The sequence below is a fragment of the Mirounga angustirostris genome, unplaced genomic scaffold (genome assembly GCF_029215605.1).
Source record: "Mirounga angustirostris isolate CCGP_5_RB_7025 unplaced genomic scaffold, mMirAng1.0.hap1 SCAF_1, whole genome shotgun sequence".
NCBI lineage: Eukaryota > Metazoa > Chordata > Mammalia > Carnivora > Phocidae > Mirounga > Mirounga angustirostris.
This window is the reverse complement of record NW_026991709.1, coordinates 132,517,438-132,661,616: the sequence shown is the minus strand read 5'-3', so window position 1 is coordinate 132,661,616 and position 144,179 is coordinate 132,517,438. Positions and strand designations below refer to the sequence as shown.

At 38.9% G+C, this 144,179-nt stretch overlaps 1 pseudogene; it reads left to right on the top strand.

Moving 5' to 3' along the window:
• The first annotated feature begins 93,207 nt into the window (after positions 1-93,207).
• Positions 93,208-93,551, top strand: LOC123834675 (transmembrane protein 14C-like; annotated as a pseudogene).
• The last annotated feature ends 50,628 nt before the right edge of the window (positions 93,552-144,179 follow it).

Here is a 144,179-nt window from a genome sequence, read left to right as displayed (position 1 = left end):
GTGCAGATTTTTGTATAGACCTAAGTATTCAGCTCATTAGGGTAAATGCCAAGGAGGGCAATTGCTGGGTCCTAAGAGTATGGTTTTTTTTGTAAGAAACTGCCAAATTCTCTTCCAAAGTGACTGTACCATTTTACATTCCCATCAGCAATGAATAAAAGTTCCTGTTGCTCCAATTCCTTGCCAGCATTTGGTGTTATGAGTGTTTTGGATTTTGGCCTTCTAATAGATGTATAGTGGTATCTCATTGTTTTAATTGCAATATTCTAATGACATTTGATGCTGAGCATCTTTTCATATTTTTATATGTGATGTGTATATCTTATTTGGTCAGGTGTCTGTTCAGGTATTTGCTAATTTTTTAATTGGTTGTTGTTTTTCTTACTGTTGAGTTTTAATAGTTCTTTACATATTTTGGATAAAATTACTTATCAGATATGTTTTTTGCAAATATTTTCTCCGAGTCAGTGGCTTGTCTTCTCATTCTCTTGATAGTGCCTTTTGCAAAGCAGAAGTTTTAAATTTTAATGAAGCCTAGCTTATCAATTATTTCTTTTATGGATTGTGCCTTTGGTGTTGTATCTAAAAAGTCTGTACCATATCCAAGATCACCTAGATTTTCTCTTATGTCATCTTCTAGGAGTTTTATAATTTTGTGTCTTACTTTTGGGTCTGTCTGTGACCCATATTGACTTAAACTTTGTGAAGGGTGGAAGGTTTGTGTGTATAGATGCATTTTTCTTTCTTCTTTCTTTTTTTTTTGTATGTGGATGTCCAGTTGTTCCAGCACCATTTGTTGAAAGGACTATTTTTCCCAATTGTACTGACATTGTTCCTTTGTCAAAGATCACTTGATGATATTTATGTGGGTCTGTTTCTGGATTGATCTATTTGTCCTTTTGTCACTACTACACTGTCTTCATTACTGTGACTTTATAGTAAATCTTGTAGTTGGATAGTGTCAGTCTTCTGGCTCTATTCTTCTCTTAATATTGTATTGGCATTAATCATTTTGTTGATGTCCACAAAATAACTTGCCACAATCTTGATTGGGATTGCATTAAATCTATAGACTTTATTGGGAAGAATGGGCATCTTGAAAATATTGAGCCTTCCCACGCATGAACATGGAATATCTCATTATTTAATTCTTCTTTAATTTGCTTCATCGGAGTTTCGTAGTTTTCCTCATAGAGATCTTGTACATATTTTGTTAGATTTACATGTAAGTATTTCCTTTTAGGGAAACTAATGGAAATGCTATTGAATTTTTAATTTCAAATTCCACTTGTTCATTCCTGGTATAAAAGAAACTAATTGACTTTTGTCCATTTACTTTGTATAATGCAACCTTGCTGTAATTGTGTATTAGCTCCAGGAGTTCTTTTCTTGATTCTTTTGGATTTTCTACATTGATAATCATGTCACCTGCAAGCAAAGACAGTTTTATTTCTTCTTTCCCAATCTGTGTACCTTTTATTTCCTTTTGCCATCCTATTGCATTTGCTAGGACTCCCAGTACTATGTTGTAAAGCAGTGATGGGAGGGATCATTCTTGCCTTGTTCCTAGTCTTAACAGGAAAGCTTTGAGTTTCTCATTTTTTTTTTAAAGATTTTATTTATTTATTTGAGAGAGAGAGAATGAGAGAGAGCACATGAGAGGGGGGAGGGTCAGAGGGAGAAGCAGACTCCCTGCCGAGCAGGGAGCCCGATGCGGGACTCAATCCAGGGACTCCAGGATCATGACCTGAGCCGAAGGCAGTCGCTTAACCAACTGAGCCACCCAGGCGCCCGAGTTTCTCATCTTTAACTGTGATTTTACCTCTAGGTTTTTAAAAAGATTTTATTTATTTATTTGACAGAGAGAGACACAGTGAGAGAATGAACACAAGCAGGGGAGAGTGGGAGAGGGAGAAGCAGGCTTCCTGCGGAGCAGGGAGCCTGATGTGGGGCTCAATCCCAGGACTCTGGGATCATGACCTGAGCCGAAGGCAGACGCTTAATGACTGAGCCACCCAGGCGCCCCTACCTCTAGGTTTTTTGTAGGTATTCTTTATCAAGTTGAGGATGTTTTTCTCTATTCCTCCTTTGCTGAGAGTTTTTTTTATCATGAATGGGGATCAGATTTTGTCACATGCTTTTTTGCATCTATTAATATGATCATGTGATTGTTCTTTAGCATGTTGATGTGATAGATTACATTAACTAATTTTTGAATGTTAAACCAGCCTTGCATGCCTGAGATAAATCCCACTTGGTCATGGTATATAATTCTTTTTGTATATTGCTGGATTTGATTTGCTACTATTTTGTTGAGGATTTTTACATCTATGTTTATGAGAAATATTGGTCTGTAGTTTTCTTTTCTTGTAATGTCTTTATCTAGTTTTGATATTAGGGTAATGCTGGCCTCATAGAATGAATCAGGGAACATTTCCTCTGCTTTTGTCTTCTAGAAAAAATTGTAGAGAATTGGTATAATTTCTTCCTTAAGAATTCACAAGTGAACCCATCTTGGCCTGGTGCTTTTTATTTTGGAAGAATATTAATTCAATTTGGAAGATTATTATTGATTTAATTCATAACAGATATAGTCCTATCCAGGTTGTCTATTTTTTCTTGATTTTTATGATAATATTTAATAATTCCTTAATTGCAGAGTTCCAACAAATGCAAAGCAAGAACGTCTTTTCATGAAAGCATTTATATTTCCCTGATCATATAACCAAATCCTCTGTCAAATTTGTTTATGTCTCTTGCTTTACCAGCTTATTTTTGTTCTACACTACTGCCTTACATGTCTTTGTTTGAATGTTTTCTTCAGGCTTTTCTTATCTTTCAGCCCTGGTCATGGGTGGTTTGCCTTGAGAACTGTCCTTTACTGGTGTCCAATAAGACAATGTAGAGTGTTCACTTTGACTATATTTTGATATTTTAAGTCAGCCTTTGAACAAGACTTAATCCAAACCCCAAGACAGAATTCTTTTCCTTCAAAATACAACAGTGTATGGAACAAGTAATGGGTTACTTTGAGAGATAGAGAATACATCCAGTTTATGATGCAAATTCCCTATATTTGAATTAGATTTTACCACCACATAATTATGTGTTTCATCTTGGACTTTATGCATAAATACAAAATTTTATTCGCTCACCACAACCATTTAGAAAAAAACATCCAATTTAACATAAAATTTCTCAAATATACATTCCTATTGTATATAAACTAATGATTGCCTATAATCATATTTTCAATGTCTGAACAGACATATGACATTATTCTTGAGTGCTCAATACATCATGATTATGGAAGGAGAGTCAAGATTTATAATTAAATTATACTAATTGTTTAATATGGAATTATATAATATTGTAAATATAAACATTATATATATATATATATAATTATAAGGAATCACATCCATCCTCAAAAAGGGGCTTTCCTCCTTATTGCTTGTTTGCATGGGGTACAACCAAATAAATAATGTCTAAAGAATACAATAAATCGGGCGCCTGGGTGGCTCAGTCGGTTAAGCGTCTACCTTCGGCTCAGGTCATGATCCTGGAGTCCCGGGATCGAGTCACGCATCGGGCTCCCTGCTCGGCAGGGAGTCTGCTTCTCCCTCTGACCCTCCTCCCTCTCATGCTCTCTGTCTCTCATTCTCTCTCTCTCTCAAATAAATAAATAAAATCTTAAAAAAAAAGAATACAATAAATCAAATTATATTAATATTAATTCAGTGTTTATTTTAAGAAGTATATAAAAAGTATATAAATGATGATATTAAAAGTAAGATAGGGAGTTTTATTGACCTAGCATAGCAGATTTCATTTTCCAAAGATGACCACGTTCTCTCCCATCTTACCCCTTCCGTGGAGAGGTGAGATTTGTGTTCTCTCCCCTTGAATTTGGGCAAACTTGTGACTATAGTATAAGTGATGCTATGTGAAATCTGAGGCTAATTTATGAAAGTTGACACGGCTTCCACTGGATTCTCTTTTGGGACATTTGCTCTTGGAATCCAGCCACCATGCTCTGCAGGAGCCCAGACTGCATGGAGATGCTATTGTAGAGGTGTTCTGATTGACAGGCCCAGCTAGGGTCTCAGCCAATGGCCAAATTAAACTGCTAGACCTGTGGATAAGTGAGCAGATGATTCTAGCCCCCAGACATCAAGTCATCCTTCAGAGTCTTCCCGACTGATGATCCAGATATCATGGAGCAGAGACGTGCTGTGCCCCCATGACCTTTTTGAATTTCCAACTACATCTCCTGTGGGATGCCAGGAATGTGTTTGTATTTCAGATTCTGAGATATTGTATTACTCAAGTAAAGTTTGGGATGGTTTGTTAGGCAACAGTAGTAATTGGGACCACTCTTTAATGCTGGTAGGGCAGATATCTTCTATTTGCCTCTTTATCCCCAAATCTGCTTTCTACCTGTCTACGCTATGCTCTCTTCCCTGTGGATGCTGACCAGCATGGACTATATCAACAGGCTCCTCTGCCCTCCAGTGCCCTGTTATGTCAGCCAAGGGAGACTCCAGAAGGAGTTCAGAGGGAGAGAGAATAGAGAGGTCAGAAGAATTATCCCTCTGGCTTTCTCTCGGAGAAGATGGCTCAGCTCCTTCAGCTCCAGACACTGCTATTCTCAAGATGGCCCACTTTACATGTCTCTCTCCTGCGTTCCAAATCCATATGCATTTAACATTCAATGCTGCTTTCTCCTCTCATTCCCTGCAGTATAGTAGTGGGGTCATAACCTTCTGTTAGTTATTCTTTGTGCTGCTCTGACATCCATTTTGTAGGCCTTTAACCAGTTCAGTTAAATAAAACCAAACTTCCCACTTCACTGCCCTACTTAGATAAGGCCCACATCCTGACTTCATTTGACCACTCCCAAGTTCTGTTCTTACCATACTCTTACCAAGAGTATGAGACAGCTGGTAACAAAACACTTAAATTTCCACCAGGCATATAGTCCCCCAGGGACCACCTTCTACCCTTCAACTAACCAATTTCCCATGAGCCTGGGAATCCCACTTAGCTAACATCCTGGATCCCAATAAAGACTGGCCTACAGTTCCCTCCCTTTCAATCCCTATTTGCTGTGTGAGCCCTTGCATCACCCAAATTCCTGTTGGCCCTACGAGGCCTGCGAGGGTTTCATCTGTGGAACCTGTGAGTAATAAATTCTACTTTCCTTTGGCCTTCTCGTCTCTTGAGTGCCCATTCACTGTGCTGGCACCAGAAACCATCATCTTAGTACACCCTGTCCTGGGTAACATACAACAGTGACAATTGTTTCTGCCACCAGGTTCCTGCATGCATATCCCTGCACATCGGCTTTTTGTATTCTAAAATTATTCTAAACATGAGTGAGCTGTGTATTTCCTGTTGGGAATGAAGGATACAGCTAATGGTTGGTTTACCTGAATCTTGAATTTTAACCCCTGTATAAAGGCAGATGCTTCTCACCTGAATTTTTTTAATGATACTTATAACTCTGTAATTGTTATTTAAGTTCCTTCTCGTCTTATTGGTTTATCTTTATATCACCCCCTTTTAAATGTCTTGCTCACACATTCATATTAAAATTGCCACAGACCTGGAATCCATTCTTGGTAAGCTAGGTTATTAGGGATTTGGGTTTATATCCTGGAGTGTAGGCTTTTCTTCCAAAAGTCCCCACATAATAGGGCTGAGGCAGCTGACACTGTCTTGTCTCTGCCCTGGGAATTATAACTGACCTTGGTCACAGTTTTGTCCATTGGTACATCCAGCTTTGGGGATCAAGGATTTCGAAGATAAATGGGAGTAGGTAGAACCTAATAGGGCTAACTTTGGTTAACATTTTTGTTCTGATGAGTTTTTTTGTATAATCAAGAGCAGATATAAATAATTCTATGGACCTGTTTATTCTTTTATAGGTAATCACATAGGTAAAAAAGTAATTATTTTGGTTATGATTTCTTCTTTTCAAACGTTATGGAAACTTTGTATAAATTAAACACACAGCGAATGAGGTCATAGTTCTAGGCAGCCATTTACCCTGAACACTCAGTACACTCAGTAAATGTCTGATATATAGATACTTGCCAATCACAAGGCACCCACAAAAATAAAGGCAAAGGTAATTAAATACATTTTTCTGGGGACAGTCTCTCAGTATGTATTGAAACAGGCATGGTCTTAAGTTGAAGATGTGTTAAAAATGGGATGACATAGAAAGTATGTCCCACAAACTGAGGAAAACTAACCTACAGGAATAGCCCCTAATGAGAGTGACCAGGTTGTTCCTACCATGTGTGCAAAGGGCACAACGTGCATCAAAGTGAGTCAGTTGGCCACTCTTACTAGACATACAGCAGGAAATATATATATGTTAACCATGGATTCCAGGCCATAGTCTCATTCCCAAGCCAGGTTGGTGATAGATAGAGGGTCAGATATCCTGGTGGACCCAGAACTATCTTGGTTTTACTCCTGTTTCCCACATACTTATTAATAGTGTTCCTTTTCAGTCCTAAATGTGTATTGATTTAGATGATAAACATAGGGTCACTTTAGCTATACAATTTCAGCTGTGGGCTGGAGAGTGTGGAGAGTGTATACAGCCTTTGGGAAAAGAAGACAGACTGACTGCAGTCCTAGAAGGGGAGACTGTGAAGCCAGAAAGACCCGAGTAGAGGCCCCAAAGAGAATTTCAGTTCTTTTGGTTGGGCCATCTTTTGGTTGGGTAGAGGTTTGGGCAGCAAGGAGTGTTGGGACATTTTATTTCTACCTTAGGATCAAAGACTGTTGACAAAGGAGGCTGGGAGAGGCACTAACATGGTGCTAAGTGTCGGGCATTTTTATGAAGTCTCCCTGCACTGATTGACAGAAGTCCATCTAAGCTTCCTCTGGGGTGGTGGCCCCCAGCAGGCATAGCTGTCACTTAAACACTGTGACGGTAGAAAGCATCTATTTGGTGAAATTTATCAGAATGACCTACACTTGGGCCGCTGCTCGGGACTGTGGTGCCCGGAGACCCCCATCTGTCGTCCTCTCTAGAACATAAATTCTTATTCTATCACATTCTTCCTCTTTCATGACTCTAGGCAAAGCTTGACTTTCAAACACATTCATATTAAAATTGCCACAGACCTGGAATCCATTCTTGGTAAGCTAGGTTATTAGGGGTTTGGGTTTATATCCTGGAGTATAGGCTTTTCTTCCAAAAGTCCCCACATAAAAGGGCTGAGGCAGCTGACACTGTCTTGTCTCTGCCCTGGGAATTATAACTGACCTTGGTCACAGTTTCGTCCATTGGTACATCCAGCTTTGGGGATCAAGGATTTCGAAGATAAATGGGAGTAGGTAGAACCTAATAGGGCTAACTTTGGTTAACATTTTTGTTCTGATGAGTTTTTTTGTATAATCAAGAGCAGATATAAATAATTCTATGGACCTGTTTATTCTTTTATAGGTAATCACATAGGTAAAAAAGTAATTATTTTGGTTATGATTTCTTCTTTTCAAACGTTATGGAAACTTTGTATAAATTAAACACACAGCGAATGAGGTCATAGTTCTAGGCAGCCATTTACCCTGAACAGAACAGGTTTTGTCACAATTTGCCAAGACTTTTGGTTTAGGCGGGAGTAGTTAGGTGAGGCTTAGTTTTAAAACTGAGAAAATGTTAATGCATTCATTTGTGATGGCCGTTAGTAAAAGTACACTGGACGTCAGTGCAAGAGAGCTGAATTCAAGTCCTGACTCTAGAATTCTCCACATGCTTTTGAACAAGGCCTTCAACTTCTCTGTATCTGTTTCCTCAATTCAGAGGTTGTCCTGAGAGTTGAATGCTGTCATGTAAATGATAGCAAACAGCAAAGAGCTGGCAAACGTGTTGTAGATCTTTAAACGTTACTTCAACCTAGACATAGTGCTTATTTGTGGTTCCAAGTTATATACTAGATAATAGAGGAGGAGTTCCTTGCTTTATAACAGGTTGCATGTATTCTCACACAGAGGTGTGCAGTGACTGACTTATCGTATGTTTTGGTAAACGGAAGAAAGGAGGGAAGGAAGGAAGGAGGGAGGGAGGGAGGGAGGGAGGAAGGAAGGGAGGGAGGGAGAGAGGAAGGAAGATATAACCATGATATGATTAAAGAGTCTAAAATTATTGAGATGAGTGGCAACCACGTTGTATCTGGATTAAGGGTTTGTTATACCCCTCTAGAGTTTGATGACGATTTTTCGGAATCATTTGTCTTTAGTCCACATTGTACAAAACCCTCACCTAGATTGTGCCCCCAAGTGCGGGACTTTACAGAAAGTTTTTTGTTTTTATCTCCAAGAAGATAATCATAAAACAGTATTGTCCCACTGAACCTCTGTCATGCCATAATTTTTGCTTTGTTAATAAATAGTTGTAGCAAGATAAATTGGAGCATCTGCAGCCATCTGACTTGGGAGATCTGATTAAAACTGTAGGAGGTCAACAGAAAATGAAGGAGATAAATATTATTTTTAGGCCCTAATCTGGGAGCTGCTTGTCACCTGCTCATTTGAACAATTCACACTGCTCGGTGAATCTGTTTCTCACAAACACATATGTGGATGTGGTAGTTGGCTCCTAAGCCAACCCATAAAAGCCTTTTTAATGGCTGATACACCTGAAGCAGTCTTTGTGTCTGCAGGGCAATGTAGTCAAGGTTTCCCTGTGCAGTGGCAGGAATATGTCTGTCTTTCCAGCTCCGTGAGATAGGGAGTTCCTTTCTCCCTTCCAATCCCTTCAGCTGTCATCCAACAGGGAGGAGGACATGCTACCTGGAGGATTTGAGCCTGGACTGTTTGCCTTGGACTGAGTTCAACAGGAGTGAAGATCAGAGGAGGCATTTCTGGGACGAAAAAAAGGGAAATGTTAAGTTAAATGACTCTAAAGGACCATGTATAATAATATCAAGACTATTAACTTTTTATTCACCCATCAAATCTTTTTTTTTTAAAAAAGATTTTATTTTTAAGTAATCTCTACACCCAACGTGGGGCTCGAACTTATAACCCTGAGAATCAAGAGTCGCGTGCCCTACCGACTGAGCCAGCCAGGTGCCCCCATCCATCAAATCTTTCATGTTTTTGGAAAAAAAGTATGTTTTGAAGAAAAAAAAGTTGCACACAATGTCTAGCATAAATTTTATCTATAATCATGTAATTAGGCAGTGATAAATTAATCATATGATTTAAGAGCTATAAGAATTCAGCCATTTCAGTGCATGATTATGAATGCACAGTTGCGTTTTTATGAAGGGTCTCCAAAGAAGCTTTCTGTAATGATTCCTATCGCACAAGGAGCAATGAGTGACCTTTCCTGGGTTCACAGGGAAGAAGTCTCTCCAGGACAACTTCCGTTACTCCTGTCCAACTGAGCAGAGGACAGTTCTCTCACCTCCATGTTAGTCCTTTCTTCCACAGGGTTTGGCTTCGAAACCTGGAATCAGAGAAGTAGATTCATTATTAGCCCTGCATTCATGTCTTCTTAAACATCCTACTTAGAAATGAGAACAATTTTCACTTCAGTTCTCAGAGACTGTGCTTTCAGCCTGGGGGCTCACGTGGCAAGGCTGCCATCTAGTGTGCAATAGGCTTCATTACATCCTGAAACCAGAAAAGAGAATTGCAGGACCGCACATGCCAGTATGCTATCAGCGTTAGCTATATTGGGGGATTTGCTGGTGATTTTAAGACAAAAACAGGTCAGAGATCACTAACAAAATTACTATTCTTTTTTTTTTAAAGATTTTATTTATTTATTTGACAGAGAGAGACACAGAGAGAGAGGGAACACAAGCAGGGGGAGTGGGAGAGGGAGAAGCAGGCTCCCTGTGGAACAGGGAGCCCGATGCGGGGATCGATCCCAGGACCCTGAGATCATGACCTGAGCCGAAGGCAGACGCTTAACGACTGAGCCACCCAGGCGCCCCAAAATTACTCTTCTTAATCACATTTCTATGACTACAAATATCTCCAAGCTGCAGCCCTTACGTTTGGGGGTACTTTGCAGTACCTTACATGGACACATCCTTGGGCTCTGATTTGTGGGAGAAATCACAACTGCTAAAATTAGATCGTATGTACAGAGATTAGATTCAGCAGAAAATTTCTTGCTTTGCTGCTGATTTTCAAACAAATTTAAATAGTTTATATAAATAATGTTGGTGTCCTTAAGTCCCTTATAGCTTGACAAGGTATCACTGAATTCATGCCAAAGACTTTCATAGAGAGAATTTTAGCTAAGAGGCAGCATAAGATGGTGATTAACATCAAGAGCAGAAGTCACTATGAAGACCTGCTCAAACAATTATGATGTAAATGGCCTCTCTTGTTAAAACATATAACCCAAAGAAAGGAAATCCTGGCTGAGGAAGAAAAGAGCTCAGCATGGACTCATGCCATTGATATGATGAAATCAGTAAACACTCTGGAGACTTTTGTGACTTATTCCTTGCAGGAGACCCCATTTCCCAACAGATAGATGGCCTTGTCTATTTAAAGTCCACAAGGTAACCAGATCTTGCCTACAGTAACCAGTTTTTGTGTTATAATTTGTAACACCTCACCTTACTGAAAAAGTATGAATGGTCCAGTTTCCTGAAGTTAGGAGAAGCTAACTTGTGTTGAATAGCTATTTTGTGCCATTATATTAATCAATTGAATCCTTTCCATAATTCTGTGAGAAACACACAATTATCTACATTCTGTGGCTGTAGTCAAGGCTCATAAAATTTAAGTGACTTTCTCAGAACCATACATATAAGCTCAGAATAGACTAAGGGGCAGGATACATGGACAAGTTCATATGGAATCAATCTGTATCCAGTACTAAAACATTATCTAAGTACTTGGAAAATTTCTTGACCATTAATCCAAGGATTCACATTAGATTCCTTACCATCACTTGGGAAATGTAATTAGTCATCTAGGACTGAAGGAGGAAAAAGCAAAAACAAGAGTATAAAACACTCCTCATTGGAATTGATCTCATCCCTGAGGAGCAAATGCTGATTAAACATTAGAAGAACATTTTTTTAATGTATGGCTGCATTATTAAGTTTTCCAAGGACCTTATCTGTCTCAATCAAGGGCTGCATTATTAGTTTTCCAAAAACCTTACCTGTCTCAACCAAGCCCTGTCATGTAGTTCACAAAGCAGGTGTCCCGGGATGCACACTCTGAGATGGAGTTATCATGCAGACAACTTATTAGAGCATATTTTCAGGACCAACACCTATAAAAGAAAAGAAGGATGGAGGATTGTGCTAAGGGAGGAGGTGAGCTGTGACAAAGATTCAGCTATGACCTTGGCCAATCCCAAGGGGAGCCCTGCAGTTGAGCCCTTCATAGTTGTTCTGACTTGGGCTGAGATGGCCAGGCCTTTACATATTTCTGTCGGTCAGCCATTGGATGACATGGGTCAGCTGCCCCAGGAAGGAGTGCGACCTTAGGCAAAGAATTACCAAAGGATTTTCAGGGGTAATTTCTGGAGATGGCTCACAGCTGAAAACTCTCAGCTGGCAGACTCCCAGTCACTGAAATGTCCCTCATTTCTGAAGAGAGTTCTGGTGGATCATCACAGTACCAACTACATATAACTCGTTGATGGTTAAGCCAATCTTCATATTCAGACCTGGCTCTAAGCACATGTTTTGTCCCTTACATTAGTTTGCCTGTCTGAATGCACAAGGAACACTGTTCATGATCGCCAAAGTTCTAACCTCTCTACCCAGGCTTCAGAGTACCTTAAAGAGCAAATCATATGTTCCTAGTTGCTCAAATCCATGTTCAATTTAATTACAATAATTCTGAACTAGACGTGGGAAGGGGCATCCTATCACATGGTATTTTCCCCCCACTCTCCAAATATAGTGAAGTAGTTCAGAGAAACCACTCTAGGATGCAGGCACATGGAGATGTACTGCAAGACTCTGTTAAAGGCAGGCAGCCCTGGACCCTTCCTTGATCCCTGAAAAGTGCTCTGCAGGGATGACAGCTGGTGTCCCTAGTAAACTTCCCCTAGCCTGAAAGAGGTGTTTGCAGCTTTGCAAAGGAATATGGTCAATGCTGCCAGACAGAAGCTTTTGTTTTCGCCTAAAAAGTGCTAGGTGTCTGAAGATCCACTGCAGGGAAACCAAGGTAAATTAACAGTGATGCTTGAATGCTTCTCCTGGGTAGTGAGGAGTGAGCTGAAAGGAAGGAGTCAGACATTATCAGAATCATAAATGGAGTCTTAGTTTGGGTTCCTTTATAAGCAGAACCTGAGACAAAGACTCAAGTACAGACAGAGTTTTGGGGGAATGAGGAGGGTGGAGAAAGTGAGAAAGTAAGGAGAATGAGACAAGGAAAGAGTTTTAAATGATTTTTATTTTATTTTATTTTATTTTATTTTATTTTATTTTATTTTATTTTATTTTATTTATTTCAGAGAGAGAGCATGAGTGGGGGGAGGAGCAGAAGGAGAGGGACAAGAAGTCTCTGAGCTGAGTGGAGAGCCCAACTCAGGGCTCAATCCCAGGACTCTGGGATCATGACCAGAGCTTCTTTAACCAATCTTGAGGACTAAGCTATGCTGACCCAGGGATGACCCATAGGAAGCCAGGCTTAACAATAAAACAACAATATTTTTTTAAAAACTTAGCAGAGACAGCCATCATCACACTGTAGGGAAGATAGACCCTATATAAATAGTTCCCCATATAAACAAAGGAGAGTGAAGGAATAAGAAGAGTGATGGTAGGAGATAAGAGGACACAGAAATAGAAAAAGTAGTTTTCTTGAATTATTAATTCCATGGAGATACTGCTTGCTATTTTTATTAATCCTAGCATTATCTAATCTCCAGGCTCCATAACAACTGCTTATTTCCCTGAATCTTTCTAATCTAAAAAAAAATTGCTTAGCATAATTCACACAAATCCAACTATGTGTGCAGTGAAGAATTGCAAACCAGAAGAAGAGTCAGGACTTCCATGTTCCAGTAGCTTAGCAAACATAGATCTCTGGGTGCCAGAGGTCCAGACATCCAATAAAAATTTCCAGGGCCATTTTAATGGGGTATGGAACACAGGAGAAAATTTATCATTTATATTTTTGATATAATAAAAATGTGCTCTGAATTTTTAAAACGTTCTTGTAAATTCAGGAATCTATTCAAATAATTGTTAATACTGAGAAGGAAAAATGAGGTTATCACTCAACCTGTAGAGAATGACAGAATAGAGCAAAGTCAAAGGTGAAGGTTAGATGGATATCCAGTTGGATGCCTGATTCTTCTCAAATGGCAGCTGAATTGCATTTCTTCATCTTTTTCCCTCATTTCCTCCCTGTTTCTTTTCCAAATCTGAAATCTTAGTTTTCTTTTTATTCATCATCAAACTGTCACACTATTAGGTCTTTTAAAAAAATTAATTAAAACTGAGTTGAAATGGATTCATTCTCATTAATAGTACCAGTGCCAGACAATAATTCAAAATACAAAGAACTTTCATTTAATGCCACTCCAGCTTGGCATCTTTTGTGTTCCTCCTTTCCTTTCTGAGAGTCATCACCCTCATGACTTACTCAAATGTGGTTTCCCATTGTAGTGACTAAGATGGGATGGCATGGAGAGTTCGGGCTTACCAAACCTGACCTGCCTTGTTTTCTGTTCCTCACAGACCTGACTTTTAGTGAATTCTCAGGCTGGAAAACTAAATAATCTACAATAAAGTATCACTATTCCAGTTATGTTAATGGATATTCCTTCTTCCCTTTCAACTTTATTTAAATTTTCTTTAACCTATACTTCCTGCCATTTGCCTGTGTCTTTGTTCTGATCCTTTGCCAGATTTGGTAATTCTATCTCTTTATCCCGCTCAAATAGTTTCCAGTTGACTGCCACTGCCCTACTGTTGTCCCTGAGTGACCATTTCCCAGCTATTGGAATAACTTCCTAAAGCATCTCTGTTTCCAGTCCCCATCCCATGCCTTGATTCCAGTAAGCTACAGAAACTTTATCCAACACAGATTTATTCCTCTCCCATTCCTTTATGATGCTATTGTCATATATCTACATCTTTATATAAGCCCAACAATAGTTTTATAATAATTGTTTTCTGCAATCCCCTTTTAAATCAGTAGTGAAAAGAGAAAATATATGTATTTATACTTATATGTTTACTTATACATAAGTATATTTTTATTTTTGTATTTTTGTATTTTCTTATATCATTGTATTTACTGGTGCTCTTTCTTTGTGTGGATTCAGGTTACCATATGCTATCATGTCTTTTCAGTCTGAAGGACTTCCTTTAGTATTTCTTGTCATGAAAATCTGTTAGCAATGAATTCTTTCAGTCTTTGTATCTGGAGATACCTTAATTTTTGAATTCTAGTTATGCTTGTTATAGTTATTGGTTGACAGCTTTATTTTTTCAAGCACTTGGGATGTGTCATCCCACTGCCTTCTGGCCTCATTCCCCCACCGCCCCCCAGCATCTGGTAATTTTAATGTCATTTCCTTGTTCGTGATGAGTTGAGGGGTGTGTGTGTGTGTGTATGTATATGTCTTAGCCACTTTTAAGATTTCCCCTTTGACTTTGTCTATGACGTGTTTAGGTGTGGATCTCATTGTATTTGTCCCACTTGATGTTCATTAAGCTTTCTGGATGTGTAGATTAATGTTTTTTTCTTTTTGGTAACAATGTTTTGAAAATGTTTAGCCATTATTTCTTCATTTATTTTTCTGCCCCTTTCCCTCTCTCTCTGAGACTGTTTACATGTATATTAATATATTTTATGTTGTCCCATGTGTCTGAGGCTCCATTCGTTATGTTCTCCATTCTTTTTTTTTTTTCTGTTCCTCAGATTGGATCATTTTTATTCACCCACTTCAGGTTTGCTGATTCTTTCTTCTGCCAGCTCAAATCTTCTGTTGAGCTATTTTAGTGATTTTTCATTTCACTTATTATATTTTTAGTATCTGACATTCCATTAGTTTTTATAATTCCCCTCTTTTTAATTGATGTTCTATACTTGGTGACCCACTGTTACCATACTGTCCTCTGATTATCAGAACATGGTTTCCTTTTGCTTTTGAACATATATAATACCTACTTTTCTTTGTCTGCTAAGTCCAACATCCGGGCCCCTTCAGAGAGTTTCTATTGAAACAGAGATAGTATCTCTCTGTATATTGGCTACATATTTTTATTTCTTTGCATGCCTTGTATTTTTTTGTTGTTGAAAACTGAGTATTTTAGGTATTTACTTGTATGCTCTAGATTCTGATTTCCACCTCTCAGAGGGGTTGTGAACGTTGTTAGGTTGTTGTTGTTTTTTTGTTTTTTTTTTTTTTGGTTGTTGTTCACTTGTTTGTTTAGTGATTTTTTCCTGAACTATTTATATAGGGTCTATCTTCCCTACAGTGTGATGATGGCTGTCTCTGCTAAGTTTTTTAAAAAAAATATTGTTGTTTTTATTGTTAAGCCTGGCTTCCTATGGGTCATCCCTGGGTCAGCATAGCTTAGTCCTCAAAGATTGGTTAAAGAAGTGGTGGGAAATTTTAATCTTAACATGGCTTATCTAATCCATTTTCTGATTTTAGAGAGAAACACAAATTTCTAAATGCTTAGAGATATTCATGTATTGCATACATATTTGTAAGGGCTGTACTCTGTGTCCAATACTCTCTAAACTGTGGGAATGTAATGGTGAATAGGAAAGTCAACATTTCAACTTCCATGGAGCCTACAATCTCATAGGCATGGCAAAAGAAGGAGAAAAAAAATTCATAACAGTTCATATTCAGAGTGGGGAAAATATGAAGAAATAATAAGGTAAGTTTACTTTTTCTATTTTTAAAAAAACTTTATTTTTTCTATTTTTGGCTGTGTTGGCCATTTCAAATTTATTTTTCCCTAAATACAGCTGAAGACATCTAGTGAGACACCTAAGGCAATGATCAGAATTGCAAAAGGGAATCATGGCACTTCCTCATTTCTTGTTCTGTGATAGTAGAAAAAGAAAGCAAAGAAGGGAAAAGAATCATCTGTTTCATTTATGTCCACAACAAGCCTTGCCATCTTCAATAAATAACCCATTTCAGTTCTTACGTACCCATGCAAGGATTCTGATCAAATGACTGATTTCATTTCCTTGTAATGAGACAAGGTTATTTTCTTGTAATAATTAGAAACAAAATAGTTCTTCTTTGATTATTGGTATTCAGTTTGCCCTAGAAAATAATTAGAAACTTACAAATCTCTAATCCATGAGAATGGGAAACTACTGGTAAATGCAAAGTAGTAGTTCTGACCTATGCATGGTGGAATTTTCAAAATTATAATGAATGGGCTTGATTGAGGCATCAAATGTGGTTTTTTATAATGCAATTTATTTCTGTATGGTTGCTTTCAGGGACACACATCACAAATCACTATACAAATCATTGCAGTCTATCCAGCAAATACAATTCACAGCTATAAATATGGCATTGCATATATCAAGAAACTACAGTGTCAAGGAGCCAAAAAATGACTTTGAACAAGAATGTCACAGAGTATGGCATATTTGAGACACACTGAGTTGATTTGATTGTTTTATTATAGAGGCTATGAGATATTACAGATCAGAGAGAAAGATTTAGATTTTGAAGTGATGAATTATATAGTTATTCACAAAAAATACAGATAGTTATATTGTTTCCCATTTTACAAGCAAAGCAAGAAAAAGATACTCAGAGAAATGGACTGAAAGGGAGGTTGCCCTTGCTTTCAAAGATTTATTTCTCCATTTACTTGTGATTTGTCCATTTCCCCCCTGAAATATCCAAGAAGAGTTTAGCTTCGGGAGAGGCAGTCTTGCTCAAGGAATAATTCTCTGGCTTCATTGTGGAGGAGCCCTTCAGCTGGTAGAAAATCACATTTTTGCTCCTAAGTAAAACGATTTGGCGACAAAACATAATGAATGGTAATTTTCAAAAGGAGTATGATTTTCAAAACAAACTTCACAATACTACATTCAAGAGGTTTCTTTGTGCCGTGATTAATGGAAGCAACTTCACCAGCTGAGCCTATGAGTCCCCAAGGACAACATTGTTTTATCTCAGGACTCAGAGAAAAGTTTTGATAGGTGGTCTGCTGGTATCAGTCCAGTGCAGGAACGGGAGGAGCCTTAGCTTGAAATTAGATCCAGCTCCTCCCAAAGCAGAAGGGATACTGGCAGTTTAAAAATGGAGGAATATTTTGTGTGTGTGTGTGTTGCTGGGGAAGAAGGTGCTAAGAGAATGTCTGGCTGACCCTGCAATTGAATGTGCTATCTTCAGTACTGTAGTTTCCAGTCATGCTTGTAGTAAAAACCTGGGAGTGTATATTACTTTCCTATTGCTGTGTCACAAAATATCACAAATTTAGCAGCTTAAAACAACATGTATTCATTATCTCACAGTTTCTGTGGGTCAGGAGTCCAAGCACAGCTAAAATGGTTTTTGCTCAGAGTCTCATGAGGCTGCAATCAAGATGTGGAAGGGGGTACATGCCTTTCTAGAGCTTTGATCTCTCTTCAAAGGTCATGTGATTGTTAGCAGAGTTTAATTCCTTATGTTTGAAGGTCTAAGGTCCCTATTTCCTAGAGGCCGCTCAGCATTCTCTGCCACATATCCTCTCTCCAAAGTGATAGTTTGCTTCTTCAAGGCCAACAGGGAGCATGTCTGCTGCTGCTTTTCTCTTAATTCTAGACCTACTCTTTTTAAGGGTCTAGATTAGGTCAGGCTCACTGGGGATAATCTCATTTTTGATGTTCTCAAAATCAATGGATTCGATATCTGATTTATACCTAAAAATCTCAGACTTTTTGGCATATAGTACAAACTAATCATGCAATGACATCCATCATATTCACTGGCCCCACCTGTGCTCAAGGGGAAGGGATTACATAGGGCATATACACTAAGGACCAGAAGTCTTGGGGCTATCTTATAATTCTGCCTCCCATAGGACCCAAGATGAGGAAGCAGGTTAAGTCATCAAAACTGAGGAGGCATGAAGGAGGTAAACACTAAAGTATAGCAAGGAGAGACTCTCTCTTGGATACCAGGGCTTGATTTGCTGAGCAGCCTGAAAGAGTAACTCAGAAAAGTCAAGACTATGAACAGAGAAGCTTCACCTTGGAAATTTAGAATAGAACAAAGGCATTAAGGTTATTTGGAAAAGCTGTAATTCATAGAGGAAGGGTCTGTTGTTCTATCCAGTCTTGAAATGGTGGTGATATGAGATCAACACCAGAATATCATGGACATATAAGATTAAATCAAGATAGGGAAAGGATCCAGTTTTAAGCCTTGTTAGGTTTTTTGGTTTTTTGTTTTGTTTTGTTTTGTTTAAAGATTTTATTTATTTATCTGAGAAAGAAAGAGTGAGAGAGAACACAGGAGTGGGGTGAGGGGCAGAGGGAGAAGCAGACTCCCCACTGAGCAGGGAGCCTGATGAGGGCTCTGTCCTGGGACTCCTGGGATCATGACCTGAGCTGAAGGCAGATGCTTAACGACTGAGCCACGCAGGTGCCCAAGTCTTGTTAAGGTTTAAGGGTAAATATTCAATACCAAATTGTAGGCTATCTCATAAAAGCTAAACCAGAGAATGGGGCTAGATCTTGGGGTCTAAGTGGAAACTTCTAACCTCTGATTATCTATTCCTTACTCTCAACTTCAAATCTAAAAATTTGGGACAGATGTGATTAGACAAATCTGGAGAGAGAGAGAGAGTGGGTGGGTATGTACTAAACCCAAGAAGGACTCTGAGTTTTCTCAGCCTGCCACATGGAATATAAAAGGAAGTTTAAGAGACACCTGACTTGTCCCATGGATCAGTTTTACTCTAAGGGTGAAGTTGAAGGTCAAGATAAAGGGTGGAAGCTGGGCTTATACAATTAAAGTGATAGCAGGCTTGTCCATTACTATATATGACTTGATCCAGGGAATATCCTGGGTTATGATCAGTCATAGCCTCTCCTGATGTTAGCAGAAGTTAGGAAATTTGTAGAAGAATTTTGCTCCTTTTGGGTTAGTGGGGAGGGTCTGAAGATGCTACAATTAGCCTATTTTTTCTGGAATTTGGCATAAGGAGAACCATAGATATGCCTTTGGGTGGCAAAGAATGGATCAGACCACTTTGAAGAGCAGTGGCATTGGGGAATATGCTGTTTATGCTGAGATTATCTATCTATCTATCTATCTATCTATCTATCTATCTATCTATCTATCTATCTATTTTTTTGCTTTTGACCTGGTGGGCACAAGGTAAAGGAACAATAGACTCTATGCAAGCTCCGCTAATTACAGAAGGTTGCTTTCATTGTACTGTCTGCTCTGGTAATAGTTACTGCTCATCCTACAGTGGAACTCAGGGGTCTGAGCTCAATTCTCTAATATTCAGTTTTGATTCCCTAATATTAGACACTGTGTGGTGTGTTAAGCATTAAAATCATAACATTGTGATGCATACAAATTATGTTGTCATATTCAGAGTGCTGTACTTAGTTTAATTACAATGTTGCTTTTGCTTTTATTGGTGCTTTAAAATGTCTCTTGCAGTTATTTTAAAAATATATAAAATGTTTATTTTTCAGAGTGTAAAATGTACATGCATACTCTAGGATCTTTGAGAAATGTTATGGTGTGAAGAGATAAATAACCACAGTATGCAGTCTTAACACCTTTTAACCCTTTTCCACTTTTCATTAAAAATGCAAGTTATTAGTCAATGATTAAATAATAACCTTGACTTGAACTTGCCAAATTAGCATACTTGCTGGGGTCAGGCGTATGTGTCTTTGGTTGATGGGACAGAGCTTTGGATCAAGATAGTAATTGGAGTGGGCCACTAATACATATAAAAAGTTGTGCACATCTCTGCTTATTTCCTTTAGGACAGATTTCAGGAACTGGAATCCTGGGTCAAGTGGTAGGAAGCTATTTACACCTCTTGATAATGTTGCTGTGATGGTCAGTTTCATGTGTCAACTTAGCTGGGCTGTAGTGTCCACTTATTCAATCAGACACTAATATAGGTGTTGCTGTGAAAGTACTTTGTAGATATGATTAACATCTACAATTAGTTGATATTAAGTAAAGGAGATTATCCTCAGTCATCTGGGTGGGCCTGATTCAATTAGTTGAAAGGCCTACGGAAGAATTGAGACTTCCCTGAAGAAGAAATTCCTGCTGTGGACTGCAGCTTTGGCTCTTGCCCAGAGTTTCTAGACTGACCTTCCCCTGTGGATTTCAGATTTGTCTACCCAGTCCCCACAATTATGCATGTCAATTCTTTGTGTATTTATAGGTATTTGCATTATGCATATGTATGTCATATGTGCATGCATGTCTTATATACATGTATATATATCTTTACATGCACCCATACATCTATTCGTGTATGTTATGTACACTTACATATATGTCAGATAGATAGAGATAATACTGATTCTGTTTCTCTGGTAGAACCCTGATTACTCAGTTGCCAAATTCCTTTTCAGAATGATCATACACATAGTTGATAAGAATAGCCTACTCAGCACATGTTAACCAATGTAGATTATTATAATTCTGTAGAGACGAGGACCCATTGACTAGTTGTGACTGGGGGTCTGATCAGAATGGTGTTTCAATCCATGACATCAATATAGTGACGGGGGCAGGATGTACTAAAAGGGAAGATGAAGAAATCAGGGGACCTGTCACAGCTCGTAACAGTGAAATCCCAAATACTCAAGGCATATCCAGTTGATAACATATATCCATTAGGATTCTCATGTATTCATCATTTTTTGCTCTGCAATTGTCTATTTAAGTTAAAACTGAGTCCCCAAGTTTACTCGATTGCTGATCCAAGTATTAGGGTTATTAAAAGACTTTAAACTCCTGTCAAATACATCAAATAATACATATTCTTTGGGCTATTCATCTGTTGTGGAATGTAACATGATGTTTCTGGATTCAAACAGCCATTTATCAGACTTTCGTTGGCTTACAACTATCCATGCTTTATAAAATAATCTTGATCTCTTCTATCAAAGGAAGAAACTGAGGACAAATGTGGAGCAGTGGGTCAGACATGGATTTGTGTAGCAGGAAACTTACTCAGAGACCTTAGGAAGGTATGATAAATACTGTGTGTATGCCATTACTGAAGAACATCGTTCATGGCAGCATGACCAAACAATAACAATAGCTTTAATAGCTAAAATTAAATTTAGCTTTCCATTCTCCTTTTAAATCCCCACTGGGAGGCAAATTCTTTCCCTATCTTTGGATCAAATCTCGGGCAGAACCGTGACTTTTCTGGTCCTTCTCCAGTAAAGCTAACAATTCTCTAGTCAGTTAAAATCACAAACATAATCTCAGTTTAGTAACTTAAAAGTTGAATCTCCCATGTAGTTAAAAATATCTCCTCCTCCAGTTGCTCAGGCCTTCTGTGGACAGAGAGGCGGGAGTCAAGGATAAGGGTATAGATGGCATCTTTTCTATGTTCTATATATTCTCTATCATCTGACAAACCATGCTCTGACCCTTCCAGAGTTGGAGGGAGAGAGGGAGATGCCCTACGGGGAAAAGTTCCCACCTAACAGGTAGGTTTCTACTTACCTCATTTCAATGCTTGCGAGATTTGGCAGGCATTTGAAATGAACTTTTTGGACGCACTTAACTGGGTTGTTGGAGGTATCTCACCCCCTTCATCCCTGGGAAATTTTCTGCCTGTCATCACCTTGACGAAGGAAAATGCATCTGTATTATGGCTGACCTCTTACTTCCTCCCAACCTCTATAAATCCAGCCGTACCTGCAGCCTTTTCTCCTTACCCTGGCAGGTTGCCCTCTTGGTCAGAAATTACAAAGACCCATGTAAGGTCCCTTGCACATAACGCATATGTGAGGGACTCTCATCTGACTTTTTCCCTGGCAGACTCCAGCAGAGCAGACTAATTCCATCACAATAGCCACTTCCCATCTGCCCTGCCATCACATCAGCTAGCTGGCCAGTTAGGCTCTATTACTCTGGCTATTTAGATTTATCAGGAGAGGGAGAGAGAGAAAGAGAGATGAGTGTGAGTTATCCTCTGTTTGCAAACTGTTAAGAAGGTGTTTTTGTAAGTGGTTGGATTGAAGCTTTTTCCCTCAGTCATGATGGGCATTGCCTACGCTCTTCAGCCTGTTTCTACCACCTATGAGGGGATGGGACTTACAGTACACATTTTAGAGTCCTCTATAAAACCCTCTACTTCCCTCATCTCAAATCCCTAGATCCTTGTTGTGGGGAGGAGCTTTTAGTCGCCTCCTCTAAATAATTTGCATCATAGTTGTCTTGCACTTTGTTTTAGGTTGCACTGTCCATTGAACAAGGGCAGTGGCTCTCAGAGTGGTCCCAGACCAGCATTATCCCTGGGGCTGGGGAGCTGATTAAAAGTGCCAATTCTCAGAGCTCACAGATCTACTGGATCTACTGGATCAGAAATTCTAGGGGTGGAGCCCAGTAGTCTGTGTTTTAGCAAACCTTCCAGGTGATTCTGATGTATGCTAATACTTGGGAGCCACTGTTTTAAGGCACCTCTTAAATATCCTCTCACGCGTATACTTGGCTGAACTTGTCAACCCACTTAATCTGTTTCTTATAATAACTCATATGTTTACAGATTTAAGAAATAACTATGAAAATGACAAATCATAATTACATTTTACTAACACCAAAGCCTGCTGATTATCTGACACTCATCAGTCCTAAATTACCGTGAGTTGAAGGTTGGCCGGTAAGGGCAGCTGAAGTAATGTGTTATTATACTCCCTCTCCCATTTCCCTAGCTCCAGCTTGCTCACTAAACTGTAAGATAAATTATTGTTTTGTAAACTATTGCATTAATTTTTTTAGCTTTGGTCAGACTTCCTGGTCTTTTTGTAGTAAGAGACATCATGCCTTTATTTTACTAGCTACGTTTTAGAGTAACCCCGTAGGTCCTTTTGTTGCTATAAATCAGGATTCCTCAACTTCAGTACTATTGATATTTTTGGCCAGATGATTCTTTGTTGTTTGGAGCTGTCCTAGATACCTACTAGCATGCTCTAAATTGTGACAACTCCAAATTTCTCCAGACATTGACACATGTTTCCTGGGTGTGAAAATCAACTCTAGCAGAGAAAAACTGGTTTAAATGGATACCCATTAAGTCCCCAAATACATTTATCATTTCTAATCGATTCCACATATTTTCGAGACCAAGCGGAACACTGCGTTTTGGTCAGGACTTCTAATTACCGTAGAGATAATTTTGAAATGTTTTAAATAGTATTATTTTGCAACTTGTGATAAAAATGCATCTTTAGATTGCTGAGCAAATATTCTTCTGATTCACATCATCAATTAAGCCCTTAGAATCATTCTGAGAATTTACTGTCTGAGCGTCCTCATTTATAAACACAACAAGCTCCAAGAAACACAATTACTATACATTTTCTCAAGGAAGGGAGTGGTGGTAGTATCTTAGACTGTTGATTTAAATTGTCTTCTTTTTTTTCTTCTTTCATTAAGTGGTAATTCAACTCTTCATCTTTCGTGATTTTCTTTACTCACTTCAGGCAATTATTGCTGGCGATTATGATGTTAATGAGTTATGCAGAGCAGACTGAAAAAATGAAATATATTTTTAGGAAGTTAAGTTAATGGAAGCAACAACTTGAATGCATGCAAAAAGCAGGCATCTTTCTTATTGTGCCCTGATTGATTTCATAAGTCAGGTGTTCATATGAATAGATAACCTTTACTTAGCGCAGGGAGTATTTTGACAAGAAATTTACTCTGATGAGCCATAAAGGAAGTCTTTTGTGAGGTTGCCTGTTCTGCATTGTGTCTGATATATATATATATATATATATATATATTGCTTGAGTTAATTTTAAGGCCTCCAAATCTAAGCAGATGATGCTGATCGACATGAAAACCAGAACTCTTTTCTTGCCTCCTTTGTAGTTGAATTCTAATGGTCTTGACATATTGCGGTATTGTTCACCAGGGTGACATAAAATACAATCAAACGCACACACAGATGACTATGGAAAAGCAAACAAACCCAGATGACAACACATATCAATAGAATATTTTCTTTCACCTTTTTCTTTTTATTCTTGATTGACACAGCAACTGAAATAACCCTCCCTTTTGAATGCCTTTGATTCAATCAATTGCACGTTTCCCCTCAGATGAAGTTGAAGTATTAGCACTTCACTGTCAAAACCACCTTTGTTTCTAAATTAATACCCAATATTTACATACCAGTAAGATGGATCTTAATATGCCAAGACTCTCATCTTTCTCAACCTTTTGTCGTACAAACTACTTTTATTCTGGATAAACTTTCAAACCAAACTGCTATTGAAAATATACATCAATGATCCTGGGTTTTTTGGTGAGAAGATTGGAGATGGAAGCAGTGGGCTAATATGGGTTAGATTTTTCAAGGTAAAAACATTAAAAAAAAATAACACCTATTATTAGTACAAATCATTTAAACCAGAGAGGACAAAATTTCTAAATAAGGAATTTTCCTTAGGTCGCTAATGTATTTGACAAATGTAAAAATAAATTTATGATATATAGATTACAGATATCAATGTTCTTCAGTAGAATTTTCTGAAATGATGGGTATGTGTTAGATATATACAGTTAAATATGGAGTTGCTAGCCCCTTGTGGATATGGAAGACTTGAAATGTTATAACTGTAATTAAAAGACTGAAATGTTAATTGTATTAATTGTAATGAACTAAAATGTAAATGTAGATAAGCACATGTGGCTAGTAGCTCCTGTATGAGTGGAGGAAATACATGTGATTTATATATTTGTATATTTGTTCCTACAGTTCTCATTTTACAGAAAACCTGACATTTAGCTATTACTCTATTTTAAACTGCTTTATTGGTACCATGCCATACAATTCACTCATTTAAAGTATACAATTTAGTGACACTTAGCATAATCACAGCTGTGCATTCATCACCATAGTCAACTTTAAAATATGGTCATCCCCTCCAAAATTCTACACAGCTCTTAGCCATCATCCATCACCCCCAGTCCTCCCTCACCCCAGCTTCCATTAGGCAACCACCAATCTCCTTTCTGTCTCTCTAGATTTGCCTATTCTGGACACTTCATATAAATGGAATCACACAACATGTGGTCCTTTGTGACTGGCTTCTTTCACTTGGCACAATGTTCGCCAGGTTCATTCATACTGTGGGATATAGCAGTATTTCTTTCTTTTTATGCCAAATAATATTCCACTGTATGAGTATACCATATTTTGTTGATCCATCCATCACATGACGGACTTTGGGGTTGTTTCTGTCTTTTGACTATTGTGAATAGTGCTGCTATAAATATTCACGTACAAGGTTTGTTTTTGTTTGTTTTTCATGGATCTTGTTTTTCTTTCTCTTTGGTATATATCTAGAAGTGGAATTGCTGGATCATATGGTAATTCTATATTTAACCATTTGAGGTACTGCTAGACTGATTTCCAAAATTCTGCACCGTTTTACATTCATTACACTATAGCGTATGAGCGTTCCAATTTCTCCACATCTTTCCCAACACTTGTTATTATCTGTCTTTTTTATTATAACCATTGTAGTGGGTGTGAAGTGGTATCTCCTTGTTATTTTCAGATATAAGATTTGTAAAAGTTTTCTCCCATTTTGTTCTCTTTTTACTTTCTTGATGGTGTACTTTGAAGCACAGACGTTTTTCATTTTGATGTTGTACAATTAATAAAATGTACAACGCTTGCGCTTTTTGTGTTCTAGTCTAAGAAACCATTGCCTAATTCAAGGTCATGATGATTTATGCCTATATTTTTCTTCTAAGATTTTTATAGTTTTAGCTCTTGAGTGTAGGTCTTTGATCCATTTTGAGTTAGGGTTTGGGTGGGGTAAAGTGGGGTCTAAGTACAGTTTTTGCATGTGTATATCCAGTTATATCAGCATTATTTGTTAAAAGAATACTTTTGCTCCATTGAATTTCCTGGCCACCTTGGTTGAAGATAAATGTTAGGGTTTCTATTTTATTGATTTGTATGTATGTTTTTATAACACTACCACACAGATTACTGTAGCTGTGTGATAAATTTTTAGAATTGAGAAGTGTGAGTTCTCCAAATTTGTTCTTTTGCAAGATTGTTTTGTCTATTGCAGGTCCTTTGAATGTCCATATGAATTTGGGAACACCTTGTCAATTTCTGCAAAGAAGTCAGCTGGCATTTTGATGTAATTATGTCGAATCTATAGGTCAATTTGGGGAGCACTGTCATCATAACAACATTAAATCTTCTGATCCTTGATTGTGGGGTGTCTTGCCATTTATTTAGATCATCTTTAATTACCTTCAGTAATGTCTTATAGTTTTCAGAGTACAAGTCTTAAACTTGTCCTGCTAAATTTATTCCTAATTACTTTTTTCTTTTTGGTGCTCTTATACACTGTTTTCATTTATTTAAATTTTGCTTTCTCATTGCTACTATATAGAAATACAATTAATTTTTGTATGTTTATCTTGTATGCTGCAATCTGTGGGACTCATGTAAAATATTTTTTAGTGAATTGTTCAGGATTTTCTATAAACAAGATCATGTCATCAGCAAATCAAAATAGTATTATTTCTTCCTTTCTAATCATGGGATGTATTTTATCTCATTTTCTTCCCTAACTACCCTGGTTAGAACTCCTAGTACCATGTTGAATACAAGTGGCTAGATAAGACAACCATGTCTGGTTCCCAATCTTAGGGGGAAAGTATTCAGTATTTCAGCATTCATCATTCATTATGAAGTATGATGTTAAATGTGGATGTTTCATAAATACTCTTTATCAAGTTGAGAAAGTTCCCTTCTATTCCTAGTTTGTTGGAGGGTTTTTATGGTAAAGGAGTGATGAATTTTATCAAATGCTTTTCCTGCATCTATTGAGATGATTGTATGGTTTTGTTCTTTATTCAGTTGATGATGTATATTACATTAATTTATTTTTGATATTAAAACAACCTTGCATTCCTGGGACAAATCCTATTTTGTCACACTATATAATCTGTTTTATATATTTCTGGATTTGATGTTAGTATTTTGTTGAGAATTTTTGTGCCTATATTTACAAGAGACACTGCTCTTTAGTTTTCTTTTCTTGGACTATCTTTGTCTGGTTTCAGTATCAGGGCAATACTGGTCTCGTAGGATGAGTTTTTTCCTTTTACTTTTTGGAAGAGTGTGAAGAATTGGTATTAATTCTTCTTTAAGTATTTGGTAGAATTCACCAGTGAAGCCAATTGGTTTTGGGTTTTTTTTGTGTGTGTGTGTGCTAAGTTTTTTTTACTACTAATCTTTTTTACTTGTTATAGTTCAAATCAGATTTTCTAGTTCTTAATTTAGTTTTTGTTGTTTGTGTCTTTCTAAGAAATTTTCCATTTCAGTTAAGCTATCTAATTTGTTGGCATATACTTTTCAAAGTATTTCTTCATAATCCTTTTTATTTCTGTAAAAGGATGGCTCCTTAGGGTTGAAAACAAGGGCAATAAATGAGGCAGAGATGTCAGAATACTTTGGCTCAGGCTTGAGTAATAATTTAAAAGTCTATAAAGTTGTGTTAAATGGATGTGTTAAGTAAGCTATTTAAGACTAGAGAACTAACCAGCCAACTATGCTCCCAGGGAAGGCCTAGAGTACACTGCCATCATGAAGATGATAAGGAATACACTGGGGAGAGAGGCACTGGTACCACTGAGAAGTTCAGTAGTGGTTGTTCTCTGTCACTATGGAAGTGGGCTTGCTGGTATCAATGGGAATAATAAGGAGACAGGACAGATGGAACTAAACACCAGCGACAAGATGGATGTGATTTCATGGTGGGTAGCAAGGCCAATATGGCCCAGAGGGCCTTGAGCTGCTACAATTTGTGGCAGTGGTATATAGAGCATGGTGTGCCTGGGGGTGAGAAGATGGGTAGCAAAGAAGAGTATTGTTTGTCTAATACAACCACAAAAGATCAGAAGTGGGTGAATAGGAAGACTGATGAGAACCATTAAAATGGAAAATCACATCTTTTCACCTACCTTCCAGACATGAGCCAATTCTCAAAGGCATGAGACATTACTTCCCTTTAATGGAAGGACGTTCCAAGTCCCTTTGAGGAAGAACCCTGCAATGACACAGCAAGGAAATATAGTAGTAATTTCTCCAGTCCTTCCCCAAAGGACCTTATGGTATTTGCCAGAGTAACTGGAAAGGAGAACAGTCAATGATTGTTACATACACAGTCTCGAATGACAGTGAAACCATATGGCTCGAAAATGGCATCATACTCCTTTTGATACAGTAGGAGCATGCAGATAGAGTCCTGGTATATTAATTAAGATCTTGGATGAACTGCAGCAACAAGGACAGTAACTTCTTCCACTAAACCTACTGTGTAAGGCTTTCTCGTTCTTTTTAAAATTGCAACTGGATATCACCTTGAGGAGGCACTAACTTAACAAAGTGAAAGTCAATTGGAGCACAAAAAGTGTATCTGAATGGTGCAAGGAATTGAATGTAGAGGATACTGATGATGTCTTAGCCATATCCCCTCAGCCCTTACCATTCATAAGCATATCAACCCAATAGCTTCCAGTTACAAGCCCTTGCAACTCTTCACCGGGAGCTGCCTGTGCTTGGTCCACAGGCTAGAGGTGTCGGGGAATACTCACTTCTCCCCAAAAGCCCTCAAACAATGAGTTATAGGAGCTGGTAGATAAATACTCCAGTTACCTTGCTGGGGTTAGTATCTGGGCATGTTGGAATAACTGAGGCATGTTACACCATGTCTCTAAGCCTCAGTGGCTCCCTGTCGGTTGTCTGTACAATGACACACCCTTTGTTTGCTGTCTTCTTTTCCCTGTCTCACTTCCCTGCTTCTCTGCAAGTGTTTTCTAGAATCACCTCCCAAATAAACTACTCATACCACATCCTTATCTCAAGGTCTGCTTTGGAGAAACTCCAGCTAAGATACTTCTATCTCTAATTCAGTCTCTGACTTTTCTCCTTGCTCTTTTGAAGCAAAATAACATTGAAAGAGGGCTGAAAAAATTCAAGAAGGAAAAACTGAAAGACTGGAAGAACAAGCAGGGGAAATAAAGAGTTTTCTCCAGTGGTATTGTGGGTTCACCTGTTCAGAAGGGAGGAATCAGGAAGAACTGGCTCTTGACTATAATGCTCCATCATGCATTTGCCCAACCTCTAAAGCAATCCACAAAGAAGATATGGTTACCTGAAATTGTTAGCAGAGTGTAAGGTATGTGTGATGGCTCATTTTCTGTGTCAACTTGACTGGGTCACAGGATACCCAGATATTTGGTTAGCCATCATTCTCGGTTTGTCTGCGAGGGTGTTTCTGGATGAGATTAGGGTTTGAATCAGTAGAATAAGTAAAGCAGATGGCACTCCCAAATGTAAGTATCATCTAATCCACTGAAGAACTGATGAGAACAAAAAGGCAGAGAAGGGGAGAATTTGCCCTCTCTGTCTGACTGTTGGAGCTAGACCGTTGATCTTTTCCTGCCTTTGGACTAGGATTTACACCATCAGCTCTCCTGGGTCTCCAGCTTGTAGATGGCAGACTGTGGGACTTCTCAGCCTCCATAATCAAGTGAACCAATTTCTTACAATAAATCTTTACTGGTTCTGTTTCTCTGGAGAACCCTGTCTAATACAGTATGTCATTTGAGATAGGGGGTCAGCTGCAAATAACAGAAAACATGACCACAGTCACTTAAGCGTATAAGGTTTACTTTGATCAAATGATAAAAAATACAGAGGTAGTGAGTCCAAGTCTCTCCCAGCTGCTTAGCAACAATGTCAAGAACCCAGACATTTTCTGTTTTTGTGTTCCAACATCCTTTTGTGCTCGTGTTTGCCACCTCCTGGTTGCAATATAGCTGCCCCACCTTCATCTTACTTTTGTTGCAGGAAGAAAGAAAGTCAAACATGAAGGAATGGCACTTCTACTGAGAAATCTCAGCTTTTCCGGAAAGCCTCAACATTTCTATTGGGCAGAATTATGTCCCATGGCTGTCTCTAGCTGGCAATAGACTATTTTTAGCTGGGTACATTGCCACCCTGAACAAGGAAGAAGAGATTGAGGAATTAATATTAGGTCACAATTATCACCAGCTTCCACATAGGTGAGCGCAAGTAAAACTCAAATTCTCTCACAGCAGGGTTGGTACATCCTCTAAGGTCATTCTGTAAAATCAATTTCTGAAGAATGGACCCTAGAGATAGGGATGTGACTATTCTAGTGGATTCATGCAATTAAAGGCCCACCTACATTGTGTGCATATAGAGGGGGTAGAGGGGAAGTGCCATCTAAATCTAAAAATACGATGGATTAGAAAGCTAGGATAACATGGTAAAGAAGAAGGGGCGCCAGAAACAGAGAGACCAGCAACATTTATAGAGCTCACTCAACAGTCCACAGAATGGAACAGTAACTGCTTCTCATCCAGTCGCACAGCTGGCTAGAGTATACTTGATCTTGGCCAAAAGGTCGAGAAGAGGTAGCTGGCTACACTTAACCACAGCGAAGAGCTTTCAGGTGGGCCTCCTGAACATTAGTTCCCATCTGTAGTCTAAGCCTGAGGCTGAATGACTTCATACACTGAAAAATGAAGTTCTTGGTGTAAGAACTTCTATCTCAGCGGCAGGAAGACTCTAGTAGTCACTGCATTCGATTTGTCCGTGTTTTGTGTCTGTGTCTGTGCTGCAAGGGTGAACATGCACCCTGGAAAATGCCACTGATGAGAATGTATGTAGGGAAACGTGAATACATGGCATTTTCCAGGCCAGTTACTCCAGAGTCAACCTCACGCTAATGTTTGCTTTCTCAGGGATTTCTTGGAGGAGCACTGAGAGACCACTCCCTTGCACTCACCTGCACAATTCACTTGTTCTAAGTAATGAAATACCCAGGAAGATATAACATCATCATGCTTCTGTTCTTTTCTTTCTGAAATATGTGCAGTGACACTTTTGATCTCTACCGAGACACCAGAAAATGCTTATGGACAGAAAGATGATTCTTCCAAGATTCATAATTTGTATTTTCTCTTGATGTGTCTGTATCTCTTACTACATGTACAGCGCACACATGACAGCATGGAAAATATAAACACGCCTTGTTTTTCATTTAGAATTAAGAGTCTTCTGGAAATTCACTGGTATGGCAATAAGAAATGCATGCTCATGCATTATTAATCCATGCTATAAAAATTGGAATTTACGGTAACATGATGTTCATTGCTTTTGCTCCTGAGATGCAGAGACATGTGCCTTTTTTTGCCAGGCACTTTAAAGCAGAGCTGTTCCCCTTCATGCTGATGGCACTGCCATCATCAAACAAGCACCAGTGACATTGCTCAGGGTCTTCCAAACAAATTTCTGGATTTCACTATCAAAAACATGGTCTGCCCATTTGTACTGCCTGTCTTAGTCCAACCTGACAGCATGAGTTGGAGTGACTCCAAATCTGTTTTTGTAGGGATATCTCACAAAGTACAATGGGAGTCATAGAAATGTATTACAGAGTTCCATTACATTACCTCACTGTCGTTCCAAAAAAAAAAAAAAAAAATCCTAGGAAGAGGCTTTGTTATTCTTGTTTCATTTTGTTTGTTTTGCAAGAGTCTAGCAGATTTGCGTTTAAAGCTTCCCACTGGAAAGGATGAACCTGGTTGCACCAAGTTTTTTGGAACACTGGGCATGGGGACAAAAACCCTGGGTTTCCAGGTGTATCACCTGTGCTAATGGTGATCTCATGACTGACTCACATTTCCACAGTTATGAATACAGTTTGCAGAGCCACGTCCCTATCATGTATTCAAGGTTGCTGTAAGTTTGGTGTAGGTTAGTGGGTTTGGGCTAGCTGTTTCAGCCTAGACTTGTTACGGACTTACTTTCTAATCAAGCATACTTTTTCCTAGGAGCGCCATAAAGCAGGGCTTTATATCAGTTGGACCATATGAAATTGTCATTTTTCTGTGTCAAAAATGGCTGGATATGAACAATTTCATTTGGCTCAACCTAGTACTTGGCCCCAACTAGAAAAATAACTCTGACTGAAATACGGCTACTTCCCTTTCTTCAGTTTACTCCAGAATCCTGTCCTTTGAATGGTCCCAGAGAGAGCACTATAGCTCATTTCCTGACTAGTAGCAGGAGACGCAGTACTGCTCAGAGAGTTGGGCACTCATGCCTCAAACTGTGGTAGCTTTAAGGTACTTATTAATTGTGGCTCCCTTGCTATTCATAGTGGTTGTCATAGATTTCCATGATATTTTAAAATATATTTTCAAATACTCCAGGGAAAGATGAGCCTATGCTCATCTTACAGATAGGGACACTGGAGCCAAATGTGACTTTGCTATGGCTCTCATGTAGGCGTGATGATGTCACAGTCTCCTGTCCACCTCAAGGGGACCTCCTGCCTCCTCACAGCAGTAGGGCTCTTGATCCTGTAACAGCTCAACAATGCTTCAGTCTCCAACCTCACTTCTCATCTTTATTTTATTTATTTATTTTTAAAATTATTTATTTATTTATTTATTTGAGAGAGAGAATGAGATAGAGAGAGCATGAGAGGGGGGAGGGGCAGAGGGAGAAGCAGACTCCCCGCTGAGCAGGGAGCCCGATGTGGGACTCGATCCCGGGACTCCAGGATCATGACCTGAGCCGAAGGCAGTCGCTCAACCGACCAAGCCACCCAGGCGCCCCACTTCTCATCTTTAAAATGGGAATAATAATAGTATCTACTTCACAGGATTGTTTTGAGGATCAAACTAGTTAATATATGTGATGTATTTCGAATAGTGCTTGTATCGGAAAAGTGCTATGTTTGTTAACTCTTACCATTAGACATTTTATTCAAAAGCCTTCTGCTCTAGGAAGCTGAAACTTGATGGAAAACCTACACTTGGATCTTATTACAGTGAGCTTTCATATTCATGAAGTCAACAATGTGAAAGCACAACCAAAGATTGATGATGAGTAGATGTATTGCATTCTGCTCTAATAGAGGTCCTATGTTTCACTATTCGGGGAGCTCGTCCATATTCCTCGAGGTTTATAGTTTTATGTCAGGCTGAGGAATAATTTCAGAGAGTCATAAAAAAGCCAAGGTGTTTGTCATAGCACCTGGAAGCAAGCATACTGTGGGCAGGTGCTGGGAAACCATTCTCCATCCCTCATGCCAAAACACCTCAGCCCTTTCCCAGCCACGGCCCTGGTCTTGGACATTACTGAGGCAGCCCCTGCCAACCCAGCAGGCTGTTTGATGGCTTGGTGTTCTAGGAACTGAGATTGTGAGATGAATGCTTTGGTGTGTCTCACAACTGGCACTTTCCACGAGGCCGTGGGATCAGAGCTGTTGATCTCAAGGCTCCCTGCATGATGGCCAGGTATGAAATAAAAAGCTCAGAATGCTTGATGGGAGCAAATTGGCTGCTTCTGGATTATTACCAATAGACTACCCCTTCCAAAAACCAAAACCAATACACGAGTAAGACTGTATTTTCAGCTCACTAATAGATTAAGTCACTGTTTTATATAGCAAGTAATCCACATAGCCATCACCACTGCTGCTCTGTATATGTATTACCAAAACCTCATTACCAACAGTTTGCTTCTGAGTGATTAAAAATATCTGGATCTAACTTTTGGAGTTGGGATAGATCAGCTCCTCACTTGTTGGGGCCTTAGAAAACAGAGTAGTTAAACAGATGCTGAATGGATTGTGGAATGTGGAACCCAGACAGGGAAATGGCCCGGTTCATCCATGTTCTGTACAGCTGTTTATAGATATGCTGTTTATAGACAGGTCCTCATAGCAATGGGGAGCCTCGCTGGGGAAGAGAGAAAGTTTGAGGACAAAACAAATGAAAGAGTGTATTATATTTATGCTGGGATGGCCTACGTGGAGAAAGAAAGGGCAGAAGCTGATGGGATTTGAGAGGATGATGATAAGGAGAGAGGCTCAAAGAGTGTAAGGACAGACAATCCAGGGTGTGTATCCACTATAGCTAGGAAAGTAGCTTGCTCTGTTCATAAGGCAATGGATCAGTGCATTTTCTTGATTGCAAATACAATAGTTCAGGATCAGGTCAGACAACAAAATTTTGAACTTAAGAGTTGCATAAGAAAAATCTTTCAGAAAGAATAGTAATTGGTGCATTTTTAATAAATGACATTTCATCCAAGTTTTTTTCATTAATTAAAAGTGGAGATTAAAAAATTAGTGAAAAAAAGAAAGAATATACAATGGGGAAAAGGACAGTCTCTTCAATAAATGGTGTTGGGGGCACCTGGGTGGCTCAGTCTGTTAAGCATCTGTCTTCGGCTCAGGTCATGATCCCGGGGGCCCTGGGATAGAGCCCAGCATCAGGTTCCCTGCTCAGCGGGTTGTCTGCTTCTCTCTCTCCCTCTGCCCCTCTCCATGCTCGTGCTCTCTCTCTTGCTTGCTCTCTCTTGCTTGCTCTCTCTCTAAAATAAAAAATTTTGAAAAACAAAAACAAATGGTGTTGGGAAAACTACATGCAAAAGAATGAAACTGGAGTGCTTCCTTATATCATGCACAAAAACAAATTCAAAATGGATTAGAGACCTAAATGTGAGAGTTGAAACCATTAAAATACTAGAAGAGAGCATAGGCAGTAATTTCTGACATTGACCGTAGCAACATTTTTCTAGATATGTCTCCTGAGGCAAGGGAAATGAAAGCAAAAATAAACTATTGGGACTACATCAAAATAAAAAGCTTCTGCACAGTGAAGGAAATAATCAATAAAACTAAGAGGCAGTCTACTGAATGGGAGAAGATATTTGCAAATGACACATCTGATAAAGGGTTAGTATCCAAAATATATGAAGAATTTATATAACTCAATGCCCCCCCAAAAAATAATCCAATGAAAAAATGGGCAGAAGACGTGAATAGACATTTCTCCAAAGAATACGTATAGATGACCAACAGACATGTGAAAAGATGCTCAACATTACTTATCATCAGGAAAATGCACATCAAAAGTACAGTGAGATACCACCTCACACTTGTCAGAATGGCTAAAATCAAAAACACAAGGAGTCACAAGTGTTGACGAGGATGTGGAGAAAAGGAAACTTTGGCACTGTTTTTTTTTTTTTAAGATTTTTTTATTTGAGAGCGAGAGTGAGTGAGAGCGAGAGAGAGAGAGAGCACACAAGCAGGGGCAGAGGGAGAGGGAGAAGCAGACTACCCTGCTGAGCAGGGAGCCTGATGTGGGGCTCAGTCCCAGGACCCTGGGATCATGACCTGAGCTGAAAGCAGACACTTAACTGATTGAGCCACCCAGGCACTCCCCCTCTTGCACTGTTGGTAAGAATGAAAAACTGGTACAGCCACTGTGGAAAATAGTATGGCACTTCCTCAAAAAATTAAAAATAGAACTCTCCTATAACCCAGTAATTGCACAACTGGGTATTTACCCCCCAAAATACAAAAACACTAATTCAAAAGGATACATGCACCCCTATGTTTATAGCAACATTGTTTACAATAACCAAATTGTGGAAGCAGCCTAGGTATCCATCAATAGAGGAATAAAGAAGATGTGGTATATATACAATGGAATATTATTCAACCATAAAAAAGAGTAATAGCTTGCCATTTGCAATGACATGGATAGAGCTAGAGAGTATAATGCTAAGTGAAGTAAGTCAGAGAAAAGACAAATACCATATGATTTCCCTCATATGTGGAGTTTAAGGAACAAAACAAAGAAGCAAAGGAAAAAAAAGAGAGAGAGAGACAAACCAAGAAACAGACACTTAACTGTAAAGAATAAACTGATAGTTAGCAGAGGGGAGGTGGGTGGGGAGATGGGTGAAACAGGTGATGGGGATAAGGCGTGCACTTATCATGATGAGCACTGGGTGTTGTATGGAATTGCTGAATCACTATATTGTACACCTGGAACTAACATAATACTGTATGTTAAAAAAATTAGTGACAAAGAAACCTAATAATGTTGAAGTCAACATAAGTGGGAAATATATCCTCTGCTGAACAAATATCAATAAATTTGCTTTTTTTAAATATAAGAAGCAAGATTTGCCCAAGACTGGAATTCCTCTTTTTTTTTTTTTTAAAGATTTTATTTATTTGACAGAAAGAGACATAGTGAGAGAGGGAACACAAGCAGGGGGAGTAGGAGAGGGAGAAGCAGGCCTCCCGCGGTGCAGGGAGCCCGATGCGGGGCTCGATCCCAGGACCCCGGGATCACGACCTGAGCCAAAGGCAGACGCTTAATGACTGAGCCACCCAGGCGCCCCTGGAATTCCTCTTGATGCCTAATAAAAGGTTACTAGATTCTTTAGCTTAGAAAACTCAGTGTTGAACAAACAGATTTCTTTTGTGGAATTTCTCAGAGTCTAAACAAAGATTTCTAGTAGTGCCTATAGAATCCATTCCCCAAACTTATTTGATAATAGAATAGACCCATCTGTAGGGATTAATGTTCTCCCAACATGTTTTGAGTAATGTTGCCCAAGAGGTCTCTGCAATTCTCTTTTCATGAGCCTCAGAATATCTTAATAGACTCTTATTAAAATGGTAGGTATTATTATTTGTGAAGCACTTTCCACATATTGTTTTGAATTCTTAAACTGTCATGTATGTAAGACATTATTATTCATACTACAATTAAAGAAGGAGACTCAGAGAGGTTAATGGATCTTCCCAAAGCTACAAAGCTAGTAAATAATGGAGCTGGGTTTTAAACCCGGATCTGCTCAATCTATAGCCTTTTTGTTTTCTGTGTAAATATGGTTGAATGTCAGAGTTCCCCACTCTGCATTTGCTAAAGAAGGTGGTATTCTTCTATCCCCTAGAATTAATTATAATAAGGAATACCATTTTAATAAACTTGATGTTTGATTTAAATGGCTGTTGTAGAAGGTGGACTGATTAGGAAAACAAAAGAATGAAATCATCCCATATGAAGCAGGACATAACCAAATTTGTTGCTGAGTAAGACTTGAAAATTACTTTCAAGGCTGCATTAATGCATCATCTACTGGCTTTCCCCTGGCTCATGCTGTTACCTTGCCAGATTCAGATTTGATTTAATAAGCAACAGCTTAAGAAAAATCATTTATGGGGGCGCCTGGGTGGCTCAGTTGGTTAAGCGACTGCCTTCGGCTCAGGTCATGATCCTGGAGTCCCGGGATCGAGTCCCGCATCGGGCTCCCTGCTCGGCAGGGAGCCTGCTTCTCCCTCTGACCCTCCCCCCTCTCATGTGCTCTCTGTCTCTCTCATTCTCTCTGTCTCAAATAAATAAATAAAATCTTAAAAAAAAAAAAGAAAAAAAGAAAAATCATTTATGGAATATCCTTGCAATGCTTAAAAACATGTTCAACTTGAAAGCATCTTGGAGACTTTATTGAACCAGAAGGACGGTATCCTGCACAGCTCTTATCTTGCCTTGAAACAAAAGCCTCTACTTGTCTTGTCCTTGTACTTATATTTATAAAACCCAGCTTAGAAATTTAAATGTTTTCCTATAGGAACAATCCTTGCTACTTTACCTTTGCTTCCTGTACATTAAATGCTTGACAGAGTACAACTGACAAATTCAATGGCCTTGGTCTCCCAGCCACACCTTTCTTTGTAACAAGGGTCTTCATATTCCAAATGGATGATTTCTAAAGAGAACCGTTCAAGGAATAAGCCTACTTTCCTAACTTTAGCACTATCAAGTTAAAAAAAAAATCCAACTTCTCCTTTCATTTCATTTGCACTGTGAAATTGTTTTCAGTTTATTTCATGAATTCAGGATGCCTGATTATTATAAATGGTTCAAATTTTCTTTCTTAAATGACACAAACTATCTTCTGACCTAAACTTTAATTCCTTTCCTTGACTATTTTTATTATAAATATGGAATTCTGAAGCTGTCAGATTGTGTCTCTGGAAGCCAGTTTCTGGTTTCTCCAGCAGCTTAGGGCCTGGGAGCACCATTTGAGAAATTCATCAGAGATACTGAGGTATTCAACCAAAGTGCCTTTCTTTGAAGATTCTTTCACATACACTGCAGTGGCTTTTTAAATGGAGCAATCTTCTGATGGAGGAGGCAGAATAGGTTGGGGAAAAAAAGGCACTAATGCCCTGGGGATATGAGTAGGGTTGTCAGATAAAATGCAGAACACTGTTAACTTTGAAATTCAGATCAATGAAATAGTATAAATATGTCACAAATATTGCACGGGACATACGCTAAAGAATTCTGCATTCTATTTTTTTTTTCTTAAAGATTTTATTTATTTATTTGACACAGAGAGAGAGAGAGAGAGAGCACAAGCAGAAGGAGAAACAGGCAGAGGGAAAGGGAGAAGCAGACTCCCTGCATAGCAGGGAGCCCAACGTGGGGCTCGATTCCAGGACCCCAGGATCATGACCTGAGCCAAAGGCAGATGCTTAACCAACTGAGCCACCTAGGTGCCCCAGAATTCTGCATTCTTATCAGACATTTGAAGTTAATGTGGCTGTCTGTAGTTTTATTTGCCAAGTAGACAGCCCTAGAAATGGGAGAAGTGTAAATACAAAGGGCAAGAGGTGGTCATGAGTGAGAGATGACACATGGAGCTGAGTCCACCTTGACAACATTGGAACAGAGGGACTCAGGAGGGAGGATGACGGTGTGCAGGCATAGAAAGGGAAAAAATTAAATATGCTTCTTAATTTCAGGAGTTACGCTTCCTGGGAATATTTAAGAAATAAAATGAAAAGAACCTAATCATTTTTGTAAACAAATACAATTAGATAAAACTTCAAATGTTAATGTTTTATCACATTGTCATGTAGAACATCAAATTTGAGCCTTTGCAAATTCTGAATTCAACCTTGTTAATTTAATTTTTATAAGCTATTTCTTTTTTTTTTCATGGAATGACAGCAGAACTGTGTTTTCTACAGTTTAATTTTTCAAAAATAAAATTGCATTTCCTTGGAAAATCAGTTGTGTTCCAGGATATGTTATCAGGATGGTAACATTTGCCCTTTGTTTTCCTCTCATCTGTTTTCTGAGCACATAACTAATTCTTCTGCAAATGGACCTCTGATCTGTTTTGGCCCAGCGGAAACCTTCAGTTCCCCAAAACTAGTCTCCCTGACTAAGAAAAGCCTTAAAAAAATAATGCCAAGATTGTTTTTGAGGGCAACTGGAGAGAGAGTGAGTAAATATGGCTCTTAAAGCAATAGGTGTAAAGGCGGGAAATAGCTCCTAGAAAGGGAAAAGAAAAAAAGAGGTGGAGGCAGAGAATGGGAACGTGGGGATGGGCATATTTCCCGGTGGGGGTGGGGGGGCTCTACCTGTGGACTGACTAGGGGATGCATTCTTGGAGGTATGGCTGGGGTATGGGGGGCCAGGTGGTGCATCTCTGGAGTGGACACAGAGATCCCCGGCCTTCTAAACTCCCTAAGATTGCTGGAGCCTGGACAGAGCACAGTCAGCCCTGAAGGAACCCCAGGAGCTAGGCCCATAATGCCTCAGTGGTAACCATGATGAACTGATGACCGAGAGACTTCCCTATTTCTAGAAGTTACCAAAGACCCAGAACCTTTGTATCACCCTGGGCAGGGGTGGAGGCAGAGGTGTGTCACATAACCGTGATTAAATTTCCCAGCAGCACAGCAGGATGAGGGAGAATTAAATTGATTCAAGGAAAATAAAGTGGAATTTGCTGTATACCCATGGCCTAGAGTTATCCCTAGTCCACACATTTGCTTCACCTGAATTCCACACTTATCAATAACTAGGAGGGATCCTTTCAGTTTTTTCTCATAATTATGCCTAAGGTATCATGATGGGGAATACCATCATGATTTCATAAATTTGTTCCTAAGGTATTGTGGGTTCCAGAGAAATTCCCAAATTGCTTGATTTTGATTCAACTAAGATAGACTCTAATTGTGTCGCCTCTAAGATTTGGAAATAATTGAATCTCTGTTTCTGTCTTTTGATCCAAGTCCTAGTGAGTAGTTCTCAATATAATAATATTTTCCTAGTATTACTTCAGCAGTCAAACAAGAATATAATCCAAAAAGCCCCCTGTATTCACAGAGACAATGCTCTTATGATGAAACCACAGAAAGAAGTTGTAATTAATGCAAGAAATAATGCGAACAATCTATTAACATAATCTGAATGAAATCCTTGCACTGTTAAATGCAGACACTAAGTGCTCATATAATACTTTATTAATTAACAAAGTATTTATCCACAGGGAAATGAGGATAAGAGACCAGACACTTTGTCAGACTACAGGAAAATGTATTAGTGCTTCATAAGAAATGCATACAATTCAAACAATGGCATGATTATCTTTTTAAAGCAATTACATTTAATCTCAGAAGAAAGAATAAATACATTAATTCTTCTATGTTCCCTGATAAGCCACCAAGATACATAAGTGATCGTTTTCTTTTCCTACAGCTCTGGAGGCTGGTGGCAATCCAGTGTGTACTGCTCAGACAGCTTATGCAGTGAAATATCACTTAGCACATGAGAACACATTATGAGATTAACTGACTTTTGGCTGAATAGAATTCTCTTCCCTGGGAAGCCACGGTTTGTACTTGACTTTGCACATTCCTTTCAGCTTTGGAGACTTGGATGATGAGAAGGTCTATCTCCCATACATAATAAGAGTGTTTGGTATTGAATTCCAAGTCTTTTTTCTTATCCTGGTATCCAGGCTGAACCAACTATGATCACTGGGAACATCTTTTACCTTTAAAACTCCACATGCAATGAAATCAAAGGATTGCCATGATTTTTTCCCCTTGGCGCCATCCAGGCAGGATCTTCTTGGCCCTCCAGACCTGGAAGTTGGTAAGCAGAAATCATAACCCTCATCTGCATTAGCTGATTGTGACAACCATGCATGATTCACCCACAGGCCCTGCAGCCACCAACTCATGTGAGAGACTGTTGGCCAACACAACTCTTGTTCATCATCTCCAAAGCAACACCCAGCCTTTCTAACATACCATTCCTTGTCTAGCAGTCTGAAAAGCTGGCTCCATCTTCTCTTATGGTTGCTTTATAGATGCTGTCTCTCTTGGCTGCTGGTTCTTCAGAAATGGCCCTTCCTGGTTTATCCCTGGACCCAGGACCCAGGGTACTATGTGTCCTAGACGCTGTCACCCCTCACTGAAGTTGCAGCAAGGGGATGGGAGCTGGTGCAAAGCTACAGAGAGATTGCATGGCTAACCAGTCCGTGTATTTCTTGAATAAGAGGGTGTTTGAGAGAATAAGACTTAGAATCAGGGGGCCTAAATGCCAAATGCCCTACATGCCTCATGGTGTGACAATGAGAAAATAATCGAGCCCTCCAGGGCTTCTGTTTCATAATCTGTAAAATGGTGATACTAATTACTTTCCTGTTGTTTCCCAGAGACTGCGGTGATGGACAATTATTACAAAATATTTTGTAAAAGTACAGAATGTCAAATGCATTGCATTATTGTTTGTATTCATGGGAATAAAACTCTGTTTAAGTCAGCCCTTTCACTGTTTTTTTCTAAAACATACCTGTCACAATGCCCCATGGGGGAGAATGCTGTAAGTGTTATGTGGTCAAATATGTTTGGCAAAAATTGCCTAGAGTATCTCCTTCCAGGAGATGAACAATGCTTGTTTGGTATATTAAGGGCTCTGAAAAGTCCCATCAAAAAGATCCCCGTTTAAGTTTTGGTTAACTAATGTTTACTTTCTTTGACCATTGAATTTTTTTTTAAAGGATTAACAAAAGTTTTTTTTTTTTTTTTTAAAGGTATTGTTATTAAACCTCTATGGAGGGAGAAAGATGTAAAGATACATCCAAAACAACAACAAATATTCCATGGAATAAGTTTTCTATAGAACATAATTTAAGAAGCCAGGTCTAGATTATTTTACATGTGACCCTGAAACAAAACATAAAATCATCAGAGCTTTCAAAAGAGAAGTTGTGTATTTTTGTATATGTATTTTTAGGATAACATTGAGGTTATTTTAATATGAAACAGAAATGTACCTGGTGTCTTTCACTTAGTTTTTGTAGGGTTTCCATCAACTCTTTTAATGTGGTGACCTTAATATTTGTACTGAGGTTTCTAGAGGAAACACACTGAGATGGTTTCTCTCACATTCCTTGTTGGTGTTGTGGCCTTCCTCCTAGGCCACTTCTGACAAAAAGAACTAACACCAGAAAGAAGAGCTGAGGAGAATAGTAAATAAATCCTTTGAACCAATCTTGTGTCTTTAGAGGCTAAATAATTTTTCTTTGTCCATTTGGGCTGTTACAACAGAATGCCATAGACTTGGTGGCTTATAGACAACAGACTTTTGTTGCCCACACTTCTGGAGTCTGGAAGTCCAAGATCAAGGTGCTGGTCGGTCCTCGTCTGGTAAGAACGCCCTTCCTCGTTCACAGAGGGCCATTTTCTCGCTGTGTTCCCCATAGAGGGAGCTTTCTGGGGGCAGAGGGAAAAGCAGACTCCCTGCTGAGCAGGGAGCCCGATGTGGGACTCGATCCCAGGACCCTGAGGTCATGACCTGAGCCGAGGGCAGGCGCTCAACCTACTGAGCCCCCCGGTGCCCCTTTGATAAGGACACTAACCCCAGTTCATGAGGGCTCCACCCTGCCCACCTCCCAGAGGCCCCACCTTGTAACACCATCACATCAGGGGGTAAGGGTTACAACATGAATTTTAGGGACACACAAATATTCAGTCTATAGCGTAACTGTATTTGATGTTATTCTCAGCTACTTCATCCTCTTATTGAGGTACATAAGGCAAGATCACTAACATTCTCAAGATGAAGAAGCAACCAACTGGAGTAATGGGCAGGATTTGAATTTGCCTCCATGTACCTTTCCACTTCCACTCTCTTCCCTTTTTCTCCATTTTCTTTAGCCATTTTTCTCATTGTGTTGCCTCTCTTGCTTTCCTTTAATGACTGTTTCTTTGATTTTTAGATATCATTAACTGTAAGATGTACATAGATTTAATGTAGGCTAGGGGGAAGGGAAGAAGATACAGTGATTTGATACATCAATTCTAGGATGCATACTGATTTTACACATTTATTTGTAATCATAATATGTTCATAACATGCTAATCATGCACCAAACACAAGTCTAAGCACTTTTCGTTTATTAACTCATTTAATCCTCTTCGTAACTCTGTCATGTAGATACTGTCACTGTTCTTATTTTACAGATGAGGAAATAAGCACAGAGAAATAAGGAACTTGCTTAAAACCACACAGCAAGTGACAGATAGGGGCTACATTCAAACACAGCAGTTCTTACTGCCCCCCTCTTCTGCCTCAAGAAATTCTGAGCCTCAAGAAATAGATTTTAGTTGAGAAATTTTCATCTTTGTTTTTCATGTCATAAATCACAATGAAGATCAGAAACACATAATAATTAAACCACTCCCGGGCGCCTGGGTGGCTCAGTCGTTAGGCGTCTGCCTTCGGCTCAGGTCATGATCCCGGGGTCCTGGGATCGAGTCCCACATCGGGCTCCCTGCTCAGCGGGAAGCCTGCTTCTCCTTCTCCCACTCCCCCTGCTCTCGCTGTCTCTCTCTGTCAAATAAATAAATAAAATCTTTAAAAAATAATAATTAAACTACTCCCAATTATTTAGTCTTTTATCTTACAGATATTTGTCGAACTCCTACTATGTGCATTCTGTTGTAGAAGGCTCTTAGAGGGAAGAGAGGTTCTACCTCAAGGTTGTCACGGTTGTGCTGAGAAAAAAAGATGTATACATGTAAACCACAGCACAAGGGAGAAGACTGCCCTTTGGATTGTGGCCACAGATGCTGTAGAGATGCTACTCTTAGGGTTCCAGCCTCTTGTCTAAGATCATACAGTGGGAGGCAGTGAGGGTCCAAACTCTGACCATTTGACCTCACAGTGCATGCTTCCAAACACTACCATGTCTTCTCTGCTGCTATTTAGGAACCTCCGAGAAGTGTGCAAAAGGATTGCTGGGTTCCTGTGGCATGAGTTCTGTGTAGCTGCTTTGGTGGTGGTAGAGGAAACTTTATTTTTAGGTATTTTGTTTGGAAACAGTGTTCAGAATGTCACTGCTTGATGGGAAGTAACACTGAACTGAAAGTCCAAGAAGCCAAGGATGGCTTCTAAGAATCATCCAAATCTCAGAACCAGGAAATTGAGAACAGGTAAAGTTTTTGGGCAATTGGCCATGGGTCCACTCCTGTTGTTTCATTGCCATTGTATAAGCCATTCGATGCCTGAAACATACCCAGCTCTTCATTCTGTTTATTCAATTTCTTCCTCATTTCAGACTTGACAGTTTATTATTTTTTAAAACAATATAATGATTATAATCTAAGTTAGGTTTATTCAGTTCAGAATGCATACGAATTTTTTTTTTGCCAAAGAACAAGTGTCTGCCTTATAGAAACTTCATTGCAACCTGCCTTTTTTTAACTGCCAGATTCTTAAACTGAATTTCAAAAACGCATTTGGGGCACTCTATTCAGGTGGAGAACTTCTATTAGTGGTCTTTTGACCTGGTAAGCAGCAATGATATTATTTCTAAGCAGAAATAGCAAGTACATGATCACAGTCCATTAGCAGGAATATGAAGCCAGTAACGCTGAACTTTATTGACAAGCTGGAGGAAGTTCTATTCTCTATCTTTGAGAAGGCTGCATGGTATGTTTTCCTGCATGGACAACCAGCTCTCCGGGTAATGGAATTCAGTGGGGCTTTGAGGAATGTGCCACATGTGGTTATAGATACATTTCTCCTTGTTTATTTTGTAAACTGGCTTTACTCAGGAGAGACCTTGAGATTTGTGTAGTCAGAATTGTATGTGCCAACACCTTACCCGGATGTCTGAATTTATCCAGTATTATCACCACTCCTTTATCTTGGATGCCTTTAACTGGGAGAATCAGCTCTCTAATAGATAACATGCAGAACTGATTTATGGGAAAATTTTACCCTTAGGACACAAATGAAGCAGAGAGATTTAAGTCGGGCATATTTTGAGGATACAGCAGTTGCGTCAGAGGAGAAGCCTGTACAAGATTGCTTGAAGTAGCTGCACTTTCCACAACTGTAGAAGTGGCTTAAATTGACAACGCCAGCATATCTGTTTCTCGGTGTTCTGGAGTTACTCTTTTTTTTTTTTTTTTTACCATTCAAATAGTCCATTTGACTTCCCTGCCCCAGGGGAGATATCTAATGACCTGTCCAGCATTTCTCAGGATCTCAGGAAAGTACTTTCATTCTGTCAGTAGCTGTCACTTCCTGGTTGGAAAACTGCTCTCAGCTCAATTTCAATCAGCTTTCACCGTCGAGTTCTCACTGTCACCCACAGAGCCAGCCCTCTTGCCCCCATTCTCTAAGTAGGGTGATCAGCTCTCATGGTTTGCCTGGGATGTGGGAATTCTGGGCTAAAACTAAGGAAGTCCTGAGCCAATCTGAAGGAGTTGTTCACCTAGGACACCAGTATACAGCTCTGCTATGTATAACAAACTTTCTGAGGGACTGGGGATAACGACAATGAAATAAAAGCACGAAAAAGAAAACACAAACTTAGAGACAGGACATCAGTGTAGCTAAGGGCCTGGTCCTCTGTCCCCTTATCCTTGGCTAGCAACAGCACAACAAACTGTAGTAGTTCTAAAACTACCATCTATCTTCCAGGGACTGAAAGCAGGATGGATGGAATGTTTGCATCCTCCAAAACCCATCTGTTGAAATCCTAATCTCCACTGTGATGGTAATAGGTGGGGCCTTGGGGAAGTAATTAGATCCTGAGGACGGAGCCCTCATGAATGGGATGGGTAACCTTATAAGGGATCGCAGAGCACCCTCCTCCTCTTTCCACCACGCGAGGATACAATGAGAAATCAGCTGTCCGCAACCCAGAAGATAGTCTTCAAAGCTGGACCGTGGTGGCACCCGATCTCAGACTTCCATTCGTCAGATCTGTGAAAATACATTTCTGTTTTTCATAAGCCACCCGGCTATGGTATTCTGTTAAAGCAGCCTGAACTGACTGACAGAAAGTTTGAAGGTAAAATATTTGGATAGGTTTCAACATAAGAGAGCATATGTTTGGCTTTATGCAGCATTCTGTAAAATAATGGAGCAGATCTTGAAGTGCATGGAAATGGTCTTTCTGTGGCAGATACTACACCTTGTGCCAATTAGTCACTCAATAAATGCCTGTTGAATCAAACCATAAGTACCCTAAAAAGATTTTACTGTGAAAACTCTTTATTATCTCAAGTATTAAGAGACCCAGTGTAGTGCATTCCAGGGTTAATCCAGTGGCTCCTCACTATTATCAAGAACCATGGCACTTCCATCTTTAGGCTCTACCATCTTCAGTACCTTTGCTGTGTCTTCCCTTATTGACACAAGATGCTGCTACTAATTCCAGAGTTCAGATCGCATCAGTAGGGACAAAAGGGGAAGTTTATTCCTGTTTTCTTTCAATTAGGGAGGAAAGTTTTCCATCAGATTTCTTATTAAGACTCACAAGGTGGGGCACCTGGGTGGCTCAGTTGTTAAGCGTCTGCCTTCAGCTCAGGTCATGATCCCAGGGTCCTGGGATAGAGCCCGTGTCGGGCTCCCTGCTCAGCGGGAAGCCTGCTTCTCCCTCTCCCTCTCCCTCTCCCCCTGCTTGTATTCCCTCTCTCTCTGTGTCTCTCTCTGTCAAATAAATAAATAAAGTCTTAAAAAAAAAAAGACTCACAAGGTTAATGAAGGGAGGTTAGGAAAACTAACCTCTAGCAGAGGGATACAGTCTTCCCCAACCAGAGTGGGTCTGTTGGTTTGGACAACAAAGCAAAACTTCCACTCATAGCAAAAGTAGGCTGTTGTCAGTAATTTGGGGGTGGTGAGATTTCCTACAAAATGAATTTATTTATTTTTTAAAAGATTTTATTTATTTGTCAGAGAGAGAGAGCAAGAGAGCACAAGCAGGGGGAGTGGCAGGCAGAGGGCGAGAAGCAGGCCCCCACTGAGCAGGGAGCCCGATGCGGGACTCGATCCCACAACTCTGGGATCATGACCTGAGCCGAAGGCAGACGCTTAACCGACTGAGCCACCCAGGTATCCCTAATCTGAATTTATGTGTAGAATCTCTGATAACTTTTTAGCCACATTGTGGTAGACACTGACTAGAAGCTCACCTGAATAATTTCTTTTTCCAAGATTCATACAAACTACCTCTCCCAACTTTTGCAATTAGAATGGAGCCATGTGCCTGAGTTCTGGCCAATGGCAAGTGGATACAAGTGCCTTAGAGGACCCCTACCCAGGAGAGCCATATCTCCCCCATTAGACTGATATTCCTGAGATTCAAACAGAAAACTAACTTTATTGATTTCTATCACTGCAATCTCTAGATTTATTTGCTTTTGGAGCTATTAAATATTATCTCTTGCCTTGCTTCATAGACTCTTCTAAGTAGAAAAATCTTACTCAGACTTCTAGTAGCTCTTCTTTTACTAATGGCAATGCAAGGTTAAAACTGGAAACTTCATTCATTCTTTATGATATATCCCTGTGGCTCCAGAAGTCAACTTACATTTAAAAGTTGACTAGCATTCATATCTTGAGAATCCCTACCCTTAGCAGAATTTATTTGTGCAAAGAAAAATGAAATGAACCCATTGAGTTATTTTCATTATCTCTATAGAAGTGACTGCAAATTTAAGATGAGGTTGAATCCAACCTCATTCTGTAAGACACTACAAAAGGAAGCATTAAGGAGTCAGTTATGTATGTTCTTACTTTTTGTGTCCATCTTTATACTGCTGGCTTTTATCATTATGTCATTCCAACTTCCAACAAAACTTCTGTGTGGACATATTTTGTTAATCCCTGGAACTATAAAGATGAACACTGTCTTGCCCTCACAGAGCTAACAGTTTGTATATTGACAATGAAAATTTAATGTCTTATGAATAGTGGAAATGTATGCATGCTGCAGAGCACCGAAGAGAATGTTACTAAATCTGCTTGGGGATGATTCTACAATATTTATCACATTATCTTTGTCTACCTGGAGTGCTATAACAAATTGTCATAGATTGGGGGACTTATTAACAACAGAAATTTATTTCTCATACTTACAGAGACTGCAAAATCCAAGATCAAGATGCTAGGAGATCTAGAGTCCTAATGAGGGCCCACTTTCTGGTTCATAGACAACCATCTTTTTTTATTCAGTTGGTGGAAAGACCAAGGGAGCTAGCTCTCTGGGGTCTCTTTCATAAGAGCACTGATCCCATTCATGATGGCTCTACCCTCATGACCCAATAACCTCCCAAAGGCCCCACCTCCTAATACCATCACATTCGGGCATTAGATTTTAACACATGAATTTGGGGGTCGGGGCACAAATTATCCAGTCTAAAGCACATATATAAAGCACAACTCAGTGACCAGGATGCTGTTAGTGTTTGGTAATGTTATCTTGTATTCTTTCTTTAAAGCTATGTTCTAGCCAGTCTGAATCTTAGCTGTCATCAGTGGTGTGCTGGTAAACTGGGTCTCCAAAAAACCAAAAGTCTTGATTTATAGCATTTGCCAACTTCCATGGTGTAAATACTTCCATCATAGCCAATTTTGAGCTATAATACTTTAATATAGGTTGACAAAATGGCTGAATATTTAATAATTGGCTCTTAAGAGTCTGTATTAGCCAGCACACCATACCACTGTCATAGTCTGATAAGGTCCCTCTCATCAGTATGTCTCAATATAAGAATACTTTAAAAAGACTTTTTAAATTTGGAATTTAGTGAAGATTCATTCATTCATTCAACAAATATTATTTTTGCATTTTCTATGTGGTCGCCCCTGTTATAAATGCTGGGGATATACCAAGAACAAAACAGACATGGCTCCTTCCATTATGGAGTTTCTGTTCTAGTAGAGAGTGAAGACTATGATGGAGAAAAATAAGATTGGGGCAAGGGGGTTACTGAGATATTATGGGAAGTACTACTTTACATATGAAGGTCAGGTAACTCTTTTCTTGATTAGCTCACATTGGAGTACGGTCTGAAGTGTTAGAGAAAACCATGCAGATATCTGCAAAAGGACACTGGGGGTGCAGAGACTCTGGAGCAAGAATGTGCTTGGCATGTTTAAGGGAGAGCAACAAGACCACTGTTCCCTGATTGGAATGAATAGAGGATAAAGTGGTAGGAAATCCAATGAAAGAGGAATGGGGGCAGGGTGGGGGGTTACTATGGATAACTATAACTTATTGAATGCCTGCTCTGTGGTAGTGACAATGTTGCATGAATTATATAGATATTGTTTTGCTTAATCTTTGCAAGGCAATGACGGAGTTAACATTTCTTCCCTTTTACTAACGACAGGCTTATAGGAATAATTTCATCTGGTTTACTCCAGAAGCAAATCCTGAAACAAGGATCTGAGTGCAAATAGTTTATTTGGGAGGTGATTCCAGAAGATGCCAGTAGGAAATTTGGGGAATGAGCCAGGCAAGGGAAGAAAACAGAAAAATGATGTGTTAAGATGTGAAGTCACTTACAACTATGGGCTACTGGAGCTTCATCCTACAGGGGGACTCTGGAAGGCCATGTTGAACGTATGCCCCTCAGAGTTATCCCACCTGGAGGGTGCTGGGGCTGGAGTGTTTTACCTCAGAGTCCCATCAGTCATAGTTTGGAGCTGTTCCCAAAAGGGCATTCATTCTCTGTGCTTTCAGCCCATCATACTTCTGGACATGTATCTGGCTATTAAAGAAAACCTTTAGACAAAGATTTTCAGGGGCTAGCAGTTGAAAGTTTACCCTAGGTATACAAATCACATATGGGTGCAGGTATGGGTGGGACATGATGGCATCTATTACAAGGAGTTAAGTGGTATTTTGCAGAATCGGAGTTTGCACATAGACCCTTACTGTGGTGCCAAAGGAAGAACTTAAGATATCTGTGGGATCTCAACTAACCTTATGTTTTGTAGAAGGTAAATGTGTCATGTAGAAGGTAAATATGCTTTATTTAAAAATGGTCAATATAGTCCCCTGTTTTGGACACTAGGAAAGGTTCATAATGAGTATTCCAATTTGTTTTCCTCAACAACCCTAAAATAGGACCTAGGACCCATTTCACAAATTTTATTTCAACATGATTGCAGATTTAAAGACCATTTAAGACGGGTCAGCAAGGGTATTTTCATGAAGTCTAAAGCCACACTAGTCTAAATGGGTTAGAAATTTGCCACCAAGGATGGTGCCAAAGAAGACACAAGGAATTACTTGACGTCAGCGAAGATTAAATTTGGTTCTTCCTTCTCTGGACCAGTGAAGGCACAGTTCGGGGAGCCAAGAAACTGAGGGATGGTACAGTGTGAGGTAGTACTCACTATGGTAAGAAAAAGGGATGCTTGGGATATTGTGTTAAAAGCAAAGGCTCTGGCAATCTCAGTGAAGCCCCACTATACCTGTCTGGGGGATCCCACCATGTCCACATATAAATAGATACAAAGCAGCTCTGGTTTTCAGGGAGCAGCCTGTGTGTATCTGTGGTCTCTGCTCATCCGTATACAACACTTAGAAAAAAGAGATGAGAAGTGGAAGTGATTGGAAAGAGCCCTTTGGGTTATGCTGATCCTTACCCTGTGCTTCAGGAAACTCCTCTATCTTGAAAGGTAGTGGTCAGGCTTCCAAAGGAAACTCTATAGGGAGTGTGGTACAGAAGGCTTTGCATAAATTAAATGAAACACAACCATTCCTAGACCTGAGAGATCACATTGTTTTCCTCTCCAATCTCCAGTTAGATTATTTATTTGAAATGGTATTAAACATGCCTGTCCCTAGGCTAGGAGTAAAATAGCAATTTTGAGGCTGAACATAAGGAGAAGAGAACAAAAAAATTAAAGCAATCAAAATAAAATGGGGCATGTTGTGGAAAAAAGGCCAAAACATGGCAAAGATAATCCCATTCTTTGCTGATACATAAAGCACCAAAAATTAAATAAATAAATGTTAAGGCCGTGTTCAAGAGAAGCGCTTGTCTTGGGTGCAGAAAAACGGGTATGATAGCAGAGGAAGACCTGATCAAAACCAATGCTTCCCAACATTGGTTTTTTTTTAAGCAGCAGAATGCTTTTATTCAAATGTAATCGTACATGGAGTTCAATTGATAAAGCAGATAAAATCACAGCTGCTCCAGTAGAGTAAGGGGAGGCCAAGGGCACCGCACCTCCCTCTCTGTTTTCTCTGGCACCTGCTGCCGGACCCCTGCCAGGGAATCCCTGCACTCTGTGGAGCGGAATTTGAAAAGGAAACATGGGAATGTCGTGGCTTCTACCCGTTCCACGGTTTTACAGATGTTAAATGTTATCAGCTCCTTTTATTTTTTTAAGAGTTTTTTTTTAAAAATATTTTATTTATTTGACAGAGAGTAAGAGAGGGACCACAAGCAGGAGTGGGAGAGAGAGAAACAGGCTTCCCGCTGAGCAGGGAGCCCGATGAGGGGCTCGATGAGGGGCTCGATCCCAGGACCCTGGGATTATGACCTGAGCTGAAGACAGACGCTTAATGACTGAGCCACCCAGGCGCCCCTATCAGCTCCTTTTAAATCAGTAGGCATATGCTAATAAAGTTGCAAGTCTCTTTTCTGGTGTCCATGATTTTTTCAACCTGTAAATAGGGGTGAAAGCTGTAGCAGCCCACAAAAGTCCAGGATTTGAACCAGCCCGTTCACAATTCCTGGTGTCCTGGCTGGTATCGGCAAGAGACTGCCGTATGTAGATAATGTGCAATATTCACATTAGTAATAAAATTCTTGCCTGACCTCCTGATCTGATTTATTTGAACTTCTTATCACTTCTCAGATCTTTGACCCAGGGACTGTTGGTAATTTGCATTACTTCTACTGAGTAAGTCTGATATGTTTAATATTTATCTTGAGGAGGTCGGAAACCTTAGGTGAACTCTGTATCTGGTTAGCTGGAATGATTAATTCATATATCCAAAAGCTAAAGGGTGCTTTCTGTGAATTGTCTGCCTCATTCGTGGAAATGCAGCAGGATGGTTTAATGGCTTAAATGCATTGGTGATGAAGGGAAGAGGAGGGCTCAGTGCTTCTTGGTCCCATGAGGAACTATAGGCATGGAATCCAAAAGGGCTATTTAGCCCCTGCTTAAGCCATAACCAGGGTGGAGAGGTCCATGGCCCTGTAATTTAAATCATCATCAGTCTCCAGTGAAGAGGAGAAGGTGGATCTATATCACTTCTGAGTGGATGATATGAGGGAGGAGAAAGCAGCCTATGATATACTTGGTGCTTGAAGGGAGACAGCGGTGGGAACAGAGGGTGGGAGAAGTACAGAAATGCAAACCCCTAAGCTTTCTCTGGCTGCAGCCTACTTTTTTGTCTGTGAAATGGGAACAAGAATAACTGCAAGGGTAGGTTAGATGATTATTCAAAAACATTCACACTTCTCCACCACCTTTATGGGAAGAATAAGCTTTACTGCCCCGCTGATACTGGGTTTAGCTATGCAACTCCACTGGCCTCATGCAGGGCAGAAGGAATGTCACTGTCATTTGGCTTTGAGCCTGACCATGTAACTTGCATGCACTGATGGGTTATCAGTTGGTGTGATGCAATAACAGTTTAAAGTATGCTTGTCATCAGAAAACAGTGCTCTAGCTATCCGTCTCTGAAGGGGAGGAGAGGCTCGTGGAGCAGACCTGGACCCCACCTGCAGCTTAAAGCCAACCCTGACCTGTATCACCAACCCCCAGCTGACCTACAGTTCCGTGAGCAAGAATAAATGTATTTTGAAGTCACTGAGTTGTAGGGTGCTTTGTTACACGGCTGTGGCTAGCTAAGCCACTTAGGTTAAATCAGGTAACATCCAAACAACTAATATAAGGCCCATAAGCTAACAAGCACTCAAGAAAGAATTTCTGCTATGATAAACAATGTTCACATTAGTATTTGGGTTGATACTTTTTTTTCCTTCAGATGTTGCTGATGAATGAATGAGTATCACATTGTCTTCTGGCGGGAGTCTCATACTGGTGGGGAAATTCATTGACCAAGTACCAGTTCTCTTCACATTTCAAGGCAAGTTCCCCTCTGTCCTGCCCTAGTTTCTGGTTGTTTCACAGCCAGTGGGGAACACTGAAAAGGTGACAAAATTAGACATCTCTTTGGGTCTTCGTTTCTTTTGAAAAGAGTGCTTTTTGTTGCAACCAACACAAATGGCCAACTTTCCACAAGCCTTTCTGGGTGTGCGGTGCTAAACACATGAAAGCTTGTGGTCTGAAGCTGGCTCTGCCACTGGTTTCCGCATTGCCTGAGGAACTTAACCTTTCTGTATGGCACTTCTCTCATTTACATAATGGGGCTGATTATAATTGCCAACCTCACAGGATTGTTGTGCGAATTAACTAATGTTTGTAAAGTACTTAGAGGTCCATAGATGAAAGGTGCTATATAAGCCTATTATTATGTCATCAAAAATGAAATTCCAATAAGATTACACTTTCATTTAAATTTCCATTAATTTTGTCATCATTCTAGATTAATTCTCAGTGGCTTTCTGGAGCAAAAATAAATAAATAAATAAATAGGAGAAAAGGGTTATATATTAAAATATGAAGCATTCATATGGAAAGGAAATTAGTTAGAGAAAGCTAACATCTTAAAAGTGATTTTTAAATTATTATCCTTTAATGAGCCCAGATCATGTAATCAATATTATGTAAAAGCTAGATATGGTCTCTGAGTTTACAAACTAAATCATGAACCTGACTAATTAAATAGTGAACATTTCCCATTTCAAGTGCAGAGAAATGAAAGCTATATAAAGACCTATATAACTCAACTTATTTTAAAATTGGACTTCTTGTTATCGGAAATAGCCTTAAAAGATTACAAAAGATGATAAATGTATAAAGAATATACATGTATGAGGTTATCATGTGGTCTGCCTAATTCTACATTGGGTCTGTGTGAACTGGCCTTGACTTTCAGACTTGCTGAAGGGACCCTTAGGTAATTAGTGCCATAAAGTTTGAGTGTAATCTCTCTCATCAAACCAGGCCATGTTAGATCTTGAACATCTGGCTTAATGTCCTCATTTTACAGATAAGAAAACAGAGACTCGAGTGTTTAAAGAATTTACACAAAGTCTCATAGCTAGAGATTAGCAAATCGGGGCCCCGCAAGGCCCCATCCAATGCCCTTTCCAATACAGCCATTGACATCTATGCATAAGGGGATTGGTTACTTATTCATGTTATAATATGGGTTATTTCTGTTATGCTTTTGACATTAAGGGTGCATTAGATGGACACTTCCAAGCCTCATTGTTCACTGAAGTAAGTTTCTTGTGTTAATACCAATAAAATGTCAGCACTCAACGGACCATAATGCTGATTTAGGAAAACAAGACGTTATTCTGGGTGTCCTGAACACACAGAAATGATTCCCTTTTCCAGGACTGTTGACAAGAAATGGCAGATGGGGCATTGGAATCTGTTTTCTTCTTTGGAAATCGAGGGGGTAGATTAAATATTCTCCAGTTCTCTGACTCTAAATGTCTATGCATCTGAGATGCCAGATTCATTAGAAGTAGAGAATGATACCAGGTCCTCTGCTTGTAACAAGGAGAGTTCATTGGATTCCATTGAATTTTAATGACTGTAGAAAGAGATGGATGCCATTGCTTCATTTTGCATTAGATAGATGCTATATCCAGATCACCAAGGAAATGACTATTTAGAAGCTTAATGCACACTTATTTCTTAGGTTGTCTCATGCTGCTGATGTCTGAAGATGTAAATTTTCTTTGTAAAATTGGGAGTGAGAGTAGTGGTACCAAGTCCAACTAAACTTCACTGGGTTATGGATGGGGGAAATTATGTTTCATTTGATGACTGCAGTGATGCCAAAAGAAACCTGAAAGACAAATGCCTGCCTTAAATATTGAGACAGAGATAGATGGACTAAAAGAAGCACTATTGGAAAACCACAGCAACCCTTTAGTGGCTGGGAATTTTATTCTTTCTCTAGATTTGATTCATCTTTCCACTCCAGTGCCAATTTTGCCCACAGATTCATTTTCTGTTTCTAAGGAATTGAAAGTGTTGGTTGCTTAACATGAAGGTGCATAATCATGGGAACTCATTCACGCATTCATTCATTCAGGACTTTTGGGGGCAACTTCTGCTTTGTGGGAGGGGTTATCATGACAAACATTATGGTTGATTTTTATATCATACCCTATATGTCACACACTTCATTTAATTTTTGCTATAACTCTATGTTGTATTATTATCCCCATTTTACAGATGAGGAAGGGAGACAGAGTGAGCAGCTTGTCAAAGTCTCATTGTATTATTCATGCCCCCCCCCCCCCCCCATCTTACCATGTTTTGACATCTTAAAAATCTTGCTGGCTAGATGGGCTCCACACTGGGCATGGAGCCTACTTAAAAAAAAAAAGAAAGAAAAAAAGTCTTGCTGGCTAGGGAGACACTGGCCCTTCAGGGAAAGCCAGCTCTTCTTATAGATAGCCAAAGCTCAGCCAGGAGCATGCCTTTCATGTGCGAACCAACCAGTCCCAAGTCTATCCTCCCAACCACCTCCCTGTCTAAATCTCACACACCAAACCAGTATTTCTACTGCCCTAAATCATCCCAGGGCAGGGACCAGGCAACCAGAGAACCCCTTAAAGCCCCAAACCTACTGGAATTATTTAAATTAGCCAATCCTAAACTAGTTATTCTGCTCTGCCTTGCCTTTCCCACAGAAACCCAAATCAAAGCTCTGATCTAGGCTTTTCCCCTCCTTCCTGCTTCTGCCTCCTGACTGGATATGGTGCTTCCTCAGTGGTCCTCTGAGGTGTGCCATGACTCTTGTTTCTTTCAATGGCATCGACCTCTCCATGTGGTCACTCAGTTACTCTTGTAAATTAAGACCCAGGTACAATTTATCATAAAGCTGGTAAGGAGGATGTGGGGTGGGGCACTTGGGACTCAATAAGCTGAGTGGCTCCAGAGTCTGTGCTTTTAACATATGAGTTATGCTGACAGAGATAAGATACTCCCTTTAAAGGGCTCTCAGTCCTGTGGGGAAACCGAGTCAGAAGCAAATAATTATAAAGTAATATGTAAATGCAATCATGAAGATATCATTGTTATGGCTAGCTCACTCAATAGCATCATCAATGAGAAAAAAAAATATGTATCTTGGATTGTGTTTGTGTGGACTTGCCGTTGGTTCCATTCAACACATATTTAAGCATCTCCTGTGTGCAGGCACTTTCTCAGTTACCGAAGATACATAAAGGGGCTGCCATAGAACACACTTTGCGTAGCAGCGTGGAGGATGTGGACACCTAAACAAAGAATCATGCTACTGTTTGTGTCTTAGATGCAACAGATAGAAGAATGGCAATGGGAGCCCATGGGTGGGGTAATCTGTGCTCCCAAGAGGAAGCTGGGGCAGGTGAGCAGTAAAATTACTGTGAAAAATTAGAAATTTGGAAAGTTTGTGCAAGAGGTCACAAGGCAGGGGGTGGGGACAAAGAGTCTGGAGTCTCATTTACTTAGAGGGAACAGAATTAATCAGGATTTTGAGGCATGTCATCATGCCAGTCTGATGGATTTGGTTTGTGTCTTTGAAACTCTGGTTGTATTGAACATCAGAAATGAGACTGCATTGTATTTAGAATTTCAAGCCAGGATCACAGACCTTACTGTATAGTGGTGAGGAGCAGGTCAGAGTAGTAAAAAGAGTGCCAATTTTTGGAATTTAATAGGTCTGAGTTCAAATTTGGAACTTCTAACTCACTAGCTATGTGATTTGTGGTAAGTTACTTAACCTCTCTGAAGTTCAATGGGAGTAATTTTACCTACCTAAGCTGTGCAAAATGCCTAGTACAGTTAAGAAATGAAAATTTTCTTCTGTGTTCTGGACCCCTCTTGTCCAAAGGGGTCTACTTATTTAGTCAAAAGAAATGAAGGTGTGTATAACCCCAAGAAGGTTACACGAATAGCACAAAGGCTATGGTAACCAGACTCCACATAGGCTTTTGTTATCAGCCACTGCAATATGAGAGTGATAAAATAAGGGGAACCAATTTTCTGTTTTCCTTATTCCCTGGAATAACACCTGAGCATTATTCCTTTCTTGGTTGAGTCTTAAGCATGAGGAGGTGTGTGAATTCTTGAACTATGAGAGGCTGGGGCATACTGGTGTAGTATTACTCATGTAAATCAAGGATGATACATGAAAACCAGAATGAGGATTACTGTCAGTAACTTACCTCCATTTCCCAGTTAGCGTTTTTCATTTGCTCTTTGTCAGCAAATGAGGAGCCCCCTCCCCCCCACCTTGTCTTCTGTGTCTTCCTTCTCAGTTGCTGGATCAGATCTACCATTTTATGAGTGTTTACTATGGGATATGCTGTTTGGGGGCACTCGGTATATCACACATATCTCAACGGCTTTGGTTCTAAGCTTGCTAATGCTAACTCATGTTTGATCTCAGCTCCTCTGGGCTTCCATCCTGTCAGTATTATGAACTGGATTGATCACTGGTTAATCTTTCCCTCCAATGCGACCCATTCCTACAGCATCCATTCATCATTTGAACTCATGTTATAGACCCACAGAAGTTGATTCACTGTGAATAAGTAGAGTGAATTCAACGACATGTCTCTTGATACCACCTTAAGCGTTCAACAAGGAAAAATCTGGAGTCAGACTGTCTAAATTCTATTCTGACTCCTTCACATGCTAGTCTGGTCACTTTGAGATAAGTAATTTAATTTCTACAGACTTGAGTCTCCTCAACCGTGATAGTACCAACTTTAGAGACTTGTGGTAATTAAATGAGGTAAGATTTAGCCTAGTTCCTGGTATGTAATAAGTACTCTAAAGATCTTAGCTATTATTTTTATTGACAAAGACAACCCAACGAAATTAAGTTATCCTGTGCTATCCAATTTAGCAGTCACTAACCACATGTAGTTATTTAAATTTAAGTTTATTGAATTTTTAAAAATCAGTTCCTTAGTTGCACCGGCCACCTTTGAAGTGTTCAGTGGTCAAAGATGGCTACCAGTACCGGATTGTGCAGATGCAGAACATTTCTCCATTTCACAGAAAGTTCTGCTGGACTGTGCCGATAATGACATTGCTATTGAACTTGAGACATACCATAAAAGAAACATGTGAAATGCACCACGGACTTAAAACCAAACCTCATCTGTGCATTCTATGGGGGCTCTAAACGCAGAGAAATATCCCCAATGCCCACCTACAGCGTGTGTAAACCTTTTGAAACAATTAGAGCATACTCTGTTCCTTTTCACATTGTTTTGTGGTTGTTTCTCCCTGCCCCCTCCTCCATTTTCAAAATCTTTCTGATGGAGTTACGTTCCATATGTAATATTGTTACAGGTGCAAAATTGTTCCTTTCAGTCCTGAATGCAGTTGCACATGTGCAACAATAGCTCTGAAGGCCAGCTCTCTATTACTGGGGATCCAGGCCTCTCTCACAGTCTGTGGGTCAACAGCGTTCTTCTTTGCTTGCTAATGCTTTATTGTCTCTTAGTATACATTGGAATAATAATGGTAATTTATGCAGATATTTTGTATGCATAGCAAATAATGAGAAACACCTGCAGAAATTTCCCTCCTTCTCTGAGTTCAGCAACTAATTATATTTTTAAATAATGGCTACCATTGAACACAATTATCCAAATCACTTTAAGTAATGGAATCTTTTTAAGGTGTTTTTGAAAATTTTAGCACAGTTTTTAAACACTCATTTTTATCTAGAAGATGGGAGAAAAAAAAGGCTAGTGGGCGGCTTACCCAAAAAACGTTTTCTGCCAAGAATGGATCAGCCCAGGATTTTCCTCTGGGCCCTGGTCTGGCTTCCAAGGCTATGACCAGCTGATGAAAACCAGGTTTTCAGTTCACCTTGCTGATTTTGGCGGCTTGCTCTTCCTTCCCTTCTCCCTTTCTTAATGCAATGTAAAAAATAATCAGATTACCTCTAAAAATTCTCTTTTAAAAAGCACAAATTGCCACATGATTTTCCCTTTTGTCAATCTAATAGTTTGAGTGGGAAAAAACACTGGTTGGGAAGTCAGAAGACCAGTTTGTTTTGCCCTTCTGAGTCTCAATTTCCTCTTCCATACGTTGGGAAGGTTGAGACAGATGATTTCCTAAAGGCTTTCCACAAGCCCATGAAAGCCAACGGCCTCTGAACCCTAGCTGTCAGGGATGGAGCTCACAAAAGAGAATCTGAAAAATAGAAGTGTTTGACCAAGAGCAAGACCAGTAAGAAGTATAGATTTCCACCCTATATCTGTATTTCAGTTAGAGCAGGGTTCCAGAAACTTTGTGATATATATACCTATGTGATTTGGGGTTGAACATAGAACAATTTGGGAAATTTACATCTTCTTGGACACTTGTCCTCATTGCTATCATGTGTGGATGTGATCAGTAACACCTAACATTTCTTTTGGTTTTGGTTTTGTGTCCCCCCCCCCGCCAACATTTCTAACCCGTTTTCTACATGCCTATAAGGAGTTACTGGTCTTTAGGAGGGAAAATCAACTCCTGCCAAAATCATACCTTTTCTTTTAGATTTTGGGTTCATTTGGCCAACTGAAATTTATAGAGTGCTTCTTAGAAAATGCCTCAGTTACAGGAATTTCTGACCTCAAGGTGTTTACAATCAGAAGATGGAAACAAGTTAAGTACCAAACAGATTTAAAGTAAAATGGTGAAAATAAAACAGTGCATCATGAGAGCATAGATGGTAGAGTTATTCCTTATGATATGGCAAATTAAGGGGAAATCTCTCGGCAGAGGTGGTATTGACCAGGAACGAAGTCGGGAAGCTAGTGAGTCCCAGATGCTGGTCTGGGCACTAGCATTACTCTATACTGAAGTTTAACCGATCTAATTGATGAAAGCATAAAGGAGAAAAATAAGGAAAGTGGAGTAATTGTTTTTTAAAGCTAAACATAGCCAATGAAAAGGATGTCCTTTTTATATTTTGAGATTATGTTCTACCTATTCCTTTGTTGTTAAGGTAGCTTTTCTTTTATAAATGAAAGCATCTATGGTTATTTTTAGATTTTTTTAAAAAAAACTTCTTTGGCAAAATAAAAAAATCTACGTCATCCCCAAATCTTGAATACTGTGTTTACTGGATCTTTAAATCTAAAATCTGGAAGCCTCTGTGTTACACTTCCCTCCATGTCCTTTTTTGTTTTGCGAACTTCCAAGGGCTTCTGTGTTCTTCTAAGAGAAGGAAGATGAAAAGCCAAATGGAGTTTTATTCTGTATTTTTCCTTTGCTGATGAATTACACTGCTAATCTCAGAGACAGAGATAGACAGCAAGCAAGAACAGGGAGAGATTGAGAGTTTGAAGGTACATATCCTATAAAAACCAGTTGATAATGATTTAAAAATATATGTCCACAAGAGCTAATAATTGCACATTTGTAGGGCAAGCTTTTCATGGTCATTATTTCACTTAATTTTATATTATTATAGTGAACAAAAAGGCAACGAGGAAAGTCTAGGGAAGGAAATCCTAGGCAGTAACTCCCCCTCCCCCGCCCCCCCACCCTCACACCGGCCCCAAGAGAGCATAACAAAGGAGGTGTGAATGGGGCACTTCCATCCCCAGTGAGGACAGAAAGGGGTAGCAAGAGTCACTGTGGGAAACACAATTTACCAAAAAAAAAAAAAAAAAAAAAAGTCACTATGTGAAGAAAGTCATTCTTTTCAATGTTGGAATTCCAGCTAAAAATTCAATTGATGCTAATCCTATTTCCTGAATATATAATCTTCCTGTGTTATGGGAGCTGCTTATATGACTCACATTGCAGGTGGATAGTTAAAAATGAGCGGCCTGTGTGCTTCTGCACAGAATGGAGGATGGTCAGTGAAAAACGTGGAGGTGGCCTGTGGTGTCCTTGCTGCCTCAGCAACCGAGGGAAGACACTTGTTACTTGGTGGCAGAGCCTGGGGCGGCGGGCAGGGGAGGGGAAGGAAGGAGGCATTCACTTGGAATCAGAAGAATAAGTGACATGGTATTACTCATTATATGATCTCTGGGCTCTCCCTTCTTGGCAACTAGCTCTCTTTTGACCAGCCTCCCCAGGACACCCAGAACTAGTGAACATTTCCATCCTGAACCTCAGTTCCCATGTTAAACTTCTACATAAATAAACTCTGTGGTGAGCGAGAGGGATCGCGGCTTGAAAATGGCTTGACAAATACGAATGCTTTCATTCTTTAAAAAGGATCCTTAGAGTCGAATTGAAAGATGGCATTTTTATTACTCAAGATTTTGAAGTGTACTAGAAAAACATCGCATCCATCTTGACTGGATGGCTGCAATCCTTCGTAGATGCTTATGGTCATATGACCGCAAGAGTAGCTTCTTGTCTCTGTTACTAACAACATTTTACTTTTACATTAAACATGATCTTAAGGGAAAAAATCTACTTAAGGGACATCTCTTGGCTGTTGCTGTTCTGAACATAGTTTAACACCAAAAGAAAGCATTTGTGGGCTGTTTATAGTTGCTGTGTCAGAAGAATGCTCTTTATCACAGTAATTTGGAGAGTGTAAGATGGTGGCCCCTGGGAAAATTTGACTCAAAATAAATCTTTGAGAGCATATATCAAAGGTGCTTGGAAAGACTATCTCTGAACAACTGGTTAAGTGTCAGATTTTTTTCCCCCCTCAGATGAACTTTGAGGGTAAAATGCCTGAAAAACAAGGATAGTCTAGATTTAATTCTACACTAGTGATGTTCCCTCGGGAGATAATGAATAGTGAATAGTGAAGTTCTAACTCCATTTCCAGAGCTTTCAGTGAAAGGCTAAACTGTCTTTTTTTCCAATATCCACATTAGCATCTTCAAAAGTACCCTAAAATATGGACACTATGCCCCAAAAGAAATTTTTTCCCCCTAATACTGCCTATAATAAGCATCAGACTGCTTGGCTGTCCTTTCTCAATAAATTCCAAAGCTTGCACCTGGCTGAAAATAGGTAACAAAGGCCTGGGGGACCTGGGAAGGACTCCAAATATTATCTGCAAAGCAAATTAATACTGTATGTTTCATAGTAATCCGTTTTAATGTGGCAAGAGATTTCCCCTCCCAAATCGCAGTACTTAAGCATTGCCACAAGAGGGAACCATTGTTTAAATGTTGGAAGGATTGGGTCTTAAGGGATTCATCCAGCTCAAATCTCTCCTTAATATAAGAACCTGGTCCAAAGGGTTGAACAAAAAAGTAAAGGGACAGATACAATCATCGATGCAATTCTGTTTTTGAGACCTGAAGTATCTCAGCTTTTAAACATTCAAACAATCAAAGGGACTCCCAGGGCGGTAACCTGGTTAACAGAAACCCAAGTCCAGAGTCAAGCGCCTGATAGAAATTCATGTAATCCAGAAAGCACTGACGAGTCTTTATTTTTACTACGAACAAGGCAAACTTTTTTGGATGCAAACAGAGAATATCGGAATATAAGGACACAAAGACAAATCCAAACCTTTAGCTCCAAGTGTTGTGTATTAAATAGCAAATAATAACCGTGATGCATAACTAGAAAAGGGGAACATATGTTGTAAAGAATTCTTGCTTACAGTCTTTTGAACCAGCACAGTTGTGAAATCCAGATTAATGTGATAAAAGACATATAGAATGGCCTCTTGGAGTTCGCATGGCCCCAGGCTGGCACTGGTCCAGTTTCTGCACCAACAGAACTGCAAAACAAACTGGAAAATATTTGATGCCAGTAGGGCTCTTATAGGAAAACAGATGACAGCTGAGATTATTAATCTTGACAGTTTCCTGATTTATTAGGACGTTGTCATCCTCTTCTTTTGTATAATTTGGCAAATGATCACAGTGTTAGACTTGGTGGAAGCAGAGCTAAGGGTTTCCCCCTCTAACAGTGGCAGCAGGTATAAAACATTAGGGCTTGGGTTGAGGCAAGACGTGGATGAAATGAATTTTCCATTACATACCGTCATTCGAGAAGCACTCAATCGGTGTTTCCTAATGACCGTCAACCTAGATATAGCTATGTAACTAAAATGCATGAATTATCTCAGAGAAATAAACCTGTTTATTCGGTAAATCTGAAGCAAGGGTGACTAAATTTAAAACCAAGGTCTCTGGCAGTCAGGAATTATTATTGTTTACCAGGCAGGCAAGGAAAAACAAAGACAACAATTAGAAAATAGTAGTCATCTTTAAAAGCCATTCTTCTAAATTGTGATACTCTGCAAAACAAAACTGTATGGAATTTCTCACTCTGAATCATTCATGCGAAATCACTAAAACAATCTTGGGTGACTTCATAATAGACTCAAAATTAGAAAGCGTTGGCATATTTTATTAGTGATCTCCTTCGCCAAGATATCTTTACATTCTGTTTTTCATAATACCTTGCATTTAAAATAACTGCAACAGAAATTAAGCCTCAATAAAATACATCACAATTATAGATATTTCCAACTAAACGATGTTATCCTCACGACAGTTTTATCAAAATATAAAATCCCAAAGTTGAAATGCTATAATTGAACACTTTTTTTTATTAAGAAAAGCCATGTCTGCACCTATGTTTCAAGACTGACATATTGTGCAATAAACAGCAATCAGCCTAAAGATGCTATATTAAACAAACCAAGTTTTGTTTTGCTAAACTAAGCAAAATTAGTTGAATGCCCTAAGTAATAGTTGCTGGTATTTTTTTTTTCTAAATTATTTCTCCACTTGTTTTTGTGTCTATGCATAAATTAAAAATCTGCTGAAATTTATTATTCATCTGAGATGTAATTAATATGCAAAATTATGCAAATTAAGATGCAATTAGGCTTCAATTCTCTAGTGGAATTTTCCATTATAATTTAATACAAAGTAATAGAGTAATTGGTGTCACGTGTAATTACGGTTACTCACGTGTACTTGCAGACGTGCAAATGATGTGGTATATGTTAGTTATCCTATGCAAATGGTTCATGCAATCTCTTCATACTTGGGAATGAAGTAAACAAAGATGGATCTTCAAAAAAAAAGGGGGAGAGGGACCCCTCTTTCTTCTCATGTGCTACCATTTTGAAGAACTATGTGAATAATTGTAACTAATATCCCTGCATTTATTTCTAAGAATTTTTAAGTTGGTGTTATGCAGTGTATTGTTTATTACTTTAGAGAAATTATTTCCAATAAAAATGAATCTTTAAACAGAGACCTAATAGCGATTCAGATGCCACATGGGTGAATAATCCAGGACGAGAGCCGGCAAACCAAAGCACTGTTGAACCCGGCAGAGACTGTTTTTGCATCAGGCTCAAAAGGTCTTGTCTTTAAAAGAAATAACATAGCCCGCTTTGCCAAAGAAATCATTGTAACAATGTTGTCTTATTTCCTGATTACAAAGTTGATCAAATTTGCTTCCCGGTCTCTTCAGAAGCCAGGCAGTTTGATTTTTCCAAACCAAAATTTCTTCCCTCTTACTTTTCAGAATTCTAGGAGAATTCTATGTCATTTCTTTCTGAATGAATAAAGCACTGAGCAAATTAAACGATATAATTCCCTCCGTCACTAACTCTGCCATTTGGTTCAAGGGACTCAGCCGCTAACTACGGAGTGTCTCCTTGTGTCTCCCTGGAGAAATGAAAAGAACGAGTCTCCCATGTGCTTGTCCTGAGCCTGGAGCTGCAGCTTATAATTTCTCCATGAGAAATGATTACCGCTTGTTTTAAAACACCCATGCTGTGTTGAATCCTGCACAGAAAACATTATGATCTCGACACTTTCCTTCTCGTAACTGAAGCACACACTTTAAGACGAGTATTTTATATTCTCAGCTCCAATTAACCTGAAGTGTTTCTTTTCCCTATGTCTCCCCCTCACCCTTACCCCCCTCACCTGAACCTGTGCCTCTATCCTTTTGTAACAGATTTTTCTGAGGGGGGAGGGGATATGTGATATACTTGGCTGCAATTAATAAGAGTGGGCACCGAAAGAGGCAAACAGGCTTGCTATGGAACAGCAGATAAAGAGCTTCTCTCTTTCCCCACCGCCTTCCCACTTCTTATCCCTTTTCCTCCACCTCCTCTGGCTGGTTATTTGAGAAAACAGACATGGATAAGAGAAAATAAGCACCACCGTTAGTCTCTCATGCTGCACCCTTTCAAAGGCCCACCCATCCATCCATATGTGGCTTTCCCATTCATTCCGATAATAATACCAATTACTATGCAGGCAGGGCCATTCTTATTCACATTTGCAGCTCACTGTGGACATTTATGCTGCACTCTGAGCAACACTCCTATCTTCAACAACATCGATTATACAGCTGTTGTACAATCATTGTAAACGAAATATACAATGCCCCTGTTCAGCTTGTGGAAACATTTGTAACCATGGAAGGTGGGATAGGAGAGGGGTGGCCCTTCCTCTGCCTGATTTCTCTCCAGCACTGTCTCATTCTCCAAGACCTGATACGTCCCCGGGGCTTGGCAGGGGAAAGGGGCCAAACTGATATAATTTAAGAACCAAACAGCCGAAGCAATGTTGTTTTTCTCTCAGAAGAGGGACTTTGGGATTCAGGTGCAATGGACAAATGGGGCCCCAGGACCTCGGCATCACAAACAATGACTCTTCTGGGACTTGCTGTGGCCAGACGTCCTAGGTCAGATGGAACAACTGGGACTCAAGCCATCTAAGACCTCCCAGTCAGAATGTCTGACTTAGGCAAATGTTGTCTCTACTATTTCCTCTCTTCCCAGATAAAGTTTTTCTTTCTGTTCTTGCCTTCAACAAGTTACGTTTGTGGTCAAAACCAATGTTATGGGTAAGGGCACCTGGCAGGCTAAGTTGGTAGAGCATGCGATTCTTGATCTTGGGGTCATGTGTTTGAACCCCACGTTGGGCATAGAGATTTTTTTTTTTTAAAGATTTTTAATTTATTTGACACACAGAGAGAAGCACAAGCAGGGGGAGTGGCAGGCAGAGGGAGAGGGAGAAGCAGGCTCCCTGAAGAACAGGGGAAACCCGATGTGGGACTCGATCCCCGGACCCCAGGATCATGACCTGAGCCAAAGGCAGTCTCTCGACCAACTGAGCCACCCAGGCATCCCCTGGAGATTACTTTAAACAATCCCAATATTATGGGTCTTTTATTTTTACTTTTCTAAGGAACTTTATTGATTCAGTCTGCTCTTCACAAAGAGACCTAATCAGTGAACCCTTTTTTGCTCCTTCGTTTCTCCAAGTTTGTCTCTTCCAACCCTCAGAGACTCTGACCCACTGAATTGACATAATCATGACATTCTACACATGACCATCCATTCACCTAGGTACTGTCACATGCGATCAATACAACTCAGATTACAACTACTTTCTAGATCAAAAGATTAATGTTTTAAGGAAGGCCATACAAGTAATTCAAGATAGAACTCAGACTCAAGTAGTAATGCTAGCTTTTCCCCTGTGTTTAGATTTTATTTACCTTTATTTATCAAACACTCTCCTATAAGCTTTGCCAAAGACTCTATTGGATGAAATTTAGTACACTTTTTTTTTTTTTACATTTTAATATGTGGGGAAATATCTTACATCAATGCCACTTTGACAGTCACTCTCAGCCAAACAACAGTTATTGTGTGGCTGCCAATGTCTGTAGATGCACAAAATTTTTTTGTTATTCCTGGTGAATGACTAAAAACTGAAATCCTTTGAATGTTTAGCCAACAATCTTTAACTTAAGGACCATTTAAAAAAAATAACACACACCTTTCCATTGTCTGAAAATTCTGCATTTGACATCTTCTGGCTAGATCAAATTCTCTGGTGTCAGCAACTTGGAAGAAATTTCTGGAGACAATGATGGAGTGCTCTTTTAAGAAATGCTACATCACTAACCTTCTTAATAGCAGCAAGGATGACACTTTGTGGAAAAAAAGCACAAAGTTGAAAGCTAATTCTTAGTTGTCAGCCTCATAATGTGGAGGGTTTAAGAAGACTAAACCTGATTATTTCACTTATATTTCCTTTATATATGTGCCCTTTATATATGGATAAGTGATAAAAATTGATGTCAAAATAACTCTGGAAGAGCTCCTTCAATAATTATAAAACAACAATTCTAAGTGATAAGAAGACATTGTGTCATAGGTTAATTAACCATCTTTTCTTTCTTGGAGACACGTAAAATAATGTTCATCCTACATTCTGTAGTGTCTTAGAAACAAAGAAATATATTAGTAACTCATTTGATCCTTGTAGACATCCTATGCGATTAGTGCTATTGGTCTTATTTTCTAGTTTTTTGGGTTTTTTTTTTAGCTTTTTATTTATTTATTTGACAGAGAGAGAGACAGCGAGAGACGGAAAATAAGACGGGGGACTGGGTGAGGGAGAAGCAGCCTTCCCGATGAGTGGGGAGCCTGACGAGGGGCTCAATCCATCCCAGGACCCTGGGATCAGGACCCAAGCCAAAGGCAGACGCTTGATGACTGAGCCACCCAGGCACCCCTATAGTTTAAAGATACAAGGTACAGAAGTAACTTGGCCAAGGTTCCATATGTCATAAGTGATTAAACATGGATTTGCAACCAGGAAATTTGGCTGTGGAATTCATGCTTAATCTGGGCTAAATCTGATTTATAGATAGGGTTTGTTATGTTTAAATGTTGATTTTTTAAAAAAGTCATTAGCTTTTGGTTTTGTTGCAAACATTTAAAACTGGGAAACTTTAAAGAATTTGAATTTCCAGCTTTTTAGGAAAATCAAATCTAGCAATACTGGGTGTCTATTCTCACCTGATAAGAATCAGCTTGAGGGATTTGCTACTTCCCCTATGGAACTGCATGCTCTCTTATCTCTACCTTGCCTGCTCCATTCATTCTCTTCCCTGCTTCTTCCCTGTGCAGATTTGATGTTGTGACTTCAGCTCTGCTGTTGTGTTAAAACTGGGGACATCCTCAGGACAACTCTCTTGCGAACCACTGTCCCCACCCCGATCTCCCTGTTTCCCACCCATATTGTACATAGCACAAGTGAAATCAGGCCAAAACAGGTTGAAACACCTCTGGCCCAATGTCGTAAAACAGAAATCTTTGTGTTTGGCCGTAGTTTTAGGCAGTGTTTGATCAGAAGCAAATTGACTCAGAGTGATATCCAATAAGGAGCTTATCGTAGGGATTTTACCGTGTAAAATCCTGGTGACTGGTAAGACAGTTTATGTAGGGCTATTGCTTTTTGCCAGGCTATTGCCTGGCATAAGCCGAGCTGACACGGGAAAAGGAAAGATGGCTGCGAAACGGGCGAGGGCAAGTGCAAGTTGGAATCCACGTGGACAAGGCAGAACCCACACAGGTGTCACATCATCTCGAAGCCTCTGACTTTGTTAATGTGAGTCACCTGCAGAAGAAGCTGCCAGCCCATTATTGAGGAAGTAGACACGTTCTTGGCCAGGAGTCAGAGAAGCCAAAGGAGGAGACCTGGTGGGAGGTGGTAGAGAATGGGCTGGGTTACTGCTGCCCACCAACCAGGTGAGAACCCATACCAGCCTTCTGGCATGACCACGGCTGCATCTTCACTGCCACCTTCCCAGCTTCATGGAAATTTCTGATGGCCAACGGTGGTCTGGAGCCATAAAGGGAGGGGGGTTCTGGGGAATGTAGTTCCAGCTTAGCTAAGCTAACACAGCACAAAACCACAATAGCCCAGAGTCAAGAAATCTAAACCCTCACAAAGCTGCCGCCTAAACAGATTCAGGCTCCCATCTTTGAGGGACCAGAAGGATGAGAAACCTGCCAGGAATCCATAGCACTTGGGTCATGAGATATCTTCAACCATGGTGCTGCCTTGTCTGCCGTTCCTACTGAAGGCCTAAAAGACTCATTTTGCAAATCCCACTTCCATCTTGGCTATCACAAACAAGTCTCTCTTCTTCCTGGATCAGTTCTACCTTAATCTAAAATTCCAGTGCTCTGTCACCCTGGCTCATGTGAATTCCCCCCTTTGGGGTAAGGATGCTTCCATCCACACGGCAGCAATTCTAATATTGCTGTTGACACAGTTTGTTCTGTTCTCAGGCCCAGGTCTAGTTTCAAGAATCTCTGACAGAAAGAACTGCAGGATCTGGGGTTATACACAGCACAGGCCTTAGGAAATCTGCCCGTTGTCTGATGACTAACATTCACTGACTCTGATACTGCTGCTCAGTGGTGGCTTACAGGGCAGGCAGGAAACAGAAGTGCCTTTCCTTGGGGGTAACACTCATCTATCATGGCCCACACTGCCTTATGACTGGAATCCCATTTTTACAGCTGCCTAGTTGCCCTCATATGCACAGCTAGCCCATCTCAAGCAAGTTCACAAAGTCCACGTCAGATGACATTTCCAACTTCACCTTTACACTGTGCTCAATCCTGGCCCAAGTCAACAGCCAGGACCCACCTCTACACTTATGAAAAAATTCACTTTAGGGATCCTGAGTGTCTTCTGCTGCTGACCAACTTCGTTTGGGCCATCTTGATGCATCAGCCATTCTAATAACCTTGAACCCTAAGAGGAAGGACATTTCAATCTTTTCTTTTCAGAGTCTCATTGACCCCTTATACAACTGCTCACTGAATGGTTCTGGTGTCAGTTCCAACATGGGGGGATGGTTTCCCTCACGCCACCCAAGCATTTCCCTGACACCAGCTTGGTGTCCTACAGTTTGACCGAATTCACCTCAATTCTGACACTACCTGGAGATAGCATAAAATCCCCCACGTTAAAGGGTCCTATAGGATTCCCTGCCCCCCCTTCAGATGCCAGTTGCAAGCCCAGGTTGTCACCTATGCTTCTGACCAACTGGCTACAAATTAGAGATGCCAAAGATTCTCTCATCACTTAGGAAATGCCAAGGATTTTAGGAACTCTGTGCCAGAAATGGGGATGCAGACCAAATATATATTTCTTATTACAAATCAAAATACCGGACCCACCCCTTACCAGTCTACTATATTAAGTATTATGGAGTACAGAGCAGTTTCAAGCTTTAAAAATTGTCCTATTATACTCAGTCTTAGCCCAGGTTCCCCCTAATGTAATATGAGGAAACAAGAATGGGCGGTAGGCAGAGTGAAACAGGAAAGGTGGAAAAGCTAAGACAAGGGTGCATGAACAAGCTGGTGTCTATTGTGTGACTGTTGCTCATCCCATGGGACTTTCTGAGGAGCCTAATGAAATGCATTTCAGACCTATCTTCCTGGGAAATGAAAGAGGAAATAATTTGTCTATTAATCCCTTACTTCATTTTCATTTCTGGGTTACGAGTGGGATCCTGTAGGTGTCATAGGCTACAGCATCAGAGAATCCAAGGCACAGTGAACAGTCTATGACAAAGCCCCAAAGTGAGGTTGCATCTGAGTGAAGCTGATCAAAGCCCACGTGGGGCTTGTTATTGCAGCAGTGGCTGGAGAAAGAAATCTGGCTGAACAGAATTAAGTGGGCCACGAGACGGACCCGGTAATGTCCATCCTTGCAATACTTAGATTCACTCATGCCGTCCATTCAGGCCATGTCCCCTGGCCTGGTTATGGAAGACAATGGTCTTCCTAAAATTTAAGGAGACTTATTCATTTTTACTGGAAAGTGTATACCAAGACATCAGATTTTTACAGAGAATGCATCAGGTTTTCCTCTGTGATATTCCCACTGAATTATATAGTAATAAAGCACCAATATCTGGTCATTTTTTTCTTTCTGGGCATATGAGAGTCAAAGTTTCCCAGTCTTTTTGCAGTAAGACAGGACTATGTGACTACTAATGGCCAATGAAACATAAGCAGAACTAACATGTGTCCCTCTGAAATGGAGGCAGGAAACAAGTCCCTACATAATTTTCAGTCTCTTCCCTCTCTCCTTGAGTAGAAAGCATCGAGGCTATTTGTTGAGATGACAGAAAAACAGTCTGGATCTTTGAATCATCACATGTAAGACAGCTGCCTGGAAGCATCACCAGCATATAACAGACTTTGCAGGAGCAAGTAATAAACCTTATCTGTTTAGCTGCTGAGATTTTGGGACTGTGTATTCTAATATCATCACATATTCTGTCTAAAACACCCTTGAACATTTGCACATTTCTTGTGCATTGTGATCAAAAGTCAGGAGAATGGGTTATGTATTAATGTTGTAAATTATTTGTAATATGCTGTAAGTTGAATTGATGCTTAGGAGTAATTAAAATCCTAAGTGAGGCAATGTATTAACATTCAGAGCTGATAGAAAACTTTCTAACATCTGTCAAGTCAGAACTCCTCATTGGAATTGCAAAGTCTTGGTTAAGATCCTAATACCTGCCACAGTGATATGTGTCTTAGTGAGTTTTCTGAACACCTAATGTGTTCATAGGCATGGAATCTCCAAATATCCCTTCACTTTTTGTTCCATACTAAATGCATCTGTATCATGGTCCATTACAACCTCATTCCTTAATCAAATTACACATATTTTCCTAGGGATAAAGTTTTGAATTGCAGAGCCTTTTCAGAAGCCCACATTTGCAATGATGCTATCATAATTCATTGTTATGTCTCAGCATTGTAGTAGATAAATAGTTGATGTTTGTTGAATTAAGTCAAATTGAACTGACATGAATTGAAGGAGGAGGAAGATGATATGATCATTGTGCTGGGGACTTTATATCTGTTATGAGGTGGCTAATATTATCCCCTTTTTGCAGATGAGGAAATTAAGGTTTACAGAGATTGGGTAAATTGCCAAATGTCATACTAACTGTGGTCTACATTGAAGTCTGTGAATTCTGAGGTCTGAGATAAAGCCAACCTTCCTTCTACAATATCATCATGCTACCTTGAATTGAAACAAATGTAAATTGAATCAAAGTGAATTGCATTGAACTGTATTGAACTGAACTGGAAAATCCATCACAATGTAGAGATGTGGGGCTTAAGAACCCGTAGTACTCATATTATTTATGGTGTATCCTTACACCAACACCATTCACTACATGCCTATTTCTGAGAAGTGATTCTTTAAAATATTGAACTCTTAATATGTTTTAAATCTACTTTTATTAATAGAAGTTTTAGCTAACAAAAAAAGTCTTGAATGAAACTCTTGGGTAACTTATGTTGCCATAATCACCCCTACCTCCTTCTTTGCCAGAATGGCTCCTTTGGTCTCAGAGTGCAGGGGACAGGCCTGATAGGCACTGGTCCCTAAGACTTCTGGTCCCATTCAACATGTCCATATGGTGCAAAGCTATCCAGAATGATAATCACACCAGGGATACTCACTAGTGTATCAGCCACCAAGAGAAGCTTTTGGAGAAGCAGGTTCTATCACTGGGTTTTAAGTCACTTCACACTTTGAGCCATCATCCTTCAGGAAAAAGCAACAACTTGCAAGCATGTCATTGTGGAATGCTACTTTGTACAGGCCATTTAAAAAACAACAACAACAACAAAAAACCCAAACAAACAGATCAGGTTCAACTGCCTCATTTCTCAGAAGAGGAAACAATGCTAATACCTCAAACTGATCTTACAGTTTATACTTTGTATAAAGAGTTTTCACACATGCATTATCTCATCTGTTATGTCGTTCGAGGCCTCAGCCCTAGGAGGTTAAGTAAATTGCTTAAGGTCACATGGTTACTTAGTGACAGAATAAATATGAAGGGTTAGAAACCCGAGATTTGTTATCTGTGTGTTTTTCATTGAGTTACCTTCTTAACAAATGTATAGTGTCATACCCAACAGACATTGTACTTAGAACTTTGGGTTGGCATTGCAAAAGAGGGTGTGAAATAGTCAATAAAAGCTGAATTGCCCTCAACTGAAGACAATCTAAAGCAATGAGAAAAAGTTGCCAGGACAGGGTAGAAAGTGACAAGTACCTGTGAGTGGTTCTATCATTTTCTAGGGGAGTTCATGTGGGAGTGATTACATCGGACTCAGTAAAGAGAAGGGTTTTCAAGGAATTCTAAGAGAGAGGATATTTGAATAGATCTTTAGATTGCTAGAATTTGACTATGCAGACCTAGGGTACATAAAGCAGAGGGACAAGAAGCAGGAAACATGAGACACATGGAAAACAATGAGGTTTCTTACCTTAAATCTCAGCTATATTTTTATATTTTAATGTCTAGCATATCATGAATTATCTTAGAATCAATTTCAAAAAAAACTTCCCATCCAGTAGGCTATGAAGTAAGATGTGTATTAAATGAATGATGGACTATTCAATCAGTGGTGTCTCATCAATGAGTTAGGATACCACCACTCATCTTGACAAAATTGAGGGTGAATGGAGAAAAATAGCAGAAACTTAGATTCAAATTTTAAGTTGTGGAGAAATCACAAAAGGCCTCGAATACCAGATTAAAGTTGTTGAGACTTTTTTTACACAGGCAATCAGGATCCAATGAACATTTTTTGAGTAAGAAGTAATAGAATAAGAATAGCGTTTAGGAAATTAAGTTGACAGTAACGTGTGGGTAGACTGAGAGTAGAAAGACAGTAGAAAGGTAGAATACAGAGAAGTGATTAAATGGTTAAGGAGAGAAACAATCTGAACCATTAAAATAGTTATTGAGTAACAAACCACCACAAAATTTAGTGCTTAAAACAACAACCATTTATTTATTCTAAAATTCTACAGAGTAGCAGTTTGGGCTGGGCCTATCCAGGCAGTTCTGGTCTTAGCTGGTCTCTAATTGTCACTGTCTTTATTTAAATGAAGCATAGCAAAGTGGTTTTGTTTTCAGTTAAGAAATCACCATTTCTATTCTAATGATTCAGTTCTATTCTATTAAGCCTGAAATATTTGCAGTGTTTTATACCATATTTAATAATATCAATTAATGTGGTTTATGACTAAATTTGTCTTTTCCTTCCTTTGTTCAAATTACATTACAATAAACACATTGTACTAGGCTTATAAAGTGGAAAGTATGTATCAGTGGAGGCCCATGAAGGATATTCCAACATGTTGTTAAAAAAAATATGTGGTGCCTAAAATATTGAAATTGCTTTGGATACAGAATTTTACAGAACTGCTCATTTGGTAATTTTTTTTTTTTTTTTTTTTTTTTTAGTCTTTCATATTCCATTGGTATGTCTGGTTTCAGAAGTCTTAAGTCAAAGGGAAACTTTCTAGGATATTTCATGCACTAAGAGGGGCAGAATAAAACAAATTGGGCATCTTAGGAAAATTTCCATTCAAGGTCAACCCAAAGGAAATATGTTTTCTTTCCACATCTACTTCGTAAACATCTATTTCATATAGATATGCCTCTGGTTTTCATCGAGGTGCTTTCGTGAAATTTGAAAATTTACAAAACATATTGTTAGATAGAAATCGCTAGGATTCTATCTATTAGAGTAAATATTCTCACCAGATCATGTAATTTCATTTTCTAAATACTTATGGAACCTGTCCAGGCTCACAGTTACTGCCATTTCTCCAGTTCAGATCTTCATCACTTCTCTTCTGGACAAATGAAGTAGCCTCTTAACTAGCATCCCTGGTTCCAGTTTTTCCTTTGCAATGTATCTTTTTGGACCTCAGAGTATTTCTTTTTTTTTTTTTTTTTTAAAGATTTTATTTATTTATTCTGACAGAGAGAGACACAGCGAGAGAGGGAACACAAGCAAGGGGAGTGGGAGAGGGAGAAGCAGGCTTCCCACTGAGCAGGGAGCCCAGTGCAGGGCTCAACCTTCCAGGACCCTGGGATCATGACCTGAACCTAAGGCAGACACTTAACCGACCGAACCACCTAGGTGGCCCCAGACCTCAGAGTATTTCTGATGGAGTATTAGTCTGGCCAGATGTTCTCTAAAGAAAAATGATCTGTGTTCAAATAAGTTGCAAATGCTATAGGCCATACCCTTCATGTTTGTAGAGCCCAAAACTCAGCACATTGAAAGCTTTGAGTAGTCCTGAGTAACAGGAAGATAGTAACGTGCTTTTCTCTTCTGCATTACCCATGATCACCATGCTGTTTAATTTATAGTACCTAGTGCTTTAGGCAAAATTAGAATAATTACAGGATAGGAGGAATTTGAAGAGAAAGAGTTAATATTTAACACTGAACTTCCAAAAGGGGACTGTGAACACCAAGACTAGAAAAATTCTTGAAATCCCAGCTTTATTGAGACAGTATGGATTTATAAATTCCAAAAGATCTTTTACATTTCAAAATCCAGACTGCATGGAATCATAGATCACTAAATTTTACAAAAAAAAAAAAAATGTTGAGAAGTTAATCAGAAAACAGTAGTGTATGAAGAATGCCTACCAGGCCGAGAAAGGAACATGAGAGTTTTCATGAGGGGGAGAGGAGATATTTGGGAGGGATAGGTAGAGGATTAAGAAGCAGCCTGGATCCTTCAGAGACCCAGTGCCTCCACCTCCATGGGTCTACATCCAAGGGATTCCAGAGAAGTGAGATAAAAACCCCAGGCAAGTTAAAAGGGACGTTGAAACCCTAGGATGTGTGCATTCCCTTTACCAACTGTAACTCTGAAAGGACGCAAGATCCTCATGTGCCAATATGGGACGGTCACAATGGAATAGAAAAGATGGTACACAGATTTAGGCACAAAACAGCAGGGAATTTTGCCAAGTAAATTTCCCTTGACAGATACTTGGTGTGGAAGGAATTAAAAATTTCTTCCATGCCCCGACTGAGGCAAATGAAAATAGTTGAGAAATAAGACTGGATCTGCTATGGGTGACCATAGTAAGTGGCAAGGCGATCTCATATGAAAAACAGTAAAGCAGAAAGATGTGGCTGAAAAGCAGAGGATTTAGAGAACAGGTGTTGAATCAGAATTCAACAACAGAAAGCCCAGAAGTCATTTTACCCCAATTCCGGACATTGTTTTGGAAAGAAAATTGTGCAAGATCATCTGGAGGTGAAAATTTGCCTGAAGGAGAGTTTAAACTTTAAATTGAGTGAACATGTACCTAAGTGAGAAGATCTTAAACTGGAAAAGATTGAGTTACCTGTAACTGGAAAGTTCACATTATTACTTTCTACCCATTGTTAGAAATGGGGATTATAAGAGAACTTAGTTACACAGAAATATCATAAAATTTTATACAAATGAGATGTAGGTATAAATTGTCTACTCTATTTCATAGACAAAAATCCCCCAAATGTATTTGTCATTTTTTTTTTTTTTAATTAACAAGTGGTGTCTTCTCTCAGAACTAGTATTGAATGGAACATGCTCTGGGAAATAAGGTCCTATGTTCTTATTAGAGTTACCTCTTAAAAACAATCTTCTTTCTTTTTAATTAATCCTTTTTGAATGCTTTTTGGAATTCTTACATGTTTGAGGCATTATGCTAGGTACCTGAATTAAAAGGATCTCTCTATCATAAGTTCTGACCTCAAGGAAGCCACAGACTTAGAGAGGAAATATGTGCTTGTTTTGGCAACATATATACTAATTTTTTTTAAATTTAAATTTTGTTAGTTAACATGCAGTGCCATATTGGTTTCTGGAGTAGCATTCAGTAATTCATCACTTACATACAACACCCAGTGCTCATCACAACAAATGCCCTCTTTTTTTTTTTTTTTAAGATTATTTATTTATTTATTTGACAGAGAGAGACATAGCGAGAGCAGGAACACAAGCAGGGGGAGTGGGAGAGGGAGAAGCAGGCTTCCTGCCAAGCAGGGAGCCCGATGTGGGACTCGATCCCAGGACCCTGGGATCATGACCTGAGCTGAAGGCAGACGCTTAACGACTGAGCCACCCAGGTGCCCATAACAAATGCCCTCTTGAATACCCATCACCCATCTGCCCATCCCCCACCTTGTTAAGAGTCACTTATGGCTTGTTTTCCTCCTTTTTTTCTTTTCCCCCCTTCCCATATGTTCATCTGTTTTCTTTCTTAAATTCCACATATGAGTGAGGTCATGTGGTATTTATCTTTCTCTGACTGACTTATTTCACTTAGCATAATACCTTCTAGTTCCATCCACATCATTGCAAATGGCAAGATTTCATTCTTTTTGATGGCTAATATGTCACTGTATATATATACCACTTCTTTATCCATTCATCAGTCATTGGACATTTGGACCCTCTCCATAGTTTGGCTATCATAGATAATCCTGCTATAAACATCGGGGTGCATGTACCCCTTCAAATCTACATTTTTATATCCTTTGGGTAAATACCTAGTAGTGCAATTGCTGGATTGTAGGGTAGGTTTAACTTTCTGAGGAACCTCCAAACCGTTCTCCAGAGTGGCTACACCAGTTTGCATTCCCACCAACAGTGCAACAGGGTTCCCCTTTCTCTTCATCCTCACCAACACCTGTTGTTTCTTGTGTTGTTAATTTTAGCTATTCTGCTGACAAGTGTGAGGTGGTATCTCATCGTGGTTTTGATTTGTATTTCCCTGATGATGAGTGATGTTGAGCACCTTTTCATGTGTCTGTTAGCCATCTGGATGTCTTCTTCGGAAAAGTGTCTATTCATGTCTTCTGCCCATTTCTTAACTGGATTATTTGTTTTTTGGGTGTTGAGTTTGATAAGTTCTTCATACACTTTGGATACTAACCCTTTATCAGATATGTCATTTGCAAATATCTTTCCCATTCTGTGGGCTGCCTTTTAGCTTTGTTGATTGTTTCCTTTGCTGTGCAGAAACTTTTTATCTTGATAACTCCCAATAGTTCATTTTTGCTTTTGTTTCCCTTGCCTCTAGCAACATGTCTAATAAGAAGTTGCTATGGCCAAGGTCAAAGAGGTTTCTGCCTGTTTTCTCCTCTAGGGTTTTAATGGTTTCCTGTCTCACATTTAGGTCTTTCATCCACTTTGAATTTATTTTTGTGTGTGGTGTAAGGAAATGGTCCAGTTTCATTTTTCTGCATGTGGCTGTCCAGTTTTCCCAATACCATTTGTTGAAGAGACTTTTTTCCATCGGATATTCTTTCCTCCTTTGTCAGAGATCAGTTGACCATAGTTGTGGGTCCATTTCTGGGCTCTCTATTCTCTGTTCCTTTGATCTATGAGTCTGTTTTTGTGCCAGTACCATACTGTTTTGATGACTACAGCTTTGTAATAGAGCTTGAAATCCGGAATCGTGACATTTTCAGTTCTGTTTTTCTTTTTCAGAATTGCTTTGGCCATTCGTGTCTTTTGGATTGTTTGTTCCAGCTCTGTGAAAAATGCTGATGGTATTTTGATAGGAATTGCATTAAAGGCAACATATATATTAATAGTAGCACAGTAGAGAGTCGACTAGCATGAATTCTGAATAAAGATTGCAGGAAAATTTAGGGGGAGTTCCACATTTTTCTCTTTAAGAAGTTATACTTTCTCTTTAAGAAAATGATCAAGGGTAGGATATTCTCTCATCACTTCTATTGTACATTGCAGTAGAAGTTTAAGAAAGTGCAATAGGCAAGGAACAGACATAGAGATTAGAAAAGAAGAATTAAAACTGCCAATATTTGCAGATGACATGATTGTCTGGGTAGACAATTATTATCCTAAATAATATACAAAACATTGACTAGACCTAATGGTGAATTTAGCAAGGTCACAGTATACAAAGTTAACATACTAAGAGCAAAGATTTGGAAAATAAAAATTTTAAAGTTGCATTTAAAATAGCATCAAAACCATGAAATACTTAAGGATAAATTTAGCAATACATAAAAAAAAACCTTGTACACTGAATCCACAGCATATTAATGAGAGAAATTAAAGAAACTATATAAAAGACAAAGTTGTCAAGATACCAGTTCTCCCCCAAATTGTTGTATAGATTCAAAACAAACCAAATCACAATTCCAGAAATTTTTTTATTTTATAAATTGATAAGCTATTCTAAAATCTATATGGAAGTGCAAATAACCTGGAATAGTCAAAACAGTCGTGAAAGGGATTATAATATAATATAGGAGGGCCTCCCTGACTTCAGGACTTATTATAAGAGGTGCTTGGGTGGCTCAGTTGGTTAAGCATCTGTCTTTGATCCCTCTGGCATGGAGCCCCGCATCGCATCGGGCTTCCTGGTCAGTGGGGAGCTGGCTTCTCCCTCTCTCTCTGCAGCTCCCCCTGCTTGTGCTCTCTCACTCACTCTCTCTGTCAAATAAATAAATAAATAAAATATTTTTTAAAAAAGATTACTTATTCTGAAGCTACATTTAAAGACAGTGTGGTATTTATGAAAAGATAGTTAAATAAAACAGAACAGAGAATTAGAAATACACCCACACTTGCACGGTCAATTGATTTTTCATAACAGCACTGAAGGATTTCAAGAAATGGTGCTTGAGCAACTTGATATCCACATGGAAAGAAATGAACTTTAACCTCTACATCCTGCTGTGTGGTCATTTGAGATGGATCACAGACCTAATTTTAAAATCTAAACTTATAAAACTTATAAAAGAAAACTTATGAAAATATCTTCATAAAATGAGAGTGGGCTGGGACAAATCATCTGCAAAAACATATACCTGGCAAAGGACAAAGAACTTATATCCAACAATTAAATAATAAAAAGATAAACAATTCAATGAAAAATGACCTGAACAGGGACTTCACAGAGGAAGAAATACACGTGGCCAAAAAATAAATGTAAAAAGGATTCAACATCGTTAATCAGCAGGAAAATGCAATGAAATCACAAAGTGGTACCACTCCATGTTTAGTAGAATGGTTAAGTTGAAAAAGAACAATACTAAATGTTGTCAAGGATATGGAGCAACTGGAATTCTGACACATTGATGATGGAGTATAATATAGAACAATCAAATTCGGAGGGGGGAAAGATGGTGGAGGAGTAGGGGACCCTATTTCAACTGGTCCCCGGAATTGAGCTGGATATCTACCAGACCACTCTGAGCACCCACGAAACCAGCCTGAGATGTAAGAAGATCTGGGCCTCTACAAACAGAATATCGCAGGCAGTTGGTTTTGAGGTACGAAGTGGGGAGCCATGATCCTGCGGGCAGATATCGGAGGATAAACGGCAGCGGGAGGGTGCCTGGCCGTGGGGATCCTGCACCACCGTGAGTGACAGCCTCACACGCTGCGATCAGGGCACAGACTCACAGACCGGTAGTGGTGGGGAAAGGCCTTTAGGGCAGCCCCCGGGGTGAAAAACCAGACCGGCGGGGTCGCGCACACGCGAACCACAGCCCCCTGGACAAAAACCGGAGCGCCGGTCGCGCGCACGGGAACTGCAGCCTCCGAGAGGGAAACCTGGTGCGCCGGGGTCGTGCCAGTGAACTGCAACCCCCGGGGGTGGAAACCCCGAGAGGCGGAGTCACGCGCGCCGCGAACTGGGAGAGGCTGGCGGTTTTAGAAGCACAAAAGGCAGAGACGTGCCCGGACCGGGAGGCAGGACTGCGAGCGCTGCAGAGGGGCGCACAACACAGGATGCTGCAGTTTATAGCAGCTCGGACAGAAACGGAGACAGTGTGGCCTGGAGAGCTCACTGAAGAACAGACTGTGATCTCTCTGCTCTGAGGCAGAGGGTTGGAAATGGTCTCTTCTGCTCTGACTCGCGGAAGAGACACGGAAAGCCACCAGGAAAAGGCGCCAGAGAACAAAAGCCCCAAAGACTGATTCCCGCTGAGCCCATCCCCCGCCACAAGGGCGCAGGGCAACTCCGCCCAAACGGGGTTGCCTGAGTAACAGCGCGGCAGGCCCCTCCCGCAGAAGACAGGCTGGGAAAACAAGAGGCCAGCAACCCTAAGGACCCAAGAAAACAGGTGCATCTTGCTTGGGTTCTGGTCAATAATTTCAACTCTATACATTCCCTCAAACACCCATCAACAGAATGACTAGGAGGAGGAGCCCCCAAAACAGAAAAGACTCAGAGATTATGACTTATGCTGCAGATTTACAAGTGGATGCAGATATAACCAAGATGTCAGAGATGGAATTCAGGCTAGTAATTGTGAAGACAATGGCTAGAATGGAGAAATCCATTAATGGCAACACAGAGTCTCTAAGGGCAGACATGAAAGCTGAATTGGCAGAACTTAAAAATGCTATCAATGAGATCCAATCCAATCTAGATAATCTAACAGCTAGGGTAACTGAGACAGAAGAGAGAATAAGAGATCTGGAAGACAGTATAATAGATAAAAAGGGAAAAGAGGAGGCCAGGGAAAAACAACTCAGAATCCATGAAAATAGAATCAGAGAAATCAGTGACACCATGAGGCGTTCCAATGTCAGAATAATTGGAATCCCGGAGGGAGTGGAGAGAGAGAGAGGACTAGAAGATGTATTTGAGCAAATCGTAGCTGAGAACTTCCCTAATCTGGGGAATGAAACAAACATTCGAGTCCTAGAGGCAGAGAGGACCCCTCCTAAGATCAAGGAAAACAGGCTGACACCCCGGCATGTAATAGTAAAACTTGCAAATCTTAGAACCAAGGAAACCATCTTAAGGGCAGTGAGGGGGAAGAGATTCCTTACGTACAGAGGGAGGAACATCATAATAACATCAGACCTATCCACAGAGACCTGGCAAGCCAGAAAGCCCTGGCAAGACATATTCAGGGTACTAAATGAGAAGAACATGCAGCCAAGAATACTTTATCCGGCAAGGCTTTCATTTAGAATGGATGGAGAGATGCAGAGCTTCCACGACCGGCAGAAGTTGAAAGAATATGTGACCACTAAGCCGGCCCTGCAAGAAATATTAAGTGGGGTTCTATAAAAGGAGAAAGACCCCAAGAGTGATCTACAACAGAAATTTACAGGGACAATCTATAAAAACAACGTCTTCACAGGCAACATGATGACAATTAATTCATATCTTTCAATAATCACTCTCAACGTGAATGGCCTAAACACTCCCATAAAACGGCACAGGGTTGCAGATTGGATAAAAAGACAGGACCCATCCATATGCTGTCTACAAGAGACTCATTTTGAACCTAAAGATACATCCAGACTGGAAGTGAAGGGATGGAGATCCATCTTCCATGCCAGCGGACCTCAAAAGAAAGCTGGGGTAGCAATTCTTATATCAGACAAATTAGATTTTAAACTGAAGTCTGTAATAAGAGACACAGAAGGACACTCTATCATTCTTAAAGGGTCTATCCAGCAAGAAGATCTAACAATTGTAAATATCTATGCCCCCAACATAGGAGCAGCCATCTACATTGGCCAGCTGTTAACCAAAATAGTCATATTGATAACAATACGTTAATTGTAGGAGACCTCAATACTCCACTCTCAGCAATGGACAGATCATCTAAGCAGAAAATCAACAAGGAAACAAGAGCTTTGAATGATACATTGGACCAGATGGACCTCATAGATATTTACAGAACATTCCACCCTAAAACAACAGAATACTCATTCTTCTTGAGCGCACATGGAACTTTCTCCAGAATAGACCATATACTGGGTCACAAATCAGGTCTCAACTGATACCAAAAGATTGAGATTATTCCCTGCATATTCTCAGGCCACAATGCTCTAAAACTGGAAGTCGATCACAAAAAAAAAAAATTGGCAGAAATTCAAACACTTGGAAGCTAAAGACCACTCTGCTCAAGAATGTTTGGGTCAACCAAGAAATCAAAGAAGAACTTAAACAATTCATGGAAATCAATGAGAACGAAAACACATTGGTCCAAAACCTATGGGATACTGCAAAGGCGGTCCTAAGGGGGAAATACACTCAGGAAAGCCTCACTCAAAAAAATAGAAAAATCCCGAATTCACCAACTAACTCTACACCTTAAAGAACTAGAGAAAAAGCAACAAATGATGCCTAAGCCACGCATTAGAAGAGAAATAATTAAAATTAGAGCAGAAATCAATGAATTAGAAACCAGAAACACAGTAGATCAGATCAACGAAACTAGAAGTTGGTTCTTTGAAAGAATTAATAAGATTGATAAACCACTGGCCAGACTTATCCAAAAGAAGAAAGGACCCAAATTAATAAAATTATGAATGAAAGGGGAGAGATCATGACTAACACCAAGGAAATAGAAACAATTATTAGAAATTATTATCAACAACTATATGCCAATAAACTGAGCAATCTGGATGAAATGGAGGCCTTCCTGGAAACCTATAAGCTGCCAAGACTGAAACAGGAAGAAATTGACAACCTGAATAGGCCAATAACCAGTAACGAGATTGAAGCAGTGATCAAAAACCTCCCAAAAAACAAGAGTCCAAGGCCTAATGGAGTCCCTGGGGAACTCTACCAAACATTCAAAGAAGAAATAATACCTATTCTATCGAAGCTGTTTCAAAAAATAGAAACAGAAGGAAAACTTCCAAACTCATTCTATGAGGCCAGCATTACCTTAATCCCCAAACCAGGCAAAGACCCCATCAAAAAGGAGAATTTCAGACCGATATCCCTGATGAATATGGATTCCAAAATCCTCAACAAAACCCTAGCTAATAGGATCCAACAATACATTAAAAGGATCATCCACCACGACCAAGTGGGATTTATCCCCGGGATGCAAGGGTGGTTCAACATTCGCAAATCAATCAATGTGATAGAACACATTAATAAGAGGAGGGAGAAGAACCATATGGTCCTCTCAGTTGATGCAGAAAAAGCATTTGACAAAATGCAACATCCTTTCCTGATTAAAACTCTCCAGAGTATAGGGATAGAGGGAACATTCCTCAAGCTCATAAAATCCATCTATGAAAAACCCACAGCGAATATCATCCTCAATGGGGAAAAGCTGAGAGCCTTTCCCTTAAGATCAGGAACACGTCAAGGGTGCCCACTCTCACCATTGTTGTTCAGCATAGTACTAGAAGTCCTAGCAACAGCAATCAGACAACAAAAAGAAATAAAAGGTATTCAAATTGGCAAAGAAGAAGTCAAACTCTCTCTTTTCACAGACGACATGATACTTTATGTGGAAAACCCAAAAAACTCCACCCCCAAATTACTAGAACTGATCCAGCAATTCAGTAATGTGGCAGGATACAAAATCAATGCACAGAAATCAGTTGCTTTCTTATACACTAACAACGCAACTGTAGAAAGAGAAATTAAAGAAACAATTCCATTTACAATAGCATCAAAAACCATAAGATACCTCGGAATAAACCTAACCAAAGAGGTAAAGGATCTATACTCTAGGAACTACAGAACACTCATGAAAGAAATTGAAGAAGACACAAAAAGATGGAAAAATATTCCATGCTCATGGACCAGAAGAATAAACATTGTTAAAATGTCTATGCTACCCAGAGCAATCTATACCTTCAATGCCATCCCGATCAAAATTCCAATGACATTTTTCAAAGTGCTAGAACAAACAATCCTAAAATTTGTATGGAATCAGAAAAGACCCTGAATCGCCAAGGAGATGTTGAAAAAGAAAAACAAAGCTGGGGGCATCACGTTCCCCAATTTCAAGCTATATTACAAATCAGTGATCACCAAGATAGCATGGTACTGGCACAAAAACAGACAGATAGACCAATGGAAAAGAATAGAGAACCCAGATATGGACCCTCAACTCTATGGTCAAATAATCTTTGACAAAGCAGGAAAAAACATGCAATGGAAAAAAGACAGTCTCTTCAATAAATGGTGCTGGGAAAATTGGACAGCCACATGCAGAAGAATGAAACTCAACCATTCTCTAACACCATTCACAAAGATAAATTCAAAGTGGATGAAAGACCTCAATGTGAGACAGGAATCCATCAAAATCCTAGAGGAGAACATAGGCAGTAACCTCTTTGACATCGGCTACAGCAACTTCTTTCAAGATACATCTCCAAAAGCTAGTGAAACAAAAGCAAAAATGAACTTTTGGGACTTCATCAAGATAAAAAGCTTCTGCACAGCAAAGGAAACAGTCAACAAAACAAAGAGGCAACCCACAGAATGGGAGAAGATATTTGCAAATGACATTACAGATAAAGGGCTGGTATCCAAAATCTATAAAGAACTTCTCAAACTCAACACCCAAAAAACAATCAGTCAAAAAGTGGGCAGAAGAGATGAACAGACACTTCTCTGAAGAAGACATACAAATGGCTAACAGATGCATGAAAAGATGTTCATCATCATTAGCCATCAGGGAAATCCAAATCAAAACCACACTGAGATACCACCTTACACCAGTTAGAATGGCAAAAATGGACAGGGAAAGAAACAACAAATGTTGGAGAGGTTGTGGAGAAAGGGGAACCCTCTTACACTGTTGGTGGGAATGCAAGTTGGTACAGCCACTTTGGAAAACAGTGTGGAGTTTCCTCAAAAATATAAAAATAGAGCTACCCTATGACCCACCAATTGCACTACTGGGTATTTACCCCAAAGACACAGATGTAGTGAAAAGAAGGGCCATATGCCCCCAAATGTTCATAGCAGCAATGTCCACAATAGCCAAACTGTGGAAAGAGCCGAGATGCCCTTCAACAGATGAATGGATAAAGAAGATGTGGTCCATATATACAATGGAATATTACTCAGCCATCAGAAAGGATGAATACCCAACCTTTACATCAACATGGCTGGGACTGGAGGAGATTATGCTAAGTGAAATAAGTCAAGCAGAGAAAGTCAATTATCATATGGTTTCACTTATTTGTGGAACATAAGGAATAACATGGAGGACATTAGGAGAAGGAAGGGAAAAATGGCGGGGGGGAATTGGAGGGAGAGATGAACCGTGAGAGACTATGGACCTGAGAAACAAACAGGGTTTTAGAGGGGAGGGGGGAGGGGGGATTGGTTAGCCCGGTGATGGGTATTAAGGAGGGCACGTACTGCATGGAGCACTAGGTGTTATACGAAAACAATGGATCGTGGATCTCTACATCAAAAACTAATGATGTATTGTATGGTGACTAACATAACATAATAAAATTAAAAACTACAAAGAAAATTATAGTACAATCAAGTAAGAAGGCTGTTCATTGTCATTTTTTTTTTAAGTTGAACATATATCTTCCCTATTATCTAATAATTTCACTCCTAGGAATTTATCCAAAAGAAATGAGAATATATGTCCACATAAGACTTTATGATAAATATTCATAGCAGCTTTATTCATATTCAAAATTAGAAACAACCCAAATGCCTATCAAAGAGTAGATAAATAATTTTGATATATTCTACAATGAAATAATATTAAGCCATGAAAATGAAAAAATATTGACTCCTACAACAACATGGATAAACCTTCATATGGAGCAAATGAATCCAGACACAAGAGAACGAACATTATATGATTTCATATGTATGAATTTCTAGAATAGAAAACCTTAACCTACTGGGGCAAGGGAAATCCCTGGAAGAGTCCATAGAACTTTCTACAATGGTGAAACTTCCTATTGTCTTTTTTTTTTTTAAAGATTTTATTTATTTATTTGACAGACAGAAAGAGCACAAGCAGGGGGAGTGAGGGAGAGGGAGAAGCAGGCTCCCCGCTGAGCACAGAGCCTGATGCAGGACTCTATCCCCAAACCCTGGGATCATGACCTGAGCTGAAGGCAGATGCTTAACTGACTGAGCCACCCAGGTGCCCTGATATTTCCTATATCTTAATAGTAGTGTGAATTACATGGATGCAGGCATTTACCAAAATTTATTGAATTGTACACTCAACGTGCATATTTTAGTGATTATAAATTTTACTCTAAAAAAAAAAAAGGAATACTGAACTCTACTTAGTAGGAATGATTTTCACAGTAGTATGGACAAACAATTCCGAAATGATCGTGTGTTCTCTGAGCAAATAAGTAAATATATTGATGATAATGGGTGCCAGATTTCCCTCTGTTGCAGTTATAATTAAGGGAGTGAGACAGCTAGAATGAACACAGGAGTGTTGAAGTGGAATTAGAATCACCAGGTAAATTCATTGTTTTTAATATGTAAATAGGTAGATACACAAATAAATGTGTGTGTGTGTGTGTTTTATTGTTTTTCCTAGTTCTGAACACTGAGAGAGGTTGAAAGCAATGGAAAACTAGTAACAATGACCGCAGCTAGGACTCAGATACTGGCTCCTAAATATCATTCTCCACTAAAAAGGACCAGGGCCTCCTGGAGAAAGATGAATTCCAGGGCTTAAGCTAAAAAAATACAACATGAGTTGTTCAAGCAAGTCAGAGACTACTCAAGGAATGTTGGGGACCTGACAAAAGGACACCAAAACCAGACTGAAGGGGTTACTGATGTCCACAGCCTGGACGATTGGAGCATCAATACAAATAATGCTAGAAAAGGATTATAAGCCATTTAATTAGATAGAAATATGTGGGTCCAAATTGATATAAAACTAAAGGAATGAATGAAGACGTCACGTAGTAGGGTGGTGGTGGGGAAACGCCAGGGTGGTGAAAGCAGGTGTCAGATCGTGGGGCCCGGCACGTGTCTTCACAGCCCTCTGCGCCTGCCCGGACGTCCCGCTGCGCTTAGAATAGCCTTCCCGTTCCCTACCAGCTTGGTGTCCTCCTTCCCACACTTCTCATGGCCCAACTTTTATGTTACTTCCTTTGGAAAGGTTTCTTGAATTTTAAGAATCATCTTAGTGTAGTAATTATCGATCATTTGTCGTCTTATTTTTCATAATCCCTTTCTCAGCATAGGCAGCAGACATTGTTTTTATATTCCTTAGAGCTCTCTTTTTTAACTCAGGGTCATGTGGTCTCCTATATTTCCTATTTCCATTCCTCCACCCCCTCTGGTGGGCACTTTAAGATTTTGTTTCCTTTTTTTTTTTTGATGCTTTGTTATGGAGGACGCTGTAACATTAATTGCATTGTATTAAATTGTATCCCATCAATTGGTTGCAAGCTATGAAAATGAAAGTAATAGGGGTCAATTTAGTAAAAAATTAGTTTATCTTGATGCCGGCTGTGAAAAATGCCTAAGACTGGCTGAGAGCCAATCACAGAAGCCCTGGAAGGTACATCCTTCCACCTGCTTGCAGGAAAAACCTTATTTAAAAAAAAAAAAAAAACAGCAGATAACTGCAGCTCTCCTTCTGTCCTTTGATTTAGAGATGTGTTTTGTTTTGCTCCCTGACTAGACAGTCCTGAATCGGGTTCCCTGACAACAGATGGCTCTGTCAGCCAGTTGGGCCAAATGAGTCAGCGATCTGCCACAATGATGGACATGAAACAGCCATGGAGGTATCAGGATGCCCACTCGCCCAGGATCAGGAAGAAACCTCATGCTGGTTTCCAGGCTTCCCTTCCCCTTTCCTCAGCTCCTGCTGAAAATAAACTTACAGAAGCCATAACAAAACAACTCCTCCACCCACCAATCATTCTTTCTGAAGCTTAGATGCAAAAGTAAGAGCCAGTTCAAGAAGCAGCAAGTCCTCTCCGAGGAGGGTGGGAATTTCCCATTAGACTTCAGGGGGCAGGCCCGTTCAAACAGCAGATGTAACGCGGTACGGTGCTAACCTTACCTCGGCTGCTCATTGAGCTACAAGTCATTTGACAGTTTTGCTTTGCTGCATACAGACGTCACAGCCCTAACTACTTCAGCCAGCTGAGCCTGATCACATTATTGCAATGATAATTGAGTTGCAAAGTGAGGCTCCATGTGTACCTGTTTGAGACAGAATTCTGGAATATGGTGTGTACAGCCCAGGGAAGGGAGGGCAGCATCTGAGGGGTTTGGGGAAAACTACCATTCCCAGTGTTTTTCTTTGTATTTTTAGAGGTTTCCTCAGACCTGTTTGCAAACATTTCTATAATCATGGGAATTACTGTATATTGTATACAGTTATAACTGATATCGATATGGTCATTTCTGATTTTCACAATGTTATCAGATTATCAGATCTTCAGTCTCACCATATTCTCATGATAGGGTCATACATATGACACCCATAAAGGAAATGTAATAATCCCCATTTTATAGATGAAGACAGAGACTTGGAGAGGTAAAGACATTTTCTATTTTAAAAGGAAGAGGATTATGCAGTTCTGGGTTGAAAATGAGCTATTAATAGAAAATGGAGTGTCCAGTAAGCTGTATCGTAGGTATCTGAAGAACATAAAAAAGGATGGTGAAAAGAGAATAATTGGTTATTATCGGGCCAGATGTTCTCAGTAGAAGATGGTAACAAAGGGATCAGGGATAGGTTCACCTCATACCTTACTGCCTATAAAACTTGGATTTGAGATGTTCAAGGATGTCGCTGGGAGACACCCCTCCCTAGACTCACCCAGATGTTTCAAGATTTGTATTACCTGGAGGAATAGGGATAGATGAGACTGTAGATGACTCAAGGCACTTCTATTATGTAAATAAAGACACTTCCCAACTCACAGCCACATAGGATACTATTCTGTTTTTCCCTCTGTCATTCCTGCTTCCTACTTCCTTACTTCACATGCAGGCATTGGTGACTCCTCATCGGTACTGATTAGTTCAAAAGAGGAAAATGCAGTAAAGCTAGAGAAAGAAAAACGTTTTGATTTTCAAAAGTCTTGTTTTAGGTTTGAGATAAAAGATGAAGAGATCAGTCAGATTGTTGTTCTTACCATTGAGGAAAAATAAAAATTTCTTGAAATGGGAGAATAGCAAAGAATGAGTGGAGAGTACACAAGGAAACTGGATAAAGATGGACCCCAGCAAAGGGACCCTCAGTTTTTCACTATGCTTTCTCCATGCTTCATCCCTTCTGTGTTTAATCCCAGGGGACAAAATTGAATACCAGGGAATTTGAGGATTTGAATGTAAATACGAACCTTGCAAATTTTCACAAGTAGCACCTAGGATGAAGGCAAGACTTAAAAGTTTTCCTGTGAAGGAGCAGAAATATCTATGATGTATTGTAGACAATATATCAAAGGATATTTCACCCTGAGGTCAGTCTATTGTCTGGCACACCATTAAAGAGGGATTATGCAGAGGATGGGTCAAAGTTCAGATACGTGGGGGGAAGGAGAGAAAGTTAGCCAGGGTTTAGTTAGCAGGTATTTCGTTCATCACTGATCAGTGAGGACAAAACAGTCCAGCTAATCATTTATGAGGCAATGGGAATTTTGAGGATGGGAATTTTGGAGGTCTGCGTTGCCCTGTCACAGGTAGGTAAGGAGGAATCTGTGCATCTTATCTAAGTCATGCCTGGAATGGTGGTTCTTTGCCATAAGCAGTTTCCTAGAACACAACAGTGGGGGGATTTTTTTAACATTGCTCTTTTCTTTCTTTCTTTTTTATTTTATTATGTTATGTTAGTCACCATACAATACATCATTAGTTTTTGATGTGGTGATCCATGATCCATTGTTTTCGTATAACACCCAGTGCTCCATGCAGTATGCGCCCTTCTTAATACCCATTACCGGGTTAACCCATTCCCCCACCCCCTTCCCTCTAAAACCCTGTTTGTTTCTCAGAGTCCATAGTCTCTCATGGTTCATCACACCCTATGATTCCGCCCCTTCATTTTTCCCTTCTCCTAATGTCCTCCATGCTATTCCTTATGTTCCACAAATAAGTGAAACCACATGATAACTGGCTTTCTCTGCTTGACTTATTTCACTTAGCATAATCTCCTCCAGTCCCATCCATGCTGATGTAAAAGTTAGGTATTCATCCTTCCTGATGGCTGAGTAATATTCCATTGTATATATGAACCACATCTTCTTTATCCATTCATCTGTTGAAGGGCATCTCGGCTCTTTCCACAGTTTGGCTATTGCGGACATTGCTGCTACGAACATTGGGGTGCATACGGCCCTTCTTTTCACTACATCCATGTCTTTGGGGTAAATACCCAGTAGTGCAATTGGTGGGTCATAGGGTAGCTCTATTTTTAATTTTTTGAGGAACCTCCACACTGTTTTCCAAAGTGGCTGTTTTCTAGGATTTTAGGGCTTAAGTAAAGTTTAAGATTTTAAATGGATACCAGTAAACCAGGAAAATGGATTCAGTATGGTCAACTCTAAGATGTGTACTTGGACTCTAAAAACGAAGAAGGAAGGCACCACCTCTGCAACAGTATCCAGGAACAAAACAAAAATTCCTAGAATAAAATACTAGTCTCATGTATCTTCTGATCAGTGTTTCAATACAAGATGCTGGAGAGCAACAAGATACTTAAGTAAAGAATGTAAGCTGAAGATTGTTTAACCAACCACATCTTATTTGAATTATAAAGTCTATTCTATGAACAGTTTTGAACATGCAAGAGCTCAGAGAATACTGTGCCATTGAGTCCTAGAAGGAATGATTAGACAATGAATTTTGGCCAACCAAGTGACTAGGTAAATAGTAGCAAAAGGACTGGGAATAAACATTGAATGTATTTGCCTGTAGAAAAAAAAATACAAGGATTGAGATGTCAGAACGAAATATATATGTTATATGTCTTTACTATGTAGAAATGATATACCTAACAAAAATTGGATAAGCAAGGGGGAAAGGAGGTCAGAAATTAGATAATTTTATTGTCTCATTTAATTTATTAAAAATAAACACTATTAGTAACTAAAGTCAGGTGAGAAGAGATGAGGGAAGAGAAGGAAAAGAAAGAAGAAATATCCTAATTTTTAATCATTATTTATAGTATGTAACTTAGAGATGCAGTTAAAAGAAGTACATGACTAAGGGTCTAATATAGAATTATTATTATAAAGGTAACAACTAAAGAAAAAACACATACTTGAATAGCAGACAACACACAAAAAGCAAAGAAAATAGAACTTATAATAAGAGAGTATCTTTAAAATGACACAGAAAATGCAATACAATAATATGATGGAACAAAGTTGAAATATAACTTTTATATCAATAAGTCACCTGTTAACACACTTATCTTAGCTTGTTTAACTTTTTATATATTTTTTAAAGGCTTAACTTAGGTTTTTTTTTTTCTAGACTTAACTTAGTTATTTTTTTTAAGATTTATTTTATTTATTTTAGAGAGTGAACATGCACATGCGTGTGGGAAGAAGAGAGCAAGTGCACAAACAGAGAGGGGTAAGAGGGAAAGGATCTTAAGTGGATTCTGAGCTGAGTGCAAAGCCTGATGCGGGGCTTGACCTCATGACTCTGAGATCAGGACCTGAGCTAAAATCAAGTGTCCAACGCTTAACCAACTGAGCCGCTCAGGCGCCCTTTAACTTAGTTTTTAAAAGAAATGAATCTCCAGGATGGATTATACAACCTAATTCTATGGCACAGACTTATCTAAAACAAGGTACTTCAGTAAGGTTGAAAATAAAAGAATTAAAAAGCGCAGACCAGCAAATACAAGTAAAAATAAACCAGGGACTCCAACCAAACAGAATTTAAGAAAGAAAACCTAATAGTGCGGACGTATGTAGCTCAACAATGGACATATTACAGTTATGAGTATCTGTGCACAAACATTCATAAAGCATAAATTAAAGGTGATAAAAGCAGAAACAGACATAAAAACACTAGTGGGAGACATGAATTCACCTCTCTTGGTCCATGTCAGATCAAGTGGATGAAAATAATTAAGCATATTTAATATTGAAATAACATAAATAATAAGATAGAGCTAATTGATAAGGTAATTCTGTACTTTATTAATTTTGAATAAGCCTTGGAATATTTAGAAAAATTGGCCATATATTAGGCCACCAGAAAATCCTTAATCTACTCTGAATTAAAAATAAACAGGAATCTTAGGTACAACCTTCTCTAATCACCATGCAATGAAACTAGACAACCAAAAGGCCCTTTTACCCGGAATTTGTAATAACATTTTCTTAAAATCTAAGTTGAAGAGGAAATAAAGAATGAAATTGCATCGTATGGAGAAAAAAATGTAATAAAAACACTTTTGAATCTATGGGATGTAGTTAAAACGGGCTTTAGAGGAAAATTCATCTTAAAATACTTGCTCAGCAAAAAACGGAGTCGTGGGGCTTGCGCACCCTTGTTGACCAGAGCAGACCTAGGGGAAAGCGGTTGAGTGCAGGCCTGGTGTGTGCTTCTGTCCGGTCAGAGTGAGAGAGAACAATGCAGAAGGACTCTGGCCCCCTAGTGCCTTTACTTTGGATTGGCTTGGCTATGCAGCGCTGGGTGCTTCTGGTGGGATCATTGGCTTTGCAAAAGCGGATAGTGTCCCATCACTGGCTGCCGGACTTCTTCTTGGGGGCGTAGTAGGCCCAGGTGCTTATCAACTATCTCAGGATCCGAGGAACATTTGGGTTTTCCTAGCTATATCTGGAACCTTAGCTGGCATCACGGTAATGAGATTCCACCACTCTGGATGGATTATGCCTGTGGGCTTAATCGCGGGTGCCAGTTTGTTGACGGTCACCAAACTTGGAATTAATGTATTGAATAGACCCCGTCAGTAGTAGTCATGTCCCAGCTTGGACTTACGAAGAATTTAAAACTTCCACTATTTTTAGTGTGTTAAGAGAAATAAGTGCAGCATTTTCACATATTCTGACATTTTACTTAAACTAAACCAAACAAAATGTCATTAATGTTCCAGGAGAAAAAAAATCAGTCATTATCATTACAACCTTAAAGAGGTGGGTGGTATATAACCCAAGAGCTTATTGTTATTCTCTCATTCAATTTGATTCTTATATATTGATGTTATCTCTTTTTTCTGCATCTATAGGTAAAGTCTAAGGGGTAAAATGTTAGGTATCAACATTGGGCGTGCTGAAACCCCATGCCCGACTCAGAACAATGTGAAAAAATTCTTTTATGAGATTTAGGATTTCTGTTCTTTGCCTCATCCTAGAGCACAGATCTACTTTGAAATCATGTCAAGTGATGTATCAATGAAAATAAAGTTTACTGTAAATTAAAAAAAAAAAAGGAGTCATGAATAGGTAGCCAATTCAAAATTTAGAGGAGAGAAAATGAAATTAACTCAAGGAAAGCAGAAGTTTGGTAGATTGAATATCGGTCCCACTTTTTCAGCTCTCTCTGTGTATGTCCCCTGCCTCTTGCCCTTGGGCTCCGCCAAGTGGATTTCTTTGGCAGATGAGATGCCAGTAGATGGGATTCAGCAGAGCCTTGCAGTGCGCATGTGCAGCAGTGTAAAATCTTGTGTGTCTGCAATTGCCCTGAGACTAACATGCGTCAGCTAGCCTGCTGGTTCTGGAGGAGGACAAGAGACACAGAGAGGAGAGCTGTATAAGCAATCCAGAGCATGACACAGAACTGCTTCAACCACCACGGCCTGGAGAGAGCCCCAGCCGACATCGAAGTTCAAATGTGACAGTGCCCTGGAGATTTTGCTCTGTGGCATTACTATGACAACATGAATGTATTATTTAGAAAATAGAATAATGGTAAATTTTATTTTTAAGTTTTTATTTTTAAATGTCTATAGCTTTCATTTATAAACTTCTAATTTTAAAAAACAAATTGTTAATCTCATCACAGAGAGAGAGAGAGAAAACCTCAATAGCAAAAGTAAGAAATGTTAAAAGAGGGGTGATATTCTGAGAAACAGAGAACACTTAAAGCTCAATAAAATAATTTTGCTGAAATATCTGAATAAATTTGAAAATTTGTATGAAGTGTTTTATTTTCAGAAATACAAAATATTCTAAAATTTAGATGAAATAGAAAATTTAAACTGAGTGTTTCCATCGAAAAGAGCCACTTCCTAAAAACACCAGGCCCAGATAGATTCAGAAAAGAGGCCTACTAAACCTTAATGAGTAGATAAGTTAATAATATTTAAACTTTTTCAGAGCATTAAAAAAAAACTGAATTATTTTTGTAACAAATACAGATATCAAAATCTAACAAATATTGTACAAAAAAGAATACCAAGGACAATATCACTTATGCACATCAATGAAAACTTTATAAATAAAATATTAGCTAATGGAATCTAGCAACAATTAAAATACACCAGAAACAACTGGGTTCAATTGAAGAAATGCAAGGATGGTTTTATATTAGGGCCTCTATTAATGACCTTCGTCATGTTAATACATTTAAGGGGAAAAATAATACGAACATAACTAAGACTGAAAAGGCATTTGATGAAGGTCAACATTCATTTTGGATTGAAAAACAACAAACACAATAAGAATAGGTACAAGTTTCCTTAACCTGATTATCTTACATCTGTATATCTACCTATTTTTCCCTGTATCTATCTCAGCCCCAAAACCACATGTTACTTATTATGGAAATAAATTGCTTTTGTATGCAATTTATAAAAATTATGTAAAAGAAAAAAAACTTATCTGCCAAAGAAATATTAATAGAAAGTGAAATAACTAAAAATAAATCTCATGGGAAATGTGTAGTATGTATATAAAGAACATATTAAAAATCTCCTGAAGGACATACACAAAAAAAGCCTGAAGAAATGGAAAGAGAGGGGCACCTGGGTGGCTCAGATTGTTAAATGTCTGCCTTCAGCTCAGGTCATGATCTCCAGGACCTAGGATCGAGCCCCACGTAGGGCTCCTGGCTCAGTGGGGAGTCTGCTTCTCCCTTTCCCCCTGCCTCTCTTCCCTGCTCATGTTCTCTCTCTTTCTCACTCTGAATAAATGAATAAATAAAAAAAATCTTAAAAAAAGAAATGGAAAGAGAGACTATGTTCTTGGTAGGATACTCTATATCATAAATATATCCAGTCTTCCCATATTAATTAACTTTTTATGGTACCAATAAAAATCCAATTATAAAAAAAGCTAGAAAAGCTGATAAAGTTCATTTGGAGAAAACAAAAACCAGGATAACCAAGGAAAATTTTCATAAGGGAAAGCATTAGGGGTGGACTAAACCCTTCCATATATGAAAACATCATTAAAACACTCTGGTATTTGTGATTAATAGAAAAACAAACCAGTTGGATAGAATTCCCGAAATAGGTCCAAGTGCATGCACAAATGCATTATATAATAAGGATGGTGTCTTAAATCTATAAAAAAATGGGTGAAATATCCCTGAAAATTGAATCTATATGTGATATATACCATAGCAAATTCAAAAAGGATCAGAGATTTGGATGTAAAAATATATCATAATAAAAATAATAGAAGAAAACATAGATTAATTCCATTATAACCTAGGCATGAAGTCCTTTGTTGCCTCAAAATCCAGAAGCCATAAAATAAAAGGTTGATAAATTCAATTGCATTAACAACAAACAAAAAAAGACCCATGCATGGAAAATGAAATCACCAATCACCATTAGCAACAATAAAAGATAAACAGTAAAGTGGGACTTACATACATAAATATCTAACTGACCTTACAGACAAAGGACTAATATCTCGAATTTATTACACACTAGAAATAACCTTATTAAAGGATAAGCCGAAGATATATACAGATATTTCATGGGGAAGGAAATATAAAAGGCTTTAAAACATGAGAAGATACTCAATCTTATAAAAAGTTCACATTAAGGGGCGACTGGGTGGCTCAGTTGTTAAGCATCTACCTTTGGCTCAGGTCATGATCCCAGGGTTCTGGGATCAAGTCCTGCATCGGGCTGCCTGCTCAATAGGGAGTCTACTTCTCCCTCTCCCCTCTCTGTTGCACTCTCTCTCTCTGTGTCAAATAAATAAAAAAAATCTTAAAAAAAATAAAAGTTCACATTAAAACCACACTAGAATATAATTTTTTAACCATTAAATTGACAAATATTCAAAAGTTTGATAGCACCTTTGTTTGCAGAGGTGGTGGGACTGGATACTGTGAGAATGGATATTGACTCAAACCAGTATGGTTTCTTTCTTTTTTTTTTTTTTTGTTAAAGATTTTATTTATTTATTTGAGAGAGAGAATGAGATAGAGAGAGAGCATGAGAGGGGGGAGGGTCAGAGAGACAAGCAGACTCCCTGCTGAGCAGGGAGCCCGACGTGGGACTCGATCCCAGGACTCCAGGATCATGACCTGAGCCGAAGGCAGTTGCTTAACCAACTGAGCCACTCAGGCACCCAAACCAGTATGGTTTCTAAGGGTAATTGGCAATATTTGTCAAAATTATAGTTTCATCTGCCTTTGACCCAGCTATCCTATTTCTACTATTTATTTCACAGATATGTTTGTACATATGCAAAATAATGCACACAGATTATTATTCATGCAAAAATAATACATGCAGCGATTTTTATAATATACAATGTTTGGAAATTATTTGAATATCCACTAGTATTGGACAGATTAAATAAATTATCTATATATCTAGGTCTATATCTCCTTTCAAAGGAATACAATACAGCTATAAAAAAGGAATGAGGAAACACACTATTGGGGGGCTTAGGTGGTTCAGTTGGTTAAGCATCTGCCTTCGGCTCAGGTCATGATCCCAGGGTCCTGGGATTGAGCCCCGCGTCAGCTCCCTGTTCGTGGGAAGCCTGCTTCTCCCTCTCCTCCCCGTTCATGCTCTCTCTCGCTATCTCTCTCTCAAATAAATAAATAAAATCTTAAAAAAAAAAAAAGGAAACACACTATTCATAGATCTATATAAAGGTCCCCAGGGTAGATAGATGCTAAGGGTGTGTGTGTGTGTGTGTGTGTGTGTATTTATTTGTATTCATATATTTGTTTTTAAGTTAAGTGATTCTTAAATGATTAGCTTAAAAAAAAGGAAAACGTAGGTATAGCATGCAATATTTTGTCTGTAATTGGGAGCATAAGACCGTATGTGCCCGTGTGCTTGTTTAGCTTAATACAAAGATAATGACATTGGTGGAAGCCCAGAAACCAGTAACAGAAGTTGTCTGTGAGGGAATGGGAATCAGGATGGGAACTGGGCACACACAGTGGGAGTAGGAGAGAGGCTTTCACTGTGTATCACTTTATATTTTCTTTTCATTTTGAACCATGTGAATGTATTATCTATTTAGAAAAAAAAAAAAAAAACCCACCCCAGTGAAAGAATAAACATAATAGCCAGAAAAACATTGTTGGGGAGGGGAAATACGTCAGACGACAACCAGCAGACTAATGGATGAATGTGTGAAAGAAGGGATAGAATCAGTCCCCTAAACTTTGTCATATTGTGTAGTTTGGGAATCAAAATCTGGGGCCCCACGGGCCGAATTTAGCACACAGATGTGTTTTTTTCTGGCCAGCACAATATTGTTTTAAAATGAAAATCTTAGTGTCTGTGTGAACCTGTACTTTCCCATTCGCTGCGGTCACCAACCATCTATTATTTTATACCAGATGCTGAGAAGCCTTTGAGTTATAATCTCTGATGGAGAGTCGCCTGTGGCTATATATTTTCATCATTGGCCGGAGGAACCGTTACCTTCTCCAGATCCATCTTTAAGAGCTTTTTCCCTGGACGAGAGCTATTAGCTTCAAAACTCAAAGTTTTAGATGATCCTCTAACCACGGTGAGAGATAATCCTTTTGTAAGCCACTTCCTCAGGAGTTAGGGGACCTAGACGGGGTACAAAGGAGCATGTGTGGTTCTGCCACCTGTAACATATTTGACCTGTTTGTGAAAAGCTTTTCAGAAGAGAACCAAATGTTCCTCTTAACATTTACTTAAAAAATTAGAAAATGCGTTAGTAACAGCCTTATCTCCCAGATTTGCACAGGAAAGGACAACATGACCTTTTAAATATTCTTTTTTAGTTAATTCTTAGGATCAAGATTGAGGAAAGAAATTGAGAATAAATATTGGAAAAAATATGACTGTTCAACAGCCAAACCTGGAAGGGTGAGCCCCACAAAAGGGAAAGTAATTGATAGATGAATAATACAATGTGTAAAGATGTATTAGTGTTTTCGTTATTTTGTACTATTTCTATTCAGTTGGAGCTGATTTCCATAGTAATATAGTTAGCTAAAAATCTGCCTTTGTATATAAGGTCTCCACAGAAAAAGCAAATATGAAAATGGCAATTTTTAAAACAATATTCTGTTTTTTGTTTAATAAAACTAATGTTTCCAAATCTGCTTTTATTAAAGCACAATAAATACCATCAATTTTTGACATGAAATCTCATTATATACTGTAAATATTTATTCCTTTCTAGGGGGAAGATTATGCAGTAGATGACTTCTCATTGATTTGCTCATAAGGCTGAGTTAGAAGTGAAGCTTCTTTTTATTTTCATAAAAATAAAAGGAACTCAGAATTTGACATCCATTCCATTTGGACCAGCTAATCAGACAAAGCACAGATGGTGCACTTTTCAAGAGCATTTCTTTTAGCATTAGAAAAATTATAAAAGTATTGTTAATATAAAAACCTTCAAGGTAAAATAGAAAACAGACAATGCTATTGCAGAGATCACTTCCTCTCCTTTCTGGGATTTATTATCTTACTAAATCTAAAGTTTTGGCATCAAATATTACATTTAAAGATGGGTAGAACAGCATAATTTATATTGTTCTATGTTTATAGATCTGAAAAAGAAAATCTTTAGACTCAAGACGGTGGCTTAAAGTAGAATACAAGGCAATGTATGGTCTTGATGTCAAGAAGCCCAGGGCTCCTTGGGGACCAGTGTAGCTCAGTCATGAGTAAAATTTCTGCAGACTTATAGGTTCTTGGTCAGTGATCATTGAAATCAACAAAGCTATAGATTTGTGAACTCTGACATGGCTTTTGGGAGTCTGATGGAAGCTACCTATGCATATGCATCTAGAAAATTTTGGATATACATTCAAGTGGATCACAAAACTTCAGAGAAATTTCTCATTAAGGATCCGTGGACCGCTAGTTAAGGGCCCATGAAATAAACAGTCTCTAAAAACATACCCCAAACATTTTTATCCATTTATTATTTGCTCTCTTACATTCCCTTTCTCTTTTCTAGAAATGTATGAATCATGGCCCACTTGCAAGTATTCTGATATTCAAAATCTAAGTTTGATTCTGTCATTAAGAGTCTTTTACATACAACCCTACCTTTTAGCTCTAGTCATAAATCTGTAATTTCAGTCCCACTCCTTGGAACAAAAGAGAGCTGGATTTTATTCAATTTACCTCTTCTTCCTTCTGTGCTAATGATGATGGGGGAGGAAAGGAAGGTGAGATTCTACCATTTTTACTGAATAAAAAAAAGTCAACTCATGTAAGACCTGGCATGTTAAGTTTTGGATATTTGCTTTTCCCCACAGTGCACTAAGTTATCCTCCTCCAGACTGTGACACATAATAGTTTGGTGTTTTTTAACTGTACCTAGAAAACAATTTTTTTTATTGAATAACATAAGATCAAACCATCAAAAGAATAAACGAGGTAGGTTTAGAATATTGTTTTTTTATTTTGACCGTTAAATACTTAATTCATGTTTTTGAAAAGTATAATCACTTGGCAGAGAAAACTTAACATCTCAGAGTTCTCAAAATGATTCTGACTTTTATGATCCCTTTTGAAGATCAGAATTCTTTTTGTGGACGCAACTTGCTGATGCAACTACTCGCGTGCAATCAAACAATTTCTCCTTTAAAGATAGTGACTTCTCAATATTCAATTGATGTATTTTTAAAGGGGACTAACTATCCACTTTATGAAAGCAATTATTTAGTTGTTCTGGACAAAAAGAAATAATAGCAAGCATAACATCCCAGACTCAGCCAAAGTCAATTTCAAATGCTGGCCTTCTCTATTCTTGGCTATCATGATTATAGTGTTACAGTCAGACTCCAGGACTAAAAATAATGAAATGTGTTGATCTTGAACTTGGTGCCTAGAATATCATTCTTCTTTTTTTTTTTTTTTTAAAGATTTTACTTATTCATTTGAGACACAGAGATACAGATACAGAGAGAGTGCATGAGCAGGGAGAGAGGCAGAGGGAGAGGGAGAAGCAGGCTCCTCGCTGAGCCAGGAGCCCGATGTGGGGCTCGATCCCAGGACCCTGGGATCATGACCTGAGCTGAAGGCAGATGCTTAACCGACTGAGCCACTCAGGCACCCCGAGAATATCATTCTTAAAAGACAGTCTCCTTGAACATGTTCTGGGGAAACTGGGTTAAGATAGCAAACTGAGAGCAGGTAGCTAACTTTCCTTTTGCTCAACATTTCTAAAAATAATAAAGATATTTTTAAAAGAATTAAATAATTCTGTGTTAAAATTTTTTAAGAAGTCATCAGTGAAGCAGAAATATTAAGAAACTCCTGAATAAATGGAAAAAAAGATACTGGATGGCAGTAACTGAAGGTGACATATTCAGAAGCTTGGACAGTTGTTTTATGGAAATTCAAAGCTAAGAGTCAAAGATTCAGTAGGAAGAGGGGTCACTTGTGGGGGACAATTGTGAAGGTGATAAACTAGGAAAATATGTTCTGAACATATGGGTAGCTTAACTCTTCCTTCTGATCTGATTCAGTAGGACAAGTTAAAATAGCAAATGATTGGGAGAAGCTGATGCATATCCAGGTAAATGGCAACATTTAGGAGGGCTTTATTTTATTTTTTTTTAAAGATTTTATTTATTTATTTGACAGAGAGAGAGACAGCGAGAGAGGGAACACAAGCAGGGGGAGTGGGAGCGGGAGAAGCAGGCTTCCCGCCAAGCAGGGAGCCCGATGCAGGGCTCGATCCCAGGGATCATGACCTGAGCGGAAGGCAGACGCTTAACAACTGAGCCACCCAGGTGCCCCTTCGGAGGGCTTTAGAATCTTCCACAATTAGAACACCAATTCCAGGCACTCTCTAGCTAGGAGTACGTCCTGCCCCCATCCTAATATCACTGCTGGATTGATATTTATGAATCAGGGTAATTGAACAGGGTAATTCTCCCCAAAAAACTCTTTACATATATATATATATATATATATATATATATATATATATATATATATGTCATATGTTTGATATTTTAGAAAAGTCATATTTGTCATAGAATAGATATAAAAAAATTTCAAGAGCAATCCCACCTAAATTTCAAAATTCTAATAGAAGAGAAAAGAAAGAATGGAGGAAAGGAAATTATTAAGAAAAACAAAGAAAGTAATTCTGAAGAAAGAAATGATTTTTTAGTTTTTAAGATACACTTCATATTAAGCAGAATACATGCAGTAATTTTACTTCATGTATAAAATTTTAAAAACATTGAGGATGAGAAAATTTAAACTTTCTGGAAAGATAAAAACTGGTTTTCTACAAAGAAATGAAAATCTAATTGACATCACACTTTTCATCAAAAAAAATGTATATTAGAAACACTGGAGCAAAATGTTGACTAGTACTATTTTCATCTAAAAACCCTGAGGTATGCATACCTAAAAGTGAATGATATGGAAAGATTTTATAACAAGATGCTAAAATAGTTTTGGATAAATCACGAAGATCGTAGATATTACATTCCAAGGTGAGGTTCTAGGTCAGAATGAAATTTTCAAAGGAGGTGACCCAAATCCAGTTATATGACCCTTACATCCCCTGCCCTTAAGAAAGATATAAAAGGGTTGGATTTAGAGACGAAACTCAGTAGATTTTTGGAGAACCCCACCCCACAAAAGAAAAAGTCTTCCAGAAAGACACCTTGAAGAGCTTACTAGGTGAAACTCTGAGAATTTGGGGGAAACAGGGTGTCTGATTCCATTCTAAGAAATCTAAAAGACAAAATGAGGTTTGAGGATGGAGTAAAGGAAAAGGCTTTGTAGTATGGCCTATATGAGAGAAAAAGGATGCAGAAGTATATCCTGTGGGTCCAACTAGGAGCCACGTAAAAGAGAGCTGGCATGGAGTCATCGTAGGTCCTATCCACCTTAAGTCCCTGGAGGTATGACAGATCATATACAGAGAAACTGTAGATATCACTGAATGCCTATGGATCCAAGAAAGGGGAAGTAAGAAGCTAGAATAAGATGGATTTGCCCACATCAAAGAAAGTGGACTTGAGATTCTCAACCATGCTCTAGAAGAGCAAGAAGCAGATTCAAACATCTTCTGAGTCAGCAGAGTTCTACTGGTTGATCACTACAACAGTATTAGTTAAGTCAAAAATTTCCTGCCCCCTTACCTTTGTTCTCTACTTCAAGTCAGAGATCATCAATAGCAAGGTAGAGGACCATGAGTAGAAGGGCTAGCAAGAGAAAAATTAAAGAAAGCCCACCTTCTGATCATAGGCTTCCCATTAATCCAAGGACTGAGCTGGATGAGAAGTAACTTCAGGAGTTGAAAAGTTGTCTCCTACACTGGGATGAACATTTAAGTTATTAAACTCAGCCTGTGTTTGAGACTTGAGGTGCCAAAGATTCTACTACTGAAGAAAAATAAAAAACTATATGGTGTGTTTAGGCTTTGTCTGAAAGCAAGGGACACTCTAAGACAGATTTGAAGGCATAGACAGAAAGAAAAAAAGTTGTTTGGTAATTACATCTCCAGAGCTGTGTTTGTTTTCAATATTGCTATTACAATTATAAAAGGGAACAGGAAAAATATATATTTCACAACTACTAAAAGGAGGTAGGTACCGATTTTAATACCAGAGAAAATAGAATTTAAGGTGAGAAGTATTAAGTGAGATAAAATCATATTGGTAAAAAGTAGAATTCATCAGGAAAATATGAGTTACAAACCTCAAGGCACCAACAGTGTAACTTTGATACATATTAAACTAAAACTAATAGAAATTCAAGAAGCAATTGAAATAGATGTATAGGATTTTATACATGCAAAATAATTTATATTCCATTCAAAATTCAGTGAAACATTCACCAACATTAACTCTCTATTAGTCCTTAAAGTTTACTTCAAGAAGTTTCTCAATTTAAAAGTCATGTAAGCCATATTTTCTGGACACAAACAATACAATTATTCTTATTCTAAGTAACTATGATTATCGAGGAAATCCAACAGGAAATTACAAATATTTAGAAATAAATAATGAAAGCAGTGTGTGTGTGCATGCATGCACATGCGTGCCCATGCGTGTACATAGACATATCCTGTAAAGTGGTACTTAGATGAAAATTTCAATATTAAATATATTTGTTAGGAAGCCATAAAGAAATGAATTATGCATTCATTTAAAGAAGATAGAAAACAATAACAGTAAAATATACAAAAAAGTAAAGGGAATAAATTAAGAGAGAAAAGGGAAAATTAACCATATAAAAAACAAAAGTATAAACCAGGTCATTAAACCAAAAGCCAATTCTTGGGAAAGACCAGTAAATACAAAGTCTTCAGTAAATCTGATCAAAGAAATAAGAATAAATTTCACAGTTTTTGACAAATGCATAGTCTCACGCATTCACCATTATCGTATCATACAGAATAAAATCACCTTCCTAAAAATTTCCCCTTTTCCACTTATTTATCCCTTCATCCCCTAGAAACCCGTGAGCCATCATTATAATACCATTTAGAGAATTTTCACCATCCTACAAATCTTCTGTGCTCTACCTATTCATCTCTCCCCACCCTAACCTCTCCCTACCCTAACCACCCTAACAATAATCTTTTCATTTTATCTGTAGTTTTGCCTTTTCCAGAATGTCATATAATTGGTATCATATAGTGTGTAGCCTTTGCAGGCTCTCTTCTTTCACTTGGCAATATGCATTTAAGTTTCCTCCAAATCTTTTGGTGGCTTGAGAGCTTATTTCTTTATATGCTGAATACTATTCCATTGCATGGGTATACCACAGTTTGCTTATCCAGTCATCTGTTAAAGGACTTGGCTGTTTCCAGTTTTGGCAATTATGCATAAAGCTGCTATAGACATTTGTGTACATATTTTGTGCTAACATGTTTTCAACTCATTTGGATAAATGCCTGAGAATGCAATTGCTGGATTGTATGGTAAGCCTATGTTTACCTTTGTAAGAAAATGTTAACTTTCTTCCAGAGTGGCTGTGTCATTTTTGCATTCCCATGAGAGTTCCTCATGCTCCATATCCTTGCTACCATTTGTTGTTGTCGACAGTGTTTGGATTGTAGCCATTCTAATGGCTGTGGAATGGTGTCTCGTTGTTTTAATTTGCAACTCCTTAATGATATGTGATGTTGAACATCTTTTCATACGCTTACTTGACATCTATATATCTCTTTTGGTGAGGTGTCTATTCAGATCTTTTGTCCATGTTTTAATTGGGTTGTTTGTTTTGTTATTGCTTGAGTTTTAAGAGTTATTTGTAAATTTTAGATACAAATTCTTCATAGGATGTAGGTTTTACAAATATATTTTTTCCAATTTGTGGCTTGTCTTTTTGTTCTCTTAACAGTGTCTTTCACAGAGCAGAAAATTTTCTCTTAAATGAAATTTAAAAACCCAATGTAGATTTTCTCCTGTGTTATCTTGTAGAAATTTTAGACTTTTTTATTTTACATTTAGGTCTATGATTAATTTTGAGTTCACTTTTGTAAAGGTATAAGGTCTGTGTCACTTTTTTTCCATGTGGATATCCAATAGTTCCAGTGTCATTTGCTAAAAAGATTATCCTTTTCCACCTGAACTGCTTTTATTCCTTGTTAAAGATCATTGGCCATTTTTGTGTGGGTCTATTTCTGGGCTTTTTATTCTATTCTGTTGATCTATTTGTCTATTACTTTGCCAATACCATACTGTCTTAATTACTGTGGTTTTATAGTAAGTCTGGAAGTCAGGTAGTATGAGTCTGCTAACTTTGTTCTTCTTCAATATTGTGTTTATTATTTTGTGTCTTTTACCTTTTAATATAAACAGTAGAATCATTTTGTCAATATTCACAAAATAATTTGCTGGGATTTTGTTTGACATTACACTGAATCTTTAGAGCATACTGGGAAGAACTGATACTTTAACAATATTGAATTTCCCTTTGTTTGCTGGATCTGTCAATTACTGATACAGGAATTTTGAAGTCTCCAACCATAATAATGGATTTGTCTATTTCTCTTTAAAATTCTATCAGTTTTTGCCTCATATTTTTTTTTAAAGATTTTATTTATTTATTTGAGAGAGAGAATGAGAGAGAGAGAGCATGAGAGGGGGGAGGGTCAGAGGGAGAAGCAGACTCCCTGCCGAGCAGGAGCCCGATGCGGGACTCGATCCAGGAACTCTAGGATCATGACCTGAGCCGAAGGCAGTCGCTTAACCAACTGAGCCACCCAGGCGCCCGCCTCATATATTTTGATGCTCTATTGTTAGGTGCATACACATTAAGGATTGTTAAGTTTTGGAGAATTGACCTCTTTATCATATGTATGACTCTCTTTATCCCTGAAAATTATCCTTGCTTCTGAAGTCTGCTTCATCTGCCATTAATATAGGCACTTCAGCTTTCTTGATTAATATTAGCATGGCATACCTTTTTTCATCCTTTATTTCTTTTTTTCACAGCACTATGAATTATAATGTCTAGACCTTTGGGGGAGGGGAAGTCATACAATCACTTTGGAGACACCTCCAAGGGGTTGCCAGGCACTTTGGTACAGAAAGGATTTGGTCCAGTTTCTTGCTAGCTTAGGATACAAAAAGGCACATAATGTTGGTGGATCAAACCGCCCTGGGCTGGGGTGGGGCAGAAGGTAGACAGGGAGGTGGTTTGGGGCAGATGGGCAGAGCATGGGTGTGGGCTCAAGTTCTTGTCAACAGAGCTAGTTGGTCCTAGGTGAATGCTGGGGTGGCAGAGGGCAGCCTGAAGGCTCAAGCTGGGTAGATGTTTATGTGGTGGCCTTCTTTTGCCCAGTCCACCAGCTCACTGCTCTAGAATCACAGCTGGATTTCCTTCTGGGTCCCCTCCAGGAGGCTGGCATGAATGACGTTCCCACAGCTTCATGGACCAGTCCAGGCTGTTTCTGGGAGCCTCATTTTCCCACCAGTCTTCCTGTGCCAACCCCTCAGGTTGTGCTCTGATGTGACTGTTGAAGTCTCCTGTGAAGGTCAGGGGCAGCCTCAGCCAAGTTGCTGCAGACTTCACTGGGGTCTTCCCAGACCATGGCCACCAGGGTGCCAGTACCTGATGAGGACTGGGTAGAGGTCTTCCTCTGCAAGTCATGGTAGAGCTCAGCAAGAATGCTTTCTGGCACCTTCAGCATCTTCACCCCACTAGCTTGTAGCCCTTCCTCTCAAAGCACCGGATTTACATTCCTGCCCCAGTGAGTCACTGCTGCAACCCATCTGCTCACCAGAGTCTGCTCCAGGTCCAGGAGGGCCCTCCTGAGCTGGGGTGCACAGGCAGTCTCTCCCAGGGGCAGTAGGCTCCACAGCAGGCCCCAAAGCACTGTGCACCTGAAGAGAGGCCACTTATGTTACCCACTTGGGGGCACCTTGCAGACCTGGACTGACCCAGCTGCCTGAGGCCTCCTTTATCCCTTCACTTTTAATCTATTACTTTATAGTTAAAATGAGTTTCTTGCTGAGCTGAGTCTGGTTTTTGTTTATTTGTTTTTAATCCACACTGACAGTTTCTGTCTTTTAATTGGTGAATTTAGACCATTCATATTTAAAGTGATTATTCATACAGTTGGATGAATTAACTGCCCTATTTTTACCATTTTCTACTCATCACTCTTTGTTACTTTGTTACCTTCATGTCGTTTTCCATCTTCTTTGATATTAATTCAGCTTTTTTTTTTTTTTTTAGTAATCTCTATACCCAATGTGGGGCTTGAACTCACCATCCCCAAATCAAGAGTCACCTGTTCCTCTGACTGAGATAGCAGGTGCCCCTAATTCAGCTTTTTATATGATTCCATTTTCTGTCCTTCTTCCTTAGCATACCAATCACAAGGTTTTTTTTTTAATTGCTGTTACTCATTTCATATTTTCTTTTACCTTCATTTATTCCTATTCTATTGCCCTTCCTTTCTTCATGTAGATTGGATTTTCTTATCTATCATTTTCCATCTCTCTGAAGAACTTTTGTTTAACATTTTCTGCAAGTCAAGTCTACTGGCAACAAATTTCCTCAAAATTTTTGTTTGTTTCAGAATGTCTTTATTTTTCCTTCACTTTTGAAGGATAATTTCACTGAATATAGAAATCTAGGCAGATAGGATTTTTTCCCCCCAATGATCTAAATATTTCATTTATTCTCTTACTGCTTGCAAGGTTTCTAAAGAGAAGTCTGATATAATTCTTACACTTTTTCTTCTATAAGTAAGAATTTTTTTTTAGATTGCTTTCAAAACTTTTTTCTGTTTTTGTTTTCTGCAGTTTGAATATAATATGCCTAGGCATTGTTTGTTTGTTTGTTTGTTTTTAATTGCTCTTTATCCTGCTTGGTGTCCTCTGATCTTTGATCAGAGGTTTGGTGTTTGTTGTTAATTTTAGAAAATCTTTGGTCACTATTACTTCGGATATTTTTTCTGTTCCTTTCTCTCTTTTCTTTCTGGTATTCCCATTATAGGTGTCTTACAACCTTTGTAATTGTCCCACAATTCTTGGATATCTGCTCCTTTTTTAAAGCACTATATTCCCTTCGCTTTTCAGTTTGGGAAGTTTCTATTGACACACCTTTAAATCTTATGCCATTGATCAGCTGTGTTTACTGTTTGTTGTTTCTGCAGGTGTCAGAGGTTAAAATTTCCTCTAGTGTCTTTGTTTTTGTGTCCTATGTTGACTTTGGGTTTCTCCAAAGACCCCTTTTTAAATAGAATCCAAGTATTGCAGTTCTTTCTACTATACTTCCCTGTTCTTATAAAGGAGGACGGTTGATGTGGCAGTAAGGTGTGAAGGGGAAGTGTTCTCTGAAACTACTATGATTAGATCTCAGTCTTTTAGTGGGCCTGTGCCTGGCCAGTGATCTTTACAATTATTTGTCAGTTTTTTCTCCCCCTTAGGTGAGACAGGAAGGCTTGACTGTCCTGGAATTGTGCATTTCCCCCTGCCATCTGAGAAGCTAGAGGGAACTGGTTCTGGACATTTCCCTTGCTCCATATCAGTTACAGTCTGGTAAAATTGTTTCTCTTCAAAGATGGTTTTCTTGTTAAAGAGAACAGAATGATCTGGGCATATTTCATAATGGTTACTCTCCCCCTTCCTCTGTTAGAGCACTGGAGGATTTGTCTCTGATCTTCACTGTAAGAGGCTGGTGGGGCTTATGAGTGTAAAACTCACAATAGTGTGGAGAGATCCTTAATGCTGGGCTTCCAGGAGTTTTTATCTCTTAAGCTAGTTCATACTCAGCCTCCAGCAACCTATCAATTGCCATTTTTATGTTCTTACCAGTTCCTGGCTCTAATGGCTTCTGTTCCCAATAAGCTGTGATTCTCTCTATCCATCTGTCTCTTCAGTTTGGGGGGCATTGGTTTGCCTTGTGGTCTCAATACTCTGATGGATCTAAGAACAGTTGTTGATTTTCAGTTTGTTCAGCTTTTTTTTGTTGTGAGGACCTGAGTGATGGGTTCCAAACTCTTTACATGTTAGACCAAGACAGTTTTATTGATAAATTCTATTAAGCTTAAAAGAACAGATTTTGATGATATAAAAATTATTGATAATCATAAAAATTCAATGATTTCAAATTACTATGCAAATTTATTATAACTCATATAAATACCAAAGTTACACAAAAACTGAACATTGTAAGGCCATCTCTCTTAGGAACATAGAGGAAAATGTCCTAAATAAAATCTTTAAAGGTGATCAGATTTATTTTCATTTTTTAAATTTATTTATTTTGAGAGAGAGAGAGAGAGAGCAAGCATGAGCCGGGGTGCGGGTGGGTGGGAAGGGCCAGAGAGAGAGGGAGAGAGAGAATTTTAGGCAGGTTCCATGCCTAGTGTGGAACCCAACATGGGGCTTGATCTCACAACCCTGAGGTCATGACCTGAGCTGAAGTCAAGTCAGACACTTAACCATGTCTGACGCAAACCCTCCCTGCTTGCCTCCCAGGCACCTCCAGAGAAACTTTTTTATGACTACTTTTCCTTTAAAAAATGTTTTTGGAGAAACATCTTGGCTTTCCTAATGGCTTAGTTACCACAAAGGAGAAGCTTTTCATTTTCAGTTCCCTGAAGCTTTTATTGAGCACAGTGCTGGGCACAGAACAGATATCCTATAAATTCGTTTTCAACGAACGAACGAATGAATATTGAACACAGTGCTCTACAGAGGAATTGTGAGAGGCACATAATGAAAAGTATAAGGTCACTGCTTTTCCAGAGCTCACAATCTTGTGAGGAGTCAGCCACAAACATAACAGACTAACCCAAATCAGATTGTGATAATTGCTACTATAAGGAAAGAAGCACACTTCTATTAGTGTATGTGGGAAAGAGAGATTAATTCTAAAAGGCAGTGTTTATTTAGATCATGGCTTAAGAAATAGAAGGAAATGAAGCTTTCTGACTAAACTTAATTTCACAATTACCCAGAATCATAGAATTAGATTTGCACAGTGGTCTATCAGAGGCTTAGTTATTGCCAATTAGATCATAGAATCATTTTAGAATGCATTCTAGATTTAAAAAAATGATTTTGGAACCTGAGTTTTCCAAGACTTTATCACTTTAAAGGTAATACCATGTCATTTTTATGGCAAATATAAAAGATCTTTGGTATCTTGTCTCAACGTGCATACCTTAAAAACTCCAGCCCCTAAACGTTTCTGGAGATCTTCTGGAAAATTTCATATGAACGACTGAATAGTCTTTCGTGAATCTTCTGCCCCGTTCTGCCCTCTTTTTGTCGTCCACAGCTCTAGAAGCCGCCAGGTGCTGCCTCACCTGTCACTGCCGCTAGGGCCTCCTGCCCTTCGGCAGTGCGGCCTCCCTCTTCTTTTCTGCAGCAAAGTTGTTTTATCCACGTAAGAGGGAAAAGGTCTCTGTGCCCCACAATGTGTGGTCCTTTGTAAAATGGGGACTAGCGTAGCTTGTGTTTTCATGTCCCATAATCACACACGCGCACGCGCACACACCCTCCTTTCTCTTTTGCCCTCACCTAAACCTACGTGGTTTGGCAAGGGAACCATCTTCAAAAACGCCCTCTGTTTTCTTTTCCTCCATTCCCCATGAACTTTCCTCATTATCCTCTCCTTTAGGAAAAACACTCTCTCCTCTCCCAAACCAGGCAAAAAACTTCTCCAAATCCTGGAAGCTCAACTCATCAGTTCTTGAAATATCTCTGATCACTCCTAACTCCCAGTGTAGGATATGAATCACCCTTCACAGACTCAGGAAGACAAGAAAAATCACATCTCTTCATTTTTTATATGTCAACTTATTTTGATTTTCAGGTTCTTCCTGCTTGGTAATTCTCTGGGGCTTCATGCCATGTTTGGGACATGGGGCTCTATTTCAAGTCCTCCCAGAATCCTACTGTCCAGACATAATCATTCTTCTCTGCAGATTTACTGCTTCTTCAGGCTGCTGCCAAGGAGATGCACACAGCCCTCCCTGCTTGCATGAACTTCAGATCTTTCTTTCCTTTCTCTCCACCTCAACCTCAGTCCAGAGGAATCTCCTTCTAGTTGTGAGGGGGGTGGTTTGTCTCTCTCCCGCTCCTATATTTTTTTTTACAAACTACTCTGCTTCTTCCTGTATGCTACTTTACTTCCTTTCTTCCATCTCTTGAAAATGCATGTGATTTCCTAAAGGCTTGGGTTTGGGAGACAAAGAGCTAAGACACCCCAGGTTTTAGTCATATGACATTCCTCCCCAGGCCCTGCCAGATAGAGAAATCTGTAATTTTTTTTAAGATTTATTTAGCCATTCAAGAAGGAGAGAGAGAGAGAGAGAGAGAGAGAGAGAGAGAGAGCAGGAGGAGGGGCAGAGGGAGGGAGAGAATCCCAAGCAGACTCCCAACATGGGGCTCGATCCCACCACCCTGAGATCATTACCTGAACCGAAACCAAGGGTCAGACACTTGACCGACTGAGCCACCCAGGCACCCTGAGAAGTCTGTACTTTGAAGGAAAGAAAAGAGGCAGAATATGGGGTTAACCTAATCCCCAAATTTACCCCAAACACTATCTATGCACATCAGCTTTGACTTCAGCTTAGATTCTCCACTATGTTTTAGAATTGTAAAGACATTTAGAGATGGCCTACTCCTATTCATGAAGAGAAAGAGGTTCAGAAAAAAAAAAATGGATTTAAAAGTTCAATTCTGGTTATCTATTAATTGTGTAACAAAGCATCCCAAAACTTAGTGGCTTAAAACAACGACGGTATTTATTATGATGATCGTTATTTTCTCTGATGGTCCTGGAGTTGACTGAACTTAGTTGGCAGTTCTCGCTTGGAGTCTGCAAAGTTGAATCAGACAGTGGTGACTGGGACACCTGAAGCCTTGTTCACTCAAATGTCTGAAGGCTGATGTTGCCTGGGGGCAGAGTCAAGTGAGGGCTGAACAGATGGGGCTCCTTCAGCTTCTTCCTCTATCTTTATGCAGTCTTTTGACATAATCTCTCCAGCATAATATCTTAGCTTGTGGCTCAGGTTTCCAAACATACATGTTGAGAGAGAGAGTGAGAGTGAGCTGGATCCTTTCTCATGAGCTAGCCTCTGACAGTAAGTCTTAATGACATGACTAAGACCAGCCACTGTTCAGTGGTCAATGATTAGACTCTAACTTATGATGGAAGTGTCAGGTAATTTGCAGACATGTTTTATTTTATTTTTTTAAGATTTTTATTTATTTATTTGACAGAGAGAGAGAGAGAGAGCATAAGTAGGGGGAATGGCAGGCAGAGGGAGAAGCAGGCTCCCCACCAAGGAGTAAGTAGCTTGATGCAGGACTCGATACCAGGACCCCGGCATCATGACTTGAGCCAAAGGCAGATGCTTAACTGACTGAGCCACCCAGGTGTCCCTGCAGACATGTTTTAAAACCACGACAATTTGTATATCTTCTTCCATGATGTTTATCAACTCCATTTCCTTAATGTCTCATATCTAGCCTCCCCTCCCCAGCATATAATTTATTCCTTTAATATGAGTGATGGTTAATTTTATGTGTCAACTTGACTGGGTTGTGAGGTGCCCAGATATTTGGCTGAACACTATTTCTGGGAGTGTTTGTGAGGATGTGTCCAAATGAGATTAACCTTTGAATTAGACTGAATAAAGAAGATATCCTTCTCAATGTGGTGAGTATCGTTTGACCTGTTTAGGGCCTGAATAGAACAAAAAGGCAGAGGGAGTGAAAATTTGCTTTCTCTGCGTGAATGCTTGAGCTGAAACACTGATCTCTTCCTACCTTTGGGCTAGGATTTACACCATCAGTTCTTCTGGTTCTTAGACCTTCAGGCTCAGACTGGAATGACACCAATAGTTTTTATGGGTCTTTGGCTGGCAGATGGCAGATTTTGGGACTTCTCAGCCTCTATATCTGCATGAGCCAATTCCTTATATTCATTCTCTCTTTCTTTCTGTATGTGTAAACACACACACACACACACACACACACACGTGCGGTTTCTTTGGAGAACCCTGACTAATATAATATATCTTTCAGATTGGAAATTTTCTCTTCACTTTTAGAGTCAAATTCCTTATTGGCTTCCTTGTCACTTAACATGTAAAGTTCAGCCAACTCCTCTCTCACTTTCTTGCCTTTTCCACTTTTCTGCCATTTTTTTTCCCAGCTCTAGTTAGGCTTAAACGTTAGAGTTAAAATTATTTTCCAGACTCTTAGATGATTTCATTCATTTATTTTCAGACTAATTTTAAAGATACATTATCACATTTCACATTCCTCTAGAAACTGATTTTTGTAGTTTGAATGAGGCACAGTAATTATGGAGCACTGAGGGTTTGACCCAGAGGAAGCAGTCCTGCTGATGAGATTCTGAGCTCCATCTTACTTGCAGGAGAAAGAGAGATTCACAATCAGATGTTATGAACCAAAGGAAACCTTGGGAAGGAGATAGCAAGGACCCAACGACAGGTATTTTAGAAAGTGAAAAGCGTGGAGTTTAGGACAAGGCTGGCAAACGCCCAGAGAATATGTCACAATGCTCGTTTTCCTTACCCATGTCAGGCATGGCTAATCAGGCATAGCTCTGCAGCTGGAAGTGGCCTCAACACAGGGCCCTAGGAGTGACTACAAATAAAACTATCTGGATTGATACAAAAGATAAAGATCTTTTGCCCTCTTGGGTCCACAATCTAGAGAAAAAGAGCTGAAGTCAAGCTAATGTTAAGAAGACTGTGGGTGTGGATTTTTGCTTCCAAAACTTACTGATGACAGAAGGCATATTTACAGCGATGTGAACATGGTGGTTTTCTGACTGGCATGAGAGTCCTGCCAGAGAGTCCATCCAAGCAATTATAGTCAATAATCACTTGTGTTGATTGTGATGTGTGGTACCTTCAAATTACTGTGTCCTCAGCCTCTAAGAGACTAATCACCTTGGGTACACATGGGGACATAGTTTTCTGTTGTTCATTGGTTTTCTCAAGCCTATACAACTTATCATCATAAGTGACACAAGAATCTTCTAGCAGAAATAAATTGATGTAATTGTGGTAAATATGATTCTGTCCTCAAGATACTTCCTTTTCAGACTTCCCTCACTTCTTGGATTTCTTTTACTTCCCCCCCCATATCCCTACCTCTGTGTAGACTTTAGCACACTGAAGAGGTACAAGAATCAGTGATGAGGATGTGACACAATGATTTTTAATTTTGTACCTTTCTACATGCTCCAGAAAAATCAAAAGAGAAATTAAGAAATTTTTACAAAGCATATCACATATGTCATTCTGGATACATATATAGTGTCCTGATGCTACAGACAACTGCTTAGTTGTTCATTTTATTTTAAAAAATATGAAAAAAACCCTGAGCCTCTTAAGAGCTAAAACTGAACCACATTTTGATTTTAATGTTTAGGAAATAGAAAAGAACATTTTGGCAAGCCTGTGATTATTTCTAATTGCCTTAGAGAACTCGTGTTCTGGGGATGGGTTTGATAAGAAACAAAGCATAGAGAATTGATTTTGTATGCTATTAATTGGATGCCAATGCCACACTCAATAAATGACCATTCTGTGTCATAGCAGCTCCTCCTAGAGGGCAGAGTGGAAGAGAAGAAATTCCTGGGCAACCTCTGGGTCAGTCTCTGTGGAAGGCCTCAGAAACACATGCTATGTGGGTATGCACATTTATCAAACAATTTACACAATTTTCTTTCCTCGTCTATTTTCCCAACATGACACAATTACTAGATTTATTAATTCCTTGTTGCTGGGACTAGAGTTTTCCCAATGTGATGGACTAATGCATATTGCTTTTGCTCTAACATCTGGGGCTCTACACCCACCAACATCAAGAGATTAACTGAAATACAACAATACAACTTTTCCCTTTGTCTCAATGTGAGTCTCCTCCCTTCCTCCCTCCCTCTCACATCTTGCTCTTTCCCTTGCTCTCTTAAGCACTCAACAAGCTTTTCTGAGCAAGGAAAGTAAGAAAGTGTTTGATTTACAATCTCATTTTGTCTCTGCTTGTATTTCACCTTCCATCTTCACATTTCTTATTGAAACCAAGATGAGTGGGGGGAGACGAATAGACTATCTATTTTCCTCTCAATCTTTCAAATCTTTGGAGAAGCACCAATCACCATTCAGGTTGTCAAGAATTCTATCAAGATCTAGGAGCAGGGCTCAAAAGAGCACAACAGCATATGGTTCTTACATTAGACCTGGGGCCTGGGGGCCACTTTATCTTTTGGTCGGGCTAAGAGAACAGGCAGAGAATATGATGGTCATATGCCTTCTGGGATCATTGTCCTCTCATCACACCTTCTCATATAAATGCCTTCTGCCATCACAATTCTTGTTGCCTGAGATCCCTCTGTTAGCAATACTGCCGTCTCTTATTATCTCCCACTTCCTTTTGTTCTTGCTGTTCAACCCTTGTGCCCTAGGATCTTGCCCCAAAAGCAAATGTCTAAGTCAGGTGTTCCAATATCTTAGGTAGGGCTTTCAATCTTAGTTATTTGTAAGATTGCCTATGGAAGCAGACCAAGTTTTTAAAAAGCAAGAAAGCAAGCACTGTGATATAGATGGCAATTGACAAATAACCTCAATGGGAGAGAGACAATTTCATAGTCATCATGAACTGGTTACTCATGTCCTAACTAAAAGGGGAAGCCATGGTTCCATATATGCCATAATTTTCCAGATCTTTCTATTTTTCAAAAGAAGCCAGAAACATAGATTTCCATGTAAACTCTATGAATATTTGCGACTAATTCACATTTTTAAAAAAGCATAGTGCAAGCCAAAAAAAAGAAAAAAAGAAAAACCCATCTGTAGATGTGATTAGACCCATGGGATTACAGAGGGATTCTTTTGGGTTATGACTATATTTCCCAATTGGTATGCCTGGCAATGCCAGGAAATCTTGTCTAGAAGTTTAGACTTCTTAAATAGCTTTTCTTCATCAGTGGATTGCCCCTTAATATACTTTTGCCTAAATACCCTTTATCTTCTCACACTGTCTCCTCATGCACCCCATGTCAATTCACCAAATGTTCAATTGAGTATCTCTGATAAGTGAGATACCATAAAAGACACTATGAGAAGTGCAAAAATGTTATTGAGAATGGACTAGACTGCTACAAAATTGACCCAAATTAGTGGTGGCTTAAACAGATAGGTATTTATTTCCCACATAAATCTTAGGAGTAAATAATTCCAAGGTGGTATGTTATCTCCACAATGTCAGGGACCCAGATCCTCCTATCATGGCTCTATTACCCCTGAGGTGTTGAGCTTGACTTCATGGCCTCAAGGTGGTTCATTATCTACTCTAGTCAAATACCACCAGGCTATGCTGCATTAAGAAACTTGCTCCAAATCTCAGTTGCCTTATATGGGTCCAGTGGCCCTTCTCATTGCTCTAAGTCTAGCACTAGGGGTCTCCAAGGTCACTGTGGAAAAAAGAGAAATGGAAAAGACACCTTGGGTCTTAGCTGACTCTTTCTGGAAGTGACATAACTCATGCTCCAATCACATGGTAAGAGATAGTCCCATGATCCCAACTTACTGACATAGGAGAATGGTAAATGTAGAGGATCACATATACAATTGGTGATTAATAGTATTCTTTGCTATACCATCAAATTCATGTGCCTCCTAGCAAAAATATGAATTGGCAAAGGGGAAAGGAATGCCAAAAAATTGCATGCATAACTAACAACTCTTATTCCATTGTATGCATTTTTATCACATGGTTATTCCTAGCTACAAAAGTGGCTGGCTGAGAAATACAGTTTTAATTCTGGGTGGCCATGTGCTTAGCTAAAACTTAAGGTTCTATCATGATAGAAAAAGGAGAAAACAGATATTTAGAGGCAATTGGAATATTTTGCTATAACGAAGTTGATATGGTCTTTGCCCCAAAGGAGCTTACTATTTAGTGGAAAAGATAGATGTGTACATAAAGGTTTATATTGAGGTTAATTGTGTTCTGCTTTAAAAGAATGAAAGTGTTGTGGGAAGCAAAAACAAAGTTAGGAGAGAGATAATTCATTAATAATAACTCAAGGAATCAAACAAGTATAATGAGTTAGAGAAAAATTTATTCTTTGGAATGCCCTAGGGTCCTGGGAAAGTTTACCAAACCAATTAGGGAAGCCCTCAAAGATGAGGAGACAGAACTACATTTCCTATAGGTCTGCTCACAGTGGGTAAGGGTCACATATTGGTGAGAAAACCTCTCTCTTATTTTCTCCCGCATAGTCCAAATTTACACTTATCATCCCAGTGTATTATTAGTAGTGTCCTCTTTTAATTTCAGAATGTTCTAATTTGGGCAATAATAAATTATTTGGTCACTCTAGTGATTGGAGGCTGGGCTTTAGGAAGGGAGGAGAGAATGTGAGGAGGGGAGCTGGGAAATGGTAGAATGCTATGTGGTGTTAATGTGATTTCTTCCCCAAATCTTGTAAATGTTCATTAAAGTTACAAACTTCATGAAATCATGAGTATGACTGAGTTTCTTTTTTTTTCTTTTTTATTCTATTTTATTTTTTTTTTATGACTGAGTTTCTTAAGGAAAAAAATGAGTGGGATAAAGTCAGTATACTAGCTGGAATGGAATCATTTCTACGAGGAAGTGATTTTAGAAATTGGCAGAAATCTTGGGGAAGGTACTAGATTCCATAGCTGTGAAATTGAAGGCTCAAATCAAGTGTAGCTCGGTGTCCAAAGGATGAGGACATTCCACACATCATCACATCATCAGTGTTATATCTTACACTTTATAGGAGGTACCACCTGAGCAGAGTCCTGAAGGACAGTTTATTGATTTGGAATTCCACTTGGGGTCTGCATTTCCATGTACTATCTAAGTCCCCTCTCACGCCCTCTAATAAATCAGTAACTCCCCTACAACTTTTCTTTTTATACTCATGATCATTTTAAGGGCATGCCCTAAAGCCTTCCCAACTTCTTCCTTCACCCCCTAGAATTATACGAGCCACCCCACACCAATGCTCACCACTAATAACTTTTCTACTCCTCATTCATATCATAGCTGATTTAGACAAATGGAATGAAAATGAGAAAGCACTAGTTTAAGGCAGGCTTGCCCACATGCCATTCAATGAAAATATGTCAACAAACAATGAACTGACACACACAGGAGACCTGAGTTGAATTTAATTTGTAATCATCCACAGGTTTTGGGAAAGTCACTTCACCTCTTCGAATTTGAATTTACTTATTCATAAAATGATGTTTGGAGACCAGATCAGTTCTTGACTAAATGCATTCCACAAAACGCTTATTCTATGAGATGCTGTTCTTTAAGCAGAAAAACACTTCCATTGGAGTGCATGATGAACCCACCTCACACATTGGAATTCCTGGAGAGAGTTTCTCCCTTAAGAATTCCTTTTTAATTATGTTCAGATTTACCAAATCCCAAACAAAGAATGTCTCTATTGGTATTTCACATTGATAGAACAAAGCTGGCTCCATGATTTGGATGCTTGCATGAATCAAATATATCTTCCCTTCATCCACTTCCACCCATCTATGTCTATACTGGTTTATTTTCAGCTCTTGCTTCTCCTGGTTATGCCTAGGATAAGTTATGTCCAAATATAGTTACCCTGGGGCAGTTTCATCCAACTTCATTAGGTTTCTCCCTTCCCAAGGTCACCTCTACTCTGGGTCTTCTTCAACTTAGCATTTACAGTATGCTTCTGAATTTTCAACTTTCTTTTCTGAATTATACTTTCTCATATTAAAATAGGATTTGCCTATTTTTGATTTTGTCTCTTAGTATTATCTGAAGGGGTCAACCTATTCTGAGCTTATTGTTTAAGCAGTATTTTTTCTTTTAGTATTTCCTTCCAGCTCTTTTTTCTTTCAATATTTTTTTTCTCTTTCGCTTAAATGGAGCTCCTATTTGGTTCTATTACCCAACTGTGGTTGATATTTTTATGTTTTGTTGCTTTATTTGGGCATTTTTTGGGGGGAGGGGCAGGGGGTGTAGACTTTGAACTTCATAGATTATCATACTACTTTTCCCACCCAAGCAGTGTCTCAAAGTCATTTTTGTAAAAAAGCAGGTGAAAAATTCTTGAAAACTTATCTGGTCTTTATTTATAATACATTTATTATAATTAAATGTTTTGTTTTTGTTTATGAACTTTATTAATAGCTAAGCTATTGACTAGGAGTATGTCAAACAGTTTTTGTCGTTGGTTTTTTTTTTTAAGATTTTTATTCTTTTAGAGGGAAAGAACGCAGAGGGACAGAGAGGGGACTGGAGAGGGACATGCAGACTCTATGCTCAGTGCAGAGCCCGGTGCGGGGCTCAGATCCTATGACCCTGAGAACATGACCCCAAGACCATGACTCCAGTGGAATCCAAGAGTTGGGTGTTCAACCGAATCACCCACGTGCCCCTGTTGAAGTTCTTAATGGCCTTGTGCATCTGGGGGTCTTCCACCATCTTAGATATGTAGACAAAGATTTTCTAGGATGAAATGTGTAAACTTTTGGTTTGTGAAGATGTCCCATATGCATATGTAGAAGATCTCTGCCTCATGGTGGTCTAAGGGAAAACTTTGAAGGAAGGAAAATCTGTTTTAGAAAGAGCATGGACTTGTGCTACTGTAAGCAAGTTATTTAACCTTTGATCTTCATTTCCTTAACTATGCGCATAATAATGTCTGTTATATTAAATGAGCTATTCAACATGAATTGCTGATGCTCATCCACTCCTGACTTACAAAAATGACAATTTCATATTTTTAACCCTGCACCTAATAAAATGAGCCAGCATCAGTCCTTAATAAAAGCTGATTCTCTTAGCCTCTCCTCTATCATATGATTTCTCCAGTGCCCCAGTAATGCTCTGCTCTTCCTCTTCTCTTCTTAGGCTCACATGTTCTCTCTAGTCTCTTTTATCAAAGCTCAGGAATAAAAGACTGAAAAAAAAATCTGAACGTCACAATTTATCTACCACACCTCGTAAACATTTTTTTTCTGATAAAATTAATGCATTTTCTGTAGAAAATTAGGAAAATACAAAAGATTCTTAAAAACACTAATAATAAACTATTGTCCACCAGCCCCCCAAATTCATTTCTAACATTTCCAGACATACAGAAAGAAATAGAAATAGAGCATGTAAATATATGGGGAGGAGAGAATTTTCATTTTAGTTTTTCAAAATAAGTTTATTTGATAGGTACTGTTTTGAATCATTTTTAAATTTAATATATTATTAACATTTTCAATGCCATCAATGATTCTTTTTCGAATCTTAATGTATTGTTAATGGTTGCATGATAGTCCATCTTAAGGGGATACTAAAATTTATTTAAACGATTCCCTGGATGTTTACAGGTGTTTTTTGGTCTTATAGAATATACCATGATGAAAATTCGGATAAATAAATGTCTGTTCCAATCTACAGCTCTTTGTTAAGGATTAAGTACTAGAGGTGGAAATTGTTGGTCACAGTTACCCAAATTTTAATAGTTTTGGTAAATTGCCCTGCAGAAAGGTTGTACCAATTTACACATTCAAGGGCATTTCTTACAACTGTTTACTTCCTTAGACCAGCAGTTCTCAAACTTTTGTTGTTAGATGCTTGTACTCTCTCAAAAACTACTGAGATCCCCAAAGACTTATGTGGGTATTATGTATGTATTAATATTTACCATATAAGAAATTAAAACTGAGAATATTATGAAAGTTTATATATTAATTGATTTTAAAACTAATAAACTCATTATAAATTAATAAAAGTTCACATTTTTATGAAAAATAATTGTATTTTCCAAACTAAAAAATCTCTTTAATATCTGGCTTAATAGAAGGCTGTTGGATTTGCTTCTACATTCAATCCACCTTTGGTTGAAATATATATGAAAAAGGTTCTGACTCACACAAAAATGTAACTGAAATAGGGAAAAGCATTTGAACAGCCTTTCTCATATAACTATAGATATTTTTCTTTGATACTACCTAAAATTCAACACGTGTTAGTTTCTTTTTCTTTTTTTAAAAAAATTTTATTTATTTATTTGACCGAGAGAGACACAGCGAGAGAGGGAACGCAAGCAGGGGGAGTGGGAGAGGGAGAAGCAGGCTTCCCGCTGAGCAGGGAGCCCGATGCGGGGCTTGATCTAGGACCCTGGGATCATGACCTGAGCCAAGGCAGACACTTAATTACTGAGCCATCCAGGCACCCCAACAAGTGTTAGTTTCTTAAAGGTTATTTGCAATATAGAATCAGAAGTCAATGTTTTGTATTCTGTTGAGTTAAAATCGAATGGTCTATCTTGCACTTAAATGGTTCTTTTACTCATCCATGATTACATAAAATCATGTGTAGGTCATGCATTGAAAAATATTGTTTTTCAGGGTTATGTATATCTATCAATCTTTGGCACATTTCACTATCAAATATCAAAACCCCACGTTTATTAGTATTATCATCAGTCTCATCAGAAAATTCTTTAAGTACTGGGGAGCTGTCAAGGCACCATTGCTTGAAAGCTTTAATTTTATTATTGGCAGTAAATATTGTCAGTTGTTTTCCTTAAAGCCACAAGCTCCCTTCATTTATATTTAAGACAATATCTGCCAAATATACAACTGAGAAAACCCATCCTTCATCCCTCATTCTTTTAGGTAAAAGTGGTGGCCCTTGAACACACACAAGTGCTTTTCCTTGAGACAATTGTCATACTTTTGTATGCAGCAGAAGGGCTTTAAATGTTCTTCCCATTTCATCACACAGAATATTAAAAAGTCTTGTACTCAAGGGTTGAGATTTAATGAAATTAATATTTTTACTACTTTACCAAGGACTTTCTTAAATGAAACTGACTTTTTTTCGCCCCTGCACATGAATATTGGTGAAGAATACAGTAATTATCAGTATAGTTTGTTTTCATGGCCTTAATTTGTGCTACGGTACTCATTGCTTTGGCGCAATCAGTGCAAGTCTCAGTCCAGTGAAAAGGCAAAGCGTATTTTAGGATTACTGTGAAAATAATTTTGGTCTCACGACCCCTGAAAAGGAAAGAGTGGCTCTCGCCACTGTATTATTACTATGATTATTATAACTGTTCTTCCTGTCTATCCCCTCTTCAATGAATGAGGGCGGGGATGAAGTGAGAGATCCCACCTCCTCCGCCCCCCACCAGCACTGTTTACTGTTTAATCCCACATACTAATTCTCAGAAAACAAAGCTGAACTTCTCAACTGATAGTGCAGAGACACCACAAAGACACAGGTTCTGAAGCAGAAGAGAAGGTAAACACACAATTACTTTAAAAACATTATTATTTATGTGTTTAAAGCAAAAATTAGTTTGGTAGAGAGCATCTTATGTCTGTTTTATTTCCATATCCCTCAGACTGACCATGGGATGCCTATCAATTAATTCATTTAGAAAGCCATACACCACAAGAAATAAATTATTTGTCCTCTGGAGCTTGTCACAAGGGGATTTTTAAAAAACCATTAAACAGAAAGACAACTGCTCATCTTCAAAAGATGAAAGGCCACTTCTTCCTCCTCAGCTGATAGTTTCTTAGTAATGATACCTACAGTGGATGGCGTTTCACATATTATCAGGCATGTCCATATACAAATAACTTAGCCTCTTTGAACCTCACTTTTCTTATATGTGAAATTGGATTAATAAGAATGCTTTGGGAGTATTTAATAAGACAGTGCATATGATGTGTTTAGCACTGTGCCTGGCACCCAGGACGTTTTCAGAATGGTCATAGTGGTGAGAATAGTGGTAGTAGGATCAGTAGTAAGAGTAACAGCTGTGGGAGTTTTAATTTAGGCATTAGTAAGGAGGCCTGGCAGAGTGAATGGGCTCTTCCGTGGTCACCCACAAAGGCAAAGATGGAGCTGTTCTTCAGACCCTGGCTATTTTCACTCCATGCCCCAAATTCTTCCTGCTGAATCACAGCTGTACTTCTGGGGCTCTCAGAAAGTGTCCTTAGCTCTCCTGTTGGCTTGATCTCCCTCCTGACGGTGGGCTTCTCTTGGGCAACTTCCATGCCCAGCATCTCCAAGCCGGACCCCTCCCCACCCTGACAATGGTTCAGTGTTTCCAGAGCCCTAACAGGAACGGTATATTTACATGGATGCACAGGTAGTAAAGAGTTTACAGCATGCACTTTGGAGTGAGCAAAGCCCGAGTCAGAGACCAGTTTTCTGTTTCTTATACCCTTGACACTGGGCACATGGAATGGTGCTAATACTTGCTTCGTGGAACTGCGGTGAAGGTCGTTATATGAAGTAGCATCTGGAACAGCTGAGCGCGAGCACACAATACCAGGCACACAGTGAGTGACCAATAAATGCCTATTTGAAGACGAAGACTTACAAAAACAGTTGCTCTTCTGGGTCCCGATTTTTAGCCTCCTAGACTAAACATCTTCACTCTTTTCCTCCCCGCTCAGACCCAGACACATCACAGAATTATAAGAATACTAAAAACTCAGGACTATCCTTACACAGAATTTTCCCTAATCCTCTTTTTTCTTTGAGCTCCTAAAGCTATTTCATAGAAAAGTGACCTTATTTTTAAATAGAGGGGGCAATTGAAAATCAGTGAACGGACCTACCCCCTAATGATTTTTTTCTCAGACATAATTATAATAATTAGCATTATAAAGTGCTAATTATCTTTGGACACAGAGGACCTGCACACCAGAGACAGAGGTCCGCATTAAGTAAAGTGGATTTCACTTTCTTTAGTTACGAGATTTCTCTATTTTTCTCTTTGTAATGATGCAAAAGATATTTAATCCACCAAGCCTCATTTGAAAACTTTTTCCAGTTAAGGAAACTATCTGCTGGCCATCCACAGCCCAACTCCATATTGAACTTAGGGAGATACAAAGAATTGTTCCAAACTCCTCACTTTTTGTTAGATGACTGGTCTGTAGTTCTTTTTTCTTTTTTTTAAAGATTTTATTTATTTATTCAACAGAGAGAGAGAGACAGCGAGAGAGGGAACACAAGCAGGGGGAGTGGGAGAGGGAGAAGCAGGCTTCCCGCTGAGCAGGGAGCCCGATGCGGGGCTCGATGCGGGACTCGATCCCAGGACCCTGGGATCATGACCTGAGCTGAAGGCAGATGCTTAGCGACTGAGCCACCCAGGTGCCCTGACTGTTCTGTGGTTCTAGGCCAATACCTAGAACCTGGGAAGAATCTCAAACCATAAAGATCATGAGTTTCTTGTTAAGATAACAGATCACTTTTATTAACAAATGGATAGATAAAATCCTACCCTAAGCCTCGGAAACTCTGGTGGGCGATTGCTGAATGTGTTAGGTATGTACAAGCTCAGTATGTGGTACATAGAATTTCAAGCTGAATGGCACTGAAGGAATCATCTATTCTAACCGTTTAATTTTACAGAGGAGAAACTGAGAGGCAGAGACCTACTCCCTAAGAGAACCAGAATTGAAACTGTAGATGTGGATGTTTCCAATAGAATTTTTATCACACTGCATTGGGCTTTAAGTCAGAAGGCTTCTTATTAAGTAAAGTCAGGGTCATGTGTTAAAGTGTAAAAAAAAAAATTAGGACAAATAATGAGTCATTGGGGTAAGGCTATGAAGAGTAGAACTCTGGACTCCCCTCTATCATTGGTTGTCTGCAATGAATAATTATTAATATTATCTAGTCCTCACCTCATTAACACAGACATGGGATACTGAGGCCGATTTTAGAGCAGAATATTAGTAATGCTGAGATATACAGAGCCATGGACATTTTCTGAGAGCCCCAGAAAACCGTATAATTAGTTCATTCCCCCCAGTCCAATGTAGGCACTTGTTTTCCACTTCAACCTAGAGATACCCAGTCATCCCTGAGTGGGTCAGTCTCATCCACCAACAGCTCTATGCAATTGGAAGTTCTCATCTGTGTCAGGTCAAAATCTACCCCCTTAAATGTCCATTCACAGGACCCGTTCTGTATGTTGAAGCACAAATAAATAAGTAGGTCTCACTTTAAAAAAATACTTTCAATTATTTAAAAATATGAACGTAATCCCCTTGAGTTTTTGCTAAACTGGTGTTTCTCAAACTCAGCTATATCAGCATACCTTGAAGGGCTTGTTAAAACACCTATCACTGGTCAGACTGAGAAAGACAAATACTGGATTTCACTCACATGTGGAATAAAAACAAACAGACACAAAGCAGAATCAGACCTATAAATACAGAAAACGCACTGATGGTTGCCAGAGGGGATGGGAGTGGGAGGATGGGCAGATGGGTGAAAGGGAGCGAGAAGTACAAGGCTTCCAGTTAGGGAATGAGTAAGTCACTGGGATAAAAGGCAGGGCCCAGGGAATAGACTCACTGAGACTGTAACAGCATTGTATGGTGACAGATGGTAGCTACACTTGAGGTGAGCACAGCAGAACATATAGAGAAATTGAACTACTCTGTTGTACACCTGAAACTAATGTAACTTTGTGTGTCAAGAATACTAAAAAAAAAAAAAAAACAACCCACTAAATCCCCACCTATTGCTCTCCGCCATCTTCAGAGCTTCTGATTCAGTAGGTCTGGAGCAGTACCTGTGAATTTACATCTCTAACAAGTTCTCAGGCAATGCCCATATGCTGGTCTGCTCACACCTTAAGGTCCGAAGCTCTGTCAATCCTCTCTATTATACCTTTTGAGGCATGTTTCCTAATCTGATGCCATTCCATTTGTCCTTTTTTTAATGCTTTAGAAATTTGGCTGTTATCTTTTTTACACTTTTTTATATTTGTTCAGGCTTTCCTTAGTGGGCATATGTGACTTTTCTTGAGGGAAAAAGGTGCATTTTCCTGGAAAATAAAGTTAAATGAAAGTGTAATTACCAATATAAAGCAAGATGACTAAAAAGAATCTGTCTCATTATTATGTTTTTATAGTTTATATACAGATTATTTGAACTAGAATGCATTTGCTAAGTCATTTATTTCTATTTCCATCACTGCACAGTGTGGTGATTGGGGAAAAAGATGCCTTTTTGGCATTAACTTTATTTTCACACTCTGGAGTTTATGGTAGTATGAGAAGGCCTAAATTTGTAAGCAGAAGGCCTGATTTCACAATCTAGAGATCTGGATTTCATGGACACTGCAATGTAGTTTGACTGCGTGTCTTTGGACAACTTTTCAGCTTCCTCATTTTTAAACAGCAATAAAATAGCAATGGCTGCCTTTTATTCTCCATACAGAAGTAAGAGAAAACAGAACAGCACTTGTATATCTATGAAGGCTTTGCAGATTTTGTTATTATCGCTAATGTTTATTCACATGGCTACTCCTTTCATTTTTTCATCTGGAATTCCCTTTTGTGAGAAGAAAAGTAGTGTAAGAATTCATTTTGCTTATAAGTGTCTTTAAGCATGAGCCCCTCCACCCACTGAGCACAGTGCCTACCTTATGTCCCCTAACTCAAGTGAACTTCTAGTTAGACCGAGTCAGAGAACGTGAAACCTATGGTCCATGAACACATGTGGTCTGTGCCTCTTAGCTCCTCTGATTAGATAGTTGACCTGAAGATTCCCCCTTGGAGGCCACAGACAGTGCCTGTTTTCACCCAAATTTTAAATGTATACTCTTTGTTAAGAAAGAGTGACAGTGAGGGTGCCCGGGTGGCTCAGTCAGTTGAATGTCTGACTCTTGATTTCAGCTCAGGTCATGATGTCGGGGTCGTGAGATTGAGTCCTGAGTGAGCTCAATGGGGTGTCTGTTCAGGATTCTCTCTCTCAGTCTCCCTTTGTCCTTCCCCCTGCTCATGCTCTCTCTCTCTCTCAAATAAATAAATAAATCTTAAAAAAGAGAGAGAGAAAGAGAGAGAGTGACATTGACTTGATATAATTCCTCCTCTATGACTGGGGAAAAAAGACTAACTTTCTAAGAATCTGACCTCCAGTTGAAGCTCCGATTCAATAAATCATAGGACAAGTTTTGAGGGACAAGTTTTGGACAGGACTGAGGTTGTTTTTTAATACTCTGTATAGACTTTTACCAATTATTGAAGAAAAGAACACGGGGAGAAAATTTGCTGAATCACTGAACATTCACAAAGGTGGTACTGACGTATCTCACGTAACAACTTTTCAGGTACCTGCTCTGGGAAAGGCCTACCATTTATTTTCAGACAATTCCTTTTTATTTTATATAACCACTTTTTCACCAAAATGACACTAAATACACTATAAGATGTGATATTTTGACATTACTGTTTTAGGGAAAGATACTCTCACCAACCTACTCTGTAAAGAGTTTCTACTCTGAGGAACCCATGTGGATTCTTTTGAATTGCTCCATTGCTTGGCTGAGCCCTAAATATTTGCTGTACCCCAAGTGAGAAGGCTGGAGAGATGGCATCTGTGCATCTCTTTATTCTGCTGTGTGTCCCGTTTCCATTTGTTTTGAAAGGCTCTCTTTCTTAGTCTTGTTTTGCCTTGAGATTTTTTTCTTCTCTGTGCTAAAACTTTATTTCTATCTAGTTTGACCTCAAGGAAACCATAAGCTCACAAAAGGTTAAAAAACAATTTATGAAGAAAGTGATGCAGAAAGAAAAATGCATTTTCCAAAAAATAACTCCTTTGGAGCCCTTCCACAGTACCTACTACTTTCTGTTGTCTTTTTTCTAGATTGAATGTCACAAACTTTCAATTCATTACATTCTCAGTACAGGCTGTACTTAATTAACTAAGCTTCATGTTGTTCTTTGTTACTTATATAAGCTTGCTTTCCATGTTCAACTGATGTATTATTCAACTGAATTCTCCTTTTGATTGTTATATTTTGATACAAATTGATCATTGATGTAAAGAACTCAATTGATATATTTTGGATGTAATGGGTTGGGATGGAACACATTTAAAATTAAAAGAAAACTTTTTTCATTTAATAGCTTCTCCCTTGGAGATAAAGTTTTCAGGGATACATGAAAGTCATTAAGCCAAGCATTCATGTACATTTAAAAATTCACAGCAAAAAGAAGTGACGGTATACTCCGGCAGAGGGATGGAAGTTTGAACCTCAGTTGCCTGATTCCTGGGACAAATAAATTCTTTATTCTTGGATATTTTTGCAGGATGCCCCTTTTCCTTTCTAATCTCCAGGTCAGTATTTACAGCTGAATGAGTCTCAGCTCTTTAAAAGATGGGCTGGCTGAATCAGTTGCTGTCTCAGACAGACTTTAAATGTATTTTCAGCATGTCTTCAGACAGTTACTTTTCCTCTGTTCAATTTTGTTCATCTTCTTACTTAACTTTTCAAGTGCTACTGTTTCCTTTTTAAATGTGGTATTGAGAAGTGCAAACATTATTGGAAGAGAGAGTCTTACTAGCATAATTGTGCATTATCTTCCTTTTATATTGCAGATGGAAAACATTAAATCTAGGGGGAATAGAAATCTGCTCAATCAGATAATGATAGTACAATTTCCTTTTAAAAATACTTACGTGTGGAGAAGAAAAGTACTGATTTTTTAAGGTGGCAACTTTCCATCATTTTTAAAGAGAGCCAAATGACACAGAGAGTTAAAATTCTGTCTTTTGGGAGCCAAACTTCCTTGCTGATGCTACTCCTTTCCCTCTTGCAATTTGGTATTTTAGGTAAGGATTTGGGTGGGGTGGGAGGAGGGAGTACTCCTGTAGAGCAGTATATCATAATTTGGGGATTAGTAGAGTACTTAGAAAGCACACAGTGCTCTGTCCCATGTCTTATATTAAGATTTAGTAACAACAATTCCTTACAAAAATTTTTAACAGCTGTATTAAAGGATAATTGATAAAGAGTAAACTGCCTATATTCAGTGTGCAATATGATAACTTTGATCTATGTAGAAACCCATGAAACCATCATCAAAATCAAGATAATGAACATGGTCATCCCCAATAGTTTCTGCAGTCCTTGACCCTGGTTGGAGATAACTATGTATCTGCTTTCTGTCCTTACAGATTAGTTTATATTTTTTAGAGTTTCATTTAGGTGGAATTATACAGTATATAGTCTTCATTGTCTGGCTTCCTGCATTCTGCATCATTATTTTTAGAATCATCAAGGTTGTTGCTTGTATCAACTGTATTCCATTCATTTTTATTGTTGAATAGCCTTGTGTGGACATGTGCTTTCATTCATTTTGGGTAAATAAATAGGAGTGGAATTGCTGAATGGTTTGGTAGTTGTCTATTTACTTTTTAAAGAAATCACCAAACTACCTTCTAAAAAACACCTTCTGAAAAAACAAACACAAAGCTGGACAAAGTACTTTAAATAACGGTTTTTAAGACAGTGAACAAGGTGGGCAGATATTTTGTTCCCTCTTATTCCATTTTGGCCAGAAGCAGAAGAACAATAATTAATTTTAATGAAGAAAAGAAATAGTCAAGGAGGCTTGAGATTTCTTTTTTTTTTCAAAAACAGCATGAAACTTTAGTTAAAAGGGATAATATCTGAAGTATTAGCCAAACTGGAGTTTTACTCCACCGCCATCTTCACAATAGTGCATATAGAAATCTGGAATTTCATATAGCTGCAAAATTTTGTGATTTGACAAATGATAATTTTCATTATAATGATAATTCTGATTAATGCCCATCTTCAGAAATATAAACTTTGCCAGTTAAAATGGGAAAATTTTCTTTTGTGTAATAATTTCCAATGTAAAGGTATTTTAATATACTAACACTTCAATTTCCTAAGTCTTTCTTCCAAACTTGAATCCTTCTAGAAGTCTTTGAAAAATACTTACATCGAGCATTCTCCCTTCTCTGTAAAAATATGGTTCTTACAGAATACATATGTTTCTTAGACATGAAAATAAGTAAGCATAATTTGAGACTCTAGCAGTTAAAAGGAAATAAAATCTAGAGAGCTGGGCTCATCCGAACTTTAGGGAGAAGTGGCTAGCTTTGAAGACCTCTGACAGGAAATGACTGGATACTGGCTGGAGAAATGGCTGTTACTTAGCTCATCTCTCACAGTGAAAACTCATACATGTGTGCAACAGAAATGCTAAGGATCTCCATTACAGGTGTATATTGTACTACATGACCTCTTATCAGCTCTTTATGATATTGACTCTTCATTGCCCTCCCTAACCCTTCTCACTCCTGCCAAAAATCCCACAACCAAATCTTTATTTAATTTCCAGGTATCCATATCTTTTCAGATAAGATTTATTTGTCTGACTACTCCTAGAATTATTTATCTAGCCCAACACTGCCACATCCTTCATATTCAATCTTACCTCTATAAAGGTGGTGATTGTTAATTCAAACTGCAATCTCCAAAGAAATCAGCTCCATCAACCCAAATAGCTGTCTCAAAAATCCCTAAAATCATTTTTGTTCAAGGCTTGACATGTTGTCTTCATTAGCCCAGCCATGTGTCCATCATAAGTCCCATCAAAGAGCTGACTGTTTTCTCCACACTGTTTTGAAAGTCTAATTTAAATGTTAACTAGCCCAGCAATAATACAGTTCGGATTGTTAACAGCAACCTCCAGACTCAGAGACAGTTCAAATGACCATTATCTGGAAAAACGAGACAGAGTGAAGAGCTGTTTCTTATTATGATGCTTAATTTACAAATTAAAAGCTCCTCAAACCCCCATTTCAGAGCTAGCCCTATTTGGGGCAGTGGTGATGGATAACAAACATTGTTCTAAATAATAAAATTGTTTTAAAATATAGGAAGACAAAATAATTATACTTTAATTGACAATTTTTTCAATTCCTTAAAACTTTCACAACTATGAAGTGATCAAAATTGTTAGGGGCATTATATTAGTCTATAAATAAACATGTGAAATAATATAATATGTACTTAATTTACTTTAAAGTTTTCCTTAGCTATCACTGCCTAGAATTTATGCCAAGTCCATCTTTCTAGATTGTGAGAAAACATCTGCCTTTAAACATGTAGAGAAGTAGAGGTATTCAAGATTGGCATCATTAACTCTTATTAAATATTAACATACATGTATTACATATATATGTATGTATTTAAGAACTAAGATCATATGGAATGTCAAAGATTATGAATAATGATTCTTGCGGATTGCTGGTCTACAGAAGCTCAGAATTATTATCATCTGAGGGGAGTTTGTCAGATCAGTACTTTTCAAATTTCAGGGATTGATACATTAATTTTTGTGATAGACAGGATCTAAGGTGCTCCCCCAAGTCCCTTCCTCTTGGTTAACGCCCTTGCATAATTGCTTCTATTTGTGTGTGTAGTGGACCTATGATGTGCTTCTAACAGAGTGTGGTAAATCTCTCAGGGCATTTGTGATTCCGTGTATGTGATCATATTATGCGATTGTAGCACTTGTTTTGCAAGGAGATTTGTTCTCTTGCTGGCTTTAAAGAGCAAGCTGCCATGTTGTGAGCTTCCCTATGTAAAGGGTCACGTGGCAGGAAACTAAGGGTAGCCTCCAGCCAACAGCCAGCAAGAAACCCAGCCCTTAGTCCAACAAGCCCACAAGGAACTAAGTACTGACAAAAACCAAATGAGCAAGGACATGAGTCCTTTCCCAGTTGAATCTCATGTGAGATCCCTGCCCTGGCTGACATGTTGATTGCAGCCTTGCAGATGACTCAGCCAGGCTATACACAGATCCCTGACCCACAGAAAGTGTGACAAAATAAGAGTGTGTTTTTATAAGCTGCCAAATTTGTGGCAATATCGTTACACAGCAACAGGTAATTAATATAACGTGTCATAAAATAAATTTGGTAAGTGGCAATCTACAATTTAAAAAATGAAATAGAATGGAATAGATGAATAGAACCGAATGAAGTATAAGCCTATTTCATTAAAATTTTACTTTATTTATATAGTATACATATATCTATTAACATTGGGTCACAATATAAATGTATTCATAATGTGGGTTGTAGTAAAAAAAATTGATAGAAATCTTCTGCAAAAGACCCTTTGTAGTTTTAAAGGTGTATATTCTCAATCTATGAACACTTTACAAGGCCTATGAATCCTGCTGAAGCAGGAATATAGGAGCGGCCAAGGAGAAAGTACAAGTATTGAAGACGAAGAGTATCTCCTCACATTTAGGGGATTTTCGACTTTGGAGGAGAAGTAAGAAGGTTATATCTGGACTAAATTATAGCATTATTTAATGTTCAGTACTCAATTTATAAACATATAGAGACAGAACTAGGCAAGACTTTAAGTTGTGCTAATTTAGACTTTTTCCCCCAAAGTGTAGCATTCCTCTTGCTGGTAGTAAGGTATGATTTTAGTTTGCACATAGAAAATTCAATTTTTTTAACATTTATGCATTTATCTTCCTGAGTACTCACAATCCAACAATGTTACTGCTTAGGTTGAAGCTGACGTTAAACAGTGCCTCTGTCCTAGCTCTGCCTTCTAACAGTCTGTGATCTTGTGACGACATGTGAATAAGGCCATAAAACATCAGGAAAGGAATTTGCAAATGGCCAATGTCTGAAAATTGGGAAACCCTTTTCCAGACCAAACCTTGGTTTACCACAGAACTGGAAACTCAGAGAGGTTAAGTCAGAGAGGTTAAGACTTGCCTTGCTCACTGCCTTGCATGTGGGATCAAACACTGGAGGAAAAGAATGAGCCATTGCTCAAGTTTACGTAAACCGTAGACTCTCTTGAGTTAAAGAAGTTATATTGGTAGGGAATGTCTACGTGGTTGTGATGTGGGTAAGTGTCTGAGGGGGAATGTGTGGTGTATGTGTGTTTCCTGGTGGTTCCCGTATCAGACATTGTCCTAGACACAGCCAACAAGACAGTTAAGGCATATCTCTTGTCCTTTCAGAGTTTACAGAGGAACAGATCATCATGGTTAGTCATAAACCCCAATAATCAATAAATTGGTGAAATTATTATTAGAAGCCTCTTTTGAGAGTCATGTAAAAGATGCAGAAGAACGCTGACTTTCACATTAGAAGATGGGAGGTCAGATTTTAGCTCCACTTTTTGCTGGCCTTATGATCTTGGACAATGAAACCTCTGTGAGCTTCATTTTGCTCATGTATGTAATTGAGATCTGAGTCCTTTCTTCACTGAACTATGCATAGTCAGGCTTCTCCAGAGAAACAGAACCCATAGGGTATATATATATATATATATAAAGAAATTTATTTTAAGGAATTAACCCACATGATTATGAAGTAGGGCAAGTCTAAAATCTTCAGGGTGGGACGGCAGGCTGGTGACCCAAGGAAGAGCCAGTGTTGCAGTTCGAGTCCAAAGGATGTCTGCTGCACAAATCCCTTTTGCTCAGGGAGGGCCGATCTTTTGTTCTATTCAGGCCTTCAACTGATTGACCAAAGCCCACCCACATCATAGAGAAGAATATGCTTTATTTAAAGTCCACTGATTTAAATGTTAATCTCATCCCAAACAACTCTCACAGAAATATCTAGAATAATATTTGGCCACATCTCTGAGTACCATGGCCCACCCAAGTTGACACATTAAAATTAACCGTCACACATTCACCCCCTGTTAACTTGGCCCCCATACGCATCTCCTTAAACAGAACTTCATCTCCAGATAAAGGTCATACTTCCACCTGACATGATACAACTATCCTGTGTGCAGGTGAAAACACATTAATCCTTTTTTCAGAAGAGGATGTAGAGTCATTGGATGATGTTTACCTCTCTCCTTGATATCCCAAAACCTAATACTATAATACTGATATCCCGAAACTAAATACTATGATGTAAAGTTAACAGCACTTCAATACTATGATATAAAGTCAGCACACCTTATGTTAGATAATAAGAGTATAAGAGAGGGAAGAAAATAAAGATTTTATATATATACATAAATATATAAAACATTTATAATATATATAAAAATATATAAATATAATAAAACATATATATACCACTGGCCCTTGAATGATGTGGGAGTTAGGGGTGTCAACTCCCCCACACAGTTGAAAATCCGTGTATAACTTTTGACTCCCCCAAAACGTAAGTACTAATCTGGAAGCCTTACCAATAACATAAACAGTTGATTAACACATAGTTTGTATGTTTTATGTATTATATACTATATTTTTATAATAAAATAATCTAAACCAAAAAATGTACACTTACAGTTCTACACTGTAAAAAAAATCTGCGTTAAGTTGACTCATGCAGTTCAAACCCAAGGGTCCTAGGGTCAACTGTATGTGTGTGTGTGTGTGTGTGTATGTGTATGTGTGCATATAGTAGCTAGATTTTCCAGCACATGGCATATTGTTACTAAATGCTGCTTCTTCACACTGTACTTTGATCTAGGATCAGTCTCTGTTACCTAGTGTCATACATTAACCGTGGTAAGAATTAGCCTCTGTACAAACGTGGGCATAAGAATTTGTATGTGGTATGTGCTCACACATTTTGGTAAATAATAAATTATGTGTGCAGTAATTAGGTGCCTGTTTCTTTTATATAAAAGATCATCTACTTAATTTTTTGCATTTTAGGCCAGGGCACACAATTGTAGAATTCTTGGCAGAGGAAATCAGGGTTTTCTATTTTTAAGAGTCTGAAACTAAATTTTCAAAAATTCTGCCTGCACATAATGAAATGGGCCCAAAAGGCTGCATGCGAATTGGGCACCTATCTGAATTATTTGCCCTAAAGTGGTGGTAATGATTGTGTGTGTGTATGTGTGTGTATACATATATATATGTATGTGCATAAAATAACTCACTTTTAAATCTCCTGCAATTGATACCTGAAACTTTATGTAATTCGCTCAATGTTCAATCTAACTATATATCCACAATTTAATTGAAAATCCTGCCAACATTATGTACGTTACCCCCTGCTCTATCCTAGCTAATCTGAAAAATAAAGAAAAATATTGGACTTTGAGCATTTAATCCAGACACAGATAAAGAGCTCTACCACATACATTGCATTTATATTCTCCCTCCACTTATAAAATGTCTTTTCCTCAGTGAGGCAAGAGATGCATGTCTATGTTAAAACTCTAGTTCTATCTTCATAATACTCTTCCTAATTCTACTCTGAGTATAATAGGTAGCAAATATTTTTTCTATTAATTAAAGTCCTTCACTTTAAGGATGAATTTTTTTGAAAGCTCTCCAAGCCTCTCCTGCTCTTTAAAAAATATCTTCTCCCATGGAAATGCTTAATTCACTGCTTGATACTATAAAAATTAAAAAGTACTTATTCAAACTGGTTTATTTTGTCCTTCCTTCTCTAGTGCCCATTATGCCCCTCCTCCTAGGCTCAAGCAAATATGATGAGGGGAAGAAAAATGTCACTCACGCACCTGCATGAGAGTCTATGGAAACTCTTGCATACCAAGAAGGTTAGTCCACATTATAGCTTTCCTCCCATCCAAAATTATAATAATCAGGATGGCTAATAATTGGGAATTTAAATTCTGCTTTCTTATTTCCAATCATTATGCTAAGATCACAGAGATAAATAAACTTTTAGCAGTGTGTAGGGAAAGAAAATCTTTTCAAATTCACCAATCAAGTTATTCTAAATGCAATCTTTCTATGCCTTGCAAAATCAGCTATATCTGGTTGTTTTCACAATTTCCTGATTAAATCTGTCAATAGATTTTCTACTGCTCATTCCGTTATTTATCCAGAGCATTAATGAACTTCTCTACCTCCTGTGGATCCATAAATATTTCTATTTTATTATCAAAAACAACGCTTAATTGGACTAAAAATAGGATTGTAGATCTATCCGCTCTGCCTAAGTAGTGAATTAACTTTTGTGGCTCCGAAGTCACCATTTATTTTTTCATCACTCACTGCTATTTATTGCATGCCTACCACACACCGTACCGTGCCTGGGGCTCAGGATTAAATGGTGAAAAAGGCAAGCAGGGCCACCGCTCCCACAGATGTTAGATTCAGTGAGAGAGATAGTTAATAAACATGTCACCAAATAAAGCAGAAACTTCTTACGATGAAAAGTTGTACAGGAATACAGAACAGGGGAAATCTGGAATGTGGTGACTAAACGGAGGCAAGGAGAAATGTGTGTCAAAGAAGAGGGACCCAGGAAGTCCTCTTGGAAGAGCTAACATTTGAACTGCTGTCAGAATAATGAAAAGGAACTGGCCAGGCACAGATCCAGGGGAGAGATTTTTTCAGACAGCAGGAACAGCAGATGCAAAGGCTCAGAGTCAGGAAATTGGTGTGTTTGGGGACACTGAAAAAGACATGTGATTGGATCTAAGTAAACAAGTAACGGCAACTAACGTGACATTTGGCAATGTTCCCACGATCTGACTTCAATAATAATGGCTAAAATGTACTGGGCTCTCTGTATGAGTCAAAGACCAGGAACATTCATTCGTTACCTCAATCAATTAAAAAATAACTGCATAAGGAAATTAACTTTTATTATTTCCATTTTCCATTAAACTGAAGTTCAGAGAAGTGAGTGACTTGCTGAAGGCTATTTATCTAGTAAGTGGACCAACTCAAACTGAACCCAGCCCAGTTCCTTAAGCAGTAAGTTACAGTGCCCACCTTACATCTTTCCCACTAATAATTTGGACTGTTTTTATCTTCATTTATGAATTACTTTTGCAAGTAGCATTTAGCCACTTTTGTTTCAGGACTACTATACACAAGAACGTCAGTATCTGTGTAATACTTTATCTACTAGGTAGGAGGCAGTGATACGCTGGTAACTGCAGAGCAACTAACCCCCATCTTCCCCCAAGAAAGCCCTGATTTGTGGCATTTGTTGATTTCCATAGTGTAAATACTCCCACAATGGTCTATTTCAAGTTAACAATGAGTCATCTGCTAAATGTGCAATCGAGAAGAGATGTGCCCAATCAGCTCCTATGAGCCAGAATGAATGGGCTCCAATATACCCCTGCTAGGAGATGCCCAATAAATATTCATTTGAAAAAAAAGCCTACCCATAGGAAAACAGTTTGGAATCCCTTTGATGAAAGTCAGAATCACAAAGGCTAAAACCAATTGCATTTTATTACTTTCCATCATTTAAATTTACTAGTTGGGAGAAAGGTAGGAGGCCGTTCATGAAAAAAAAAAAAATGGATGTCTTTCCCCCTGATTTGTGCCAATTAAGAGTTTTATCACTGCCGCCTGAAATGTTTCGCCATTGAGTTTGCTCATCGTTGAGCGCATCATCTTCTTGAATGTAATGTACACAAATGGTTATTTCAAAATGAAGAGGCACAGCACCTTAGGCACCTATATAAAAGTTCAGGATGGTTTTGCTAATTGAGAATTTAGGAGACCAAGCCCCTGGATGCAGCACCTGAGGAATTGTTTTACAACATGGAAGCCATTAGGCAATATGGACCTTCTATGAATGAGCGGGAATCCTTGCGGTGGGGGTGGAGAAACTGCCTTCCAAGTGCAAATTCCAATGTGGAATCACCAGATAATAATTCATGACAGAGATACAACATATGCTCTCCTGATAGAGTGGGAGTTACAGGACACAGAGAGCAAGTAAGCAGCAGAAACTCTGTGAGTTACGGCACCTCATTGCCATTATAAAACATCTTTATTGGGAGGGAAAACGCAATATTTTGGTAGAAGGAGATGAAGGAGGTAGTCTGGATTGCTCACTTATGGTAGAATGTGCAATTTTACAGCTGGGATATGCCCGTCTGCTCTGTGTCTTCCTTGACTCACAGCCTATCCTGAGCAGGCGTTGAGTATACACACTTTAATCCGCAAGGCAATCAAGGTGCTTAGGTAGAACCTGGGAAATGGAGAATTTTGTGAAAGGGGAGCCTATATTTTCTACACGAAGTTCTCAGCACCATCCTCTCCATCCCTTTTTAAATGTTAATTTGACTTGCGCTACTTCTGGGAAGCTGTGTTAGTGGTCATTGTGTGTGCGTTCTTGAGGCAAGTGGATTGATTCCCCCAGTATAAAACACTTTGTTGTTGTTGTTTTACTGTTCAAGTTTGGAAGTGGCTGTCATTTCATTTTCTCAGCAAAGTCTTAATGCTAAGAACACATCATTGGAGTCAGGTGCAGAAGCCTGGTGCCCTCGGATCCTTGAGGCTTAGAGCAAATGTCTGCTTTACTTTCCCAGTGTCATAGAAAAGGGCAGCTTATAAAGTCATCAGAGAGTTGTAGTCAATCTGAAGTTTAGAGCTGTAAAGAAATTGACCATGCAAATCCTTTAGTAAGCGTAGTGTGGGAGATTCCCCCCCCCCCCCACCGGCCAGGAGCAAGGGAAGGGTACTCATACTCTCTCCAAAAAGAGTTTTCAATCTAGTGTTTCTGCATTTTTAAAAATTCTTTCTCATGAAAGGATAAGTTGAAAGATTTGAACCCTTTATCTGCTTGGCAAATCAGAATATCAGAATAACATGAGGAAGGTTGATAGCTAAAGATAGGAGTCACGGAGAATGGAGATGAAAATGCGTGATATTTAGAAGTCTCTAGTATACCTTCTCATTTTCATCAAAGAGAATATAATTCCTCTATGCAAACATATGAGTGAATTCCTATATTCATTCTTTCTTAAATCTCTCCTGCTTGTTTTGTTGAAATGTTCCTTTAAAATATTTTGAATCTCAATCATATATTGAGGGGTTTTTGAAAGCTGAGAGGTCATCAATTTCATGATTTCGGTGGTATGACTCTGGAATGTCATTATTTTCCTCTTATAAATTTGATCAGTAAAAAATCCCATAAAATGGTCATGGTGATTCCCTGTAAGGTAGTCTCCTAACATCTAAGTTTAGAAAGGAATGTTTCAAGGGGTACTTTATGTTGATACACATTGCTGTGAAGTCTTCTTTATTTGTTATTGTCTTTTAGAAAGCATGAAAATGTCTTTTCTATTTGGAGTTGTTTTCAGGAAATATGGACTCTTGCCTCTCTCGTTACCTCCTGGCTACACTCACTTTCTATGCTATTTGTGTATCTACATTATTCATGCTTACAAACCCAGCTGTAAAATAAAAATAGAGTGAATGAATGAGTTCTAAGGATCAACATAAAAATACGGCCTGAACTCCAGCCAAACCTTGACTCTAACTTACTTTACCTAGTTCAACCCTTCCTTATCTCATCCAGAAATTCTGTTAGTCAAACCACTTCTCTTCTGAAAACCTGCTCATCTGAAATAAGGTTTGATGCCCAGGACTTTTCTTAATTAAAATGATAAAATCTATAATATTCCATGTGTTTGGTATATATCCCCAGATTCCCTGTTAGACCTGGAAAGTTTTCATATCAATCAAAAATGAAGAAAAGTACTTTGTTCTGTTTCTACATTTTTGAAATTTAGCCCCCTTTATTTTTATTTACTCACCAGCCGGGAAACATCGTGTGGCTTTCTTTGAAGCCCTGAAAAAATTAATACGGAATGGCCCCAACTTCACTATGCTAATATTCTGGGAGGCACCGTCCTCAGAGACCATCTTAGGCTGGCAGCTGCTGTTTCTGATGCTGGTAAATTGAAAAGCAAAATACCACCGACACAGCGAAAAAGCATGGTCAACTTTACATCAGACTTCATTGTTCCTGTTGTAATGCTCTGCTTTCCACACATAATAGTGACTGAGCTGGGTGATCCTTTTCACTTAGGGGAAAAAACGTTTCTAAACTCATCTTGTCAGCTCCAGAGTTTCCTATGTCTAAAACAGAGAATTATATATGTGACATGGCTCAACACTGGGACTAAGAGATCGCCAAACCTGGAATGAAAAACATATAGTTTTCTGGCAATTTGAGCCTTTTGTAAATTTTCCTCTCAAGCTGATTCACATGGCTGAGTAGAAAAATGCGTATTCCTCATTGAACTCCAACCGGCAGCTTCCTAGCTTTCTGCCGTCAGTTGTAGTGAAATCATTGTCAATTAATCAACTGGAAGAGCAAACACCTGCCCAATTTATTATTATTTTTTTAAAAGTAATTAGGGGGTCCAATAAAGCAGCAGGAATAGATACATTTTCAGGTAAAAGCGTATGTCAAAACCTGCATGTTTCTAAGCAATCCCACAGCAGAGAGAAAGAGAGACAGAGAGAGAGAGACAGAGACAGAGATATATATATATTTCTTTTGACAACAAACAACCACAAACAAATTCTGAAATGTGGAACAAAAAGGCTTGTCAAGCAACGATCTTTATCGCCAAGGATCCCAGCACCTGTGAGTATACTTAAGAGCATCATGTGTGACAGATCTATGTAGGTCACTGATGTGTAGGTAGCATCGGGACCACTGGCCTGGGTGCAGACAATGAGCTTCTATCTACTGGTTTTATGTATATTTTGTAAGCCAGGCAACAGAGACAGATGGAATTTTGTCTCTCCTCCAGAGAGAGGGAGAGGGGGAGAGGGGGAGAGAGGGGGAGAGAGAGAGAGAGAGAGAGAGAGAGAGAGAGAGAGAGAGAGAGAGGGAGACAGAGAGACAGAGGGGGAGAGAGTGAGGGGGAGAGAGAGAGAGAGCAGGAGAGAGGGAGAGAGAGAGAGAGAGCGAAAAGCAGCCGGGTGGCAGAAGCCCATGTACACTTGCACAAAACAGGTGGTGTTCTAGTTAGGATGCCATATTTGCTATTTAGGGTTCTTGTGATCTCTGGAAGATGGGTAAGCTATAGGGTGCGTAGGATGAATCTACACAAAGCATCCCTAGCGCTCCAAGCCTACAGGCTCCGAGCGACCTGGCACTCCACATACCGAGATGGGTTATCTCAGCAAGCCTGCTACAGAGTCTCTGTGAAATTTGGGTTACCACATTTAGCTGTGGGATTACAGCACATAATACCACAGATAGGAGATAATGCCTGAGGCGTGTGGCTGTGGCGATGTAAGCCTCGTAAGGCTAATTATGGCAGATTTGGGGGTTGGGGCAGATAGAGGGGAGGCAGGACGTGGAGTGGGTAATACAGCGTGGCTTGTGGCTTGTGGCTTGCTAGTGGCTGTCATGGCATGCTTGCCCCCACAGCCTGGTACTCCACCTACCCTGACAACCCAAACAAAGCTATGAAATGTCATTCTGTGCCTCCATCCTTTCTGGGGCAGACAGCAATAAATCAGAATTTATTTTTCTCAATAGGAGTCCAACAGCACATAAAAAGGGCAGAATTTATTTTTATTTTTTTCTCTTACTTTTAACCGTCTTTCGGAGGCTGAAGTGATAGGTTAACATTTTCTCTCCGATGGCACTGTATGAATTTTTTCTTTAATGATTCGTGTTCACTGCTTCCAGTGGCCAGAAGCTCTCAAGATATTTATGAAACAAGTTGTCACCTCATGGTACCTCACCAAAACTTTCTTTTTTCACATTTTTTGTTAGTGAGCTTTATTTCTCACTGTATTTCTGTTGAATAATCTCCCCAACACTTGGACAAGTCCTGGACAAGTCTGGTAGAGTTCAGAATAAAACTGAACTGTGGTGGGTGATAATTCTTGCTAGTCCAGCTATCTCAAATTTTGAACCTGTTCACATTTCCCGAATCTCAGCATTTCCTTCTGATTGACAAAGACCATTCGAATGCTCTATCAACTCACAAAAGCCATTACCTCATCTCAATTTTCTCAAAAGGAAACAATGCTTATCATTATCCATGCCCTACTCTTACAACAGTTGTTAGGAAGCTCAAATGTAAAAGGTGTTTCTCCCATAATTGAAGTACTTCCAATGTACAACTGTGTTGTACTCTCTTCTCCCTTCCTTCCAGGTGCAACTCTTCTTGATCTTGGAAAAAGGCACAATGAGACTTGGAATATCTAAAAGACATAAGTTGTCCAGAAAGTCTTAAGATATATTCTGAAAAATACTAGATATGGTACTTATTAGTGCTATTCATGGGTTATTTTAGGATCTCTGCATTTTGGGCACATATTAAGATTATTATTTCTTGCCCCCTTGTGTTTGCACGGAGCCATCTGACTAGTTCTGCACAATTAATTGTGATCAGAAGGGCTGCGAGTCACCTCTGATCCAGGGCATTTAATGGTTGATATATGTAGGAGATTTTCCAGAGCTTTCTCTTTTTCCTCTAGCATGGCAACTGGCCCACTTTATATGCTAGCTCTTCCTTCAGGTTTGGTCCGTGAGTGACTGTAATGAACACAACACTCCTGCTGATCCCTAAGGACATGCTGGGCATGGACCATGAGCAGGAAGTCAATGTGTGTTGAGATAAACCATTGAGATTGGGAAGGCTCTTTGTTACCTCAGCCTAACCTAGCCTATCCAGACTGTTAAACTAGTTCCTGGGACTGCAGTACACGTGGTGTGCAGTGAAGGGGTGCCAGGTGAAACAAGTTTGGGAAAAGCTAGTTTGAAAAAGATGAAATAGGTTACCTAGGCTGTTTCAGATTCATTAATGGCCCGTGAATCTTCCTAAGCCTATCATAAAGAAATGAAGGCATCCCAATACAGCACTTTCTATTTGAGGATCATCCCGAAGGACTCACGTGCTAAGGAATGCATGCCAACTCTCCACTACCTCATCAGCCTTTGTCCTCCTGTGACGGCATCCCGACAGTCTTCCTCGCTCCTTGGTAGCCCTAGCTCATGGCACGGTGCTGGTTTCACTGCAGTTCCACGTTCCCTGTAATCCATTTGCTTGAGGAAATCTATAAATTCATTCTCCTCTTGAATGTTAGCTAATTTCAAAGGCAAGTGTATAATATTCTGCACGTGGAGGAGAGAGTGGTGCTATTCTCTAGAAGGTGAAATATATATATATATATATTTCAAAAACGTAGACTTTGACATTTTTCTGGCTCACTAATTTCTTTTCTTTTTCCAGTTAAAAAATACACCTCATTTATGAGAAAAAAATATATTACCATACATGCTACAAATAGAAGCCAACACACCAAAGAAAGTAACTGCTGCTAAAAGCTGGCTAATTGAAATGTAATTCATTAGTTTCAAACAGAACTGGCTCTGCGTGTGCGTGTGCGCATGCGTGCGCACACACACACGATTACACACACATGTAGAATTTTGGCCTCACAACCCTTTCCAAGGTTGCATTTATGCTTCTTTATCTGGCAGTGTTTTTGCTGCACTTGAGAAACTGGAAAAATCTATTGTATTGAAAACTAAAGGTGGCCACTCACACACAAAGTCTGACTATGTTTTTTTCCACGACTATTTTCTGCCCGGGGATGATTGTATAGACGCCAGCCTAACAAAGCATTCTGTCTGTCAGTGGTGTGCTGAATTTGGAGAGAGTGATCAGAACTTAATTCTCAAAATGTTACTCTGATGCAAATCGAGGCCAGTCTATTTCAAGAGACTCTGGTTTCTTCATTCAAAGTCACCCTGCATTTCTGGAGCTAATTTGGTCTGAAAAGTAACCGGTTAGGTGAAGAACCAAAGTGTTTCCAAGCCTTAGGCTGCAGGTGGCTGAGATAAAAGTAAATCCCAAGCTGTTAGAAGAAGAAAAGGAAGTGGAGGAGGAGGGAAAAAGTAAAATAAAGAGAAAAAAAAGGAAATGAAAAGGAAGAAGGAAGAAAGGAAAGAAGGATGGAAGGCAAGAAGGATGGAAGGAAAGTAATTCTGCTCCGGCGCTCATTTACTTTCTGAATTGACACACGAGCAGCCCAGATCTTATCAGATAATACACACATTTAGAAATCCGTCTGCACGTGTCTATGTTCCTACAGCCCATTCTGCCTAGCTAAAACAACATCTTTTTTTTTTTCCCGAAA